The sequence below is a fragment of the Borostomias antarcticus genome (assembly GCF_949987555.1).
Source record: "Borostomias antarcticus genome assembly, chromosome: 28".
In the NCBI taxonomy this organism is placed as follows: Eukaryota; Metazoa; Chordata; class Actinopteri; order Stomiiformes; family Stomiidae; genus Borostomias; species Borostomias antarcticus.
In genome coordinates this window covers 5,128,313-5,272,491 of record NC_140261.1, presented here as the reverse complement: position 1 = coordinate 5,272,491, position 144,179 = coordinate 5,128,313, and the positions used below count along the sequence as shown (strand labels likewise).

Genomic DNA, 144,179 nt, shown 5'->3' with positions numbered 1-144,179 from the left:
CGGGGCCCAGGCCCCATGTATAGCACCCCAGCCAGACCAGGTAAGAGGGGCATGTACTGCTGTGGTGTTGTGGTGTCTACCTGTCCTGTCTTTATTTAGTTTCCCTCCAAATGCCAGAAGCCAAAGCCAACACCATAAAGTTTCCTGCTAATCCCTTTAGGTTTTCAGTTAGCTCTGTGATTGGCTTTTTTAGATGAATACCATTTTACTCTAAACTTTAGTTTTATGTCAATGTACTTATAGCCACATCTGTGTTTATCTAGATTTCCAGAGGTCTGTACATCAGTAGTTCTCAGACTTGCGGGAGCAACTCCGTGAGCTTGCACAGAGTGTGAGGGAACTGGCCCAGAGCATGCGGCCTGGGGAGTCCGGAGGTGCCCAGGGAGAAGTGCTGGATGTAATGGACCCTGCCCAAACGGAGGAGGAGCTGCAGGTCTTTGAGGCCAGGTTGAAGGACTGGGAACGTCAGAGGAAGATGGTGAGTGTCTGCAGGGCAGAACTTTGTCTTATTTTTGCAGGGAAGGGTACAGTAAATGACTGTCTTTGTTTTGCAGACACAATACCTAGGTGCCATCAGTGGCAGAGACTTGGCGGACACAGTCCGGCGGGTGCTGTCAGCTTTTGCCACACATGTGGTGTGGAGCGCCTACAGTGTGCACAGGAAGAAGGGGAAGAAGCCACTGAAGAGTATGACACTCTTCAATGTTCTAACACGTAAGAAATGGTTCATATTTTTTAATATTTTTTAATACATCGTCTTTGTTCCATGACCGATGTGAATTGAAACCATTACCTTTCTTGATAACTTAAAGGTGCAGTTATCGTCTCCATGCCGAAGGCTACGATGGCGGCGGTGGCCGCCCAGCTGCAGGAGACATTAAAACATGCCCCTGCTAAATGCAGAAGGGTAAGTGATGTCTTTTTTTTTTTGGTTTCTCCTACCCAGTGACACGGCATGGTTCCAAAGATTGTGTACCACTTTTTAGTGCATGTATGTGCGTTGTGTATTTACAGCCATTTCATTATGTCTTTAGGTATCTGCAGAAGTCCGTCTGAGCACAGCCCATCCAAGCACAGTCCATCTGAGCACTGCCCAGCATTCTGATGAGGAAAACTTCCCTTCCTAGCTGCCCCCCAGCCCATCTGACGCCCACCCGCAGCCCATCTGAGCATAGCCCCCCCCCCCCCCCAGCCTATCTGAGCACAGCCTGTCATTTTTTTTTGTAAATAACTTTTTTTGTAAATAACTTTTTTTGTTTTTGTTTTTAAAACTTGTTTATCATGTTGCAGGCCAGACATTGTGTGTACTTTTTTTAATATAATATTGTTCTTAACTGTTAATGGTGTTGTGTCATAACTTTTGTACCTTAATGTTTCTTGCTGCATTGACTATGACATTAAAAGGCTCTTTGCACAAGCTCCACTACTTCCTGACACACTACAGCCGTATTTCTTTCCTGTCCTATACTAGTGGATGGAAGTGATTGATCAGGTGTGCTGCACACCGGATTCATCGCAATTGCTATCCAATAGTATAGGACGGTAAAGACATATTCCTGTAGAGTTTCAGGAAGTAGTGGAGCTTGTGCAAGGAGCTGATTTGTTTTGTAATGCAAATTATAAATGTAGCCAACGGAAGTGTAGACCACGTTGCAGCCAGTTACGACTACAACATAACTTACTGTCCACGTTGCAGCAACGGCGACAAAACCTGCGAAATATACATCGAAATCTTCACGGAAATCACAACGTTGTGTGCATACTAAAGTCTAAATTGCACGTTGCTGCAACATTGCTGCAACCTGATTGTGTTAGTAGGGTAGTTGATGTACAGTAGCTAGCACATTGGTTTGATAGTAGCATAGTTGGGATGGACAGTAGCTAGCGCATTGGTTTGATAGTAGCATAGTTGGGATGGACAATAGCTAGCGCATTGGTTTGATAGTAGCATAGTTGGGATGGACAGTAGCTAGCGCATTGGTTTGATAGTAGGATAGTTGGGATGGACAGTAGCTAGCGCATTGGTTTGATAGTAGCATAGTTGGGATGGACAGTAGCTAGCGCATTGGTTTGATAGTAGCATAGTTGGGATGGACAGTAGCTAGCGCATTGGTTTGATAGTAGGATAGTTGGGATGGACAGTAGCTAGCGCATTGGTTTGATAGTAGCATAGTTGGGATGGACAGTAGCTAGCGCATTGGTTTGATAGTAGCATAGTTTGGATGGACAGTAGCTAGCGCATTGGTTTGATAGTTGCATAGTTGGGATGGACAGTAGCTAGCGCATTGGTTTGATAGTAGCATAGTTGGGATGGACAGTAGCTAGCGCATTGGTTTGATAGTAGCATAGTTGGGATGGACAGTAGCTAGCGCATTGGTTTGATAGTAGCATAGTTGGGATGGACAGTAGCTAGCGCATTGGTTTGATGGTAGCATAGTTGGGATGGACAGTAGCTAGCGCATTGGTTTGATGGTAGCATAGTTGGGATGAACAGTAGCTAGCACATTGGTTTGATGGTAGCATAGTTGGGATGGACAGTAGCTAGCGCATTGGTTTGATAGTAGCATAGTTGGGATGGACAGTAGCTAGCGCATTGGTTTGATAGTAGGATAGTTGGGATGGACAGTAGCTAGCGCATTGGTTTGATAGTAGCATAGTTGGGATGGACAGTAGCTAGCGCATTGGTTTGATAGTAGCATAGTTGGGATGGACAGTAGCTAGCGCATTGGTTTAATAGTAGCATAGTTGGGATGGACAGTAGCTAGCGCATTGGTTTGATAGTAGCATAGTTGGGATGGACAGTAGCTAGCGCATTGGTTTGATAGTAGCATAGTTGGGATGGACAGTAGCTAGCGCATTGGTTTGATAGTAGCATAGTTGGGATGGACAGTAGCTAGCGCATTGGTTTGATAGTAGGATAGTTGGGATGGACAGTAGCTAGCGCATTGGTTCGATGGTAGCATAGTTGGGATGAACAGTAGCTAGCACATTGGTTTGATGGTAGCATAGTTGGGATGGACAGTAGCTAGCGCATTGGTTTGATAGTAGCATAGTTGGGATGGACAGTAGCTAGCGCATTGGTTTGATAGTAGCATAGTTGGGATGGACAGTAGCTAGCGCATTGGTTTGATAGTAGCATAGTTGGGATGGACAGTAGCTAGCGCATTGGTTTGATAGTGGCATAGTTGGGATGGACAATAGCTAGCGCATTGGTTTGATAGTAGCATAGTTGGGATGGACAGTAGCTAGCGCATTGGTTTGATAGTAGGATAGTTGGGATGGACAGTAGCTAGCGCATTGGTTTGATAGTAGCATAGTTGGGATGGACAGTAGCTAGCGCATTGGTTTGATAGTAGCATAGTTGGGATGGACAGTAGCTAGCGCATTGGTTTGATAGTAGGATAGTTGGGATGGACAGTAGCTAGCACATTGGTTTGATAGTAGCATAGTTGGGATGGACAGTAGCTAGCACATTGGTTTGATGGTAGCATAGTTGGGATGGACAGTAGCTAGCACATTGGTTTGATAGTAGCATAGTTGGGATGGACAGTAGCTAGCGCATTGGTTTGATAGTAGCATAGTTGGGATGGACAATAGCTAGCGCATTGGTTTGATAGAAGCATAGTTGGGATGGACAGTAGCTAGCGCATTGGTTTGATAGTAGCATAGTTGGGATGGACAGTAGCTAGCGCATTGGTTTGATAGTAGCATAGTTGGGATGGACAGTAGCTAGCGCATTGGTTTGATAGTAGCATAGTTGGGATGGACAGTAGCTAGCGCATTGGTTTGATAGTAGCATAGTTGGGATGGACAGTAGCTAGCGCATTGGTTTGATAGTAGCATAGTTGGGATGGACAGTAGCTAGCGCATTGGTTTGATAGTGGCATAGTTGGGATGGAAAATAGCTAGCGCATTGGTTTGATAGTAGCATAGTTGGGATGGACAGTAGCTAGCGCATTGGTTTGATAGTAGCATAGTTGGGATGGACAGTAGCTAGCGCATTGGTTTGATAGTGGCATAGTTGGGATGGACAATAGCTAGCGCATTGGTTTGATAGTAGAATAGTTGGGATGGACAGTAGCTAGCGCATTGGTTTGATAGTAGCATAGTTGGGATGGACAGTAGCTAGCGCATTGGTTTGATAGTAGCATAGTTGGGATGGACAGTAGCTAGCGCATTGGTTTGATAGTGGCATAGTTGGGATGGACAATAGCTAGCGCATTGGTTTGATAGTAGCATAGTTGGGATGGACAGTAGCTAGCGCATTGGTTTGATAGTAGCATAGTTGGGATGGACAGTAGCTAGCGCATTGGTTTGATAGTAGCATAGTTGGGATGGACAGTAGCTAGCGCATTGGTTTGATAGTAGCATAGTTGGGATGCACAGTAGCTAGCGCATTGGTTTGATAGTAGCATAGTTGGGATGCACAGTAGCTAGCGCATTGGTTTGATAGTAGCATAGTTGGGATGGACAGTAGCTAGCGCATTGGTTTGATAGTAGCATAGTTGGGATGGACAGTAGCTAGCGCATTGGTTTGATAGTAGCATAGTTGGGATGGACAGTAGCTAGCGCATTGGTTTGATAGTAGCATAGTTGGGATGGACAATAGCTAGCGCATTGGTTTGATAGTAGGATAGTTGGGATGGACAGTAGCTAGCACATTGGTTTGATAGTAGCATAGTTGGGATGGACAGTAGCTAGCACATTGGTTTGATGGTAGCATAGTTGGGATGGACAGTAGCTAGCACATTGGTTTGATGGTAGCATAGTTGGGATGGACAGTAGCTAGCACATTGGTTTGATAGTAGCATAGTTGGGATGGACAGTAGCTAGCGCATTGGTTTGATAGTAGCATAGTTGGGATGGACAGTAGCTAGCGCATTGGTTTGATAGTAGGATAGTTGGGATGGACAGTAGCTAGCGCATTGGTTTGATAGTAGCATAGTTGGGATGGACAGTAGCTAGCGCATTGGTTTGATAGTAGCATAGTTGGGATGGACAGTAGCTAGCGCATTGGTTTGATAGTAGCATAGTTGGGATGGACAGTAGCTAGCGCATTGGTTTGATAGTAGCATAGTTTGGATGGACAGTAGCTAGCGCATTGGTTTGATAGTGGCATAGTTGGGATGGACAATAGCTAGCGCATTGGTTTGATAGTAGCATAGTTGGGATGGACAGTAGCTAGCGCATTGGTTTGATAGTAGGATAGTTGGGATGGACAGTAGCTAGCGCATTGGTTTGATAGTAGCATAGTTGGGATGGACAGTAGCTAGCGCATTGTTTTGATAGTAGCATAGTTGGGATGGACAGTAGCTAGCGCATTGGTTTGATAGTAGCATAGTTGGGATGGACAATAGCTAGCGCATTGGTTTGATAGTAGGATAGTTGGGATGGACAGTAGCTAGCGCATTGGTTTGATAGTAGCATAGTTGGGATGGACAATAGCTAGCGCATTGGTTTAATAGTAGCATAGTTGGGATGGACAGTAGCTAGCGCATTGGTTTGATAGTAGCATAGTTGGGATGGACAGTAGCTAGCGCATTGGTTTGATAGTAGCATAGTTGGGATGGACAGTAGCTAGCGCATTGGTTTGATAGTAGGATAGTTGGGATGGACAGTAGCTAGCGCATTGGTTCGATGGTAGCATAGTTGCGATGAACAGTAGCTAGCACATTGGTTTGATGGTAGCATAGTTGGGATGGACAGTAGCTAGCGCATTGGTTTGATAGTAGCATAGTTGGGATGGACAGTAGCTAGCGCATTGGTTTGATAGTAACATAGTTGGGATGGACAGTAGCTAGCGCATTGGTTTGATAGTAGCATAGTTGGGATGGACAGTAGCTAGCGCATTGGTTTGATAGTAGCATAGTTGGGATGGACAGTAGCTAGCGCATTGGTTTGATAGTGGCATAGTTGGGATGGACAATAGCTAGCGCATTGGTTTGATAGTAGCATAGTTGGGATGGACAGTAGCTAGCGCATTGGTTTGATAGTAGCATAGTTGGGATGGACAATAGCTAGCGCATTGGTTTGATAGAAGCATAGTTGGGATGGACAGTAGCTAGCGCATTGGTTTGATAGTAGCATAGTTGGCATGGACAGTAGCTAGCGCATTGGTTTGATAGTAGCATAGTTGGGATGGACAGTAGCTAGCGCATTGGTTTGATAGTAGCATAGTTGGGATGGACAGTAGCTAGCGCATTGGTTTGATAGTAGCATAGTTGGGATGGACAGTAGCTAGCGCATTGGTTTGATAGTGGCATAGTTGGGATGGACAATAGCTAGCGCATTGGTTTGATAGTAGCATAGTTGGGATGGACAGTAGCTAGCGCATTGGTTTGATAGTAGCATAGTTGGGATGGACAGTAGCTAGCGCATTGGTTTGATAGTAGCATAGTTGGGATGGACAGTAGCTAGCGCATTGGTTTGATAGTGGCATAGTTGGGATGGACAATAGCTAGCGCATTGGTTTGATAGTAGCATAGTTGGGATGGACAGTAGCTAGCGCATTGGTTTGATAGTAGGATAGTTGGGATGGACAGTAGCTAGCGCATTGGTTTGATAGTAGCATAGTTGGGATGGACAGTAGCTAGCGCATTGTTTTGATAGTAGCATAGTTGGGATGGACAGTAGCTAGCGCATTGGTTTGATAGTAGCATAGTTGGGATGGACAATAGCTAGCGCATTGGTTTGATAGTAGGATAGTTGGGATGGACAGTAGCTAGCGCATTGGTTTGATAGTAGCATAGTTGGGATGGACAGTAGCTAGCGCATTGGTTTAATAGTAGCATAGTTGGGATGGACAGTAGCTAGCGCATTGGTTTGATAGTAGCATAGTTGGGATGGACAGTAGCTAGCGCATTGGTTTGATAGTAGCATAGTTGGGATGGACAGTAGCTAGCGCATTGGTTTGATAGTAGGATAGTTGGGATGGACAGTAGCTAGCGCATTGGTTCGATGGTAGCATAGTTGGGATGAACAGTAGCTAGCACATTGGTTTGATGGTAGCATAGTTGGGATGGACAGTAGCTAGCGCATTGGTTTGATAGTAGCATAGTTGGGATGGACAGTAGCTAGCGCATTGGTTTGATAGTAGCATAGTTGGGATGGACAGTAGCTAGCGCATTGGTTTGATAGTAGCATAGTTGGGATGGACAGTAGCTAGCGCATTGGTTTGATAGTAGCATAGTTGGGATGGACAGTAGCTAGCGCATTGGTTTGATAGTGGCATAGTTGGGATGGACAATAGCTAGCGCATTGGTTTGATAGTAGCATAGTTGGGATGGACAGTAGCTAGCGCATTGGTTTGATAGTAGGATAGTTGGGATGGACAGTAGCTAGCGCATTGGTTTGATAGTAGCATAGTTGGGATGGACAGTAGCTAGCGCATTGGTTTGATAGTAGCATAGTTGGGATGGACAGTAGCTAGCGCATTGGTTTGATAGTAGCATAGTTGGGATGGACAGTAGCTAGCGCATTGGTTTGATAGTAGCATAGTTGGGATGGACAGTAGCTAGCGCATTGGTTTGATAGTAGGATAGTTGGGATGGACAGTAGCTAGCGCATTGGTTCGATGGTAGCATAGTTGGGATGAACAGTAGCTAGCACATTGGTTTGATGGTAGCATAGTTGGGATGGACAGTAGCTAGCGCATTGGTTTGATAGTAGCATAGTTGGGATGGACAGTAGCTAGCGCATTGGTTTGATAGTAGCATAGTTGGGATGGACAGTAGCTAGCGCATTGGTTTGATAGTAGCATAGTTGGGATGGACAGTAGCTAGCGCATTGGTTTGATAGTAGCATAGTTGGGATGGACAGTAGCTAGCGCATTGGTTTGATAGTGGCATAGTTGGGATGGACAATAGCTAGCGCATTGGTTTGATAGTAGCATAGTTGGGATGGACAGTAGCTAGCGCATTGGTTTGATAGTAGGATAGTTGGGATGGACAGTAGCTAGCGCATTGGTTACATAGTAGCATAGTTGGGATGGACAGTAGCTAGCGCATTGGTTTGATAGTAGCATAGTTGGGATGGACAGTAGCTAGCGCATTGGTTTGATAGTAGGATAGTTGGGATGGACAGTAGCTAGCACATTGGTTTGATAGTAGCATAGTTGGGATGGACAGTAGCTAGCACATTGGTTTGATGGTAGCATAGTTGGGATGGACAGTAGCTAGCACATTGGTTTGATAGTAGCATAGTTGGGATGGACAGTAGCTAGCGCATTGGTTTGATAGTAGCATAGTTGGGATGGACAATAGCTAGCGCATTGGTTTGATAGAAGCATAGTTGGGATGGACAGTAGCTAGCGCATTGGTTTGATAGTAGCATAGTTGGCATGGACAGTAGCTAGCGCATTGGTTTGATAGTAGCATAGTTGGGATGGACAGTAGCTAGCGCATTGGTTTGATAGTAGCATAGTTGGGATGGACAGTAGCTAGCGCATTGGTTTGATAGTAGCATAGTTGGGATGGACAGTAGCTAGCGCATTGGTTTGATAGTGGCATAGTTGGGATGGACAATAGCTAGCGCATTGGTTTGATAGTAGCATAGTTGGGATGGACAGTAGCTAGCGCATTGGTTTGATAGTAGCATAGTTGGGATGGACAGTAGCTAGCGCATTGGTTTGATAGTAGCATAGTTGGGATGGACAGTAGCTAGCGCATTGGTTTGATAGTAGCATAGTTGGGATGCACAGTAGCTAGCGCATTGGTTTGATAGTAGCATAGTTGGGATGGACAATAGCTAGCGCATTGGTTTGATAGTAGGATAGTTGGGATGGACAGTAGCTAGCACATTGGTTTGATAGTAGCATAGTTGGGATGGACAGTAGCTAGCACATTGGTTTGATGGTAGCATAGTTGGGATGGACAGTAGCTAGCACATTGGTTTGATGGTAGCATAGTTGGGATGGACAGTAGCTAGCACATTGGTTTGATAGTAGCATAGTTGGGATGGACAGTAGCTAGCGCATTGGTTTGATAGTAGCATAGTTGGGATGGACAGTAGCTAGCGCATTGGTTTGATAGTAGGATAGTTGGGATGAACAGTAGCTAGCACATTGGTTTGATAGTAGCATAGTTGGGATGGACAGTAGCTAGCGCATTGGTTTGATAGTAGCATAGTTGGGATGGACAGTAGCTAGCGCATTGGTTTGATAGTAGCATAGTTGGGATGGACAGTAGCTAGCGCATTGGTTTGATAGTAGCATAGTTTGGATGGACAGTAGCTAGCGCATTGGTTTGATAGAAGCATAGTTGGGATGGACAGTAGCTAGCGCATTGGTTTGATAGTAGCATAGTTGGCATGGACAGTAGCTAGCGCATTGGTTTGATAGTGGCATAGTTGGGATGGACAATAGCTAGCGCATTGGTTTGATAGTAGCATAGTTGGGATGGACAGTAGCTAGCGCATTGGTTTGATAGTAGGATAGTTGGGATGGACAGTAGGTAGCGCATTGGTTTGATAGTAGCATAGTTGGGATGGACAGTAGCTAGCGCATTGGTTTGATAGTAGCATAGTTGGGATGGACAATAGCTAGCGCATTGGTTTGATAGTAGGATAGTTGGGATGGACAGTAGCTAGCGCATTGGTTTGATAGTAGCATAGTTGGGATGGACAGTAGCTAGCGCATTGGTTTAATAGTAGCATAGTTGGGATGGACAGTAGCTAGCGCATTGGTTTGATAGTAGCATAGTTGGGATGGACAGTAGCTAGCGCATTGGTTTGATAGTAGCATAGTTGGGATGGACAGTAGCTAGCGCATTGGTTTGATAGTAGGATAGTTGGGATGGACAGTAGCTAGCGCATTGGTTCGATGGTAGCATAGTTGGGATGAACAGTAGCTAGCACATTGGTTTGATGGTAGCATAGTTGGGATGGACAGTAGCTAGCGCATTGGTTTGATAGTAGCATAGTTGGGATGGACAGTAGCTAGCGCATTGGTTTGATAGTAGCATAGTTGGGATGGACAGTAGCTAGCGCATTGGTTTGATAGTAGCATAGTTGGGATGGACAGTAGCTAGCGCATTGGTTTGATAGTGGCATAGTTGGGATGGACAGTAGCTAGCGCATTGGTTTGATGGTAGGATAGTTGGGATGGACAGTAGCTAGCACATTGGTTTGATAGTAGCATAGTTGGGATGGACAGTAGCTAGCGCATTGGTTTGATAGTAGCATAGTTGGGATGGACAGTAGCTAGCGCATTGGTTTGATAGTAGCATAGTTGGGATGGACAGTAGCTAGCGCATTGGTTTGATAGTAGCATAGTTGGGATGCACAGTAGCTAGCGCATTGGTTTGATAGTAGCATAGTTGGGATGCACAGTAGCTAGCGCATTGGTTTGATAGTAGCATAGTTGGGATGGACAGTAGCTAGCGCATTGGTTTGATAGTAGCATAGTTGGGATGGACAGTAGCTAGCGCATTGGTTTGATAGTAGGATAGTTGGGATGGACAGTAGCTAGCGCATTGGTTCGATGGTAGCATAGTTGGGATGAACAGTACCTAGCACATTGGTTTGATGGTAGCATAGTTGGGATGGACAGTAGCTAGCGCATTGGTTTGATAGTAGCATAGTTGGGATGGACAGTAGCTAGCGCATTGGTTTGATAGTAGCATAGTTGGGATGGACAGTAGCTAGCGCATTGGTTTGATAGTAGCATAGTTGGGATGGACAGTAGCTAGCGCATTGGTTTGATAGTGGCATAGTTGGGATGGACAATAGCTAGCGCATTGGTTTGATAGTAGGATAGTTGGGATGGACAGTAGCTAGCGCATTGGTTTGATAGTAGCATAGTTGGGATGGACAGTAGCTAGCGCATTGGTTTGATAGTAGCATAGTTGGGATGGACAATAGCTAGCGCATTGGTTTGATAGTAGGATAGTTGGGATGGACAGTAGCTAGCGCATTGGTTTGATAGTAGCATAGTTGGGATGGACAGTAGCTAGCGCATTGGTTTAATAGTAGCATAGTTGGGATGGACAGTAGCTAGCGCATTGGTTTGATAGTAGCATAGTTGGGATGGACAGTAGCTAGCGCATTGGTTTGATAGTAGCATAGTTGGGATGGACAGTAGCTAGCGCATTGGTTTGATAGTAGGATAGTTGGGATGGACAGTAGCTAGCGCATTGGTTCGATGGTAGCATAGTTGGGATGAACAGTAGCTAGCACATTGGTTTGATGGTAGCATAGTTGGGATGGACAGTAGCTAGCGCATTGGTTTGATAGTAGCATAGTTGGGATGGAGAGTAGCTAGCGCATTGGTTTGATAGTAGCATAGTTGGGATGGACAGTAGCTAGCGCATTGGTTTGATAGTAGCATAGTTGGGATGGACAGTAGCTAGCGCATTGGTTTGATAGTGGCATAGTTGGGATGGACAGTAGCTAGCGCATTGGTTTGATAGTGGCATAGTTGGGATGGACAGTAGCTAGCGCATTGGTTTGATGGTAGGATAGTTGGGATGGACAGTAGCTAGCACATTGGTTTGATAGTAGCATAGTTGGGATGGACAGTAGCTAGCGCATTGGTTTGATAGTAGCATAGTTGGGATGGACAGTAGCTAGCGCATTGGTTTGATAGTAGCATAGTTGGGATGGACAGTAGCTAGCGCATTGGTTTGATAGTAGCATAGTTGGGATGCACAGTAGCTAGCGCATTGGTTTGATAGTAGCATAGTTGGGATGCACAGTAGCTAGCGCATTGGTTTGATAGTAGCATAGTTGGGATGGACAGTAGCTAGCGCATTGGTTTGATAGTAGCATAGTTGGGATGGACAGTAGCTAGCGCATTGGTTTGATAGTAGGATAGTTGGGATGGACAGTAGCTAGCACATTGGTTTGATGGTAGCATAGTTGGGATGGACAGTAGCTAGCGCATTGGTTTGATAGTAGCATAGTTGGGATGGACAGTAGCTAGCGCATTGGTTTGATAGTAGCATAGTTGGGATGGACAGTAGCTAGCGCATTGGTTTGATAGTAGCATAGTTGGGATGGACAGTAGCTAGCGCATTGGTTTGATAGTAGCATAGTTGGGATGGACAGTAGCTAGCGCATTGGTTTGATAGTGGCATAGTTGGGATGGACAATAGCTAGCGCATTGGTTTGATAGTAGCATAGTTGGGATGGACAGTAGCTAGCGCATTGGTTTGATAGTAGGATAGTTGGGATGGACAGTAGCTAGCGCATTGGTTTGATAGTAGCATAGTTGGGATGGACAGTAGCTAGCGCATTGGTTTGATAGTAGCATAGTTGGGATGGACAGTAGCTAGCGCATTGGTTTGATAGTAGGATAGTTGGGATGGACAGTAGCTAGCACATTGGTTTGATAGTAGCATAGTTGGGATGGACAGTAGCTAGCACATTGGTTTGATGGTAGCATAGTTGGGATGGACAGTAGCTAGCACATTGGTTTGATAGTAGCATAGTTGGGATGGACAGTAGCTAGCGCATTGGTTTGATAGTAGCATAGTTGGGATGGACAATAGCTAGCGCATTGGTTTGATAGAAGCATAGTTGGGATGGACAGTAGCTAGCGCATTGGTTTGATAGTAGCATAGTTGGCATGGACAGTAGCTAGCGCATTGGTTTGATAGTAGCATAGTTGGGATGGACAGTAGCTAGCGCATTGGTTTGATAGTAGCATAGTTGGGATGGACAGTAGCTAGCGCATTGGTTTGATAGTAGCATAGTTGGGATGGACAGTAGCTAGCGCATTGGTTTGATAGTGGCATAGTTGGGATGGACAATAGCTAGCGCATTGGTTTGATAGTAGCATAGTTGGGATGGACAGTAGCTAGCGCATTGGTTTGATAGTAGCATAGTTGGGATGGACAGTAGCTAGCGCATTGGTTTGATAGTAGCATAGTTGGGATGGACAGTAGCTAGCGCATTGGTTTGATAGTAGCATAGTTGGGATGCACAGTAGCTAGCGCATTGGTTTGATAGTAGCATAGTTGGGATGCACAGTAGCTAGCGCATTGGTTTGATAGTAGCATAGTTGGGATGGACAGTAGCTAGCGCATTGGTTTGATAGTAGCATAGTTGGGATGGACAGTAGCTAGCGCATTGGTTTGATAGTAGCATAGTTGGGATGGACAATAGCTAGCGCATTGGTTTGATAGTAGGATAGTTGGGATGGACAATAGCTAGCGCATTGGTTTGATAGTAGGATAGTTGGGATGGACAGTAGCTAGCACATTGGTTTGATAGTAGCATAGTTGGGATGGACAGTAGCTAGCACATTGGTTTGATGGTAGCATAGTTGGGATGGACAGTAGCTAGCACATTGGTTTGATGGTAGCATAGTTGGGATGGACAGTAGCTAGCACATTGGTTTGATAGTAGCATAGTTGGGATGGACAGTAGCTAGCGCATTGGTTTGATAGTAGCATAGTTGGGATGGACAGTAGCTAGCGCATTGGTTTGATAGTAGGATAGTTGGGATGGACAGTAGCTAGCACATTGGTTTGATAGTAGCATAGTTGGGATGGACAGTAGCTAGCGCATTGGTTTGATAGTAGCATAGTTGGGATGGACAGTAGCTAGCGCATTGGTTTGATAGTAGCATAGTTGGGATGGACAGTAGCTAGCGCATTGGTTTGATAGTAGCATAGTTTGGATGGACAGTAGCTAGCGCATTGGTTTGATAGAAGCATAGTTGGGATGGACAGTAGCTAGCGCATTGGTTTGATAGTAGCATAGTTGGCATGGACAGTAGCTAGCGCATTGGTTTGATAGTGGCATAGTTGGGATGGACAATAGCTAGCGCATTGGTTTGATAGTAGCATAGTTGGGATGGACAGTAGCTAGCGCATTGGTTTGATAGTAGGATAGTTGGGATGGACAGTAGCCAGCGCATTGGTTTGATAGTAGCATAGTTGGGATGGACAGTAGCTAGCGCATTGGTTTGATAGTAGCATAGTTGGGATGGACAATAGCTAGCGCATTGGTTTGATAGTAGGATAGTTGGGATGGACAGTAGCTAGCGCATTGGTTTGATAGTAGCATAGTTGGGATGGACAGTAGCTAGCGCATTGGTTTAATAGTAGCATAGTTGGGATGGACAGTAGCTAGCGCATTGGTTTGATAGTAGCATAGTTGGGATGGACAGTAGCTAGCGCATTGGTTTGATAGTAGCATAGTTGGGATGGACAGTAGCTAGCGCATTGGTTTGATAGTAGGATAGTTGGGATGGACAGTAGCTAGCGCATTGGTTCGATGGTAGCATAGTTGGGATGAACAGTAGCTAGCACATTGGTTTGATGGTAGCATAGTTGGGATGGACAGTAGCTAGCGCATTGGTTTGATAGTAGCATAGTTGGGATGGACAGTAGCTAGCGCATTGGTTTGATAGTAGCATAGTTGGGATGGACAGTAGCTAGCGCATTGGTTTGATAGTAGCATAGTTGGGATGGACAGTAGCTAGCGCATTGGTTTGATAGTGGCATAGTTGGGATGGACAGTAGCTAGCGCATTGGTTTGATGGTAGGATAGTTGGGATGGACAGTAGCTAGCACATTGGTTTGATAGTAGCATAGTTGGGATGGACAGTAGCTAGCGCATTGGTTTGATAGTAGCATAGTTGGGATGGACAGTAGCTAGCGCATTGGTTTGATAGTAGCATAGTTTGGATGGACAGTAGCTAGCGCATTGGTTTGATAGTAGCATAGTTGGGATGGACAGTAGCTAGCGCATTGGTTTGATGGTAGCATAGTTGGGATGGACAGTAGCTAGCGCATTGGTTTGATGGTAGCATAGTTGGGATGGACAATAGCTAGCGCATTGGTTTGATAGAAGCATAGTTGGGATGGACAGTAGCTAGCGCATTGGTTTGATAGTAGCATAGTTGGGATGGACAGTAGCTAGCGCATTGGTTTGATAGTAGCATAGTTGGGATGGACAGTAGCTAGCGCATTGGTTTGATAGTAGCATAGTTGGGATGGACAGTAGCTAGCGCATTGGTTTGATAGTAGCATAGTTGGGATGGACAGTAGCTAGCGCATTGGTTTGATAGTAGCATAGTTGGGATGGACAGTAGCTAGCGCATTGGTTTGATAGTAGCATAGTTGGGATGCACAGTAGCTAGCGCATTGGTTTGATAGTAGCATAGTTGGGATGGACAGTAGCTAGCGCATTGGTTTGATAGTAGCATAGTTGGGATGCACAGTAGCTAGCGCATTGGTTTGATAGTAGCATAGTTGGGATGTACAGTAGCTAGGGCATTGGTTTGATAGTAGCATAGTTGGGATGGACAATAGCTAGCGCAGGGGTGGCCAACCAGTCAGAGACTAAGAGCCACAAAAATTACTGTGGTACCACCCAGAGCCACACCATATATACCAGCGTTTCTCAACCTTTTTTTGTCGCCGCACCCTTCATAAGTACTTAAAATCCCAAGGCACCCCAGTCTAAAATAAGAAGAAAAACATTATTGTCCATTAAATATACATTTAAAGTTAATTTATTTAAAATTAATACATACAAGATATTTTCTGACATAATATATTTTGGACTGGGCTGGGTTAGGCTGGACTGGGCTGGGTTAGGCTGAACTGGGCTGGGTTAGGCTGGGCTGGGTTAGGCTGGGCTGGACTGGGTTAGGCTGGACTGGGCTGGGTTAGGCTGGACTGGGTTAGGCTGGGCTGGACTGGGTTAGGCTGGACTGGGCTGGGTTAGGCTGGACTGGGCTGGGTTAGGCTCGGACTGGGTTAGGCTGGACTGGGCTGGGTTAGGCTGGGCTGGGTTAGGCTGGGCTGGACTGGGTTAGGCTGGACTGGGCTGGGTTAGGCTGTACGGGACTGGGCAGGGTTAGGTTGAACTGGGCTGGGTTAGGCTGGACTGGACTGGGCTGGGTTAGGCTGTACGGGACTGGGCAGGGTTAGGTTGAACTGGGCTGGGTTAGGCTGGACTGGACTGGGCTGGGCTGGACTGGGCTCGAGATGAGGCTTTGAAATGTCCCAATGATGTCTGGCATATCAGACAGAATGGCTTACCATTACGTTCTATGAAGAAAAAATTACTCTCCCACTCGGGTAAAAAATGTCCTGTGTTCGTCTTCATATTTTCTTTTAGCTGCGCATTTCTTTCCAGCCATTCTTTGGTTGTGTACAGTAGCCTAGGCTACGTTAGCTTTTGTCGTAAAAGAGAATGACCCACGCAAAGCAAATTATTTTGTTTACAATAGGTGCGTTTACATGACAAATATTTTTCAATCTGGTTGATTTCAAGCTGATTTCAGCTTGAGCATATACATGGGATACAAAATAAACTGGTTGGATGTTTACATGCGACAACGAAACACATGTTTTGAACGCGCACGCAGCCGTGAGTGATTGCGTTACGATGGTTACAAACAGCTGACTACGGAACTGTCGAGCGTGCCTTGATTAGTCAAGTCTTGAGCATGCGCAGAATGAACGCAGAACGCAGCATCAATCCGTTTCAAGGTAGTATAGCCTACATGACGGACCAAACGGTTTCGAAAAGGTTTAAACTACCTCCTTGAAAGCGATTGGGATTTCAATCGGGTTGGGGCATTTCAGTCGGATTGAGGTGTTTATATGACATATTTTCAATCGGTTTGGTCTTCCAAACCTATTTGAAACCGATTCAAACTGTCCATGTAAACGCACCTAATAATTTTGTTACCAAGGTGATTTGCTACCTATATGATTGGTTTGAAGTGGTTCTCACGCGACTTCCTCACTAGCGAAACGAATCATGATTTTATGACAAATCTGCAATAAACTAAAATGGGCGGGAAGAAATGCACAGCGAAACTAGAGAGAGAGAAACGTTTTTATGGAATGAATGAATTTATTTTTTAATGAAAGGATGGAAGAGCCGCAAGCCAACTTTTTTGGGGAATTGATGGAGGAGCCGCACATTGACGGGCAAAGAGCCGCATGCGGCTCGCGAGCCGCGGGTTGGCCACCCCTGAGCTAGCGCATTGGTTTGATAGTAGCATAGTTGGGATGGACAGTAGCTAGCGCATTGGTTTGATAGTAGCATAGTTGGGATGCACAGTAGCTAGCACATTGGTTTGATAGTAGCATAGTTGGGATGTACAGTAGCTAGGGCATTGGTTTGATAGTAGCATAGTTGGGATGGACAGTAGCTAGCGCATTGGTTTGATAGTAGCATAGTTGGGATGGACAGTAGCTAGCGCACTGGTTTGATAGTAGCATAGTTGGGATGGACAGTAGCTAGTGCATTGGTTTGATAGTAGCATAGTTGGGATGGACAGTAGCTTGCACATTGGTTTGATAGTAGCATAGTTGGGATGGACAGTAGCTAGCACATTGGTTTGATAGTAGCATAGTTGGGATGGACAGTAGCTAGCGCATTGGTTTGATAGTAGCATAGTTGGGATGGACAGTAGCTAGCGCATTGGTTTGATAGTAGCATAGTTGGGATGGACAGTAGCTAGCGCATTGGTTTGATAGTAGCATAGTTGGGATGGACAGTAGCTAGCGCATTGGTTTGATAGTAGCATAGTTGTGATGGACAGTAGCTAGCGCATTGGTTTGATAGTAGCATAGTTGGAATGGACAGTAGCTAGCACATTGGTTTGATAGTAGCATAGTTGGGATGGACAGTAGCTAGCACATTGGTTTGATAGTTGCATAGTTGGGATGGACAGTAGCTAGCACATTGGTTTGATAGTTGCATAGTTGGGATGGACAGTAGCTAGCGCATTGGTTTGATAGTAGCATAGTTGGGATGGACAGTAGCTATCACATTGGTTTGATAGTAGCATAGTTGGGATGGACAGTAGCTAGCACATTGGTTTGATAGTAGCATAGTTGGGATGGACAGTAGCTAGCACATTGGTTTGATAGTAGCATAGTTGGGATGGACAGTAGCTAGCACATTGGTTTGATAGTAGCATAGTTGGGATGGACAGTAGCTAGCACATTGGTTTGATAGTAGCATAGTTGGGATGGACAGTAGCTAGCACATTGGATTGATAGTAGCATAGTTGGGATGGACAGTAGCTAGCACATTGGTTTGATAGTAGCATAGTTGGGATGGACAGTAGCTAGCACATTGGTTTGATAGTAGCATAGTTGGGATGGACAGTAGCTAGCACATTGGATTGATAGTAGCATAGTTGGGATGGACAGTAGCTAGCACATTGGTTTGATATTAGCATAGTTGGGATGGACAGTAGCTAGCACATTGGTTTGATAGTAGCATAGTTGGGATGGACAGTAGCTAGCACATTGGTTTGATAGTAGCATAGTTGGGATGGACAGTAGCTAGCACATTGGTTTGATAGTAGCATAGTTGGGATGGACAGTAGCTAGCACATTGGTTTGATAGTAGCATAGTTGGGATGGACAGTAGCTAGCACATTGGTTTGATAGTAGCATAGTTGGGATGGACAGTAGCTAGCACATTGGTTTGATAGTAGCATAGTTGGGATGGACAGTAGCTAGCGCATTGGTTTGATAGTAGCATAGTTGTGATGGACAGTAGCTAGCGCATTGGTTTGATAGTAGCATAGTTGGGATAAACAGTAGCTAGCGCATTGGTTTGATAGTAGCATAGTTGGGATGGACAGTAGCTAGCGCATTGGTTTGATAGTAGCATAGTTGGGATGGACAGTAGCTAGCGCATTGGTTTGATAGTAGCATAGTTGGGATGGACAGTAGCTAGCACATTGGTTTGATAGTAGCATAGTTGGGATGGACAGTAGCTAGCGCATTGGTTTGATAGTAGCATAGTTGGGATGGACAGTAGCTAGCACATTGGTTTGATAGTAGCATAGTTGGGATGGACAGTAGCTAGCACATTGGTTTGATAGTAGCATAGTTGGGATGGACAGTAGCTAGCACATTGGTTTGATAGTAGCATAGTTGGGATGGACAGTAGCTAGTGCATTGGTTTGATAGTAGCATAGTTGGGATGGACAGTAGCTAGCGCATTGGTTTGATAGTAGCATAGTTGGGATGGACAGTAGCTAGCACATTGGTTTGATAGTAGCATAGTTGGGATGGACAGTAGCTAGCACATTGGTTTGATAGTAGCATAGTTGGGATGGACAGTAGCTAGCGCATTGGTTTGATAGTAGCATAGTTGGGATGGACAGTAGCTAGCGCATTGGTTTGATAGTAGCATAGTTGGGATGGACAGTAGCTAGCGCATTGGTTTGATAGTAGCATAGTTGGGATGGACAGTAGCTAGCACATTGGTTTGATAGTAGCATAGTTGGGATGGACAGTAGCTAGCGCATTGGTTTGATAGTAGCATAGTTGGGATGGACAGTAGCTAGCGCATTGGTTTGATAGTAGCATAGTAGGGATGGACAGTAGCTAGCACATTGGTTTGATAGTAGCATAGTTGGGATGGACAGTAGCTAGCGCATTGGTTTGATAGTAGCATAGTTGGGATGGACAGTAGCTAGCGCATTGGTTTGATAGTAGCATAGTTGTGATGGACAGTAGCTAGCGCATTGGTTTGATAGTAGCATAGTTGGGATAAACAGTAGCTAGCGCATTGGTTTGATAGTAGCATAGTTGGGATGGACAGTAGCTAGCGCATTGGTTTGATAGTAGCATAGTTGGGATGGACAGTAGCTAGCACATTGGTTTGATAGTAGCATAGTTGGGATGGACAGTAGCTAGCACATTGGTTTGATAGTTGCATAGTTGGGATGGACAGTAGCTAGCGCATTGGTTTGATAGTAGCATAGTTGGGATGGACAGTAGCTAGCACATTGGTTTGATAGTAACATAGTTGGGATGGACAGTAGCTAGCACATTGGTTTGATAGTTACATAGTTGGGATGGACAGTAGCTAGCGCATTGGTTTGATAGTAGCATAGTTGGGATGGACAGTAGCTAGCACATTGGTTTGATAGTAGCATAGTTGGGATGGACAGTAGCTAGCGCATTGGTTTGATAGCATAGTTGGGATGGACAGTAGCTAGCACATTGGTTTGATAGTAGCATAGTTGGGATGGACAGTAGCTAGCACATTGGTTTGATAGTAGCATAGTTGGGATGGACAGTAGCTAGCACATTGGTTTGATAGTAGCATAGTTGGGATGGACAGTAGCTAGCGCATTGGTTTGATAGTAGCATAGTTGGGATGGACAGTAGCTAGCGCATTGGTTTGATAGTAGCATAGTTGGGATGGACAGTAGCTAGCACATTGGTTTGATAGTAGCATAGTTGGGATGGACAGTAGCTAGCACATTGGTTTGATAGTAGCATAGTTGGGATGGACAGTAGCTAGCGCATTGGTTTGATAGTAGCATAGTTGGGATGGACAGTAGCTAGCACATTGGTTTGATAGTAGCATAGTTGGGATGGACAGTAGCTAGCGCATTGGTTTGATAGTAGCATAGTTGGGATGGACAGTAGCTAGCACATTGGTTTGATAGTAGCATAGTTGGGATGGACAGTAGCTAGCGCATTGGTTTGATAGTAGCATAGTTGGGATGGACAGTAGCTAGCGCATTGGTTTGATAGTAGCATAGTTGGGATGGACAGTAGCTAGCACATTGGTTTGATAGTAGCATAGTTGGGATGGACAGTAGCTAGCGCATTGGTTTGATAGTAGCATAGTTGGGATGGACAGTAGCTAGCGCATTGGTTTGATAGTAGCATAGTTGTGATGGACAGTAGCTAGCGCATTGGTTTGATAGTAGCATAGTTGGGATAAACAGTAGCTAGCGCATTGGTTTGATAGTAGCATAGTTGGGATGGACAGTAGCTAGCGCATTGGTTTGATAGTAGCATAGTTGGGATGGACAGTAGCTAGCACATTGGTTTGATAGTAGCATAGTTGGGATGGACAGTAGCTAGCACATTGGTTTGATAGTTGCATAGTTGGGATGGACAGTAGCTAGCGCATTGGTTTGATAGTAGCATAGTTGGGATGGACAGTAGCTAGCACATTGGTTTGATAGTAACATAGTTGGGATGGACAGTAGCTAGCACATTGGTTTGATAGTTACATAGTTGGGATGGAGAGTAGCTAGCACATTGGTTTGATAGTAGCATAGTTGGCATGGACAGTAGCTAGCGCATTGGTTTGATAGAAGCATAGTTGGGATGGACAGTAGCTAGCGCATTGGTTTGATAGTAGCATAGTTGGGATGGACAGTAGCTAGCACATTGGTTTGATAGTAGCATAGTTGGGATGGACAGTAGCTAGCGCATTGGTTTGATAGTAGCATAGTTGGGATGGACAGTAGCTAGCGCATTGGTTTGATAGTAGCATAGTTGGGATGGACAGTAGCTAGCACATTGGTTTGATAGTAGCATAGTTGGGATGGACAGTAGCTAGCACATTGGTTTGATAGTAGCATAGTTGGGATGGACAGTAGCTAGCGCATTGGTTTGATAGTAGCATAGTTGGGATGGACAGTAGCTAGCGCATTGGTTTGATAGTAGCATAGTTGGGATGGACAGTAGCTAGCGCATTGGTTTGATAGTAGCATAGTTGGGATGGACAGTAGCTAGCGCATTGGTTTGATAGTAGCATAGTTGGGATGGACAGTAGCTAGCGCATTGGTTTGATAGTAGCATAGTTGGGATGGACAGTAGCTAGCGCATTGGTTTGATAGTAGCATAGTTGGGATGCACAGTAGCTAGCGCATTGGTTTGATAGTAGCATAGTTGGGATGGACAGTAGCTAGCGCATTGGTTTGATAGTAGCATAGTTGGGATGCACAGTAGCTAGCGCATTGGTTTGATAGTAGCATAGTTGGGATGTACAGTAGCTAGGGCATTGGTTTGATAGTAGCATAGTTGGGATGGACAGTAGCTAGCGCATTGGTTTGATAGTAGCATAGTTGGGATGGACAGTAGCTAGCGCATTGGTTTGATAGTAGCATAGTTGGGATGCACAGTAGCTAGCACATTGGTTTGATAGTAGCATAGTTGGGATGTACAGTAGCTAGGGCATTGGTTTGATAGTAGCATAGTTGGGATGGACAGTAGCTAGCGCATTGGTTTGATAGTAGCATAGTTGGGATGGACAGTAGCTAGCGCACTGGTTTGATAGTAGCATAGTTGGGATGGACAGTAGCTAGTGCATTGGTTTGATAGTAGCATAGTTGGGATGGACAGTAGCTAGCACATTGGTTTGATAGTAGCATAGTTGGGATGGACAGTAGCTAGCACATTGGTTTGATAGTAGCATAGTTGGGATGGACAGTAGCTAGCGCATTGGTTTGATAGTAGCATAGTTGGGATGGACAGTAGCTAGCGCATTGGTTTGATAGTAGCATAGTTGGGATGGACAGTAGCTAGCGCATTGGTTTGATAGTAGCATAGTTGGAATGGACAGTAGCTAGCACATTGGTTTGATAGTAGCATAGTTGGGATGGACAGTAGCTAGCACATTGGTTTGATAGTTGCATAGTTGGGATGGACAGTAGCTAGCACATTGGTTTGATAGTTGCATAGTTGGGATGGACAGTAGCTAGCACATTGGTTTGATAGTTGCATAGTTGGGATGGACAGTAGCTAGCGCATTGGTTTGATAGTAGCATAGTTGGGATGGACAGTAGCTAGCGCATTGGTTTGATAGTAGCATAGTTGGGATGGACAGTAGCTAGCGCATTGGTTTGATAGTAGCATAGTTGGGATGGACAGTAGCTAGCACATTGGTTTGATAGTAGCATAGTTGGGATGGACAGTAGCTAGCACATTGGTTTGATAGTAGCATAGTTGGGATGGACAGTAGCTAGCGCATTGGTTTGATAGTAGCATAGTTGGGATGGACAGTAGCTAGCGCATTGGTTTGATAGTAGCATAGTTGGGATGGACAGTAGCTAGCGCATTGGTTTGATAGTAGCATAGTTGGGATGGACAGTAGCTAGCACATTGGTTTGATAGTAGCATAGTTGGGATGGACAGTAGCTAGCGCATTGGTTTGATAGTAGCATAGTTGGGATGGACAGTAGCTAGCGCATTGGTTTGATAGTAGCATAGTTGGGATGGACAGTAGCTAGCACATTGGTTTGATAGTAGCATAGTTGGGATGGACAGTAGCTAGCGCATTGGTTTGATAGTAGCATAGTTGGGATGGACAGTAGCTAGCGCATTGGTTTGATAGTAGCATAGTTGTGATGGACAGTAGCTAGCGCATTGGTTTGATAGTAGCATAGTTGGGATAAACAGTAGCTAGCGCATTGGTTTGATAGTAGCATAGTTGGGATGGACAGTAGCTAGCGCATTGGTTTGATAGTAGCATAGTTGGGATGGACAGTAGCTAGCACATTGGTTTGATAGTAGCATAGTTGGGATGGACAGTAGCTAGCACATTGGTTTGATAGTTGCATAGTTGGGATGGACAGTAGCTAGCGCATTGGTTTGATAGTAGCATAGTTGGGATGGACAGTAGCTAGCACATTGGTTTGATAGTAACATAGTTGGGATGGACAGTAGCTAGCACATTGGTTTGATAGTTACATAGTTGGGATGGACAGTAGCTAGCGCATTGGTTTGATAGTAGCATAGTTGGGATGGACAGTAGCTAGCACATTGGTTTGATAGTAGCATAGTTGGGATGGACAGTAGCTAGCGCATTGGTTTGATAGCATAGTTGGGATGGACAGTAGCTAGCACATTGGTTTGATAGTAGCATAGTTGGGATGGACAGTAGCTAGCACATTGGTTTGATATTAGCATAGTTGGGATGGACAGTAGCTAGCACATTGGTTTGATAGTAGCATAGTTGGGATGGACAGTAGCTAGCGCATTGGTTTGATAGTAGCATAGTTGGGATGGACAGTAGCTAGCGCATTGGTTTGATAGTAGCATAGTTGGGATGGACAGTAGCTAGCACATTGGTTTGATAGTAGCATAGTTGGGATGGACAGTAGCTAGCACATTGGTTTGATAGTAGCATAGTTGGGATGGACAGTAGCTAGCGCATTGGTTTGATAGTAGCATAGTTGGGATGGACAGTAGCTAGCACATTGGTTTGATAGTAGCATAGTTGGGATGGACAGTAGCTAGCGCATTGGTTTGATAGTAGCATAGTTGGGATGGACAGTAGCTAGCACATTGGTTTGATAGTAGCATAGTTGGGATGGACAGTAGCTAGCGCATTGGTTTGATAGTAGCATAGTTGGGATGGACAGTAGCTAGCGCATTGGTTTGATAGTAGCATAGTTGGGATGGACAGTAGCTAGCACATTGGTTTGATAGTAGCATAGTTGGGATGGACAGTAGCTAGCGCATTGGTTTGATAGTAGCATAGTTGGGATGGACAGTAGCTAGCGCATTGGTTTGATAGTAGCATAGTTGTGATGGACAGTAGCTAGCGCATTGGTTTGATAGTAGCATAGTTGGGATAAACAGTAGCTAGCGCATTGGTTTGATAGTAGCATAGTTGGGATGGACAGTAGCTAGCGCATTGGTTTGATAGTAGCATAGTTGGGATGGACAGTAGCTAGCACATTGGTTTGATAGTTGCATAGTTGGGATGGACAGTAGCTAGCGCATTGGTTTGATAGTAGCATAGTTGGGATGGACAGTAGCTAGCACATTGGTTTGATAGTAACATAGTTGGGATGGACAGTAGCTAGCACATTGGTTTGATAGTTACATAGTTGGGATGGAGAGTAGCTAGCACATTGGTTTGATAGTAGCATAGTTGGCATGGACAGTAGCTAGCGCATTGGTTTGATAGAAGCATAGTTGGGATGGACAGTAGCTAGCGCATTGGTTTGATAGTAGCATAGTTGGGATGGACAGTAGCTAGCACATTGGTTTGATAGTAGCATAGTTGGGATGGACAGTAGCTAGCGCATTGGTTTGATAGTAGCATAGTTGGGATGGACAGTAGCTAGCGCATTGGTTTGATAGTAGCATAGTTGGGATGGACAGTAGCTAGCGCATTGGTTTGATAGTAGCATAGTTGGGATGGACAGTAGCTAGCACATTGGTTTGATAGTAGCATAGTTGGGATGGACAGTAGCTAGTGCATTGGTTTGATAGTAGCATAGTTGGGATGGACAGTAGCTAGCACATTGGTTTGATAGTAGCATAGTTGGGATGGACAGTAGCTAGCGCATTGGTTTGATGGTAGCATAGTTGGGATGGACAGTAGCTAGCGCATTGGTTTGATAGTAGCATAGTTGGGATGGACAGTAGCTAACGCATTGGTTTGATAGTAGCATAGTTGGGATGGACAGTAGCTAGCGCATTGGTTTGATAGTAGCATAGTTGGGATGGACAGTAGCTAGCGCATTGGTTTGATAGTAGCATAGTTGGGATGGACAGTAGCTAGCGCATTGGTTTGATAGTAGCATAGTTGGGATGGACAGTAGCTAGCACATTGGTTTGATAGTAGCATAGTTGGGATGGACAGTAGCTACTGTACTGCTGGAGAGATCAGTGTTGAAGAACCACCCAACCAATCACAGCTCTGAAGTGAATGATGCCAAGAAACACACAAACTTTTCTCATAAAATGCGCGATTGTTGTGGTTGTCCCTTAAACACACACACTTACACACACTTACACACACTTACACACACTTACACACACAAACACACACAAACACACACACCATAAAGACACTCTTCACCCCCCCCCCCCCCCCCTCCTCCCGCCATGAAGCCACCATGTGAGGATGCTGTTCGTTGACTACAGTTCAGCATTCCACATCATAGTCCCCCTCAGACTCCACCAAACTCTGGGACTCAACCCCGACCTGCACAGCTGGATCCTGGACTTGACCTCTAACCCTCAACACCGGAGCCACCGGAGCCTACGGGGAAAGAAAAATAAGCCTATTTCAGTAGGCCTGTAACGTCATTGATTGTCAGGCATTGGTGCTATCACAATTCAATTAAAATGTATCCTACTTCTCTTTGTTCCTATAGGAACGGGAGGCTAGTCTAATAAATCAACATTAAACTTGCACTGAAACGGACATTTGAGATCATCTAACTTCTGTAGTTTGACATATTTCCGACGCAAACAAGCTATGAGGGTGGGACATATGTTTAGAGGAATTTGATTGGAACATTGACAAGTGGACGGGTTTTAAGAACTTTAGACAGATTCGATAGAAGGATAGCATTGATTGACGGGTGGATGTCGTGAGATTATTGGCCTAAAATCTAAGGTACCTGTTGTCATCACTGCACGTGACCTACCGTTTTCCAGGAAGTAAGAAATTATATACTTTGATATAAGATTACAACAAAAGTAGAATTTTGTAATTTTTTGGGCATACATCGTTGAATAGGTGAACACTATGACTAATTATGTGAAACAAAATGGGACATAATGCTTTTTTCATTTCAGTGCGACTTTAAAAATGAGCCGTAGCCTACTTCTGAGATATGTCGAGGCAGTGTGTCGGGGCAGTGTGCGTCTCTCTCCCTCTCTGCTACTCTGTCCCTCTGGGGCAGTGTGCGTGTGAGTGTGTGCGTGTGAGGGTGTGTGCGTGTGAGTGTGTGTTTGTGTGTGTAGTGTATTTTTATACTGTATTACATCAATACATTTGTATTACTCTCATGTAGTAATCAATTTATTAAGAATAATGAATAAACTTCACTTTAGGTAGAACTGTTAACTTAAGTCCAGTTTAACATGTAGATGACAACATATGTCCTGTCCTAAAGTCAACATTCCTTTGTCCCTGAGTCAATAAAGATAACACCTCTGAAGAAGAAGTCAGCCTACAGTTGTAACGTGATCTTAGGAGGACACAGGAAGAACCCAAAATTGCCCCATGTCCGAATGGGGGCAGAGCTCAGTGACCTGTTGACCAATTACAAGACTAGTTGATCAGATCTGTGTTAATGAACATCCCTTGTATGCAAATATGTTTGTCATGTGAAACCTGGCCTGAAGCCAGGACATATAAACTCTGATACCACCTTGTGAACTTTAGTATTGCCTTAGTTTTGGCCCTGTTAGGCATGCTCAATAAATTGATGATTCGACGATTTTGGCCTCCTTGAAGTTCTGTTTCACAAGAAGAAGATGCATCCGAAATATACAACATGTGCGTGTGAGTGTGTGTGTGTTTGTGTGAGTGTGTGTGTGTAGCGATCTGCTTCTCTCTTTCCTCTGCTACTCCCTTTCCTCTCTGCTACTCCCTTTCCTCTCTGCTACTCTCTAAGCTGAGTGCGCGTGCCAACTGTCTTTCCAGCTCACCAAACAGACCATTCGCTTATTTCTGCAAATGTTTGGGTCAAACACAAATCCAACTGAAAAAAAAGTTGTAAAATAGTTTGCAAAGACCATTGGCGAAGGAAAGTGAAAGGGCTGAGGGCTGCTCAGTTGGTTAGGCTACTCTAGACGGTGGCGGAGGATTTCCAAAAGCGCCTATTCGGTAATATTTCGGATTTAAACCCAATGCTAATAGCCAGGGAACTTCATAACATCAATGAGTCAATCTGTGAACTCTGGAGCTCGTCATGCCGTAACGTGAACTCTGTTGCTCTCTGCTGCGGGGCTGCGACCCACTCTGCTGCGGGAGGACAGAGTGAAGGAGAGATCAGTAGCCTGGCTCCCGCCCCTGAATCTGAATAGTAATTCAATCTGAGTGTCAGACTTGTGGAGCAGAGCAGACACTTTCATCTTATAATTGTAGCATCCAAAGCTTATTATTTTACAAAGTAGAGATTTTTTTTCATTTAATGAATAAAAGAATTAATAAATAAGTAATAAATAAAATAAAATATATATGTAATTTATTTTGTTTAGTTGACATTCTTGCTCGGCCTCTGCAGACAGCAAACACAGATCAGTAGGCTACACCTGACATTGGATTATTCCATTAGCCTACTTTTCCTGATGTTTTAGGTTTTTGCCATGGTATCGTTTCAGTATCAGTATCGAGATACTTTTAGCAGGTATCATATCAAATTTATAATTTTGGTATAGTTAATTCCTTTGTTTTTGTATTCCATAGGCCTCGACTACCTCAAGAGCAATCTGAAGGACCAACCCACGCTGCAGTCAGGTGATACTTCTACTACGACTTCTTCTCCACCATCAAGCATCGTGCTCAACAAAACGCTAACACCAAGCAGCTAGAGTCCTACCTGGCCTGCCCATCTGATACCATGGATATCCTGAAATCTTTCAGAGCAGTGTGCAACCTGTCTCTCCAGCTCAACACACCGATACCATATACCACAATATGATAAAGTGAGTCATTGTATTATGGTTGGATCTTCATAGTTTAAACCTGTTTATGTACACTACAGAAATATTTCATTCCAAGTCAGGGGCTACTGAGTGTAAATGTAGTGAGAGATTTATTTGTCATTAAAGGAGCCCTGATGGCTGACGATAGTCATTGTAATAAGGTGTTTGACACTAAAATGAACATGGACATGAAGTGTGCTGGTGATTAAAAATGTTGATTTTAAGAGTTGGGCCTACGAGCATGATTTGTGACATCACTGATAGTGGTCCAAAATTCAATTTACAGAAGTGTGAAGTGGAAACTTGAAGTCTCCAGTGTAGAATACACCAAGAATGGACTTTACAGTGAAGTATAGTAGGATACATTTTTTATCCAGCAGGTAAACTTCTGAAATGAACAATATTTGTTCAAACAATGACACAGTGATTAAATAGATTCCATATAAATTATTTATATGATGTGTGGTTGTTAGCTTTACACAGAAAGGGCCGGTAGAAATACTTTGTACTTTTTGTACTTTGAGTACATTTCAGAGCCTGTACTTTTTAACTTTTACTTGAGTAAATCGTTGAATCATTACTTCTATTTTTACCAAAGTATTTTTTACACAGTTATCTGTACTTCTACTTGAGTAGAACTGTCATTTCCTATCTCTGCTATTCTTGCACTTTGCCTTCAGCACTAGATTATGCTCTTAGTCACTTGTTTTAGAAAGACATGCACTTGTGAGTTCTGGCAAGTAGTTGGCTTTTCCTACATTAAATGCAATTATTGTAAGTCGCTTTGGATAAAAGCATCAGCTAAATGACTAATGTAATGTTGAAGTATGTGGCCGTGTGCAAGTGGTGCAGGGGGTATAGAGTCAGTGTGGGGTGGGGGCGTCTTGTGGGGACACGAGCCTTGTTCATGAGTCTGATCGCCGTGGGTTTTTGTGGCGTGAGCAGGCATAGCGCATGACAAGTTATTTAGCCTACGCTTTTTCAACAACCCTCTGGTGGGTCACTGGCTCACCAGCCAGGAGCTTGGCCCACGGAAAATTGATGAGTCAAGTCGACACTTTCATGGACTCTAAATCAGAAGATAGACATAGTAGACAAATCTATGTCTACAAAAAACGTCACAGTAGACAAAAAACGTCATTTTACTCTTACCAAAATAAGAAGAAAGACATCAAGTTATTTTCAACAATAGAAAAAGTGAATCCAAAATGTACAAGTAATGAACTTGCAAAGGAAGGAATGGATTTGCTTCCATATTTTTAACCGAGCCAGTGATGTGAATTCCCACAAGGCTAATTTGCATAAATCCAAATAAAACACACTGGAATGGCTGTGGTGAATTCCCACATGGCTAATTTGCATAGGGTAAATCCAGATAGATGCAAGCGAATAACTGTGGCTGATTGATATGAGCCAGTGAGCCGCCAGAGGCGACTTGATGTACACCAAAATAAAGCAATGTTGAAGCCAAATGACATTCAATGACACCTGAAAATATTATAGGCTTTTTAACCTGTCTGGGCCTCTCAATAGCCACACTCGAAACACTACACATCTGAGACAGCTTCATAGGGTTGAATTCGCCTCATACACACATTAATTGCAAAGCCTATTTTGCTCACAATTTCATAGTTTTACTTGTACTACTACTGTATATGAACAAGAACGTAAAAGTAAATAACTTCAGTAGGTCTAAATGAAAAAATATCCCGCCTGCATCAGAAAACCAGGCCAGGTCAAGCCTGGCTTATGTGCGTGGCTGGCTTGTTTCTGTTCAGGACTGGGAGGATGGAAGCTAGTCATGCCACTGAAATAGTTGTGAATTGAAATGACATGAAATCATTTCTGATAAATTAAGATAGGTCTTGTCGCCTGGGCACATCAGTTCCAATGCTTCTAATGCTAATCCAGCACAATAAGAGCGGGATAGCCAGTTAGCTCATGAGCTCACAACAACTAGCAGCAGCTTCCATAACATTAATGATGATTCTTCATTCAGCTTCCATAACATTAAACATGATTCCTGTCAAGGGCGTAGGTTTGGTTTCAACATTGGTAGGGACCATATAACAGTGTAGCCTGCATACACAATTTTTGCTGGGGACGAGAGGTTAAACCTCTTAAATATGCATATATTTATGAAATTGAATAATACTAATACAATGTTCTTAGTGTATCACATCCTGCCTGCTGCTGCTGCGTCCCTCCACTCTCTCTCGACTGCTGCTGCGTCCCTCCACTCTCTCTCGACCTTTGCTGCTACTGCGTCCCTCCAGTCCACACTCTCTCTCTTGGTTGCTGCTGCGTCCCTCCACTCTCTCCCTCTCTCGGCTGCTGCTCTGTCCCTCCACTCTCTCTCTCTCTCTCTCTCTCTCTCTCTCTCTCGACTGCTGTGTTTCATATATAAAAATGATTTGATAAAAAATTAGATTTTCATTGGATTCAACTCATAAATTGATATATCTGTCCATTAGGGGAGACAAAATACCAGACATTTAGTAGGCAATACCAATTGAGAAATTCCACAATCCTGGATACTCAATTCGATACCATAGATAAACAAGGCCAGGTCAAGCCTGGCTTATGTGTTAGCTATGTACGTTGTGAGGCAAGTGTTGGTTACAAGGACTAGCTAGCTTGTAGTAGCTAACCTTAGCTAAAGCACTTTGAGAGAACGTGCACAGTATCTCCAACTCCTCGGGCCTTGAGTTAGGTAGCTAACACTAGCTAGCGTGTTGATCCCTGCGGACTGAATGAAAAATATGGACTCACCTATACGAATGTCTCATCTAGTGGCGCAAAAAAAATCCAGCCAACTGTTAACACTCCATGTGCCCTATGACCACCCAAAGAACTACTAAACTCTGAACTCTGTGGATTTAGAAAGTAGATGTAGATAGTAAATTAAATCCTGAGTACAATAAACTATACTTTTACTAAGCCACCAAGCATAGTTTTTATGTACGAAGCAAAATATTCTTGGCAGTGGGAAAAATTAATTGTGGCGAGTGCCCCCAAGTGGTGGGCTCTGGTACATGTGTGACGGACTCATGCACGTACTAACGTACAGGGGTCAAATTAATATTTCCCTCCCTTCAATTTTATTGGGTGGGGGCCTAATTGTAAATATAGTATTGGTCGCCACTGGAGAAATGTTGTTAGAAGACTCTAACCGTACCCTATATTGTACAGTATGTCATTTCTATACCTTATCAATCAATCAAAGCTTTATTTGTTTCATACCCAGAGGCAACACAATGCGCTTTACAGAGAACAAGGGAGGTGGGCAGACGTCCCACCCCTACATATTCCAGAGGGAAGAAAAAAAAACAGTATCACCCGGGGGCCAGATAAGTGAGCTGTAAAAAATTCTTCCCTGACCCCTCTCAACAAGCCGATCGAGCAAGCTCCTGGAGTATGTTTGTCTACCGGCTAAGAACATTTATAAAGCAATAAATAACATTAAATTACATTTTCAGAGTAAGAAGAGGCTAATAACATCATAGGAGAGACATGGCAAACACTGGTGTATGTCTGTGTGTGCGTGAATGTGCCTGGGCCCAGATTGAGGCAGGGGTCAGGGGTAGGGTGGGGGTAGGAAGAGGATACGGACCCGGGTCAGGGTGAGGGGAAGGGGATCTGAGCCCAGGACTGGTGTATGTCTGTGTGTGTGTGTGTGTGTGTGTGTGTGTGTGTGTGTGTGTGTGAGTGTGCCTGGGTCCAGGTAGAGGCAGGGGACCTTAGACAGCAACTGGGTTGTTCGTCTCTGTGATTTGAGCAGAATCAGAGAGAGTCCAAGGAGACCTCTGACCTCTGCCTTCCCAGCAAAATGGTCCCCTGCTTGATGAGCCTGATGGACTGAAGCCCAAGGTACCATCCTGAGCCTCAGGTGCCCAGGGCTCTCCTGATTGGCTGTGTCATCATGGCACCCCACTGCAAAGATCAGGAACTACTCTGACAATTAATCCATATACATAAAATTAGATTGATATATCAACCTCATTCCTCTGCTATGTAAAACGATATTTTGGGAGTCAGCTCACTGACTCCCAAAACAATAGCCATTCTGGGCTTGACATTTCACTGTGTTGATTTGCCTGTTACCTTCTCTCTCCCCGTGCTTTTTTCTCTATTTCTCCCCATTTCTCAGTAAATGGGGATCTTGATTGCAGTCGACTCAGTGACAGCCTGAGTGACATCTAGTGACTGGCCAGGATGAGTACGCACAGACTTGGCCCCCGGGTTCTGCTAACAAACTGCCCAATACAGAGAACCACGATGCCAGCGAGCGCTTGGAAGCGCCAGGTTTGCCCCTGCTCTCGACATGCCTAGCTGTGATTGTCACTGTGTGTCATCATCACCTTGTGTCATCACTGATTCTCAAGACAGGTTCAGCGGTGGTTGGTTATTGCCATACACATTCCAGTGTGTCCTACCAACATTGTCTTGTTTATCTTGACTGTCCCACACAAGTATGGCACTGGAGTGTGATAGGCTCCTGAAAAGTGCTGAAAGCAAGTCTGGACCCTATAACCTGCATAGATGAGTAAAATAAATGTTAATGAACAAACTATCTCGACTTCTTTCCACTCTCTCTTAGTAGCTTTGGATAAATCCCAAGATTCACTTAACACCATGCTTAACACGTACCAAAACTCTCTCACTTAACACGTACCAAAACTCTCTCTCCTGTTTGTTGGCTCCGCACGGCGACCGCTGGTCGGAGGTATATTTTCAGTCGTGTGTTATTTCATTCGTTCGCTTGTTATTTAGCAGGATTACACAAAAACTACCAGAGCGATTTTCATGAAAGTCGGTGGAGGCGTGTAGCTTGTGCCAACTTAGAACCTATTACATTTTGGAGCAGATCAGAATCACTGGGCGGATACACGATTTAAAAGAAAACAAAATGTGCCCATACTTGGACTATTCCCTTCACTTCATCCTTACCTCTTCTGCCAGGTCCACTGTCAAATGGTTAAGGCTTTTCAGAAATGATTTTTCGTCCCGGGTTCACATCCTGATGGAGATTTTTTTTATTTTTATAGAACTTTGGCTCTTCGTTACAATGAGAAGTCAAATCTGCTTTAGATATCAACTTAGATATCAACTTACAGTAATTTGCTGTTTAAATAACCAGTATTATCATATGTTTCTATGCATGAAACAAAATAAAATCTGATTCATGAAACAAATCTGATAAACACTGTATTAGTAATGTAGTAATCCTGTGGTATTACATATGTCATACAGTATGATACCTGATTTTATTTCTCTCTGTTACAATGAGGAGTCAAATCAGCTTTAGATAGTTATCAACTTTATTTATTTGCTGTTTAAGCAAACATCTTTCTAAGCATGTAAAACAAAATAATGTCTGATTCTCATTCACTATTAGGAAAAAATACATTTTCTTAGCCTGGTAAGATATTACATATAGAGGTGTGATTTTAACCATTTCAACTGAATTACACCAACAGAATGCACTAATGCGCAGAGCCCTGTGCTCTCTGAGAACCCTTTCTAGTTTGTTTTGTGTTTGTTCTCCCACAGCTGCAGAGTGGGCAAGTGGAGTCAAAGGGCGTCGTCATGAAGGACCCTCTGTCAGAGTTCAAATTCAAGTTCAAGTTCAAGGCTTTTATTGTCATGTGTGTTATGAAATGCAATGAAATGCACTGTGCCCGGCACTCTCAGACATCAAGACATGACTTAAGACATAAGACAGTAAGACATTACAACAATATGACAGGAGACGTTTACAAAATAAGACATAAGACACTATAGACACTACGAAATACGACAATAAGACATTAAGACATTACAAAGAGACATTAAAGTGCATAGAGCAAAAGTAGGAGCATCAGTGATTCATCAGCCTAACTGCCTGTGGAAAAAAGCTGTTAGTGAGACGGGTGGTACGTGACTTGATGCTCCGGTAACGTTTTTTGGATGGAAGGAGAGAGAACAGTGCATGGGCAGGGTGACTGGGGTCCCTAATGATGGTACAGGCTTTCCTCTTACAGCGAGTGGTGTAGATGTCATGGAGTTTAGGCAGATCGGTGCCAATGATCCTAGCTGCTGTCTTTACAACCTTCTGCAGTTTCCTACGATCCTGGGAGGTCATGTTCCCATACCACACCGTGATGCAGAGCGTGAGAATGCTCTCAATGGTGCACCGGTAGAAATTTGTGAGCGCTTTTGTGCTCAAACCAAACTTCTTAAGACGCCTCAGGAAGTACAAACTCTGGTGTGCTTTCTTGAGGGTGCACTTGGTGTTCAGCATTTGTCTTTGCAGAAACAGCAGAGAATAGGTTCTGACCTCCTGAGACCAAGAAAGCAGCTGGTGCCCCTGGTGAGTGAGAGAGACCTAGTGACCATGAGCAGGAAAGCAGAAATTAAGACAGTGTCCCCCTCGCCCTTGTTTCAGAGAGAAAGTTGAAGACCCTTCTTGCTCGTACAGACTCCGGTTTAAGGCATAAAGGTACTGGTTCTACTGGGGCTCGAACCCAGGACCTTCTGCGTGTAAAGCAGACGTGATAACCACTACACCATAGAACCGAGTGGAGAGCTAACAGAGAATTGGGAATAATCTCCCTTCCCCATCCTACACAGATAACAGAATCAGATTTTTGTTTAGACCTCCCCTAGTCAGACCTCCCCTAGTCACACCTCCCCTAGTCACACCTCCCCTAGTCACACCTCCCCTAGTCACACCTCTCCTAGTCACTGTCAGTAAACTACATATTTATTTATTATTTTTTGTACTCTTCTATGTATATTCTATACTCTGATGTATATTCTTTACACTGATCTATTCTGTACATACTGAATGCTGTATCGCCCAATTTCCCCCCGGAGATCTCTAACTCAAGCCCCTGTCATATGATGTATATGAGAGGAGACAATGGCACTTTCAGAACAAATACTCAATAAGACATTAACATCTAAAGCATTTGTCTTTGCAGAAACAGCAGAGAATAGGTTCTGACCTCCTGAGACCAAGAAAGCAGCTGGTGCCCCTGGTGAGTGAGAGAGACCTAGTGACCATGAGCAGGGAGTTGGAAAGCAGAAATTAAGACAGTGTCCCCCTTGCCCTTGTTTCAGAGAGAAAGTTGAAGACCCTTCTTGCTCTACAGACTCCTACCTGGTACCCGATCGCCATCCATCTGTACATCAGAAAGTCCACACTGCTCCCAAGGTAAACAACAGTTTAAGGCAGTGAAATGCGTAAAGGTACTGGTTCTACTGGGGCTTGAACCCAGGACCTTCTGCGTGAGGATATTGGTTCAGTACGTTCAGCATTCATTTTTATCTTCAAGTTTCTGCACATTCATAGTGCAATTTGATAACATGCATTATCATTAGACATGCATACTTCAGGTCACAGTTCCAGGTACAGACAACTTACATTTACACTTTCAGGGTTAAAACTGTCAGGGGTGTTAACCATCACTAAGTCTAGCCTTGATTGTGTCAAGCTCTGCTAACTGACCAACACACTTTCATGTCATAGTGATACATTTAGTCCTGTTGATTTAAATGTTATAGTGTTACATGTTTCCTGTTGCAAAGTACAATTAATTAGAAACAAGATAAGACTTAAATAGATAGACAGTTATATATACGCATGCTCTTTGTGCATTCCCTGAATTTAGTTGGCGTCAACGCTGTAGAGGGCTTTTTAGGAGGGCTAGGGACACTAGAGCCCTCTGACTCCCGGGGCCCCTGGCCCTCTACTGGACCCTCTTACTACCAGGGCCACCGTCTCAGGCCCTCTGACTAGAATAGGCCCCAGGACATTCAACTACCCGTACCACACAACATCAACAACAACAAAAAAAGATTGTTGATGGGCTTCGCAAACTGCCCTGGGGCCTCATTTATCAAAGAGCGTGTAAATTCAGGTGTAAAAGAGGGCGTACGACGAAAACGCGGAAAATGCGAAATGTAGCGTACGACGAGAATATTTACACGCTTTTCGGATCTATCAAAAATGTCGTACGCCATTTCCTGCACGAAAAATCCGACGGTGGCGTAGAGGAGAGCGTACGCGCACGCGCCCCGTGTTCCGCCCTCTCCACGCCCAAATTCAACCATATATGGTCAAAACTATGACAGCGCACAACGTGGATACCCCGGAAGGAACCGACATAATATAGCGTGGAGCATAGGAAAGACAAATACGTTTATGGAAAAACGCGGAAAGAAGAGAAACTTTTCAGAGACGGAGGTGCATGTGCTTGTTGGTGAGGTCCACGCGAGGAAAGAAAATCATCTTCGGAAGGTAAGCTATTTGTACGAGCCTACATTTGTCTGATTGCTCCTACAGTTTAGGTAGCCTACTGTACGTTTCGTGCATCCTGTATTTGGCGTAGGCTACACGGACATGCTGTATTATGTGGCTGTGAGGAAAGCAAACATTCCACACATTCTGTGGTAGGCTATGATTGATTTAGGACCAAAAACAGGGAACGATAACACAGATGACCACTTCATAATGTTAGACCACATTAAACATTTTCCCCTCTGGGAAATTAAGACTCTCATCTAAATCACCCGGTTAATCACACTTAAGCATTTATTTGGCTGCCAACAGAAAAACATATCAATTGAATATGGCTACACAATAAAATGTTTAATGCATAATCAAGTTAACAGACAAACTCAAAGAAAATGACTGAAATTGTTTCTCCAGACTCTGACGTGGGGTGGGACTCAGAGGAGGGGGAGTCTGCAGTGGTCCTTGACCTGACGGTCGTGCCCCCGCCGGTTGCAGCCTCTACATCCAGCGCCACGACCTCCAGTGCCTCCACCTCCAGCGCACCGGCCTCCACCTCCAGTGCCATCTCCAGCGCCTCCGTCTCCACCGCCCACGCCTCCACCTCCGGCTGCCAGCGTCCCTGCTTCAAGGGTCCCTGAGGGCTGGGCTTCCTATCAGACGCTGTGCTGGAGGCTCATGACCCTAGAGGCCCAGAGGGAAATGGCAGAAGGGATTGGGGCAGTTGTGGGGCAGTTGTGCAGCAGTTGGTGGAGGTCACCACACTACACCACCAGAGCCAACAGGACATCCTCACTGCACTTCATTCCCTCACACATGCTGTCACGGACCTCACACTGTCACTCACTACCACACTCACGGACCTCACACAGTCACTCACTACCACACTCACGGACCTCACACATTCACTCACAAACGCACTCACGCACCTCACACAGTCACCCACCAACAGACAATAAAATGGTAGAAATGTGAACCTTACTTGTTTGTGTCTTCATAGCTGGCGCATGACCTCAGTGTGGGCCCTTTGGCCCCGCTGGTAAACCTCATGACGGGGAGGGGGCTGAGGGCTTGGGTCCTCATTTTGTGGTGGGGTCTTGACTGGTTCTCATTCTTATCAGCTTTGAATATACATCTTGGCAAACATAACAGAATGATGTACAAGGAGGGGACAGATACCTAGTGAAAGTACTATTGGTTGCTAGTAAAAAGACAATAATGAGCGCTTGGTATAAGGTGGAACCCCCAACCAAGGAGCAGTGGTGGGTGTTGTGGAGGAGATTTATGAGATTTATTTATGCATTGAGGATGCAGGAAGGAAAGTTTGAAGGGAGATGGGAAAAATGGATGGATTATAGAAGGAAGTGTGATGATACCACTAATATTAAAATTGTCATATTTGAGTAAGAAAAAAAAGCTGCATGGATGGAAGTACCCATAAGCTGTTATTGTAAGTTTTTATGTTTTATTGTATTGTCGTTGTATGGATGGAAAATGCTAATAAAGATTAAAGTAAATAAGACAAAGAGTATGTATCTTGGCTATGCACACACCAACAAGCCAGCCGTCACGCGCAGCGCCTGCCTCCAGTCTAGCCCCTACCCTGCTGTGTGCCAGGATGGATGAGTCATGCGTGGAGCCAGGCCACCGTGCCACTACACTTGTGATGAGCATGTCGGCGTCACATATGATTTGGGTATTTATAGTGTGCACATTTTAGCGATTCACATAGACGTATTCATTCACTGATGGTGCCCTTATGTGGGTGCAGTCGCCATCGCCGTCACCTCTTTGGAGTTCTATCTAGGCCAGTAGGCCGAGTAGCGCCGGATTCATTTAGGCTCGCATTACGCACAGGAGGACTGTCATTTATATGCTCACCAAACAGCAAACAGGTCCACATGATCACATATTAATGACAATCTAATTGGTCAATTATTGCCGTTTGATGGAGTGCCTGCATTAGGTGTGTGATATAGCGCGGAAAGGTTTGGGACAGCGCATAGGTTCAGTTTGGGGAACAAATCCATATCGGACCATTAATGAGCCGGTTAGAGGACACGTCTAATCTTGCATTGCGATATATGTTTGTGCTGAATTGGGCTATTACCCTACATGATTGTGCGTTCAGAAACTGTCGCTCTTATTCTCTCCATCAAACATTGTAATTCACCGACGCACCACCTGCGTCGCCAGTTCCCCCTGTGTTCAAAAAGGGTGTAGAAAACCGTGTAAATCGGTACGACAACTTGAGAGGTGTCCTACAAAAGCGCGTAGAAAGGCGACTAAATTTTCGCCCTTTCGGCTTGATAGATCGCAATGTGGGGGGGGAAAATGGCGTACGCCTGAAATCGCGAAAAAGACCGTGTAAAATATGGCGTACCTCAATGATAAATGAGGCCCCTGGGCACCGGCCCCATTAGCCCGGTCCGTAATCCATCTCTGCCCCTAGTCACACCTCCCCTAGTCACACCTCCCCTAGTCACACCTCCCCTAGTCACACCTCCCTTAGTCACACCTCCCCTAGTCAGACCTCCCCTAGTCACACCTCCCTTAGTCACACCTCCCCTAGTCACCCCTCCCCTAGTCAGACCTCCCCTAGTCACACCTCCCCTAGTCACACCTCCCCTACTCACACCTCATCTAGTCAGACCTCCCCTAGTCACACCTCCCCTAGTCACTGTCAGTGACCTACATATTTATTTATTATTTTTTGTACTCTTCTATGTGTATTCTTTAATCTGATGTATATTCTTTACACTGATCTATTCTGTACATACTGAATGCTGTAACGCCCAAATTACCCCCCCAGAGATCTCTAACTCAAGCCCCTGTCATATGATGTATATGAGAGGAGACAATGGCACTTTCACATCAGAAAGTCCACACTGCTCCCAAGGTAAACAACAGTTTATTGCAGTGAAATGCATAAAGGTACTGGTTCTACTGGGGCTCGAACCCAGGACCTTCTGCGTGTAAAGCAGACGTGATAACCACTACACCATAGAACCAAGTGGAGGCCTAGTGGAGAATTGGGAATAATCTCCCTTCCCCATCCTACACAGATAACAGAATCAGATTTTTGTGAATGCTAGTTAGTCGGAGCAATGTTTATGAAAGAATGAGTCCTGACTGATATGTAAAAAGATGGAAGGGAAGTGGAAGGGTACACATATTTGGAATGGAATGCAATCCAACAATTAGGTTTAATCAATTTTACAGTAGGGGGTGCTAGTTACCGAAATGAAAATGAGGATATTGGTTCAGTACGTTCAGCATTCATTTTTATCTTCAAGTTTCTGCACATTCATAGTGCAATTTGATAACATGCATTATCATTAGACATGCATACCTCAGGTCACAGTTCCAGGTACAGACAACTTACATTTACACTTTCAGGGTTAAAACTGATTTCGCCAACTTCTTTGAGATTTCGCCAACTTCTTTGACAAGAAAGTTAACGATATCAGATCCTCTTTCCCCCCTCCCCCGGTCAACGCTCCATGCACGAAACTCACCCCCCCATCCCCACCCTCTCTCCACTCCCTGCTCCCCCCCTCCTCTCCACGCCCCACCTTATCCCACTTTTCTCCCCTCTCCCCCAACGAGGCCCTCAACCTTGTAACATCTAACCGCCCCACCACGTGCTCTCTATACCCTGTTCCCTCGACTCTCCTTCAGTCTGTTGCACCCGAACTCCTTCCCTTCCTAACACACCTCATCAATGCATCTCTTGTTTCAGGATGTTTTCCCTCTGCTTTCAAGACTGCCAGAGTCACCCCCCTCCTAAAGAAACCATCTCTCGACCCCTCTGATGTCAAAAACTACAGACCGGTTTCCCTTCTATCCTTTCTATCCAAAACACTTGAACGTGCTATCTTTAACCAACTGTCTTCATATCTCCACCAGAACGACCTCCTAGATCCCCACCAATCCGGGTTCAAGGCTGGCCACTCGACAGAGACCGCCCTCCTTGCAGTAACAGAGTCACTCCATGCCGCTAGAGCGAACTCTCTCTCCTCTGTCCTGATACTCCTAGACCTGTCAGCAGCATTTGATACGGTAGACCACCAGATCCTCCTCTCCACCCTCGAGGAGAAAGGCATCGATGGCTCTGCACACTCCCTGTTTGCATCCTACCTGACGGGCCGCTCCTACCAGGTGACATGGAGAGGGTCGACGTCGGAACCGCGTAGTCTGACTACGGGGGTTCCACAAGGGTCTGTCCTGGGTCCTCTCCTGTTTTCCCTCTACACTACATCTCTGGGCTCTGTCATTCGCTCGCATGGCTTCTCCTATCACTGCTATGCCGATGACACCCAACTGGTTCTGTCATTTCCCCCTTCTGATACAGAAGTGGAGACACGCATAGCTGGGTGCTTGGCTGACATTTCGGAGTGGATGACGACACATCACCTCAAGCTCAATCTGGACAAGACTGAGCTGCTGTTCCTCCCGGGGAAGGGCTGTCCGCACCGGGACCTGGCCATCACCATTGAAGACACAGTGGTGACCCCGACTCGGACTGCGAGGAATCTGGGTGTGACCCTGGATGACCAACTGTCATTTTCCTCACATGTCACATCCGTCACACACTCCTGCAGATTCATGCTCTACAACATCAGGAGGATTCGCCCTTTCCTCACTAATGAAACGGCGCAGGTACTCATCCAGGCCCTGGTCATCTCCCGCCTGGACTACTGCAACTCCCTCCTCGCGGGGGCACTGGCGTCAGCCATTAAACCTCTGGAACTTGTCCAGAAAGCTGCTGCTCGCCTGGTGTTCAACCACCCCAAATTCTCCCACACAACTTCCCTCCTCCGTTCCCTACACTGGCTCCCTGTAGCGGCTCGCATCCAGTTTAAAACTCTGGCGCTAACCTACAGGGCAATGAAAGGAACAGCCCCCTCCTACCTCCAGGCCATGGTCAAACCCTACACCCCCTCCCGACCGCTACGCTCTGCTACCTCAGGGCGACTGGTTGCCCCGTCACTCCGAGGCTCCTGCGGTCGATCGACACGGTCACGGCTCTTCTCTGTCCTGGCCCTGCAGTGGTGGAATGAGCTGCCCACTGATGTCAGGACAGCAGAGTCGCTGCCCATCTTTCGTCGCAGGCTCAAAACTCATCTCTTCAAGAAGTACTACAACAATCCTCCCACCTAAGCACTTATCATATTATATTGCACTGTACTTTAGATTGTGATTCTTGCACTTTGCCTTCAGCACTAGATTATGCTCTTAGTCACTTGTTTTAGAAAGAAGATGCACTTGTGAGTTCTGGCAAGTAGTAGTACATTGGCTCTTCCCACGTTAAATGCAATTATTGTTAGTCGCTTTGGATAAAAGCGTCTGCTAAATGACTGTAATGTAATGTAATGTAATGTCACAGTTCCAGGTACAGACAACTTACATTTACACTTTCAGGGTTAAAACTGTCAGGGGTGTTAACCATCACTAAGTCTAGCCTTGATTGTGTCAAGCTCTGCTAACTGACCAACACACTTTCATGTCACAGTGATACATTTAGTCCTGTTGATTTAAATGTTATTATTATTATTATTATGACTTAAATAGATAGACAGTTATATATACGCATGCTCTTTGTGCATTCCCTGAATTTTGTTGGCATCAACGCGTCACACCTGGCGTCACACCTCCCCTAGTCAAACCTCCCCTAGTCACTGTCAGTGACCTACGTATTTATTAATTATTTTTTGTACTCTTCTATGTATATTCTTTACTCTGATGTATATTCTTTACACTGATCTATTTTGTACATACTGAATGCTGTAACGCCCAAATTACCCCCCGGAGGTCTCTAACTCAAGCCCCTGTCATATGATGTATATGAGAGGAGACAATGGCACTTTCAGAACAAATACTCAATAAGACATTAACATCTAAAGCATTTGTCTTTGCAGAAACAGCAGAGAATAGATTCTGACCTCCTGAGACCAAGAAAGCAGCTGGTGCCCCTGGTGAGTGAGAGAGACCTAGTGACCATGAGCAGGGAGTTGGAAAGCAGAAATTAAGACAGTGTCCCCCTTGCCCTTGTTTCAGAGAGAAAGTTGAAGACCCTTCTTGCTCTACAGACTCCTACCTGGTACCTGATCACCATCCATCTGTACATCAGAAAGTCCACACTGCTCCCAAGGTAAACAACAGTTTAAGGCAGTGAAATGCGTAAAGGTACTGGTTCTACTGGGGCTTGAACCCAGGACCTTCTGCGTGTAAAGCAGACGTGATAACCACTACACCATAGAACCAAGTGGAGGGCTAATGGAGAATTGGGAATAATCTCCCTTCCCCATCCTACACAGATAACAGAATCAGATTTTTGTGAATACTAGTTAGTCGGAGCAATGTTTATGAAAGAATGAGTCCTGACTAATATGTAAAAAGATGGAAGGGAAGTGGAAGGGTACACATATTTGGAATGGAATGCAATCCAACAATTAGGTATTGTCAATTTTACAGTAGGGGGTGCTAGTTACCGAAATGAAAATGAAGATATTGGTTCAGTACGTTCAGCATTCATTCTTATCTTCAAGTTTCTGCACATTCATAGTGCAATTTGATAACATGCATTATCATTAGACATGCTAGTTCAGGTCACAGTTCCAGGTACAGACAACTTACATTTACACTTTCAGGGTTAAAACTGTCAGGGGTGTTAACCATCACTAAGTCTAGCCTTGATTGTGTCAAGCTCGGCTAACTGACCAACACACTTTCATGTCACAGTGATACATTTAGTCCTGTTGATTTAAATGTTACAGTGTTACATGTTTCCTGTTGCAAAGTACAATTAATTAGAAACAAGATAAGACTTAAATAGATAGACAGTTATATATACGCATGCTCTTTGTGCATTCCCTGAATTTAGTTGGCGTCAACGCTGTAGAGGGCTTTTTAGGAGGGCTAGGGGCACTAGAGCCCTCTGACTCCCGGGGCCCCTGGCCCTCTACTGGACCCTCTTACTACCAGGGCCCCCGTCTCAGGCCCTCTGACTAGAATAGGCCCCAGGACATTCAACTACCATCGCCGCCAAGATAATTGGCCTCCCCACACCCAACCTCTCAGAACTGAACAACATAGCCATCACCCGCATAGCATCCACAACAGAACAGGACCTCACTCACCCACTCAACCACCTCCTCACCCCACTACCCTCTGGACGCAGATACAGGACATTCAAGTGTAGGAGGGCCCGCTTTGGGAAGAGCCTGATCCCTACAGCCATCGCTGCCCTGAACAGCAGACCACGCTGAAGGAGGTCAGTTCATGTTGATGGTGATGGTTGTAACTTGGTAGTGTCAGTCCATGGGCGGTGGTGTCTTACTGTACTGTACTGTCAATGTCTATGTAATGTCCACCTATGGTGTCTATGTAAAATGTTGTTCGTTGTTAAATGTATTGTGCCATGTCCTGCAGTCTTGTGAAAACAAATTTCCCCTTGTGGGACAATAAAGTCTAATCTAATCTAATCTAAACTACCCATACCACACGACATCAACAACAACAAAAAAAGATTGTTGATGGGCTTCGCGAACTGCCCTGGGCGCCGGCCCCATTAGCCCGGTCCGTAATCCATCTCTGCCCTTAGTCAGACCTCCCCTAGTCACACCTCCCCTAGTCACACCTCCCCTAGTCACACCTCCCCTAGTTAGACCTCCCCTAGTCACACCTCCCCTAGACACACCTCCCCTAGTCACACCTCCCCTAGTTAGACCTCCCCTAGTCAGACCTCCCCTAGACACACCTCCCCTAGTCACACCTCCCCTAGTCACACCTCCCCTAGTTAGACCTCCCCTAGTCAGACCTCCCCTAGACACACCTCCCCTAGTCACACCTCCCCTAGTCACACCTCCCCTAGTCACACCTCCCCTAGTTAGACCTCTCCTAGTCACTATCAGTAACCTACATATTTATTTATTATTTTTTGTACTCTTCTAAATATATTCTATACTCTGATGTATATTCTTTACACTGATCTATTCTGTACATACTGAATGCTGTAACGCCCAATTTCTCCCCCGGAGATCTCTAACTCAAGCCCCTGTCATATGATGTATATGAGAGGAGACAATGGCACTTTCAGAACAAATACTCAATAAGACATTAACATGTAAAGCATTTGTCTTTGTAGAAACAGCAGATAATAGGTTCTGACCTCCTGAGACCACGTAAGCAGCTGGTGCCCCTGGTGAGTGAGAGAGACCTAGTGACCATGAGCAGGGAGTTGGAAAGCAGAATTTAAGACAGTGACCCCCCTTGCCCTTGTTTCAGAGAGAAAGTTGAAGACCCTTCTTGCTCTACAGACTCCTACCTGGTACCTGATCACCATCCATCTGTACATCAGAGAGTCCACACTGCTCCCAAGGTGAACAACAGTTTAAGGCAGTGAAATGCGTAAAGGTACTGGTTCTACTGGGGCTCGAACCCAGGACCTTCTGCGTGTAAAGCAGACGTGATAACCACTACACCATAGAACCAAGTTGAGGGCTAATGGAGAATTGAGAATAATCCCCCTTCCCCATCCTACACAGATAACAGAATCAGATTTTTGTGAATACTAGTTAGTCGGAGCAATGTTTATGAAAGAATGAGTCCTGACTGATATGTAAAAAGATGGAAGGGAAGTGGAAGGGTACACATATTTGGAATGGAATGCAATCCAACAATTAGGTATTGTCAATTTTACAGTAGGGGGTGCTAGTTACCGAAATGAAAATGAGGATATTGGTTCAGTACGTTCAGCATTAATTTTTATCTTCAAGTTTCTGCACATTCATAGTGCAATTTTATAACATGCATTATCATTAGACATGCATACTTCAGGTCACAGTTCCAGGTACAGACAACTTACATTTACACTTTCAGGGTTAAAACTGTCAGGGGTGTTAACCATCACTAAGTCTAGCCTTGATTGTGTCAAGCTCTGCAAACTGACCAACACACTTTCATGTCACAGTGATACATTTAGTCCTGTAGATTTAAATGTTATAGTGTTACATGTTTCCTGTTGCAAAGTACAATTGATTAGAAACAAGATAAGACTTAAATAGATAGACAGTTATATATACGCATGCTCTTTGTGCATTCCCTGAATTGAGTTGGCGTCAACGCTGTAGAGGGCTTTTTAGGAGGGCTAGGGGCACTAGAGCCCTCTGACTACCGGGGCCCCTGGCCCTCTACTGGACCCTCTTACTACCAGGGCCACCGTCTCAGGCCCTCTGACTAGAATAGGCCCCAGGACATTCAACTACCATCGCCGCCAAGATAATTGGCCTCCCCACACCCAACCTCTCAGAACTGAACAACATAGCCATCACCCGCATAGCATCCACAACAGAACAGGACCTCACTCACCCACTCAACCACCTCCTCACCCCACTACCCTCTGGACGCAGATACAGGACATTCAAGTGTAGGAGGGCCCGCTTTGGGAAGAGCCTGATCCCTACAGCCATCGCTGCCCTGAACAGCAGACCACGCTGAAGGAGGTCTGTTCATGTTGATGGTGATGGTTGTAACTTGGTAGTGTCAGTCCATGGGCGGTGGTGTCTTACTGTACTGTACTGTCAATGTCTATGTAAAGTCCACCTATGGTGTCTATGTAAAATGTTGCTCGTTGTTAAATGTATTGTGCCATGTCCTGAAGTCCTGTGAAAACAAATTTCCCCTTGTGGGACAATAAAGTCTAATCTAATCTAAACTACCCATACCACACGACATCAACAACAACCAAAAAAGATTGTTGATGGTCTTAGCGAACTGCCCTGGGCGCCGGCCCCATTAGCCCGGTCCGTAATCCATCTCTGCCCTTAGTCAGACCTCCCCTAGTCAGACCTCCCCTAGTCACACCTCCCCTAGTCACACCTCCCCTAGTCACACCTCCCCTAGTCACACCTCCCCTAGTCACACCTCCCAGTGACACACCTCCCCTAGTCACACCTCCCCTAGTCACACCTCCCCTAGTCAGACCTCCCGTAGTTAGACCTCCCCTAGTCACACCTCCCCTAGTCAGACCTCCCCTAGTCAGACCTCCCCTAGTCAGACCTCCCCTAGTCACACCTCCCCTAGTCACGCCTCCCCTAGTCAGGCCTCCCCTAGTCACACCTCCCCTAGTCACACCTCCCCTAGTCACAACTCCCCTAGTCAGACCTCCCCTAGTCACACCTCCCCTAGTTAGACCTCCCCTAGTCACACCTCCCCTAGTCACACCTCCCCTAGTCAGACCTCCCCTAGTCACACCTCCCCTAGTTAGACCTCCCCTAGTCACACCTCCCCTAGTTAGACCTCCCCTAGTCACACCTCCCCTAGTCAGACCTTACCAAGCCACACCTCCCCTCAGAAAGTCCACACTGCTCTCAAGGTAAACAACAGTTTAAGGCAGTGAAATGCATAAAGGTACTGGTTCTACTGGGGCTTGAACCCAGGACCTTCTGCGTGTAAAGCAGACGTGATAACCACTACACCATAGAACCAAGTGAAGGACTAACAGAGAATTGGGAATAATCTCCCTTCCCCATCCTACACAGATAACAGAATCAGATTTTTGTGAATACTAGTTAGTCGGAGCAATGTTTATGAAAGAATGAGTCCTGACTGATATGTAAAAAGATGGAAGGGAAGTGGAAGGGTACACATATTTGGAATGGAATGCAATCCAACAATTAGGTATTGTCAATTTTACAGTAGGGGGTGCTAGTTTCCAAAATGAAAATGAGGATATTGGTTCAGTACGTTCAGCATTCATTTTTATCTTCAAGTTTCTGCACATTCATAGTGCAATTTGATAACATGCATTATCATTATACATGCATACTTCAGGTTACAGTTCCAGGTACAGACAACTTACATTTACACTTTCAGGGTTAAAACTGTCAGGGGTGTTAACCATCACTAAGTCTAGCCTTGATTGTGTCAAGCTCTGCTAACTGACCAACACACTTTCATGTCACAGTGATACATTTAGTCCTGTTGATTTAAATGTTATAGTGTTACATGTTTTCTGTTGCAAAGTACAATTAATTAGAAACAAGATAAGACTTAAATAGATAGACAGTTATATATACGCATGCTCTTTGTGCATTCCCTGAATTTAGTTGGCGTCAACGCAGTAGAGGGCTTTTTAGGAGGGCTAGGGGCACTAGAGCCTAGCGTGGAGCATAGGAAAGACAAATACGTTTATGGAAAAACGCGGAAAGAAGAGAAACTTTTCGGAGACGGAGGTGCATGTGCTTGTTGGTGAGGTCCACGCGAGGAAAGAAAATCATCTTCGGAAGGTAAGATATTTGTACGAGCCTACATTTGTCTGATTTTAGGTAGCCTACTGTACGTTTCGTGCATCCTGTATGTGGCGTAGGCTACACGGACATTCTGTATTATGTGGCTGTGAGGAAAGCAAACATTCCACACATTCTGTGGTAGGCTATGATTGATTTAGGACCAAAAACAGGGAACGATAACACAGATGACCACTTCATAATGTTAGACCACATTAAACATTTTCCCTCTGGGAAATTAAGACTCTCATCTAAATCACCCGGTAAATCACACTTAAGCATTTATTTGGCTGCCAACAGAAAAACATATCAATTGAATATGGCTACACAATGAAATGTTTAATGCATAATCAAGTTAACAGACAAACTCAAAGAAAATGACTGAAATTGTTTCTCCAGACTCTGACGTGGGGTGGGACTCAGAGGAGGGGGAGTCTGCAGTGGTCCTTGACCTGACGGTCGTGCCCCCGCCGGTTGCAGCCTCTACATCCAGCGCCACGACCTCCAGTGCCTCCACCTCCAGCGCACCGGCCTCCACCTCCAGTGCCATCTCCAGCGCATCCGTCTCCGTCTCCGTCTCCACCGCCCACGCCTCCACCTCCGGCTGCCAGCGTCCCTGCCTCAAGGGTCCCTGAGGGCTGGGCTTCCTCTCAGACGCTGTGCTGGAGGCTCTTGACCCTAGAGGCCCAGAGGGACATGGCAGAAGGGATTGGGGCAGTTGTGGGGCAGTTGTGCAGCAGTTGGTGGAGGTCACCACACTACACCACCAGAGCCAACAGGACATCCTCACTGCACTTCATTCCCTCACACATGCTGTCACGGACCTCACACTGTCACTCACTACCACACTCACGGACCTCACACAGTCACTCACTACCACACTCAAGGACCTCACACAGTCACTCACTACCACACTCAAGGACCTCACACATTCACTCACAAACGCACTCACACACCTCACACAGTCACCCACCAACAGACAATAAAATGGTAGAAATGTGAACCTTACTTGTTTGTGTCTTCATAGCTGGCGCATGACCTCAGTGTGGGCCCTTTGGCCCCGCTGGTAAACCTCATGACGGGGAGGGGGCTGAGGGCTTGGGTCCTCATTTAGTGGTGGGGTCTTGACTGGTTCTCATTCTTATCAGCTTTGAATATACATCTTGGCAAACATAACAGAATGATGTACAAGGAGGGGACAGATACCTAGTGAAAGTACTATTGGTTGCTAGTAAAAAGACAATAATGAGGGCTTGGTATAAGGTGGAACCCCCAACCAAGGAGCAGTGGTGGGTGTTGTGGAGGAGATTTATGAGATTTATTTATGCATTGAGGATGCAGGAAGGAAAGTTTGAAGGGAGATGGGAAAAATGGATGGATTATAGAAGGAAGTGTGATGATACCACTAATATTAAAATGGTCATATTTGAGTAAGAAAATAAAGCTGCATGGATGGAAGTACCCATAAGCTGTTATTGTAAGTTTTTATGTTTTATTGTATTGTCGTTGTATGGATGGAAAATGCTAATAAAGATTAAAGTAAAAAAGACAAAGAATATGTATCTTGGCTATGCACACACCAACAAGCCAGCCGTCACGCGCAGCGCCTGCCTCCAGTCTAGCCCCTACCCTGCTGTGCGCCAGGATGAATGAGTCATGCGTGGAGCCAGGCCACCATGCCACTACACTTGTGATGAGCATGTCGGCGTCACATATGATTTGGGTATTTATAGTGTGCACATTTTTGCGATTCACATAGACGTATTCATTCACTGATGGTGCCCTTATGTGGGTGCAGTCGCCATCGCCGTCACCTCTTTGGAGTTCTATCTCGGCCAGTAGGCCGAGTAGCACCGGATTCATTTAGGCTCGCATTACGCACAGGAGGACTGTCATTTATATGCTTACCAAACAGCAAACAGGTCCACGTGATCACATATTAATGACAATCTAATTGGTCAATTATTGCCGTTTGATGGAGTGCCTGCATTAGGTGTGTGACATATAGCGCGGAATGGTTTGGGACAGCGCATAGGTTCAGTTTGGGGAACAAATCCATATCGGACCATTAATGAGCCGGTTAGAGGACACGTCTAATCTTGCATTGCGATATATGTTGGTGCTGAATTGGGCTATTAGCCTACATGATTGTGCGTTCATGAACTGTCGCTTATTCTCTCCATCAAACATTGTAATTCACCGACACACCACCTGCGTCGCCAGTTCCCCCTGTGTTCAAAAAGGGTGTAGAAAACCGTGTAAATCGGTACGGCTACTTGAGAGGTGTCCTACAAAAGCGCGTAGAAAGGCGACTAAATTTTCGCCCTTTCGGCTTGATAGATCGCGCTGTGGGGGGGGGGAAATGGCGTACGCCTGAAATCGCGGAAAAGACCGTGTAAAAGAAGGCGTACCTCAATGATAAATGAGGCCCCTGGGCGCCGGCCCCATTAGCCCAGTCCGTAATCCATCTCTTCCCTTAGTCACACCTCCCCTAGTCACACCTCCCCTAGTCACACCTCCCCTAGTCACACCTCCCCTAGTCACACCTCCCCTAGTCAGACCTCCCTTAGTCACACCTCCCCTAGTCACACCTCCCCTAGTCAGACCTCCCCTAGTCACACCTCCCCTAGTCAGACCTCCCTTAGTCACACCTCCCCTAGTCACACCTCCCCTAGTCAGACCTCCCCTAGTCACACCTCCCCTAGTCACACCTCCCCTAGTCACACCTCCCCTAGTCACACCTCCCCTAGTTAGACCTCCCCTAGTCACACCTCCCCTAGTCACACCTCCCCTAGTCACACCTCCCCTAGTCACACCTCCCCTAGTCAGACCTCCCCTAGTCACACCTCCCCTAGTCACACCTCCCCTAGTCACACCTCCCCTAGTTAGACCTCCCCTAGTCACACCTCCCCTAGTCACACCTCCCCTAGTCACACCTCCCCTAGTCACACCTCCCCTAGTCACTGTCAGTGACCACCATATTTATTTATTATTTTTTGTACTCTTCTACGTATATTCTTTACTCTGATGTATATTCTTTACACTGATCTATTCTGTACATACTAAATGCTGTAACGCCCAAATTACCCCCCGGAGATCTCTAACTCAAGCCCCTGTCATATGATGTATATGAGAGGAGACAATGGCACTTTCAGAACAAATACTCAATAAGACATTAACATCTAAAGCATTTGTCTTTGCAGAAACAGCAGAGAATAGGTTCTGACCTCCTGAGACCAAGAAAGCAGCTGGTGCCCCTGGTGAGTGAGAGAGACCTAGTGACCATGAGCAGGGAGTTGGAAAGCAGAAATTAAGACAGTGACCCCCCTTGCCCTTGTTTCAGAGAGAAAGTTGAAGACCCTTCTTGCTCTACAGACTCCTACCTGGTACCTGATCACCATCCATCTGTACATCAGAAAGTCCACACTGCTCCCAAGGTAAACAACAGTTTAAGGCAGTGAAATGCGTAAAGTTACTGGTTCTACTGGGTCTCGAACCTCTACTGGGTCTCAGATTTTTGTGAATACTAGTTAGTCGGAGCAATGTTTATGACAGAATGATGCCCTGATGCTCTTAGCCTTTCTTGCTCTCAAAATTTAATTTCATGTAATTAATTGCTCTATAAATCTTCTTAGCCATTAGACAAATATATTCCAGGAGCTTGCTCCAGATTGCCTGTTTCAATATCTGTGTGGTTTGTATGGCTCTATGTGCTACTAACCCTGTTCTGCCTTCCCTCTCCCTAGTGCCTCTCTCTCTCCCTCCTATCTTCTAACCAGGTCCAGTGGATGCCCCACTCTGAGTACCGGGGCCCCTGGCCCTCTACTGGACCCTCTTACTACCAGGGCCCCCGTCTCAGGCCCTCTGACTAGAATAGGCCCCAGGACATTCAACTACCATCGCCGCCAAGATAATTGGCCTCCCCACACCCAACCTCTCAGAACTGAACAACATAGCCATCACCCGCATAGCATCCACAACAGAACAGGACCTCACTCACCCACTCAACCACCTCCTCACCCCACTACCCTCTGGACGCAGATACAGGACATTCAAGTGTAGGAGGGCCCGCTTTGGGAAGAGCCTGATCCCTACAGCCATCGCTGCCCTGAACAGCAGACCACGCTGAAGGAGGTCAGTTCATGTTGATGGTGATGGTTGTAACTTGGTAGTGTCAGTCCATGGGCGGTGGTGTCTTACTGTACTGTACTGTCAATGTCTATGTAATGTCCACCTATGGTGTCTATGTAAAATGTTGTTCGTTGTTAAATGTATTGTGCCATGTCCTGCAGTCCTGTGAAAACAAATTTCCCCTTGTGGGACAATAAAGTCTTATCTAATCTAAACTACCCATACCACACGACATCAACAACAATAAAAAAAGATTGTTGATGGGCTTCGCGAACTGCCCTGGGCGCCGGCCCCATTAGCCCGGTCCGTAATCCATCTCTGCCCTTAGTCACACCTCCCCTAGTCACACCTCCCCTAGTCACACCTCCCCTAGTCACACCTCCCCTAGTTAGACCTCCCCTAGTCACACCTCCCCTAGTCACACCTCCCCTAGTTAGACCTCTCCTAGTCACTATCAGTAACCTACATATTTATTTATTATTTTTTGTACTCTTCTAAATATATTCTATACTCTGATGTATATTCTTTACACTGATCTATTCTGTACATACTGAATGCTGTAACGCCCAATTTCCCCCCCGGAGATCTCTAACTCAAGCCCCTGTCATATGATGTATATGAGAGGAGACAATGGCACTTTCAGAACAAATACTCAATAAGACATTAACATGTAAAGCATTTGTCTTTGTAGAAACAGCAGATAATAGGTTCTGACCTCCTGAGACCACGTAAGCAGCTGGTGCCCCTGGTGAGTGAGAGAGACCTAGTGACCATGAGCAGGGAGTTGGAAAGCAGAAATTAAGACAGTGTCCCCCTTGCCCTTGTTTCAGAGAGAAAGTTGAAGACCCTTCTTGCTCTACAGACTCCTACCTGGTACCTGATCACCATCCATCTGTACATCAGAGAGTCCACACTGCTCCCAAGGTGAACAACAGTTTAAGGCAGTGAAATGCGTAAAGGTACTGGTTCTACTGGGGCTCGAACCCAGGACCTTCTGCGTGTAAAGCAGACGTGATAACCACTACACCATAGAACCAAGTTGAGGGCTAATGGAGAATTGAGAATAATCCCCCTTCCCCATCCTACACAGATAACAGAATCAGATTTTTGTGAATACTAGTTAGTCGGAGCAATGTTTATGAAAGAATGAGTCCTGACTGATATGTAAAAAGATGGAAGGGAAGTGGAAGGGTACACATATTTGGAATGGAATGCAATCCAACAATTAGGTATTGTCAATTTTACAGTAGGGGGTGCTAGTTACCGAAATGAAAATGAGGATATTGGTTCAGTACGTTCAGCATTAATTTTTATCTTCAAGTTTCTGCACATTCATAGTGCAATTTTATAACATGCATTATCATTAGACATGCATACTTCAGGTCACAGTTCCAGGTACAGACAACTTACATTTACACTTTCAGGGTTAAAACTGTCAGGGGTGTTAACCATCACTAAGTCTAGCCTTGATTGTGTCAAGCTCTGCTAACTGACCAACACACTTTCATGTCACAGTGATACATTTAGTCCTGTAGATTTAAATGTTATAGTGTTACATGTTTCCTGTTGCAAAGTACAATTGATTAGAAACAAGATAAGACTTAAATAGATAGACAGTTATATATACGCATGCTCTTTGTGCATTCCCTGAATTGAGTTGGCGTCAACGCTGTAGAGGGCTTTTTAGGAGGGCTAGGGGCACTAGAGCCCTCTGACTACCGGGGCCCCTGGCCCTCTACTGGACCCTCTTACTACCAGGGCCACCATCTCAGGCCCTCTGACTAGAATAGGCCCCAGGACATTCAACTACCATCGCCGCCAAGATAATTGGCCTCCCCACACCCAACCTCTTACAACTGAACAACATAGCCATCACCCGCATAGCATCCACAACAGAACAGGACCTCAGTCACCCACTCAACCCCCTCCTCACCCCACTACCCTCTGGACGCAGATACAGGACATTCAAGTGTAGGAGGGCCCGCTTTGGGAAGAGCCTGATCCCTACAGCCATCGCTGCCCTGAACAGCAGACCACGCTGAAGGAGGTCTGTTCATGTTGATGGTGATGGTTGTAACTCGGTAGTGTCAGTCCATGGGCGGTGGTGTCTTACTGTACTGTACTGTCAATGTCTATGTAAAGTTCACCTACGGTGTCTATGTAAAATTTTGTTCGTTGTTAAATGTATTGTGCCATGTCCTGCAGTCCTGTGAAAACAAATTTCCCCTTGTGGGAAAATAAAGTCTGATCTAATCTAATCTAATCTAAACTACCCATACCACACGACATCAACAACAACAAAATAAGATTGTTGATGGGCTTTGCGAACTGCCCTGGGCGCCGGCCCAATTAGCCCGGTCCGTAATCCATCTCTGCCCCTAGTCACACCTCCCCTAGTCACACCTCCCCTAGACACACCTCCCCTAGTCACACCTCCCCTAGTTCGACCTCCCTTAGTCACACCTCCCCTAGTCACACCTCCCCTAGTCACACCTCCCCTAGACACACCTCCCCTAGTCACACCTCCCCTAGTTAGACCTCCCCTAGTCACACCTCCCCTAGTTAGACCTCCCCTAGTTAGACCTCCCCTAGTCACACCTCCCCTAGTCAGACCTCCCCTAGTCACACCTCCCCTAGTCACACCTCCCCTAGTTAGACCTCCCCTAGTCACACCACCCCTAGTCACACCTCCCCTAGTCAGACCTCCCCTAGTTAGACCTCCCCTAGTCACACCTCCCCTAGTTAGACCTCCCCTAGTCACACCTCCCCTAGTCACACCTCCCCTAGTCAGACCTCCCCTAGTCACACCTCCCCTAGTCACACCTCCCCTAGTCACTGTCCGTGACCTACATATTTATTTATTATTTTTTGTACTCTTCTATGTATATTCTTTACTCTGATGTATATTCTTTACACTGATCTATTCTGTACATACTGAATGCTGTAACGCCCAGATTACCCCCCGGAGATCTCTAACTCGAGCCCCTGTCATATGATGTATATGAGAGGAGACAATGGCACTTTCAGAACAAATACTCAATAAGACATTAACATCTAAAGCATTTGTCTTTGCAGAAACAGCAGAGAATAGGTTCTGACCTCCTGAGACCAAGAAAGCAGCTGGTGCCCCTGGTGAGTGAGAGAGACCTAGTGACCATGAGCAGGGAGTTGGAAAGCAGAAATTAAGACAGTGACCCCCCTTGCCCTTGTTTCAGAGAGAAAGTTGAAGACCCTTCTTGCTCTACAGACTCCTACCTGGTACCTGATCACCATCCATCTGTACATCAGAGAGTCCACACTGCTCCCAAGGTAAACAACAGTTTTAGGCAGTGAAATGCGTAAAGGTACTGGTTCTACTGGGGCTTGAACCCAGGACCTTCTGCGTGTAAAGCAGACGTGATAACCACTACACCATAGAACCAAGTGGAGGGCTAAGGGAGAATTGGGAATAATCTCCCTTCCCCATCCTACACAGATAACAGAATCAGATTTTTGTGAATACTAGTTAGTCGGAGCAATGTTTATGAAAGAATGAGTCCTGACTGATATGTAAAAAGATGGAAGGGAAGTGGAAGGGTACACATATTTGGAATGGAATGCAATCCAACAATAAGGTATTGTCAATTTTACAGTAGGGGGTGCTAGTTACCGAAATGAAAATGAGGATATTGGTTCAGTACGTTCAGCATTCATTTTTATCTTCAAGTTTCTGCACATTCATAGTGCAATTTGATAACATGCATTATCATTAGACATGCATACTTCAGGTCACAGTTCCAGGTACAGACAACTTACATTTACACTTTCAGGGTTAAAACTGTCAGGGGTGTTAACCATCACTAAGTCTAGCCTTGATTGTGTCAAGCTCTGCTAACTGACCAACACACTTTCATGTCACAGTGATACATTTAGTCCTGTTGATTTAAATGTTATAGTTTACACGGATACAAGCGGCCGAAATGAGTTTTCTCCGGAGGGTGGCTGGGGTCTCCCTGAGAGATCGGATGAGAAGTTCAGTCATCCGGGAGAGACTCGGAGTAGAGCCGCTGCTCCTTTGCGTCGAAAGGAGCCAGTTGAGGTGGTTCGGGCATCTAGTGAGGATGCCTCCTGGGCGCCTCCCTAGGGAGGTGTTCCAGGCGTGTCCGGCTGGGAGGAGGCCGCGGGGTAGACCCAGGACTAGGTGGCGGGACTACATCTCTGCACTGGCCTGTGAGCGGCTAAAGATTCCCCAGGCAGAGCTGGTTGATGCTGCTAGGAAAAGGGATGTCTGGGGCCCCCTGCTGGAGCTGCTGCCTCCGTGACCCGACCCCGGATAAGCGGATGAAGATGGATGGATGGAATGTTGCAAAGTACAATTAATTAGAAACAAGATAAGACTTAATTAGATAGACAGTTATATATACGCATGCTCTTTGTGCATTCCCTGAATTTAGTTGGCGTCAACGCTGTAGAGGGCTTTTTAGGAGGGCTAGGGGCACTAGAGCCCTTTGACTCCCGGGGCCCCTGGCCCTCTACTGGACCCTCTTACTACCAGGGCCACCGTCTCAGGCCCTCTGACTAGAATAGGCCCCAGGACATTCAACTACCCATACCACACGACATCAACAACAACAAAAAAAGATTGTTGATGGGCTTCGCAAACTGCCCTGGGCGCCGGCCCCATTAGCCTGGTCCGTAATCCATCTCTGCCCTTAGTCACACCTCCTCTAGTCACACCTCCCCCAGTCACACCTCCCCTAGTCACACCTCCCCTAGTCACACCTCCCCTAGTCACACCTCCCCTAGTCACACCTCCCCTAGTCACACCTCCCCTAGTTAGACCTCCCCTAGTCACACCTCCCCTAGTCACACCTCCCCTAGTCACACCTCCCCTAGTCACACCTCCCCTAGTCACACCTCCCCTAGTCACTGTCAGTGACCTACATATTTATTTATTATTTTTTGTACTCTTCTATGTATATTCTTTACTCTGATGTATATTCTTTACACTGATCTATTCTGTACATACTGAATGCTGTAATGCCCAAATTACCCCCCGGAGATCTCTAACTCAAGCCCCTGTCATATGATGTATATGAGAGGAGACAATGGCACTTTCAGAACAAATACTCAATAAGACATTAATATATAAAGCATTTGTCTTTGCAGAAACAGCAGAGAATAGGTTCTGACCTCCTGAGACCAAGAAAGCAGCTGGTGCCCCTGGTGAGTGAGAGAGACCTAGTGACCATGAGCAGGGAGTTGGAAAGCAGAAATTAAGACAGTGACCCCCTCGCCCTTGTTTCAGAGAGAAAGTTGAAGACCCTTCTTGCTCTACAGACTCTTACCTGGTACCTGATCACCATCCATCTGTACATCAGAAAGTCCACACTGCTCCCAAGGTAAACAACAGTTTAAGGCAGTGAAATGCGCAAATGCATGGGTTCTACTGGGGCTCGAACCCAGGACCTTCTGCGTGTAAAGCAGACGTGATAACCACTACACCATAGAACCAAGTGGAGGGCTAATGGAGAATTGGGAATAATCTCCCTTCCCCATCCTACACAGATAACAGAATCAGATTTTTGTGAATACTAGTTAGTCGGAGCAATGTTTATGAAAGAATGATGCCCTGATGCTCTTAGCCTTTCTTGCTCTCAAAATTTAATTTCATGTAATTAATTGCTCTATAAATGTTCTTAGCCTTTAGACAAATATATTCCAGGAGCTTGCTCCAGATTGCCTGTTTCAATATCTGTGTGGTTTTTATGGCTCTGTGTGCTACTAACCCTGTTCTGCCTTCCCTCTCCCTAGTGCCTCTGTCTCTCCCTCCTATCTTCTAACCAGGTCCAGTGGATGCCCCACTGTCTCCAGCAGACCTCCCGGAGTCCGATAGATACCCCCGTGTCTGCTGTGGATGTCGTAGGATGTCCTCTCTCCTATGATGCTTTTTTTAGCCTCTCTTACTCTGAAATGTAATTTAATGTAATGTATTGCTTTATAAATGTTCTTAGCCGGTAGACAAACATACTCCTGGAGCTTGCTCGATCGCCTTGTTGAGAGGGGTCAGGGAAGAATTTTTACAGCTTACTTATCTGGCTCCCGGGTGATTACTGTTTTTTTGCTTCCCTCTGGAATATGTAGAGAGTGGGTCGTATGCCCACCTTCCTTGTTCTCTGTAAAGCGCATTGTGTTGCCTCTGGGTATGAAATGTGCTATACAAATAAAGCTTTGATTGATTGATTGATTGATTGAATGAGTCCTGACTGATATGTAAAAAGATGGAAGGGAAGTGGAAGGGTACACATATTTGGAATGGAATGCAATCCAACAATTAGGTATTGTCAATTTTACAGTAGGGGGTGCCAGTTACCGAAATGAAAATGAGGATATTGGTTCAGTATGTTCAGCATTCATTTTTATCTTCAAGTTTCTGCACATTCATAGTGCCATTTGATAACATGCATTATCATTAGACATGCATACTTCAGGTCACAGTTCCAGGTACAGACAACTTACATTTACACTTTCAGGGTTAAAACTGTCAGGGGTGTTAACCATCACTAAGTCTAGCCTTGATTGTGTCAAGCTCTGCTAACTGACCAACACACTTTCATGTCACAGTGATACATTTAGTCCTGTTGATTTAAATGTTATAGTGTTACATGTTTCCTGTTGCAAAGTACAATTAATTAGAAACAAGATAAGACTTAAATAGATAGACAGTTATATATACGCATGCTCTTTGTGCATTCCCTGAATTTAGTTGGCGTCAACGCTGTAGAGGGCTTTTTAGGAGGGCTAGGGGCCCTAGAGCCCTCTGACTCCCGGGGCACCTGGCCCTCTACTGGACCCTCTTACTACCAGGGCCACCGTCTCAGGCCCTCTGACTAGAATAGACCTCCCCTAGTCACACCTCCCCTAGTCAGACCTCCCCTAGTCACACCTCCCCTAGTCAGACCTCCCCTAGTCACACCTCCCCTAGTCAGACCTCCCCTAGTCACACCTCCCCTAGTCACACCTCCCCTAGTCAGACCTCCTCTAGTCACACCTCCTCTAGTCACACCTCCCCTAGTCACACCTCCCCTAGTCACACCTCCCCTAGTCAGACCTCCTCTAGTCACACCTCCTCTAGTCACACCTCCCCTAGTCACACCTCCCCTAGTCACACCTCCCCTAGTCAGACCTCCCCTAGTCAGACCTCCCCTAGTCACACCTCCCCTAGTCACACCTCCCCTAGTCACTGTCAGTGACCACCATATTTATTTATTATTTTTTGTACTCTTCTACGTATATTCTTTACTCTGATGTATATTCTTTACACTGATCTATTCTGTACATACTTAATGCTGTAATGCCCAAATTACCCCAAGGAGATCTCTAACTCAAGCCCCTGTCATATGATGTATATGAGAGGAGACAATGGCACTTTCACATCAGAAAGTCCACACTGCTCCCAAGGTAAACAACAGTTTAAGGCAGTGAAATGCGTAAAGGTACTGGTTCTACTGGGGCTGGAACCCAGGACCTTCTGCGTGTAAAGCAGACGTGATAACCACTACACCATAGAACCAAGAGAAGGACTAACAGAGAATTGGGAATAATCTCCCTTCCCCATCCTACACAGATAACAGAATCAGATTTTTGTGAATACTAGTTAGTCGGAGCAATGTTTATGAAAGAATGAGTCCTGACTGATATGTAAAAAGATGGAAGGGAAGTGGAAGGGTACACATATTTGGAATGGAATGCAATCCAACAATTAGGTATTGTCAATTTTACAGTAGGGGTTGCTAGTTACCGAAATGAAAATGAGGATATTGGTTCTGTTATGACTGGGTTGGATTTGGACCCAAACGCACGACACCGGAGGCAGAGAAAAAATGCAAAGCCCAAAGGGCGGTTTAATAATAAATTAATAAGTCCAGCAGGCAAGGTCGAAAACGATAAACAGGCAGGGGTCAGGCGATCAGCAAACAATGTCCAATATCCGTAATCAAAGTCCATATCCAGAAGGGGGGTCAGGGAATCCGTGTTTCAGTCCAGGGGTGGTGATAGCAGGCAAGCCGAGCACTGCACACTGGGTCTGGAGGGAAAATAAAACGGAACGAGAAAAAATGGATAAGCAAAACTGAAAACAGAGATACGGACAGCAATCAACAAGGTAGGCTAAGCTGGCTAGGGTACTTGCCACAGGTATTCTATGGGAAGTTCTGGCGATGAGCATGGAGAAAACCAGGGTTCTTGTAGGCAGGCGATGATGATGATTGGGACCCGGTGCGCAGCACTCAGCCGTAAGCGCATTCACTGATCACCACGATTGCCTTCACCTGTGGCGTTGGAGCGCGCGCCGTGCGCGTGCTGAGGTGCTGGGCGTCTCAGGATTGCTCTCAGGAGGCGGGAATTCGGGAGACCCCGAACGCCGCGGGGTAGAGCCGGACCGACGCACGTTGCGTCGGGCCACCGGCAAGCTCGGAGGAGCGGAGGGGAATGCGCGCGGAGGTGCCGCCGTAACAGGACCCCCCCCCAAGCGGGAGCCACCTGGCGACCGACCGGGGGCATCAGGATGGGCCCGGTAGAAGTCGCGGAGGAGAACAGGGGTCATGATCTGGGACCGAGGAACCCAGCTCCGTTCCTCCGGGCCATACCCCACCCAGTCGACCAGGTATTGGAACCCGCGGACCTGGCGGCGGACCTTCAGCAGCCGCCTCACCGCCCACTGAGGGTGGCCATCCACCAGCTGCGGAGGGGGCGGCGCAGGAGCCGGTGGCACGAGGGCGCTGGTGACGACGGGCTTGACCCGAGACACATGGAAAACCGGATGGACCCGGCGAAGGCAGGCGGGGAGAATCAACCGGACAGCGGCGGGGTTGACGACCCGGTCGATGAGGTAGGGCCCGATGAACCTCGACGCCAGCTTCCTGGAGGAGACGTGGAGGGGCAGGTCAGCAGTGGAGAGGTAAACCCGTTGACCGACCTGGTACACCGGGGCCGGGACACGCCGCCGGTTGGCACCGCGGGAGGCGCGCGCTGTAGCGCGGAGCAGGGCGGACCGCAGGCGAGAGCGAGGACGATGAACCCGGAGAGGGCGCGGCCGCTAGGTCTGGCAAAGCGAAACCCGCTACGAAAATGGGGAAGAGGGTGGTGAAATCCTTGAGGGAAGGAATGGAAAGCCGGAGGTGATGGCGAGGACAAGCCCAAGAAGGGCAGGGGCAAGTCCGCCAAGAGGAGGAGAGAGGAGACGGAGGGGCCAGAACTTCTGTTATGACTGGGTTGGATTTGGACCCAAACGCACGACACCGGAGGCAGAGAAAAAATGCAAAGCCCAAAGGGCGGTTTAATAATAAATTAATAAGTCCAGCAGGCAAGGTCGAAAACGATAAACAGGCAGGGGTCAGGCGATCAGCAAACAATGTCCAATATCCGTAATCCGTAATCAAAGTCCATATCCAGAAGGGGGGTCAGGGAATCCGTGTTTCAGTCCAGGGGTGGTGATAGCAGGCAAGCCGAGCACTGCACACTGGGTCTGGAGGGAAAATAAAACGGAACGAGAAAAAATGGATAAGCAAAACTGAAAACAGAGATACGGACAGCAATCAACAAGGTAGGCTAAGCTGGCTAGGGTACTTGCCACAGGTATTCTATGGGAAGTTCTGGCGATGAGCATGGAGAAAACCAGGGTTCTTGTAGGCAGGCGATGATGATGATTGGGACCCGGTGCGCAGCACTCAGCCGTAAGCGCATTCACTGATCACCACGATTGCCTTCACCTGTGGCGTTGGAGCGCGCGCCGTGCGCGTGCTGAGGTGCTGGGCGTCTCAGGATTGCTCTCAGGAGGCGGGAATTCGGGAGACCCCGAACGCCGCGGGGTAGAGCCGGACCGACGCACGTTGCGTCGGGCCACCGGCAAGCTCGGAGGAGCGGAGGGGAATGCGCGCGGAGGTGCCGCCGTAACAGGTTCAGTACGTTCAGCATTAATTTTTATCTTCAAGTTTCTGCACATTCATAGTGCAATTTGATAACAAGCATTATCATTAGACATGCATACTTCAGGTCACAGTTCCAGGTACAGACAACTTACATTTACACTTTCAGGGTTAAAACTGTCAGGGGTGTTAACCATCACTAAGTCTAGCCTTGATTGTGTCAAGCTCTGCTAACTGACCAACACACTTTCATGTCACAGTGATACATTTAGTCCTGTTGATTTAAATGTTATTATTATTATTATTATGACTTAAATAGATAGACAGTTATATATACGCATGCTCTTTGTTCATTCCCTGAATTTAGTTGGCGTCAACGCTGTAGAGGGCTTTTTAGGAGGGCTAGGGGCACAAGAGCCCTCTGACTCCCGGGGCCCCTGGCCCTCTACTGGACCCTCTTACTACCAGGGCCACCGTCTCAGGCCCTCTGACTAGAATAGGCCCCAGGACATTCAACTACCCGTACCACACGACATCAACAACAACAAAAAAAGATTGTTGATGGGCTTCGCAAACTGCCCTGGGCGCCGGCCCCATTAGCCCAGTCCGTAATCCATCTCTGCCCCTATTCACACCTCCCCTAGTCAGACCTCCCCTAGTCACACCTCCCCTAGTCACACCTCCCCTAGTCACACCTCCCCTAGTTAGACCTCTGCTAGTCACACCTCCCCTAGTCACACCTCCCCTAGTCACACCTCCCCTAGTTAGACCTCTGCTAGTCACACCTCCCCTAGTTAGACCTCCCCTATTCACACCTCCCCTAGTCAGACCTCCCCTAGTCACACCTCCCCTAGTCACACCTCCCCTAGTCACACCTCCCCTAGTTAGACCGCCCCTAGTCACACCTCCCCTAGTCACACCTCCCCTAGTCACACCTCCCCTAGTTAGACCTCTGCTAGTCACACCTCCCCTAGTCACACCTCCCCTAGTCACACCTCCCCTAGTTAGACCTCCGCTAGTCACACCTCCCCTAGTCACACCTCCCCTAGTCACACCTCCCCTAGTCACACCTCCCCTAGTTAGACCTCCCCTAGTCACACCTCCCCTAGTCACACCTCCCCTAGTCACACCTCCCCTAGTCACACCTCCCCTAGTCACACCTCCCCTAGTCACACCTCCCCTAGTTAGACCTCCGCTAGTCACACCTCCCCTAGTCACACCTCCCCTAGTTAGACCTCCGCTAGTCACACCTCCTCTAGTCACACCTCCACTAGTCAGACCTCCCCTAGTTAGACCTCCGCTAGTCACACCTCCTCTAGTCACACCTCCACTAGTCAGACCTCCCCTAGTTAGACCTCCGCTAGTCAGACCTCCCCTAGTCACACCTCCCCTGGTCACACCTCCCCTAGTCAGACCTCCCCTAGTCACACCTCCCCTAGTCACACCTCCCCTAGTCACACCTCCCCTAGTCACACCTCCCCTAGTCACACCTCCCCTAGTCACACCTCCCCTAGTCACACCTCCCCTAGTCACACCTCCCCTAGTCACACCTCCCCTAGTCACACCTCCCCTAGTCAGACCTCCCCTAGTCACACCTCCCCTAGTCAGACCTCCCTTAGTCACACCTCCCCTAGTCAGACCTCCCCTAGTCACACCTCCCCTAGTCACACCTCCCCTAGTCACACCTCCCCTAGTCAGACCTCTCCTAGTCACACCTCCCCTAGTCACACCTCCCCTAGTCACACCTCCCCTGGTCAGACCTCCCCTGGTCACACCTCCCCTAGTTAGACCTCCCCTAGTCACACCTCCCCTAGTCACACCTCCCCTAGTTAGACCTCCCCTAGTCACACCTCCCCTAGTAACACCTCCCCTAGTCACACCTCCCCTAGTCACACCTCCCCTAGTCACACCTCCCCTAGTTAGACCTTCCCTAGTCACACCTCCCCTAGTCACACCTCCCCTAGTCACACCTCCCCTAGTCACACCTCCCCTAGTCACACCTCCCCTAGTCACACCTCCCCTAGTCACACCTCCCCTAGTCACTGTCAGTGACCTACATATTTATTTATTATTTTTTGTACTCTTCTATGTATATTCTTTACTCTGATGTATATTCTTTACACTGATCTATTCTGTACATACTTAATGCTGTAACGCCCAAATTACCCCAAGGAGATCTCTAACTCAAGCCCCTGTCATATGATGTATATGAGAGGAGACAATGGCACTTTCACATCAGAAAGTCCACACTGCTCCCAAGGTAAACAACAGCTTAAGGCAGTGAAATGCGTAAAGGTACTGGTTCTACTGGGGCTCGAACCCAGGACCTTCTGCGTGTAAAGCAGACGTGATAACCACTACACCATAGAACCAAGTGGAGGGCTAATGGAGAATTGGGAATAATCTCCCTTCCCCATCCTACACAGATAACAGAATCCGATTTTTGTGAATACTAGTTAGTCGGAGCAATGTTTATGAAAGAATGAGTCCTGACTGATATGTAAAAAGATGGAAGGGAAGTGGAAGGGTACACATATTTGGAATGGAATGCAATCCAACAATTAGGTATTGTCAATTTTACAGTAGGGGGTGCTAGTTACCGAAATGAAAATGAGGATATTGGTTCAGTACGTTCAGCATTCATTTTTATCTTCAAGTTTCTGCACATTCATAGTGCAATTTGATAACATGCATTATCATTAGACATGCATTCTTCAGGTCACAGTTCCAGGTACAGACCACTTACATTTACACTTTCAGGGTTAAAACTGTCAGGGGTGTTAACCATCACTAAGTCTAGCCTTGATTGTGTCAAGCTCTGCTAACTGACCAACACACTTTCATGTCACAGTGATACATTTAGTCCTGTTGATTTAAATGTTATTATTATTATTATTATGACTTAAATAGATAGACAGTTATATATACGCATGCTCTTTGTTCATTCCCTGAATTTAGTTGGCGTCAACGCTGTAGAGGGCTTTTTAGGAGGGCTAGGGGCACAAGAGCCCTCTGACTCCCGGGGCCCCTGGCCCTCTACTGGACCCTCTTACTACCAGGGCCACCGTCTCAGGCCCTCTGACTAGAATAGGCCCCAGGACATTCAACTACCCGTACCACACGACATCAACAACAACAAAAAAAGATTGTTGATGGGCTTCGCAAACTGCCCTGGGCGCCGGCCCCATTAGCCCAGTCCGTAATCCATCTCTGCCCTTAGTCACACCTCCCCTAGTTAGACCTCTGCTAGTCACACCTCCCCTAGTCACACCTCCCCTAGTCACACCTCCCCTAGTTAGACCGCCCCTAGTCACACCTCCCCTAGTCACACCTCCCCTAGTCACACCTCCCCTAGTCACACCTTCCCTAGTCAGACCTCCCCTAGTCACACCTCCCCTAGTCACACCTCCCCTAGTTAGACCTCTGCTAGTCACACCTCCCCTAGTCACACCTCCCCTAGTCACACCTCCCCTAGTTAGACCTCTGCTAGTCACACCTCCCCTAGTCACACCTCCCCTAGTCACACCTCCCCTAGTTAGACCGCCCCTAGTCACACCTCCCCTAGTCACACCTCCCCTAGTCACACCTCCCCTAGTCACACCTTCCCTAGTCAGACCTCCCCTAGTCACACCTCCCCTAGTCACACCTCCCCTAGTTAGACCTCTGCTAGTCACACCTCCCCTAGTCACACCTCCCCTAGTCACACCTCCCCTAGTTAGACCGCCCCTAGTCACACCTCCCCTAGTCACACCTCCCCTAGTCACACCTCCCCTAGTCACACCTTCCCTAGTCACACCTCCCCTAGTCACACCTCCCCTAGTCACACCTCCCCTAGTCACACCTCCCCTAGTCAAACCTTCCCTAGTCACACCTCCCCTAGTCACACCTTCCCTAGTCACACCTCCCCTAGTCACACCTCCCCTAGTCACACCTCCCCTAGTCAGACCTCCCCTAGTCAGACCTCCCCTAGTCAGACCTCCACTAGTCACACCTCCCCTAGTCACACCTCCCCTAGTCAGACCTCCCCTAGTCACACCTCCCCTAGTCACACCTCCCCTAGTCAGACCTCCCCTAGTCACACCTCCCCTAGTCACACCTCCCCTAGTCACTGTCAGTGACCTACATATTTATTTATTATTTTTTGTACTCTTCTATGTATATTCTTTACTCTGATGTATATTCTTTACACTGATCTATTCTGTACATACTTAATGCTGTAACGCCCAAATTACCCCAAGGAGATCTCTAACTCAAGCCCCTGTCATATGATGTATATGAGAGGAGACAATGGCACTTTCACATCAGAAAGTCCACACTGCTCCCAAGGTAAACAACAGCTTAAGGCAGTGAAATGCGTAAAGGTACTGGTTCTACTGGGGCTCGAACCCAGGACCTTCTGCGTGTAAAGCAGACGTGATAACCACTACACCATAGAACCAAGTGGAGGGCTAATGGAGAATTGGGAATAATCTCCCTTCCCCATCCTACACAGATAACAGAATCCGATTTTTGTGAATACTAGTTAGTCGGAGCAATGTTTATGAAAGAATGAGTCCTGACTGATATGTAAAAAGATGGAAGGGAAGTGGAAGGGTACACATATTTGGAATGGAATGCAATCCAACAATTAGGTATTGTCAATTTTACAGTAGGGGGTGCTAGTTACCGAAATGAAAATGAGGATATTGGTTCAGTACGTTCAGCATTCATTTTTATCTTCAAGTTTCTGCACATTCATAGTGCAATTTGATAACATGCATTATCATTAGACATGCATTCTTCAGGTCACAGTTCCAGGTACAGACAACTTACATTTACACTTTCAGGGTTAAAACTGTCAGGGGTGTTAACCATCACTAAGTCTAGCCTTGATTGTGTCAAGCTCTGCTAACTGACCAACACACTTTCATGTCACAGTGATACATTTAGTCCTGTTGATTTAAATGTTATAGTGTTACATGTTTCCTGTTGCAAAGTACAATTAGTTAGAAACAAGATAAGACTTAAATAGATAGACAGTTATATATACGCATGCTCTTTGTGCACTACTACAATCTATCTGCTATGAACTAATGCAACAATATAACAAACTCAATTTGAAAGCATTTTTGTGATATATTCTAGCGTCTATCTATCTATCTATCTGGTATGAACTAATGCAACAATATAACAAACTAAATTTGAAAGCATGGTTGTGATATATTCTAGCGTTAAGTCAAGTTGGATACCGGAAATCACTGGGGGGGAAATAATGTCAGGCAAACTCGACAGAAGTGATGAATTTGGTTTAAATTACATTGGTTTCGATTGAAATAGCATGTTCCCCATGTGAAAAAAAATAGTGGTTCTACTGGGGCTCGAACCCAGGACCTTCTGCGTGTAAAGCAGACGTGATAACCGCTACACTATAGAACCAAGTGGTAATATGGCGCAGAAAATACCCTATTTAATAGAGGACTACATGTGATCCTTTCGCTAATATGATACGAATTGCATATATAGGAATATTTCACTAATAGAGGAACGATATATGACTTATCAATCATAAATGCTAATTGTTGGTAGAGAAACGTGTATTCAAACGACCGCCGGGGAGCCTGAGCCGAGACTTCCCTTATCTGCCTTGGTCAGTTTCATAGCGAGCCGTCAGTATCTGCCTACCATCAGCGTTAACGTTAGGCGTAACTGTCATCTCAAGCATGTGGTTTCGCCTGTGACGAGTTTTGCTTTTGGTTTCCCCCAATAGTCCTATGTCTAGAATCCTAGCCTAAATCCTGAGTACTAGTTCATTATTGACATGAATTAACGGATTGGGAAGCCTCTTTAAAAAATATTTTGTCAGCCAGAGCGTTGTTCTCAACACACCACACGTTAGGTGCACAGCCATATAATAATTTAAGCAGACGAAAAACAGCCATAGCCTATTATAAATAGATTTCTTCAACTGATGCAGCACTGTTATCCATTTCCGTCCCCTGACGTGTGGAAGTATGGCACAATGACGGGCCGTTCGCGTTTAGGAGGAAGACGTGAAAACTACAGCAGACGCAAACCCTGCGGCCCTAGTAGCAAAGAGGATAGCTGTTCATTGCTGAGTGCAAGTAGGCCTAATTGCTGCCAGGACAGTAGATGCCTATAACATGCTATCATTATAAAGATCACATCTAGAGTACTAATTTGAGTATTTTTGATTGATGTTGGATGATGATAAAATTGAGTTTGATTCTGATTAGATAAATAACCCAAGCATTACATGGGAAATTGTAAACCTTTTGGCATGCCTCTCTAACCATTAGTTGTTCTCAGATGTAACCCATCATCCCAGGTCTATATAATCTAAACTGAGTTATATTCCGCACTTTAACATATCCTAGCATATTGCGCACATGCCTAATACGTGTACCTGGATATTGGATAGACTACTAGTCTGTAGAAGAACTCTGGAGAGTCGATGGCTCGACGAGTCAGAATAAATGTAGGCTAATTCGATATTGAAAGGGTATGAGCTAAGGTCTGTGAAGAGACAGTCTAGTCCATGTAAATCACATGGAACTACCGTGGATTTTATTCACAACCTGTTATTCACCTGTGGGCCACGCCGGCACTAGGACCCAGGGTGCGCGATTTTTCATCTCCAGCTGCTGCGGTCTGAAAACTGGCGATGAGGGAAGATCGCGAGGGCAAGCCAAATTTTCATACAGTATTCGTTCTACTTCTGAATCACACACATAACGCCCATCGGAAGTACACAAGTCGCAAACAATAGTTTGTCACGCTTTGAAAAACACTAATTTAGAAGTCCTGCTTGCAGTTTGGAGCGCAAGGTAAGGCGGTGCAATACCATGCGATTACTAATAACAAAGGCGTTACTGGCGAACAGGGGGCATTGAAGGGGGCATTGCACAACGCAACCGAGGGCAAGTCAACTTCCAAACTTTGTGATAAATAATTTTGGTAAATCAAGCTATTATGCTATTCTAATCACTCTATCAAACCATGCATTGTGCTAGAGCGGAGGTGCCTTGTGGTATTCAGCGTATACATGGCAATTCATAGACATCCAGTGTCACAATAAAGTGTCACATGTTTCTTGGGATCTCAATGGGCTGTGGCCCACTCGATCATTTTGCTGTGACTGGTTACATACACGTATCAAGTGTATTTGACATGCAGTTTAACATTACAGGCTGCCTATCTGTTGTCCGTGAGTGTAGTGGTCTCTAGCCTGTCTGTGGCATCTTTAACCAGCCAACTCACATATCAGGGAGACAGCCTATCTCCTCTGAACTTGTTCTCTGACCTAGCATTCCAGTTCATAATCAAACAAACACATGGCCGGCCTATTACATACATGTGATCTCAACATTATTACTTCATGTCCCATAGCCTCTATTTCCCTCCTCTTTCAACAACAAGCCATGGTACACGGCGAACTCAGTCGGGACATCGCCAGGACCACAGGCCGGCCTAGTTAGGGCTGACAGTCGTCAGGCTATGACAATATCAGACTAACTAATGACCGTATGAGCCCAGTTCACGTCTTTCCAGGCCTCCGATAAACACTGCCTTCGCTCGTTATCAACATGCTAATTACGCCTCTACGTACGTGCACGTTATACTTTGTGCTATGTTGTGTATTTTTAGCAACTTTTTTGAAATTGTGTCGGCTATAGGCGTCCACTTGCGGTGGTAGTGGCCGAGAGTCGTCGATTGGAGCACCGAGCAGCCGGTCACTACCGGGATAGCTCGCGCTGTCGAGGTCTCCCGGTAACCCCAGCTCAGACACAATGCAATGTGCCGACTTGCCGACTACCTCTTTCCGTAGTCTCTTTTAGAAGGGTTGAAGGAAGGGTAGCCTAGTAGGGTTATTCTATTGCTCTTTGTGTGATATTTCCCCCTTTTTGGGATTCGACTGTATGTTAAGGATCCGACTGTCCGCCGTCACGCATTCGCTGCCTTTAACAAGCGAATGGCGAAGGGCGAATTACACCACGACACTCACCGATACGAGGGCTGCGAAATAGTTTCTACGATGGGATGGATCATTGCGCTGCGACCGTCCGTGCGTCTGCGAAGAAATAGGTCATCTTTAGGAAATAAACAAGTTGACTTCAATAACAATGAAAGGTTCTTGCAAATTAAGGTTTTATCCGATAGCCTTTTATTGTCAGTGATTTAGGGTATGGAGGATATGATACATGTACACCCTTGCACATGCTTCAGGTAAGAGGCTGGCCTAATTATAGCTTGCATTGTGAGATAGGTGCGCCAAAGGCTCTCTGTGTAATGATTGCCATACCAACATCTTTAGGTTTACTGTTGAGTCAACACGTCTTCGGGGTTTGAGTTTACCTATGTCTCAATCTGGGTTAACCTTCCAAGGCAGTAGAAAGGAGTTCACCACTCGGCGATCCAGCAGGGCATAGATTAATCCTTACCTGTTTGATTGCCTGGGGACATTTTCCCCGTGAAGGGTCAATCAAATGTGTTTCTTAACATGCGTTGTTATTAAAAGGGTTACGGCACAAAATCAGACCAATGTTGCCCTAATAAAATGTCATCCCTTGAACAGAAGGCTAGGCTATACATTTCAACTGATGCTAGAATGTAAAACTGTCATGTGACACATTGCTCTATTGTTGAGAATGAGGTTTGTATCCCATTATGAGGCTATTTTATCATAGGGCGATGGGGACTGAGGGCGTGTATGGTGTAACAAAAACAGAAAATACGTAATGATAGTGCATAATGTAGCCTATCCACAGCCATTTAAAAACAAAAAATGTAGAAACAGTAACCAGAAGTGCTGCAGGTGGGGGCTGTGTGTTAATTAGATAAGTGTTCACATTCAGGCCCCGTCACCTTGTACCCCAGCAGACACAGGTATCCATCATTCAAACCGTATAGCCCCTGGCCTAAGCGAACTGCTGTTCCAACAATCTAGACAAGCTCTTTCCTTGTGATAGCCTAGCCCCTAATCTCCAAACCCACATGTGTCCATAGCCTAGCTGATACAAGGGTGGGAGTGAGGGAAGTGATGGATAAAAGTGATCATTGTGAAGTGTGGTTGAGAGGTGACTGAGAACACAGGATACAGCTTGTTTTACTCAAGATGTGTGCGTAATTTAGGTTATGTTGACAAGTTTTGCACAAACCAGTGACAGGTTTGCACAATTAAATGACGTGTGGTTAGCTGCAGTAGAGGCCTTTTATTCACAGGTCCCCAATAAAGCATGTCACATATGCTATGTGTAAGTTATTATAGGCTACTGTCTGGAAGTCTGCAAAGCCAAGAGCGTGAAAGCAGAGTGTGCCCCGTTCATACCCCCGCGATAGGGTCCTGCTCCCTCGTGTTAATTCCGCTGCAATAGAACCAATACCCCCCTCACACTCTTTTAGGTTTGCCCACTTCAGTCCATGTAGCTACCGCCATTCCCGGTCGTATTCACACGTATTTATTTATTTATTTATTGGTCCGGTGTATTTACACATTCGTTTATTCACTCAAACAAGCAGCCGTTGCATGATAATGTCCATTTTTACTTTGCCACTTCGATAAGCTTTTTCAGTTTAGCGCACCGTTGCGATCCCTCTTTCCCCTTGAGCGGCCGGAGTCTTGCGTTGCATGCCGGTATCTGCAGTCCCTACTCCTCCCACCGCATGAGTTTCATTATCTGGGCGTGGGTAACCAAACACTACAAATCCCAGACTAGATGTCCACCTTCTGCCCCTCTCTCCCACCAGTCTAGAGACTATACGGTACGGACTGTCTTGGCGAACCCCCCCAGACTTTCAGAACCGAAAACCGTCGAGATTAGTGAACAGCAACGGACAAGAGGGAAAGACTTGCCTATCACGTTGGAGTCGTGATATATTGGTCACTGACTCACTGGCCGACGGGTTCGTAACAGTTTGTGCCATTTGACATCATTATCTTGCTGGCTGCTATTACCTTTCGAATTATTCAGTATTGGGGTCGAGGAGAAGAATCGGTCGGGCTCGTGAATGTCGTTAAACACAGACGCGGTTCTGTAAGGGCCGATGAAAGACAGTCAAATCAACATTTTATGTCGCACGTACGGCCGGAGATGAATACAGTAGCCTGCCTAAACATGCTCAGCCCTGTGTTGTGCAGACCATTCCGCTCCGCGGAGAATGCTGCGCAGGGATCTGAAAATTGTTCGTGGTATTTACAACATTGGAGTTGCATTATTGTTTGCCTCGATTGTGTAGTGGCGCTTGTTCCAGTAAGTTCACTGCTCATTGTTGCCCTCGGGTAGTTGTCCAGGACTTTATTAGACCCTCGGTGTGGGCATGGATCCGAGCTAGGTGTGAAGAAGAGTGAGTAGCCTACAAGTTTGATGCAATCAAGAGCAGCCTCTCTCAATGCTATAGGCTATAAATAATCAACTCGTTAATTCAATCAGGTGAATTATCAGCAGAAGACGCCACATACACTGTAGACGTACACCGCGGTCCGCGAATTGGTGAAGTAGGATGGACATTTGACTTAATAGTGTTTGTTGGTATTTGGCAATCGATTGAGGTTGATTGATGTATCAGCAGATATGCGACCGTCGGTTTGCTCCAATGTGGCCGTGTTAGTGCGGATGAAGGGATGAAGGATGCAAGCATTTAATATGAGAATCCTTGTCTGTAGTCTGGCTCCAGACATTGTATCGCCATGCATTGACTAGAGATATTTAAACGCAATAGCATGATTGATGATTTAAAAAACCCAAGGGCAATTTAGATTCCGTTTTTGATCATGTGTTTGTCAGGATGTCGAGGCTTGTCGGAGAGACGGATCACCTGAGAAGCAGTTTGCATCCCTGACTATCATGGTGACTGCTCAGCTCCCGCGGGCGAGCGGGGCTCCCGGAGTTTTGGACATTGACATCCAAATTTAACTCATTTCCTAGATTCCTTGAAATTTTGAAATGAGGCGACCTGACATCCCCTACTGTATAATCTACACCGTCAAATCCACATTTGACACTCGAATGCGTCTCTTTTGTGCATGTGGGGCTTCGGGCTGCACGTTCAATTGACCGAGAGCAAGTAACGGTAGTCAGAGGAAGAGATTATTTGATTTCTTTCCGGAATGTTGCTGAATATTTGTATCAGTAGGCCACAACACAAGGGCTGGTTTGACTTTGTTTTGGCAGCGTGGTATTGACTAGAGCATGTGTATGGACTTCTGAATCCCCCCCCCACCCCCAAATAGCCTACATCCGTGTAGACGGAAGAATCAATGATATCGTCTAGGCTTTTTAGCGGAGGAGACGATGTGTCCGCGGCAGCACAAAGACAAACTAGATGTAAGCAACATGATGTTATACGATAATGAATGCAGACACTCCGCATTCAGCGAGCTGCAAGTGGTCTGTTGAGTCTATATCTGCCGATTTAAGCGTAGACGACGCACCTTGAATGCCACTCATGTTTGACAGTAATGGTATATTTCGGCAACTCCAACGGTTTGGTTAGTGTTATTTATCCTGAAAATGCCATGCATATATAGTTGATATGGGCATTTTTAGAGTAGGCTGGTCTACATATTTCATTTTGTTTGCGTTTGGGATTGTCTCTAGTCACCTGTACTTTTCCAGCATCCTTGTGTTTCACGTGTGTCTCCTGGATGCATCAGTCATCAGGCGCCAAGTTGCTTATCTCATGATTGGGAATATTCAGCATGCTGACTATAACCGTTTTACCTTATTACCTAATGACCTATTCAGAATGGGACATGATATCACTATAATTATGCTCTGTTTAGATAAAGACCACTTCCCCTGTTCAGTGGTAGGCTGCTTATATCCCACAATTTTGATAAAGGGATTTCAAAAAGTGTACACAGCGTCAAGGACCCTCCCTCACCTCCACATCACCAGTTTTCTGTGTGGTCACAGACCATCGTGTCCATGGCTCAGCAGCCCACAGGCCTGGTCAGCACTGAGCTGACCGCTGCTCCCATCTTTACAGCAGTGAGAGACAACCACGTGAGAGGTCACAGACGATAGCCCCCGTTCTTGAAGCCTTACGACTAAGGGCATCGGAACATGTTCATATACGTTTGCCCAAAGATTCACATTAGTTGAAGTACAAAAAAAAGCGATGTGAAATGAATTGCCTTAGTTCCCTAGTTGTAATTTAATAACAAGGAAGAAAAAACGAGTGTGTTCCTCAACTCTCTCCACATTGCACTATACCTTCCTGAATTGTGTCCCTGTTTGAGGAAATTGTGACATCTCTTACCATCACCAGGCTTCTCTTACTCACAGGAAGCCTTCAATTACTCTATCAACAGAGAAACATGGTCAAGAAACTCTTACTATATTACCACTGCAACATGGTGTTTTGTGAAATAACTTAACATTGTGAAACAATCATTTAGTTATGGACATGACTGAAGTGGGCATCTTGCTGTGACAAAGCCTAGTTTTAAAATTCGATCATCATAATCTTACAAAGTGTTCCATGTGTGTTCAACTGTAGGCAGATGTGAAGTGAACTCCACTCGAGGGATGTTGTGTTAAAGAAAAGCATATGCAGGTAATTTCTATGTATTGACATTCATTATTTCTATGTATTGACATTCATTTCTATGTATTGACATTCATTACCTTTACACATTAACCGTGAGGCGTTTTATTCGAGGAGACCTCGTGAATAACCTTTCCTGTCTTCCAGGTGGATCCCACTCCGATGAGTGTAGGGGATGGAGGCCCGATGAACAGAGAGATCGGTGCTCTGAAGAAAGTGTCCGCAAGCATGGTGGGTAATCCTCCTCAGACCCTGCCCCCGGAGCTCCGGGAGGTGCCCCTCAGCCAGCAGAACAAGACCACCACCGCCACGGACTGTAAGATGGCCAACGCCTGTTCGGAGCCGGGCAGCTTCAACCACTGCCCGGACGCCCCCCTCCCCCAGCAATACAACAACGCCTCGATAGCCGGCCCGCCCCTCGGAGGCTCTGACAAGAAACCAGACAAGAGGCTGGAGGTCCTCAAACACACCGCAGATGGTGTTGGAGTCTTACCCACCCACCATTGGCCTAGCGGTATTAAAGTCGGCCCAGACAACCCAGTTAATCCAAGTCCTAGCATCGTGGCACCGAATAAGAAATCCCACACACAATCCAAGTCAGTGATTAGTCTTCCCTCTGGGTTTCAATGCTCAACCATCTTCAAACCAGGTCAGCCTGTCGCATTTCTTCCCTCCACTAACTTTTCCTCTCCACTCTGCAAAATCACCCTTCCACCTGCGCTGGGTCAGATCGCGGCATTGAGAGAGGCCACGGCGAGCCAGTTTCACAAAGAGAGTCAGCAGCCTCAGAGCTCCGGGGCCGGCGGGGCCCCACTGCTGCGGACCTACCCCTATCACTTCTCTGTGGGCCGGGGCCCGGCGCCCGACAAGAAAGCCGCGGCGTCGGCCCCCAAACTCAAGTGTGTCTCCGCGTCCAACAGTAAGAGCGCCTCCAAAGCTGCCGGGGAGCGTAAATCCGCCATCGCCTCAGCGGTGGCCTCGCCCGCCATCGCTCTCCCGATACAGCACCCGGCGTTCGGTTCCGCGCCGCCGACCCGCTTCACGTTGTCCCCCACCGCCGCCATCTGCTGTGGCCCCGCGCTAGCCGGCATCGCCTCTCATAGCCGGCTGCTGAACCACGCGGAGAAAGGCGCGCCGCACCGCGGTGTAGACAAGGCGTCCGCGGGCTTCCTGAAACCGAAGGCTCCATCTGCTGCGGATGACGGCATGGCCGCTTGCCCGGCAGAGGCGAGGGACGTGCCCCTCGACCTGTCGGCGAAGTCGAAACGTCCGAAAAGTGTCGCGGACCCTCCGAACGCGGCGGCCGTGGCGGAGCACCACGCGGCGAGTCACGAGCTGCGTCAGAAAGATGCGCTCAGTTCGAAGAGGCCGAACGCTTACGCCTCCGCTGTGCCGTGCCCAGTCTTGCCCAACACCCACAGAAATGGCGCTCATCAAAAACAAACCGGCAGGCCGCTGAATCACCAGGTCCTAGAGCCCAAATCGTCCTGGGCCAAAGGATGCTCACAAGACTCCATAAATAACCTCCCGGGAACCTACGTGGGCGTGGCTAGCCCCATACTAGCCTCTACGCTACGCAGCAAAGATGGGAAGGGGACGTTTGCGGACGAATTTCAGACTTTCGCGAAGCAGGAGTTTATTTCCATCATCGACCAAGGGGAGCAGCTGGCCTCCAGAGGCAAAAAGCCATCGTTTATGATGAAGGGCAACCAACACGTTCACGGGGCGAAACACCCAAACAGCACCAGCCCGGCTGTAACGCAGAGCTGCCCCTGCAAAGGGTCTTTAACCACGGCCATGTCCGGCTCTCCCAACGCACTCTCTCATCAGAAGTCAGGAGCTGGAAAACCAGCGATGCCCTACTCCGCCTCCGTCATCAAGCCGTGGCAGCGACCGGCCCTGCTTCCTCACCAAGGCGCTTCCGTTCAGAGAAAGGTCATGCAAGGAAGCCCAAAGGTCAAGGGGTCTGCCGGTGGAGAGGGTCCCAAATTTCACAGCGCTAATCAAAGCCCGTCCAGAGTGGAGGATGAGAGGTGGGAGAGGCTCAAGTCCCCCCTGTCGAACCTCGAGTCCATAGTGAAGCAGAAAGCCCTGGAGACGACCGCTCTGACAGGAGAGGGCTACTGTCATTCGGCACCTTTGGCATCCAGGAAGCCTGAAGCGGTGAGCTCGCACGCGGAGAGCAAAGATACTCTGTCCCCGCTGACCGCCGCTATTGGATGTCCGCCATACAGATCTGTTGAGAACAAGGAAGTAAGACCAGGTAGTCTGTCCTCCCAAGGGGATTCCACACAGGTTATTAGCAGGCTGGAAAAAGCGAGCGCCTTTGAGGCCGGAGACGAGAACACTGAGAAAGATGTAATGGAGGGGGAACGCACCGGGGGTGTTGAGAGCCGAGGCTCGACAAAGATTGCTCCTCGCACCCGCGCGTTAATCAGCAGTGGTTCAGTTAATAAGAACTGGATGGAGAGCAAACTGGCCCAGGAGTTGGAGGGAGGGAGGGTGAAGGAGGAGGGTGTGAAGACTCCCCACTCTAAGCTGGAGGGGATCGCCCTGTCCATCCTCACGGGCCAGTGTGCAGTCGTAGCCGAGGTGGAGAAGAAAGCCAACGGAACCAAAGAGGAGTCCCCCGCCAAAACGAAAGCGGCCGTCACCAAACAGAAGAAAGCCACTCCGAGGAGGCCGGCTAAGGAGAAGCCGCCGCCGGACGCGCTGAAGAAGGCTGCAGCAGCACTGAAGCAGGCGACTAATGAAACCAAGAAAACGCCACCTCCTAAAAAAGTAAGTCATGAATCACGACATGAATCGTTTATGTTCCTGTTCAAGTTCTTGATTCCCTAATAATTACTTGCTTTTATTTTATTATTTGTTCTATAATTACTTTGTTCTATCTTGATCAAACAAAAACAAAAGATGTAATGTTATATACAACTCGTTTTCAAGACATTCAGTATATATGTTGAAACATCCTGTATTGGAAATCAGCAATCTAACCTCGCTCCGATATCGAACAGCTGATCAATATGTCTAATATTGATTTATTCTGGTAGAGATATGATTTTGAGGCTACAACTCCCAAGGGGCTTCCACAGAGCTCCTGTCCGCCGTACACTTGTGTGCTCTTAATCACCATCTCAAAGCTTCGTGATCAATAGTCCAAACGACCCGTTTAGTTTGCTCCTTCTCTGTCCCCCCGTGCAGAAGAAGCAGTGTGCGCCCGCGCCGGAGCGTCCGCCGCCCGCGGACGAGCCGCCGTCTCCGCGCCTCGGAGGGGAGAGGGAGAAGAGCGGCGGCGCTGCTCACAACAAACCAGGTGAGGCTGCGTCCGCGTTTCTAACCACACGGGAGGTCAGCACTTTCTGGCCCTCTTCTGCTCACCTGCTCTTAAGTGCCCCGAAATTACAGAGCTTCAGCCACAAACAGCCCGTGACGTCCCTCCAGGAGGCGGGCGCGACACGTAACCTCAAATTGTGTTCGCAATACTCCAGCTTGCAACTGCATGTTGCTTTGTCAGTCGTAATTGGCTGTTTACCTCTTGTATCAGCATAGTCTAACATGGTGTCAAATAGGCTGGCAGAGGAGAGCTTTTGAGATAACTGCCTCCCTAAATTGTCCGTAAAAAAATAGAAGAAGACTATTATGGTAGCTTGTCTTGGGGTTAGAGCTGTTGTCATGACAGAATATGTCACCTGCCGTGCCTCTCGGCTTTTAACAACCCCTCTGCCGCGCTTCTTGTCCTGGGAGCGCTCTAAATGAATATGATGTTGTTGTGTCCGGCTACAGGTGTGGGCAGCAGCCCTGTCCCCAGCCCCCCGTGCCCCGAGGCCCCGGCCTCGCTCGGCAGCTCCGGCAGGCCCAGCAAGGAGCCGGAGGCCCCCGAGAGCCCCACCCCGAGGCTGAGGAGGGGGCGACGCAGGGCGGACGAGGCCCGGCTGGACCACTGGGGCTTCTCTACTCCCTCTCCGCCGCCGCCGCCACCGCCTCCGCCACCCCCGGCTACGCCTCCTTCACCCCCCAGCCAGCCGGCGCGGCGGCCCCGGGGGAGGCCTCGCACCAACCCCCTGCCGGAGCGGGCGGAGCAGACCAGGGCCAGGCCCGCGGCCGGAGGGGAGGAAGGGCCCCCCGCGCGCAAGAAACGGAGGCGCTGTCGAAACCGGAAATACCAGAACGGGGAGTACATCACCGAGAGAGACAAGGTGGCGGACGGAGAGGGGGAGGAGCCAGCGGACGCCGCCAGGCTGTCGACCAGGGCCGCAGCAGGTACAGTCTTAAGAGGATTTCCCTCTCCACAGAAATGCTCTCTGGGTAATTACAGATCCGATAATAGAGAGGCCAATTTACAAAGAATTACCGCATTCATTTACACTAGCGTTAGCGGTTGGCCCTGTTGCTTATCATAGTTCTTCTAATTGTGCTTCTCTATGCTGATTAAGAGCTGTTCCCCGCTCTGTTGTAGCTGCTTCATCTCAACTGAGATGTTCATTGATGTGATATGACTTTGATAATGATCACGGGTTCGTTCGTTATCTTCCTTGGCACCAGCTGCTGTCTACATCTGTATGTAAGATAGAAACGCAAGCAGGCTGTCGGAGCAAACCCTTCAGTTTGACCCCCCCCCTCCCGCCTTGTCCTAGAATCAAGAACTGGCGTCTACCCACGCCTCAGCGCCACGCTGACCTGCCATGGCGCCAGCCCAGAGCCCGCTCCACGACGGCCCTCGTGTACGCGCTCGGGGTCCGTGCGCCACCTGGCCAAGGACGTCTCTCCTGAGCCGCCCGAAAAGCCGTCGGGAAAGAGGAAGTTCAAAAGCAAGCACCTGTGTGACACAGACGAGCAGAAGAAGGTAAGCCCCCCTCCAGTCTTTCAGAGAAAGTTTCAGTTTCAGTTCGTACTGCTGTGAGCGTGGGAAAACTTAATCTATTACTGCCCCCTTGTGGCTGAGATACAAACTTTGTCTGTCTTTGGGGTTTTTTTTATTGGCACGTTGCAGCTGATTTCATCCTGGCTATGATGTAGGGCCCCTTGTCCTTGCTGTGTCACTCAATCACACACGACTTCCCCGTTGTCTTGCACCATTTCCCCTCCAGCTGAAAACCAAGCGAGGCATCCTGGGTAAGCGCCCCGCCGCCCTGAGCACCACGGACGACGAGAGCCCCCGCGCGAACAAACCGGCCGGCCTCCCGGCCCCTCCCAAGGGCTCGCCCTCTCCTCCGTCCGTTAAAAAGGGCTCGTCGGGGAAGGGAGGGGCCCCGGAGTCTCCGCCCGGCCGGCCCGTCCCCCCAGAAGTCCGTCGGCTGATTGTCAACAAGAACGCCGGGGAGACTCTGCTACAGAGAGCCGCCCGATTGGGCTACCAGGTACCACGGCGCCGCCCAATCACCTTCACGCCACACCGACCGCCATTCCCCCCCACGCCATCATAGCAGCGTATATTTTAAACCTCATATAATAGCACTCCTGAAGTTTCCCTTTCTGAGCTCTAACCTCTCCTACCAGGACGTGGTTCTGTATTGCCTCGAGAAGGACGTGCGGGAGGTGAATCGCCGTGACAACGCGGGCTACACGGCCCTCCACGAGGCCTGCTCCAGAGGCTGGACCCAGATCGTCCAGGTGCTGCTGAAACACGGCGCCGACGTCAACTGCAGCGCCCAGGACGGAACACGGTGGGCCTGGTTCTAAACTGTAACCTCCACAGACAGGACAGATATCTTGTAGTGCTGGGTTCAGTAAGGCCAACGCTGTGTTCCAAACCGCTTATTCACTCACTCACTCACTCACTATTCCCTGTGTACTGAAGTGAACGGGAAATTGTATGGTACGTCCTCTGTTCACTAGAAATTGCTGTGAATTGTGGGTATTTTCTAGTGGACTCTATAGTGAATCAAATTAACCGTTGAGAATTCGGACACTTGAAGGTTAAACACACTATATAGTTCATTATTTCTGTAATAGGGAACTGTTTCAAACACAGCTCAAGTCTGATGTAAAAGGAATCCATTGTTTTGAGTCAGCCAGGGAACATATTTTGCCCCAAACCAAACTGCTAATGTAGGATGAGGGTAAGCTGTACACCTTGCATGTTCAAGACTACTGCTAAAACAAATGTGGCCAAATGTGGCAAAGATTAAACTGATTGGGTATTGGCTAAGGCTAAGCAACATTATCAGCTTTGATAGACGTCTACTGTACCAATGACACTTTTTGGGGGTGTATGGTATACACAGTTCTCAGTGTGCTCTGTCCACTAAGCCCAAACACAGCAACAGTAACAGTACAGTTTAAGTGATCAATATTGTTGTATCTAATTAACTGCTAAATATTTGCCCTGGATGCTGTTTCCTAATCTCTTATGTTCTCGTACGAATCGCCAGGCTGTTTTCTTTCTCATAACAAAATGTGTAACAATGCTCCATGCAAATCAATGAGGTACCTAATCTTAAAAATATAATTAGATCGGATGTCTCAGATAATCGATCTGTAGACTGTATGACTCCCCGAGTCAAGAAATAGTGGTCAAATCAGGTGTCAAATCTTTCCCAACTCCCAAAGTTTTTGTGACTCATTTGCGGGAGTATAAATCGGATTTAACAGCTTTAGTACAAAAATAAAGAGTGTTTCACGTTAGGAAGTGAAGTGTGTATGGAACACCTACTCTCATTCCTAAACTGACAAGTTTCATTTCGTTTTGGGAGATGGGCCGGTGTTAATGTAGCTGAAATGGATGACGTTGGTGTCGCGTTTCCCTCAGGCCGATTCACGACGCGGTGGCCAGTGACAACCTTCCTGTGGTGTGGATGCTGCTGAACCACGGCGCCGACCCCACCCTGGCCACCTACTCTGGACAAACTCCCGTCAAACTGGCGCAGAGTCCGGGCATGAAGACCTTCCTCAGAGGTATCTCATCAGGTTACACCCTCCACCACTTCTCCGGTCACCGGCTGGACAATGTTTGCCAGTTGATGACGGTGTCGCCCGCATTGTCCTTCATCTCAATGCTTGACACTTTAATAGTTCCTCCTTAGTTTATAGCAGACGCATATTACATCACATTAGTCCTTTAGCAGAAGATTTTATCCAAAGCAATTTACAAGAATTGCATTTAACGTAGGTATGTATTTAGATGCTCCTGCGTCTTCAGTTTGCGTTGGATTTACAAAGCGTGCACCTGAATGCACAATCAGCATGTCACAGCCCTCACACAGTAATGTGCGGTGGTGCGTGGAAAATATAGCAGACTTGCTTTGTCCATAATTAGTCTACCTGTGTATCTTCCTCCGTATCTGTATCTTATTTGCAAGTGCATTGTAGGCTATCCCTGGGGTATATTCATTTTATAAAGCCAATTGTTTAATAACAAAACCTTGTAGCTCTGAATAGTGCCAATTGTAATCAGTGAATGTCTGCATTGTGAATGCTCTGGTCCACATTATAATCACAATGTATTGCATTTGAATAATTTCAAGCCTTAATACATCAGGACATAAAATGAAATACTTAGATCATCATTCATTAAATCTATCTGAGACCAATTTGATTAGTAGGCTCTGCGACCTCGTAAATATCAGTGCTGCACGAATATCGGATGATCAAAAATATTGAATAATAATTGCTCCCCCCATGTATGCAATTCATAAAACTATATTCTTAATTCAACAGGGATATGGTTGTGTGTAGGCTGGTGGGTTATGTGCAACTGGATTACACCTGCTTTTGAAAGGCAGAGAAATTTCACCGCTAAACAGACGTGCACTTTACCCTGCATGCATACGACGGGATATTATTCAGTCCTTGCGCGTCTCCTCCTCGTTTGATGCGCGTTCACACCCACCTTTCTCTCCACCCTCCCAGGAATGCTTATGCATGAGGAGGAAAGTGCCGCTTGCCCTTCTGTGGGCCTGCGCCAGGCAGAACGTGTGCGGTCTGTTCCTACATACCGTGCCATGTTGTCAGGCGCACGTTGCGATGGGATAACGCCAAATACCGGCGCTAACTTGTTATCTGCTCCTTAGTCGTTTGCTTAGAAAGGAGATGCACATGTGAGTTATCTGCTGTGTTTATCTGCTGTGTTTCAGAGTACTTCACCGACCTGGAGGGGCGCAGAGATCAGGACCCCTGTCTACCCTGGGACTTCTACAGCAGCTCTGTGTTCGGTAAGAGGCGTCTCCTCTAGCCAGCATATGTCATCCTACAGTCTGACATACTGTACTGTGTCATAACCAGTTAGTGTGATTTGTTCTGAGTAGATCCCAGCCGTGTCCACTAGGGGGAGTGCTAATCCCATGTTGGATAGGGATTTAGCAGACAGGGTGCCCACACCTCCAACAGTTGACCAATTTTCCAGTCATGGAAGCCATGGAAGATGAGAGAAAAAGTATTAAAAAATTAGTTTGACTCCTATTTAACTTGATATGAGAATGAACTACTAACTAGGCTATCTATCAGAGCTCCCCAAAACGGGTAGAATTGCCATCAGAAAGGGCTTTCTTGGTTATGTTGGAGAAACGCTGTGAACACACCCCCAAGTCTCGTCACACGGTAGCATGGCTGGATGACAACTTAAGTGTCTTAAACTCAGAATAATTTAAGTTACATTATCCTTCAAATGTACATTTGTGTCTCTGCTGGCTGGAAACTGTGGTAGTTTTTATTAGGTTTTTAGATTACCATTGCTATCTTCCCATCTTGTTTTAAAGAGTTGAATAATGTTAAATTGGCTAGCTAGCATGTTTGGTTTAGTTGCTAAAGTTGACTTCTTGCCTGGAAAGGTTTAATGCTTGTGATTCAATTCAGCTAGGCTAGGAGCAGTAGTGTGTTGGGGCATTGTTGAGAGAGTTGGATAATAATGAATAGGAAGCCGGGTTCAAAACAACGAATGGGAGCCCAACTGTATGTGAGTCAAACACAGTCGGCCCACTGGGCTGACAGTACTTTTTACAATCTGCTACCATTGTCTATTCAAATGCAATGCTGCATTGTTAAGGTAAAATGGACATAACATGAATGTTTAACTTTTGTAGTGGTAGCTCACACTGGATTAGCCTTGTTAAAGACTCTTAATATTCACTTAATATTATTATTATTATTATATATATTATAATTATTATATTAGGGTTGGCTGTGGCTCAAGAGGTAGAGCGGGTCATCCGATGACCGCAGGGTTGGCGGTTTGATTCCCGGCTACTCCTGTCCACATGTCTAAGTGTTCTTGGGCAAGACGCTGAAACCCAAATTGCTCCCAATGAGCAGGCAAGCACCTTGCATGACAGGTGCCGCCATTGGTGTGTGAATGAGAGGCCATTTTAAGCACTTTGGATAAATGCTCTATAGAATCACAGTCCATTTACAATTTACTAGAAAAGGGGCTAAAGTATGGTGTGGTAAACTTGAGTTAAATGAGTTAGTGACGGTTATTAATACTAGAAAACCGACTTCAGGTTATTGAATTGTAATCGAAAAAATAAAACTAACAAAATAAAATACAATTTAAAGCATTAAAACATCTAAAGGCTTTGTGTATATACTGAAACATTTCTATAACTCTTGTCCTCTAATTACAGGAGTGAGTGACAGAATGACAGGAAGAAGGAGTGAGTGACGGGAGAGAGTGGAGAGAAGGGATTGGCTAGGGTAAAGAAGACCCCAGTTCAGGGACTGGCTAGGGGTCGTATCTGGAGATGTGCAGCGATAGGGAATATTGCAAGTTTTGCCAGAGGAACATTAGTGTACGGCGCGATCCCCGTCTGTCATAGCGGCTAGATCATCACTGAAAAAATTCTGGGAAAATGATCTCTAGAAAGGCGTGGGAACCAAGTTAATCTGAACCAAGTTAAAACTGTGAATCCTCTTTTCAGAGTCTGACCAGGAGGCATGCTGGGACTTCCTGCTCTCCCAGGAGGAGGAGGACAAGAGGGACGGGAGGAAGGAGAGAGACTCTGATAAGGACTGCCTCCTGTTTGAGTTCTCCTCAGAGCCTCTCTTGCCTTGCTACCATGTCCAGGTGTCATTAACGCAGGGGTGAGTTCACAAAACCCAGTAATGCAGTAGTACTCCAAAATAAACCTTTTTCTGGCTAGTCTATTTCCCTCTTTTTGCCGAGACACTCGAATTGCGACCTCATGACCCCGTCGTCTCACCCCGACAGATTTTGCAATTGGTTCCTGCTGGCGGACGTCCTGAAGCGCCTGAAGATGTCGTCGCGGATATTCCGAGCGCGGTACCCGCACTTCGAGGTGGTGAGCCTGGGGCGGGCGGAGCTCTGGAGACAGGTGTCGGTCAGCCAGGTGACCTCGGCCCCAGCTCAGCCGCAGCGCGACCACAAAGAAGAGGAGGAGGACGACGACGAGGCAGGGGGCTCGGTGGACCTGGTGCGCTGCGTTCCAGAGCTGCAAGGCCTGCTGGGATCCTCCATCCACATCCTGCACGAGGAGGGCGAGGGGGAGGAGCAAGGGAAGGATGCGTCCCTGCTCCGCCACCGGTAGCCCCCGCTCACCACGCTACTGCTCCCCCACGCCTTCCCAGTGCCCCGCCCCAGTGCCCCGCCCCAGTGCCCCGCCCTAGTCCTCTCCCCAAGCAGCAGAGAGACTGAGCAGGGTCGGGGGCCGTCCATGGTAACAAGGGTTATTTATGGCTTTTTGACCTTTGCCCCCCCTTCCCCCCCCCCTTGCCTCTCTGGGGGAACAGGGGACCGTCAACACCACCTCGAGCATCGGTGGAGTGCTCAGTGCTGGAGAGCAGCTTTCAGGTTACTATGAATTGGTATTTTTCGCTACTCGACAACTCTTCTGAAAACCTTTTCTATGATTACGTATGTGTCTGGTAGTTCTATATGTATATTTGCCATCAGGGTAAACTCATTTGGTTGTAATGTATTTCTTGTGGCAAAGGATGGATTCCGTTTCGAACTTCTGTTCAGTTTGTTTGTCCCTGAGGGAAAGCAAATATTTTTGTCGGGAGATAATCCAAGGCTTTTTATCTTGGTGAACTCTTGCGTGCAGCTAAGAGGCTTACGGCCAGCTAACAGAGGCAGGCTGGACGGCCGGATAGTTCGTCCGCTAACCTAGGAGACCCAGCGACCCCCCCCAGAGAAGAGACCATGGCACATACACCCCCCTCCTTACAGCCTCCCAAGTCCACCTCTTCAGCATCTCACGTTAAATATTGCAGATGTCATGTTCACCAGTGGATGGACGTGTAGTTCATGTCGTGTTTTCGTTTGTCATTCTGTTCTGTTCTCAAGCTGTATGACAATAAAAAAAAAACATGGATTTCGGATTTTGGATACATTTTTCCGTACACCAATTTACCACTGGTGTCCAACCAAGTCCCACCCAGCGTAGAACCTCCGCTCAGATTATGAATTGATTTTTTTTGAGGAACTTGAGAATGAACACTTGTTTACAGATCTCCACAGATTGGAACACTGTCTCGCTGTCGTTTTTTCTTTCCCGCTCCTCCTATGATATAGAATCCTGTGGATCGCTTTCCGTCGTCTCTGGAGACCTGGGTCTACTCTTGCGTTGGGAGTTGAACCTCCTCTCTGACGGAGGGACAGACGTCCCCTCGGCCGTCCCTCTGTTCTCGTGGTGTTACAGATCCCACCCGTGCTTTGTGGCACACGTGTTTTTATTTACACTGTTTGTTGTTTGTGCTTAATTTAATAGTCATTAATATATTTGACCTCTTGTGTATCTGACAGAATATCGATGGAACTTGCTTTGTATGGTTGGTGCTTTGTTTTGAAATGTAATTATTAAGGATCCCTTTATCCTAAGGTTTGTGTTTTTCCCTCATTGCAAACAGTATTTTAACAGGCAAAAGTACAGTTTTATTGTACTGGTGCTAAGCTAGATTTTGTGTTGACAATCAATGAAGTTTTTGTTTGAAGTTACAAACCAATAAATGCTATTTAAGATGAAGAGCCAGATGTAAAGAAAGAGTATAGATTCATTACGTATGATGAAAAAGTTTCAAGTTCAAGTTTGAGTGCTGTTAAAACAAAGGATAACCTTTTATTTGATTCTTTTTAAAGAAATCAACCAGAATAAAGCATGATTGTGAAGCATTTGATTTGACTGATGATTCAATTCACTAGCCTGGCATCGCCACCCTGATCACCGGAGATCACAGCCTGCTTTCATCAATGTATCCTTTCAAGGTATTATACAGTGCTTAGGTGATATAGATAACATTTTATTTGGACAAATCATTTAGAAAAAACAACTAACAAGGCTTGTGAGATACCATGTGCTAATGTCATCATACTATTGGCTCATGAGCCTTCTGAGAGATGGGACCAAACCTCAGACAGATAAACATTCATTTTGGACCCTCAAAATTGTTTTAATGATAAATTCATAAACCTTTTTTTTTTTGGGGGGGGGGGGGTGGCAATACTTTCTAAAAGCTCCTGATGTCATTTTTTGAAAATTATTCATCTATGTAATTATAATGCTTCATCTAGGCAGGGCAAGGCAATTTTATTTGTATAGCACATTTCAGCAGCAAGGCAATTCAAAGTGCTTTACATTAAAAGCATCAAGACAAAGTGCAACACATAAAAGGTCATATAAAACGAAATGCAAAAAATAACATTTAAAACAAAATGCAGGAAAAATAAAATACAGGAATAAACGTTACAGTGCAGCGTATGAATGAATAATTATTAGATGTAATAAAAAGCAGAATGAATCATGATATTTATATAAATATTAATCTATAATCATCTATCTATAGCACTTTTAATAAACACCATTTTTACAGGCAGACATGTGGTGTGACGTAATCAAAAATATGTGGCCAAATTTCAGCTGAAACTTGGTTGTAAACATGACTTCATTTTATAAGTAATGTTGACAACCTGTGCATGTGCAGTGATGCATTATTATACTGAACTGAGACCAAGAGAAGGAGTCGCCTTTGGATTTACTGACTTGATAATAGCACAATACCTAGGTTGCTTACTGTAGGTCATCTGTTGAGGGGATCCCTTAGGATTTTACCAAGGTAGGCTTTAATTATCTTTCTATCCTGGTAATGATAATAATATCGTAATAATCACGCACGTATCAGCAAATGATAAGGTCCATGTCCATGAGGAAATAGCCACTCATTTACAGCAATAAAGTGTATAATGTACCTTGGAAGGCCGCAATAGCATGAGTCACTGCTTCAGACTAAAGCCATAATCGGAATATTATATTGATCTGCATTTTTCGCAAAATATTCTTGAAATAAATTACAAGCGCAAAAAACGATGCACTTAACAATGTTGTGATCGCAGTTGGAACCTATGTCTAGGGTTGTTTTGTACAAATTACTAGCCATGGTATCTTCAGTTCACTTAAGCCAGAGTCCAGCAGGTGGCATCATGGCCACTGTATTGCGAAATTCTCCCACCTCTGACGAGGAACTTGCAGTAAAGAAGAGGTCCATGCTGAACTGTACGAGTTTCCAAACTGCATGATGAGATTAAGCTATTTCTAGATGGAGAAGGCACCATTCCATCTTACTGTGCAGGTAGAAAACAGTTTGGTTGCATGGTTAACTAGACAGGAAACTGTCCATTTCCCCACTGATATTATGGAGTAGTTTGTGAGAAGAGATCATAAGCGGAGCTCACCTGACACCCTTTCTATATTCCCTCCATGCCCGACACCTGATCCTGCCAGGCGACAAATAACTGACAAGTTACCATAGATGCTGCGAAGGTTACCACTTCCCAGAACAGAGAAGTCAACAGGGTGTTGCTACATCTCAATGTCTTGTCATGTTTCTCCCTGGATGCCAGACTGTTTTTCTCAAACATTTGGAGCCAGGATACCATCGTGGTCAGGTTTCCATGTATGCAATTAACTGACTTACCAATGAGACAAGATATTTTAATGGAGACTGAAAAGCCACCTGAGAGACAACAAAAACAAGAACAACCTGTCTGGATCTGTGTGTACATGCTAATCATGTGGCATCTGCAGCAGGCTGTGACATGGCACATACCCGCAGCACCGCTGGGCTGGTCCCCTGGCAGTACTAGCCTACATGCTGGCCTCCTGGGGTAACTGCAGGTCAAACATGTTTGCAGCGTAGTCGAGTTGCGCTACACACCTTGTCAATGGTGTCTGCCTGAACATTCAACCTATTTTTAATCCAAGAGTGCAATGCATGAATGGAATCTGTAGATCAGGGTGTCTCAGAAGTAAGGAAATATAAGGATATCTATAGCAATATAGCAATCAAGGGGATGACTGTAACGTTGCATGTCTGTTTGTCACGCATGCAACATTTTGTGAAAATAACAGGAGAATGTAAGTTGAATGCTAGAAATGGTGCGTCTTAATTTATGACATTATCAGGGAAACAGAGTGGGTTGTCCTGACTCACGTATGGTCTAATCAGTGACATCATACAGTACATGGATTCCAGACTGCAGAACCGCCCCTTCACCAAGCCCCTGGGAACCTCTTGCGCTCATTGGCTGGCTGTTCTAGGGCAGTGGGTTCGGATTGGATAAAAATTAGGGCAAGTCTCTACAAGACCTACTGACTGACTGACACAAAGAACGGGAAGAAGGGAGTTCAGAGCGGTTACTCCTTGTTCTTCCGTGCAGACCCCGTTGACACTAAATAACACGCTTTTGTAGGCTATAGCAAATGGAGTAATGGGTCCGAAGTCGCAATCATCTGCATAAGTTTAGTGACTCTTTAATTCCTTTAATAATGCAGCATGGTACAGTATGACTTCTGAACAAACGGGAATCACCCAATGCACACCAAAGACAACCAGCCCTTTGAAGACGGGCTACATGCCATCTCTTTATGCTAGGAATAGCTATTATTAGGGGCCTTTGCAGAAGTTTTACATTAATGGTTGTTTTTTTGTTTTTTTTTATCATTCGAGTTAAACTGTTTTCTTTATCTCTTCATTTTCATTTTCTCCTTTAGACCTCTTTCTTGCTGAAACTTTCTAAATGAGCACCGTTCCCTCTTGGCTGTTTTGTGAAGTTTCGTGCGGGTCTGTCCCCCCACCCCCACCACCAACTTTGGGCTTAGTTATGTAACAGTCTTCTGTACAAAAGGGAAGTCCTCTTCACTCTGCTGCCTCTGCAGCTCCGCCAGTATTTCCTTTACAGACGCTTCCTATTGACAACGCCTTCCCGTATCACTCCACCGAGTGACCAGAATCTTAAACATGCCAAAGCACAAAGTTTAATCCAGATTCTGTACTGTTCTCCCAGCTCCTCAGGCGTTTCCAACTCTTAGCTATTTAGCAACTAATAACGTGCATGTGAAAGTTGAATTTTGTCCCACGAGTAGGCTATATTGTTTTGCAAGGACATGATGTTGCTTGTAGGCCGACTGAATGTTTTCTGTGGCACAGAACCCAACTTTCAAATATTATCTTTATACTGTAAGTGAACAGGCCTAGCCTACTTCCTTAACTCCCTTTTCATTTCCTGTATTTGGTTTCCTGATGTTGATTTCAAAGCATCTTATCAACTGAGTTGTATACTTCCTTGTACAATCATACCATACTGTAGAAAAACGTTATAGGCGTTGCTTAAACCTCTATTTATCAGACATACAGAGCATAACATACAAAGCACCCTCCATCCCTCACACATTTCTATGACCATGTTCTCAAACTGAAGCTGACATGATACAAAATACGTTTGAAAAAATGGCACAGTCACTCAGTATCACAGTAAGGTCTACCAGGCAGGTATTATTAACCTTTTAGTTTAATCTGCTGCTATCTTTGACCTCTGAGCTCTAGAGCTGTGCTATCACATATTCAGAGCTAGGGCTAAATATATCAGGAGTGAGAGAGGCATGTCACACATTGCTACATTTCATACTGTAATTGACTGGGCTTGGCCGGACACTTCAGCTATCTGTATGTGGACAGCAGGCGCTCGGTTTTAGTCTAGACATCCTTACACCACCATGGGTGAATAGATGTAGGCCTACTTTACATTTTTAATATGCATGTACTGCTGGTGATTGCTAGAAAACGTTGCTGTATGTTTGAAACAGTGTGGTTCTTGTTCTGTTCAGGTTGGTTTGGACTTTGTAAATGGCTTGATTTAGTATCACTTTTCCCCTCATATGAAACTCAACAGACCAGCTGTGTTCGCTTCACAATACATCATTGTGTTGTAATTTGAATACATTTAGTGACTTATAATGTATGAGAGTTCAATGCCTTCAGCCTTGTGTTGATTTCCAAGTAGAGGGCGGATTTGATGCTCAGGCCTTGTGGATCTCATAGTGGAATCACTGACCTGCATAGGTGACCTACACAGCCCGTGTCATTGTCTTGTCTTGCAGATTACCTCGAATGAAATGGTTCTGCCTGGGATAAAGGCAAGCACTGACCTGTGGAGAGCTTAGCCTTGCAGCCCACCTGGCTCTGCCACTGGGAACAGGGCATTTGTGTACTTTGGTTAAAAGTGGTGACTGGCGGTTACCTAGCAATTATTGTAATCTGATTTCTCGGAGGAAACAAAAGCATTTCTGTTATAGGTGTAGAGGCTCCACAGAATAACCCTCTGCAAATATAAAGAGTGCACAGTTTCAACAGCAGAAATACGACCTACACATGTCTGCTTTTGTCATGCATTTTCACCTCACAAAGGGTGGCCTGTAATGGAGGTTGATATGGAGAGACAGAGAGAAACAGGAGCCCCTATTGACCTAATATAGACGGCTCTGAAAGAGCTGTGGTCTGTGCACAGTGTGAGTATCTGTGTGTGTATGTGAGTGTGTGTGTGTGTGTGTGTGTGTGTGTGTGTGTGTGTGTGTGAGTGTGTGTGTGTGTGTGTGTGCGTGCCTCTGCGTAAGCCAGAGCAGACTGGGCAGGGTTGAGGGAGGCCGTGCGCTCTGAGAGACAGCCTGGTTCAGGGCGGTAAGCAGCCCCAGCTGGGGCTCTACGCCCACTCGCCCTCTTACGTAACCTAGAACATTCCGTGTCTATATGTTCAGCACGGAGCAGGCATACTGATCACATCCTCTGAGCGCATAGCAGCAGCAGCCAAGTCACCAGCAAGGCCTCCGTTAATATGGAGCCCTTGTCCTCCAGGTTTATTCACAGACACCGGGGACCGAAGTCCTCAGTAGACCGACCGACGAGGCGCTTCACCCCGAAGGAGACCTTTGGTACAATTGATGATTGGATCAGTCAATATCCCCAGCCTTGTGTTTCCTGTAGACGATTGAATTTATCCACTAGCAACACAAAGACACATAGTGCATGTACAAGCATAATGAGAGGCACTTGGTCTAGCCAGCCCAGAGGAGGGAGGGAGGGAGGAGGAGGAGAAGGAAGGCTGGCTATGTGCACACTCATGGAGGGAGGAGGGTTGGCTACGTGCACGCTCATGGAGGGAGGAGGGTTGGCTACGTGCACGCTCATGGAGGGAGGAGGGCTGGCTACGTGCACGCTCATGGAGGGAGGAGGGCTGGCTACGTGCACGCTCATGGAGGGAGGAGGGCTGGCTACGTGCACGCTCATGGAGGGAGGAGGGCTGGCTACGTGCACGCTCATGGAGCTCAGTGGGAAAGCATTTGCCCAAACGGGGGAACACTGTGTTCCCGGCTTCACAGCTGCTGCCAAGACAAACGATGAATGGCTATCTGAGGCAAAATGAGTAGAGGCAGCCCTTTTCCTACCTTCTTAGTGATTAAGACAATAAATAGGCCATTCCTGCAGCTTTGACATGTGGAGAATGTCCACCTTGGCTAGAATGTTTTATTCTAACCAAAAATATGTGTTGTGTTACCCGAGAGAAGTGTTACATTACATTTATTTCTGCCCTCATTGATCACTGCACATTCAGAGAACAGGAGTTCTGTTTCACTTGACGTCGGCTAAACGATGAAAATCCATGAACTGCTTTACATCGCAATGTAATCCCTTCCTTCATTAGGTCATAATAAATCATGGGTATTGTTATCTTCAATCAGCCCCTTTCTCACGTGAAGGTTTTAAATGCATTTGCAGGAAAAACTGCTTTATGGCGGTTTATGGTTCTTCATTGCGCTGTACTCAAGGGCAGTGTCTCTTTATGGCTGGGGCCATCAACCAGGTGACTACCTTTCAGAAAGTACTTCCTGCTAGGCACTACGTTCACTCATGGTGGTACCGTGGGACGCAAACGCAAGCAGTTTCCCTGGCGTGGCTTTCGTGCCACTTTGTTCCTTGTCTGCCGTTGAAAGATAACTCTCTCTGCCAGGAATGTTGGTAATGACTTGATAGAGCATGTTGGTTCTCATTAGGTAGTACAGCTCAAGGCAGCTATTGTAAGGCTAAGCCACAAACTCTATAACCAGCTGATGTTATGTAATGTTACAACTAAGCAACACTAATAGTAGACACACATGCAGGCAGGCTGTGTACGTTACAGGTACAGGTATAAACAAGCTGAGCTTGAGAGTGACCCGTTTACGTGCCGGTTCACCAAACCGGGGGTCATCGGGGTAGACCTTATCACAGACCTTTATCTAAATCCTGCTTTGGGATAATATTCAAGACCTGGGAAATGTCTCTGCGAACTCAAATCATCCATTCAAGCGTGCCAGGACATTAAGCAAACATTTAATAGGCTACATGCTGATGTTGACACTTGGAGCAGCACTGTTGCCACATTAAGGTGGGGACCTACTTGAGGTGTGGCAGATATGACCTGTGGTAGATATACTTGTTCCAATGCAGCTCATTCAGAAACCTCTGGTTTTGAATCACACGTCTATGTTGGCCTTCTGAACTCATCCAGACTGATTTAGCCATCCAGAGTTTTACTGCCATTAAGCAACTCTTGGTGGGTGCCAGCAGAGAAGAGGTGGCATGACGGCCAGGGCAGCTGGCTGAGAAGACCGGCCCCGGTTTGACCCCTCCACCACCAAGTGTCTCGGGGATCACGCAGTCCGACAGTGGCCCGTGCATGGTGTGTGGGGCACAGGCTGACCAATCACAGAAGCTCAGGGGTGTGTTGGAAGGGGCGGGGGCTTGCGTGTCCCGCGTTCTGCCGCAACCCTGACACCAGTATCAATGACTTAGAGCCAGTTTTCCTGGCGTTATAGAGAGACTTACAATACACTGCTTCGCCTGCTGCTATCGATCAATCACTTAGGAAGATTTACATAGTCACATGTCTTGGACCTATATAGACTATTTCATGGAACGCTCATATTCAAAACCAAAATACCACAGTTTGCAGTGCTGTTTACTAAGACCAAGAAGTCGTTTGACTAGTAACCGAAATTTCCATGGGTTCTATTGAAATGGTCTATAGACAGACATGACGCAGACACAGGGCCATATTATTCTTAAGGGAAATTGCTGACAATGCTGACATGTATTACAACCCTGCCACAGGAGTGAACAGCTGATTAAAGTAGAAACAGGTGTGGCAGAGATGACTATCTGTCTGCGATAGATAAACTTGTTCCGATGAAGCTCATTCAGAGACCTCTGGTTTTGAATCACATGTCTGTGTTGGCCTTAAGAACCCATCCAGACTGATTTAGCCATCCAGTTTCATAAAGATTACTGAGTGCATGTCTGCTATAAAGTCTTGCCCAAGCCAGATGTGAGTTTTACTGCCATTAAGCAACTCTTGGTGGGTGAGTGTGCCAGCAGAGAAGAGGTGGCAGGACGGCCGGGGCAGCTGGCTGAGAAGACCGGCCCCGGTTTGACCCCTCCACCACCAAGTGTCTCAGGGATCACGCAGTTCGACGGTGGCCCGTGCATGCATGGTGTGTGGGGCACAGGCTGACCAATCACAGACCTCAGGGGTGTGTTGGAAGGGGCGGGGGATTATTTCAACACCATGGATGTATTACACTCATTCATCACAGGCACTCTCGTGTCCCATATTCTGTGCCCCCCCGTCTGCTCTCCCGTAGGTCACATCGCACTCCATCGAGTCCCTTTTACAGGGAGAGATCCCTCCCCTCCTGCCGTAACCCTGACACCAGTATCAAGAACTTGGAGCCAATTTTCTTGTGGTTATACAGAGGCCCTGATACTTATAATACACTGCCTCTGCTGCTGCAATTGATCAATCTATTAGTAAGATTTCCACAGTCACTAACCCTTGTTGGACCTGTAGACAGACATGACGCAGGCACAGGTTCTCATTATTCACAATTGACACAATTGTTCTTGAAGGGAAATTGCTGACCATATTGGAATTAATCACCCCCACAGGAGTCTAGACAGATCTCATGGGCGACGAGAGCAATGGCAGTCTTCAAGCTACTGATATTTACACAGTCAGAGCTCATGTCCATCATGAAAGGCCCTCATCTCATGTCATGTTGTCTAGTCATCCTCATGCCTCTGCATGCAACTTAAGGGGCAATTCTGATTTAATTTAGTGAACTTATGAAGGGAAATTCAAAAATATATAGATCAGAATGTAAGTGCAGGGAGCAGAAACATGCAATTTTGAATATAGACAGATTTCATGTCACTTCCTGAATTTATTAAAGGAAACCCCCATGCCATTTTGTGCATCTAAGTATAGCTTTCTCAGTGAAACCCAATTGCCACTCATATCCACGGCCTGACCAGCTGGCGTCCCCCAATTGGAGGTTGACCCAGTTCACTTGAGTGGGCTGAAGGATTGACCAACTTCATTACAGCGATGATCTGCACTTATTTCTTATGGTCTATTGCAAGAGAGAATTGGAGGGAATCAGGATCATGGAATACTTAACCCCCGTTTCCAGCCCCAAACACAGGTCAACATATTAGGTCAGAGCAGCCTTTAGGAGCAAGGCTGTTTCCCCTGCCTGCCCTACACCACTCTGCAATCACTTCACTGCTGCGCCTTTGAGAGAGAGAAAAAAAAGCGTTGTAACCCTATTGGCTAGTGTTGGTAGAGCTGTTGCTAAGGGGAGGGGCTGAGAGTGAATGGAGGTGGCCGTGGGAGATGTTGGCTAAAGCTGTAGGTATAACCTGTATGTATTTGATATCCAGGCTGGACCCGTTTTACAGAATCATTGCCAATGATTGTTTTATTAACTTTAATTACCTTCTGTTAGAACTAAAAGTGAATAAAAAGTTGTCTTAAATGACAGTCATGTTTAGCAAACTGTTCTCTTCACTGATAATTCTGGCTAAATGTCTTTTTCGAGGAACAACAGCAAAAAATTACTGAACTTGGGTGTGAGGACCCAAGATTTTACCAAATGACACAATCATTCTGTCCTGGGTTTCCTTGGTCAACACATAACTCAACACATACAAAGTTAAAGCCCTGATGGAGTAAACTCGTGGTAAAAGAAAAAAAGCATGAGATTATGGCAAGCCATGACGAATCTGAACTCCTGCGAGATTTTCTTCTCTCATGCACACACCCACAACAGGCCTATAGTAGTGGAATGAAAGGGTTGTGTGGAGAGTACAGCGTGTTCCCGTTATCCAGCCTCATGCTCAAGCATGTTATATTGTGCCAACTCATTCCTAGCACCCTCTGCAATAATCAAACTGAACACAAAGTAGTTTTGACGCTTTATTCAATGTTTGTACTGCATCTCTGCTCAATATAAAAATGATTTCAAAATATTCAAGGACAAGACATACAAATGAATAGTGGCGTTACCTTGGTTATTTTTATACCAGACAACCGTGAACCAGAAAGCAGGAGGCAACTGAGCAAGACTTTGAATGAGTTACAAAAATTCAAGGCACACCATGCAGTCAGGAGTGCTATAAGAGTGACAAGATGAGCAATATCCTCTCTTTTTACATTTTAAACATGGGCGCAGACACAGAATCCTTGAAATTTAAAGGAGGGACAGAATAACCAGCATTCCAAATTCTCCCTAGTCAGAAACCTTTACTTTTAGAGACATGACAAAGACACGGTACGCACAAACACTCGGTTCACTTACAAGCAAATCCACCAAAACGAATGTTTGGAATTGAATGAAATACAGTGGGGAAGTTTCCGTACATCTACCAGAGCCGTGATTCAACTAGACTCCAAATACATGACACAAAAAGACTCCGTAAACTCTTGCCAATAAGCATTAAATGTCAACCCCTCGTGATAAACTCACTATGCACTGTATTACAGTCTGACGTCATGGCCTTTACACATTGAGGGAGATGTGCAGCTGTCAATCAGATTGATTTACAATTATGATTAGTGGAGCTTTGGGAGGTGAGGGGGGGGGGGGGGGGAGGGGGTCACTACTCAGACAGGATTGGAAAAAGTCCCAAGGTAGCACTGGTCAGTTCCCTGCTGCCCCGTCAGACATCCAGGAGCAGGAGGCTTCCCACATCACCCCATCCTCGCGTTTGTCAAGTCAAGCTGTCCGTATAGAACCAAAACTCTGAGTCCTATCTCATGAAGTTGCCACCCCCGATTTCCCTCTTGTAGCGGTTGGTGAGGTGGTCCGCCTGGACTGTGAGTTTAGACAGGACGCCAAACAGTCCACTGAGGTGGAAGTGGAACTGGTCCTCCAGCTCGGAGGCCTCGTCGCCAGGGAGCCCCCCGCCAGTCATCGGCTGCTGCTCCTCTTGCTTGACGGCCATCTCCAGGAAGCTGGCCCCGTCACTCATCTCTCTCTTCAGAAGGCCCCACTCCATGTCGTTCTTTATGGACTTGAGGAGGAGGTAGTGCTCGTACATGTCCCTCTGCTTGTTGGGGAAGGAAGGCTCGTTGTTGTTGTTGTTCTCCACCATCTCTGGGGACTGGCGCCCCTGCTGTTGTTCCTCAAGAGGCACATCCCGTAGCAGGCTGGGCACCATGATGGTCTCGTCCATGTTGTTGGCTGCAGCTATGAAGCGGTGCATGACATTGATGAGGGAGTTCTTGTTGCTGGCTGGGTCGTTGCTGATCTGCATCATGGTTGGAGGAGGCGGTGGACTTGATTGTGTAAGACGGGTGGAGTGAGACAAATCCAAATGTCTGCAGGAGATACAAATTATTGTTATGAGGATTAAGACACGCCAGGGAGAGACGGGAAGTTTACATTCAGAAGCGTGGATAGACCGTCGAGTCAACTCAACTACACTAGGAAGTGGATACATTGAGCCATCATCAGTAACTGAAGCAAAACAGACACGCACCTTGCGCAGACTGGATTTGCAAATTATAATTCAGTCAGACACAAAAAAAGGACAAAACGTGGAAATTAGGGTAGCAGGACAATCCAGAGCAGCGTTTTGAGAGAGTAAGTCGAAATGACGGCATTGGCAAACTTAACAGGACATTTCATAATGAAGCTTAAAGGCTTAACCCAGCTATAACTACCACATCCCTTTGCGTCGCAGGTTCATCGAGTGCAAAGCGACCTTTAGAGACAAGCTTTGGAACAGCCTCGCCTACAAAAACCATTCGAAAAAAACATTTACGCAGTAGGTCGCCGAATTTTACGCATGCATCGTTTAATTTATAGTTAGGAAATGGCATCCATTTGACCTTGCCATTCTACAGTGAATACATATCGCCACAAGTCATTGATCATCTCATGAAAAAGGACAGCCTTACCCACCTGAATCAGACGGAAACCTGAGCGAGCAGTTTGCAGATGGTGCGTATGGAAAGAAGCCAATTAGTTAATGTTTGCAGGCTCCGATCTCCACCCGCCTGGAAGAAAGATATGACTTCCTCGACCAGCCGTGCAGAGATGGCGAGCTTATATTTGCGACGCCGGGTGGAGAAAAAACCCTCCTCTCCCGTTTCACAATATCAGTGGACGGCTTAGAGAAGAGGGCGTTACCCCGAGGTGACTGACAGTAACCAGGACCAACCAGAGTTCACATTATCTGACCCGTCTAAGAGGGCGTCACCCCGAGGTGACTGACAGTAACCAGGACCAATAGAGTTCACATTATCTGACCCGTCAAACGAGACTTTGTGGGCTTGTTTGATAGTCAGGCCATCAACGCACCACTGGGCCTAGCATAGGCTATCTTGGAAATTGCAATATCCGATAACGAATAAATCTCTTTTAAATTACTTTTGGAGAACAGCTCATGGGCTTTAGTCAAACGTGTGTATAAGCACCCACTGCCGAACTACTCCAATGAAGAGACTATTGTAAACCACAACGAGCGATATCCAGCTTTTGATGTTGGCTATTAAAATGGCTCTTTCGAACTGTCAGTTTTGATCATTTTAGGAAGCCACTGCTTGTATCTTGTAGGCCTCCTGTAAGTATTATGAGACTATCACGTTAGGCCTATAGGTTTATCATGCAGTAGGATGCCGCCACCTAGAGGCAGTTTTACATTATGCCACTGTACTAAAACTATCCTTTCTGAGGCAGTGAAAATATAACAGGTTGATTACTTTCTCGCGAGGGACACTGCAGGGCGAGAGGTGTTTTCGGTGGCGTTTGTTTGTTGGTGTTTTCGGTGGCGTGTTTGTTTGTTGGTTCGTTTGTTAGCAGGATTCCACAAAAACTACCAGACCAATTTACATGAAACAGAGAGGAAGTGGAGAGAGTGATCCTAGGGATTTCCTCTGATGACCTGGAAACACAACACGTATGACATCCTAAAAAAGGCACAACAATGGCTTTCTGAGATGCCTGCAGAGATGGAGCATAAGCACACAAACACTTATGAACTTCTACTGCAGCATCATTGAGTGCCCTGACTGGAGGCATCACAGTCTGGCATGGAAACACCTCCAACCGTGGCAGGAATGCCATTCAGAGGGTGGTGAAGACCATCGGTGTAGATCATCGGTGTGGAGCTCCCAGCCATTGAGGATCTCTACAACCAACGCTGCCGCAGGAAGGCCATCTCCATCACAAAAGACACCAACCACCCCAGCTACCACCTGTTCGCACCATCTCACCGGAGAGACGGAAGATGGCTGAGCATCAGGACCACAAAGACGGGGTTCCACAACTGCTACCCTTAGTGCCTCGGCGCCATAGGCAATTGCCTTGTATGCCAAGTGCATGCGCCGCCCCTGAGTAGACCGCCACTGAAGACACCCCTTGGACAGACCCCCCCCCCACCCCCGATCCAATACCCCCCCAAACCCGCCATCTGCCCTGGACAGTTAGTACCCCCGCGGCTGTTCTGATGGACCAGTCTCTCAATCCCACACCCCTGCCCCCACAGAACCCCCCGCCCCCAACTGGCCTACCACCTGCCCTCCCCCCCTAGAAATTTTGGGACGGATCCGAATCACGGGGCAGATCCCACAAAACCTAGAACTTTTAGACTTTGTCTCCGGTGTGAAACATTTGCCTCATTCATTGTCAATGGGGGGAATTGAAACAGCCATATCGCAACATGGGATACCAACAGCAATCCCAAACATGTCCTGCTCGCATGCACGTGTGTGCCAGACAGCCACAAAATGCATTCATGGGTGGAGGTTTGTGTTCTCTGAGCCCCATTTCTAGTTTGGTATTGTAGTACTTATAATAAATATTAGGAGAAACTTATAAACGTGCATGGCTGATAGCCAACCTGTGTGTGTCTGTAGTACATTGTGTAGAAGAATGGGAACACACTATGGAAGTCATACATTTTATTATTCACCCAATATGGAACACAATATATGAAACCAACAGAAAAACCACCAATAAAATGATCCTGGTGTTTTCCTCAGAAAACCACCTCAGCATCTTTTAAAACAAACAAATCCTTTCATGTAGCATGTTTCCAATTTTAACACATTTTCTGTAATTTCCTGTCCTTTACAGTAGAAATGTATTATATTGCAGAAATGTACATTCAGGGAGATGTCGAATCTTGAGACGTGTCCCATTATTCTTCAAAAACCCTGGGTACAGTGGCTGCGTGAGCTCAGCCTGGACCTTGTGGAGGAGGGTCATTGTGTCAGTGACATGGTAAAAGGACAGAACTCCAGCCTTGTGATCAAGATAGACTCCTATAGTACAAGACAGGGAGGAGGTAAACCCAGGAACTGCAGTACCGCGCATGAAGATACATCGAGAACTACTTCCAAGAGTATAACCAAGAACTACTACCAAGGCTCAAACTCCATGAACGAGAATAATTTCCAAATGTACAGTTGGCAATTTTTCCATCCTTGTCAAGCTCTTTTACATGCAACAGCCAGGGGGGCACCACCTTTCCCCTCAGCCTCCCAGTAACTAAGTCCATTGACAGTCTGCTTGCACAGCACCTGAGGCTTGGAGGTGAGCCTCTGGGGGAGCTGGTCAGTACTGGGGGAGCTGGTCAGTTCTGGGGGAGCTGGTCAGTTCTGGGGGAGCTGCTCAGTACTGGTAGGAGGAGTGGATCTCACTTCCTTCTCATTGGAAGACTGAACACACTGTTGTGCTGTGTTGCAATCCAGGGTAATCTGAGCAGAATCTAATTGAAGAGAATGAAAAGAAAATGTAATCCATATTAAGATTAAATACATTATTGTTCTTAATTCAGTGTTTTTGTGTTGGTTACTGTACTGTGTGCATGCTCCATGGATGTGTTAAAAATAACGTGACTGACTTACATTTTAAGGGCTCTCTGGCCTTGGAGGTAGCACAACTTGGATATCTTTCACTATGGTGACAAGGAGAATCAAATATGACAGGTTATGACATGCATGTTGCCAGATACCTCAAATCAACAGTTAAATTATATGGTAATATAAATTACCAATATACAGCAACATAACTTTTCTTGATTCTCGTAAAATATTACTGGTACATGTTTACAGAAAAACATTTACCACGTTTGGCAATTTTGTTCAATTCCTCTTTTGTGTTGTATCGGAGATGATTCTTCAGTTTTGAGAGAGAATGCTTCACATTGTCAAAGGAGATTTGCAGATTCACAGCGATGTGATGGGGTAGTTCCTTAGATTTTGTGGGCCCATTGAGAAACTTGAAATTCTGCAGGGAGTGAAAATAAGGATTTTTTATTTTAAATTCCGAGAGAGAGAGAGAGAGAGAGAGAGAGAGAGAGAGAGAGAGAGAGAGACAGAGAGAGAGACACAGAGAGAGAGAGAGACACACACACACACACACACACACACACACACACACTCACACAGAGAACAATGGTACAACAGTAGAAGGGAGAGGTTTTACCTTGAGGAAATGGATGTGATCATCAGAACGTGCCAGCTGTTCTAGCTCCTCATCTCTCTTCTTCAGCCCACAGACTTCCTGCTCCAGAGCAGACAGGAGTCCTTTAGCTTTGCACACTTCCAACTTCTCCTGAGCCCTGATCTCCTCCTTCAGTTCACGGCACCTTCGGTTCAGGAGGTCGATCATCTCTGCGAACAGCGTTTCAGTGTCCTGCACAGCGACCTGGGCACAACTCTAGCAGAGGACAGGATGGAAAGGGCTTAAGGGCTGTAAATGAAAATCTTACTTGGTTTAGTTTAGATTTCAAAGAACACGCTGAGTGGTCGGTCAAGCTGGTTTTAAACGAAGACAATAGTTTTATTCTGTTACGATTCTGCAGTCGGACTCTAGCACAGTAAGTGAATCCGGGCTGAGTGAGTTCACTTGAGGACGAGGTAGATAGGTTATACCGTGAAAAAGGAAGTGACATAGTTTCAGGATGAAGAGGACAGGGAAGTGATGTCACACAGGAAGAATTTGTAGTTTTAACAGACTGATCTATGAGAACGAACTACAAAGTTAGAACAGCAGTCAAGTAGAAAAAACACTTTGGTGAGACTTGAATTTCATTCACAGGGCCTGTGCAGACTACACCATTTTTCTGGTCTTTCAAGATGGTCACCATGTCAGATTAGGCGATCACAGGTGCATACATTCTTGCAGTGTTGTGGCCGGGACACTGTCAACACTACATGAATGACCGCGACAAATCATCGTATGCCGTCTTTCACGACCATGCGCATCATTGCGCGAGTTCAGCTAGTCTGGTCAAGAAATTGTCAGTCATGGAAGAAGCACTGTAATCAAGCTTCATTTATAACACATTGCGATGTGGTCTTGAAACCTCAAATAGCCTCGCTTTTTGTGACAAGTTACTCCTCTTGTGATGTCCAAACTAAACGCGAAGGGAAGTGGGATTCTGCCAGGGAGTCAGAATTCAGCGCAAGCCGTGTTGCTCAGACTCAAAGAAGAAAAATAAAATAAAGGAAAAATGATTGTGGAGCCGTTCCTGGGTGTCATGAGGAGGACAGTATGGGCTGTCTATCTTTCAATGAGAACTTGAGGACAAGGATGTGTTAACATGTAAAGAACACTGTCATCCTATTGATCACCGTCACGTCGGTACGTCGTAAGCATGGTCGCAGGAGATGTCAGACTAGGCAGGAAAATACAAAAAATTAAAACATGCAAGACTTTTCGTCGGGGTGTCGTTTGCCCAGACGCAAAATTGCTGATCTTCGACTATGTCACACTACAAGGCTTTTCGTTATTCCCGACATTCAAAATTGGGCCCGACGCTGGACACTGTCTCCCAGCAAACACACAACGTCAGGGAGACGTTCAGATCATGTCTTAATAACGTCCGTTGGTCCCGAACCCCATTTGTACGTCTGCTGGACCCCTCAATATTCAAACGTCTGGCTTGGACCCCTCTAAGACGTCTGTGGACGTGCAGAACGGGTTCAATATCTGAACGTCTAAAAAAAACTTTCATTCTGGCTCCTAATTGGATGTCTTTGGACGTCCGAAAAAGACATCTAAAAGACGTATTTTAGACGTGTCTTTGCTCAGTGGGCTGCGACAAATAATAGGCCCAAAATCGGCCTGAATGTGTGTAGTCTTCACGGGCCCTAAGAGGTGTAACAACATTGTGTTTAGTGACCATTCTGAGGAGTGGGAAGCACTCAGTTCTCACCCTGAAATCCTTCTCAGCTCCTATCAAGTCCTTCACTTGTCTCTCTCTTTCTTGAACTTTCTTCTGATGCTTCTGCTGGGTCGCCATCAACTGCTTCTGTTATTTTAGAAACAATATATCAGAACAAAAGAGCCATTAAAGTGGATTATACATCTAATTTAAAAAAAATCAACAGAAACATATAATCCTGTATTATTTTTTTTGACATTTTCCCAAATCAAAAATACCTGACGTCCTTGACGAGTTACTTTTAGGCAGGAATATCCCTAAAGTAAAAAAAAATAAAACGTGGGCTGCCTGGACAGACCACTGTTGTGCATTTTTTATTACCTGTTGCTTCTTCCTCTCGATCTCAGCTGACACGAGATCATGCCCACGATGAAAAGTCACTGTGCACATGTAACATATGCATTCCCTGTCCAGTTGACAGTAAATGTCAAGTATCTTGCCATGGAAAACGCACATTTTCGACTTTAGTCGTGTATTGGCGTCGACCAGCGTGTGCTTGTTCAAGGCGGGGTACTGGAGATGGTGGGACTGGAGGTGAGCCTCACAAAACGAGGCCACGCATGAGAGACATGACTTAATGGCTTTTCGTTTTTTACCCACGCAGAAATCACATGCTTCGTCGTTAGGCTGAGCATAAGTTTCATTGGAAGTCGTATGGAGGTTTGTCGTCCTCAGTTTTTCCACAAGCGTGTCCATCATGACATTTTTGTTCAGCACAGGTCTTGTGTTGAAGCTTTCCCTGCACTGCGGACAGCTGATAGCAGGCTTGCCCCTATGTTGGTCCCAGCAGGCTGTGATACAGGTCATACAGTAGCTGTGACCGCATGGGATAGTCACAGGATTCTTTAAGATATCCAAACATATCGGGCAGCTGAACTGATCTTGAACCACCGTAATGTTCATATCTGCCTTTTCACCTCCGTGCACGAAAAACTTTTCTGAAAGTTGTTAGGCGCGCTTTTCACCTCACATCCGGCTCAGAGAACAGACTTCCGGGTGTGATTAACTCTGATGAAGTGCTGGAGGGTGGGTAGCATGGGGAACAGACAGTGACACCTGATTATTGTTTTGAAATGGTGGTTTGTTTAACCCTACATATTTAACATACATACAATATACAACTACTATAAGAAACATCAATATTTTAACTTCCTCTCAAAATATGTAGGCTAATTAGTGTCATTTGAGAAAAACAAAACAAAAAGACAGATTATTTGACCAAATTTACTGTTATAATGTGCATATTGTACCTTCATGCTAGGTAATATAGTACAGTATGTTTATTCATCCAAAAAGTGTGCCCGGTCTAGGATGTTGAGACACGTTGTGTCTGGAGTAGGGACATGGTCTTATTGAGCAGCAGTCAGGGTCTGCTCTAGGGAGGTGCGGGGTCGGACATCACCCAATGCCTGAGCTGTACTAAATTAAGTATTATCCTCAGAACAGACCCAACATTGCCCTCTCAGAATTATCATCATAGCTCTGGCAGCACCGGGTTCTGGGTTCCACTGATCCGTTTGTAGGCTACCTACAGACATGCACAGTTCATAATTACAGTTTGCATAATTGTACCTTGACGTATTAGATTAATACATCATTTCAGTAGTTAATTCAAAACTTAAAAGAAAAGTGAACGTTGAAATTAAAGATGTTTATTTTTTCAAGTATTTCACATGCTGTTTTCACAAATTAACAATGGTCCTTAACACTGGCGATTATCTGAGGGAGTAGGCTATATGAATAATGTGCTGTGATATGGTGAACATAGACAAAAAAAGTAAGTTTAGCATGATGAGTAGAACATCACAGAAGAAAATACATTTCTAGGGTTATATTATGTCTTTCTTTGTCATGGTGATAAAGCACTTACTTTCTTCCAGAAAATTAAAAATTTTGTGGCTCACCCAGTTGAAACCTGTTTCTCTCTATTTTAAAATAAGAGCTGTGTGGTTTACCAGACATTTATAGACAGTCAAATGTTCATAGTAATGTTGTGTTTTATGCTATCATGCAATTTCACAAAATTATCAGAGGAAAGCCTTTATTGTGAAAAGAATAAGAAAATGGATAGGCCCAACTATTGACATTTTGGCAGAGTCCACTACTTGTGATGCACACTGACACAATAACATCAAACTGTCATGAGCTTTAAAGTGAATCAAAAGGACATACCACATGAAGCACTTCAAAACTCAACAGAAACATATCTGCAAACTAACAGACTAAACTTGAGATCACAGAGTACAAATCAATCCCTTATGGTGTCCGTTGTCCAATCAAGTCTTCCCTTCTGTCCGTTTGCCATTGGGAAGTGAACGTCTAAAAAAGCAGCATAGGTATCCTAAAAAAACACATAACTAATAACACACACATGGAAAATTAAAACCAGGCTACTGTATGCAAGTTCCCTTTCAGTCAGTTTGCCTCATGAGCTGCCCATCAGTAACCTACAATGAGAAATATACATGACATGATATCAGATGCTGTATTAAAAACATGCCCTTGGGCGAAGCAGTAAACTAGTTTATTAATGAGTCATCATTATGCCTCCTCAACATTAATGTAGTCATTCACACATTTCACTTCACCACAGTGATATAACCAATAATTCCATATAAGTTAAAATTTAACAAACATCTTTTATGTATATTTTTCTCCTTTGTAGTGACTTCGGTGAATCTGCACTGCAACTTGGAGGAAGTTAATAAATCCCAGAGCGCTCTCTGTACTACAGGGTCTGTACAAATGACATTCTGATTCTTAAATGTACTCTCAATACAATGACCAAGTGAAGATGTGAGGCACTGGCTTGGCTCAGACCGTGACGAGACCGTGGTGCGCATTACCTTCAGAAGGACACTGCTAGACCATCTCGTACTGGTTGTTAGTGATGTACCGTGACAAACAGCAGGCCAGGAATACCCCGATGAGCTAGGCCGGAAAAAATATACACTGGTTATTGGCTAAGTTATGACAGAAAGGAGCTGATTATGATTTTAGTTATTATGTTTTGATACCTGGAAGAATGCTATTCCAAAAGATATCCCTGCTATTATTCCCAGGTTGTTCTCCATCGCATAGGTCACCTGTGTGAAGCAGCCCTAGACACAAGAGGACACCAAGACAAAAGATCCAACTTTACATTCACTTGCATTCATCAGTCTAAAGTCTTAACTACGCGTGCACGCCTACCACACATCACCTGCATTCCTTTGGAGCGTTGGCTGTGCATGTCCACAGAAATTAACGCGTCGCAAAATACTTGCTTGTTAAACAGCAAGTACACTGCGGGCTTAACTAGCATTCTAGTAACAACCTGTGACAATATAAATATAATAGTATTTACTATTTAAGTGCTCTCACCTTGTCGTACACTTCTGACGCATACTTTTCAGGGTCTTTGAGGGTCTCCGCTGTGCAGTTTGCGTTCTCCCTGCAACAGCTTGCTGGGATCTTTTGGTTGACTTTGTAGTAGTCCGTTTCCAACCAGTCCTTGTAACTGTCCTTCCCACAGCAGTGCAACTGCACATGAAAACAAATAGATGACCATTTCAATTCTACTTTTATTGGGCCAAATACACCAAGCAGACTTCATGAGTCAACACGCTGTGTGCATCTGGCGGCTGTAAATGGATGGCAGGTCATAATGTATTTGTTCTAAGCATGTAAATCACAGCAACACTCCAGCTGGGCCTTCCATAAAATGCAGTTGTAAAAAGCCACACATTTTAAGCCCTGATCCGTGTCATGTAAAACAGCGCCACACCCTGCATTAGCTCTGTTTACCAACAGCTTTGCAGGCTGACGCAGCACCTCCTCCTGAATCAATAAAAACAACATCAATTAAAGCTTAGATTTAAGTTAAAAACACTTACAGTCCTTTGAATAGTGTCCACTGCACTGCTTCTGGAGTCGGTGGTATTGTAGTTCTTCACAGCGCTTGTATAGGCATCGCCTATAATAGCCTTTATCTGCAAGAAAAAAGGTTTGGGCTGTGGCCAACGGTTTTGCAAGAAATGATGTCAAGAGTGTTGTGTGCCAATTTCTCACCTCGTGCCGGAATACAAAGCCAGAAATTCCTGCCACAAGCTCAGCAAGGAACACCAATGTCAGGAACATAGCATACTGACGGGAAAGCAACAAAAACAAAATTTAGACCATCAAATTATGAAACAAATTACAAATGAGAGACGTGTCGGATGAGAACTACAAAAATGCAGAACGCCAAACTAACCAGCTTCAACATCCATGGGCTACCGCGACATGTAGCGAAGCAACCAAACAGGCCGAAGATGACGATGATGGCTCCAGTTCCGATGAGGACATATGGTGCATTGGTGCTGGTGTCAGAGGCCAGCGACAAATAGGCTTCCAGATTGACCTTCCCCCACACTCCCACAGCCAGGAGGATCACTCCTGTGAACTGGGAGACAGCATGGCTAGTCAGCAAGAGAGGTTTCAGAGGTCAAGTATACACACGCTGTGACACAAATACCATGATTGAAGGCTCAGCGAACCCTTCAATTACACATCTGGGCTAAACCTATTGATTAGGCTATGTACCCTACAGTAGTAGTCGGGAGGACAGGAACCATATCTGGACATGTTTTGAGGTGTTTTAAGCAAGTCTAAGCACTTATTGTATTATATTATATTGCACTGTACTTTAGATTGTGATTCTTGCACTTTGCCTTCAGCACTAGATTATGCTCTTAGTCACTTGTTTTAGAAAGAAGATGCACTTGTGAGTTCTGGCAAGTAGTAGTACATTGGCTCTTCCTACGTTAAATGCAATTATTGTTAGTCGCTTTGGATAAAAGCATCTGCTAAATGACTGTAATGTAAATGTAATGTTTAAACTGTATCCTACAACAGATTTAAGCTACCTCAGGTAGGAGAAATCAAAGTCAACATCTAACTTCCCCAGGACAAGCAGTAGCCCGGGTGTTACATCAGCACAGTATCTTCCCGAGCATGCAACCCCCACAGTCTGTACTGGAGTCATTAGTCCATCCAGCCATGAATGATGAATGAATGATCAACAAATCTTTATCTGTGTTACAATAAAGATCACAGATAATGTGTTGTTCTGAACTTTGAACCCAAAAGCAATCTGGTTGATTTTATAAAGTAATGACCAATAAAATCAGCTGTAGGCTAATTACTAGCCTAATAATCTACTCAACATATCCAAAGAACGCTTAAGCCTTAGAAAAAAAGGAAACTTACGACTATTATAGACACATTCACAGTAGATTTGGGTTAATAATGCTTGCGTGACTTTCTAAAACAAACAAAATCGTTTCACACAGAACCACGTAACCTGATTGTTGTTTACAACTTAAGGTGCGACACGTTACTTTACTGGGCAGCTCTCCCGACCTGAAGACCGCAAACTGCAACAATGAACCGATCACAGCCTGATTGACCGGTCCTTTCTGAACTAAATCAACTCTGCAACATTGAAACATCTCGCTTGAAACGACAACAATCGAGACGGCGACTCTGAGAAATAGTTGCTCGACGCGGCGTTGCTGAAAATGTGGGTTCTTTTTTCCACTCAAAGTTATGTCGTGTCTATGTCCATCTTCCCAGTCCTTCGACGTTTTCCAGAGCATATTTCTTTGTGAAAGGGTGTCATGTTGGCATCGCCGCTAACTCAGCCCATTGTTACCGTAGCTATCAGTTGTTGCATCCAACTTACCCAGAATATGAGACTGTAAGAAATGAGAAATGTCTTGAGACAAGTAATCACAGGCTTCGTTTGAAGCCTTCTTGATGGGGGAGACATGGCGATTATTTCCCAGAGTTTGCCTCTGATTCTCTTCGTGAAATGGGAGAGAAAACTTCCACTGCGCCCTACTGGATGGGGAAAAAAAACTTTTCACGATAAATCCAAGGAGAAGGGAAGTGTCGTCAGTGATCCACATTCACTTTCCTGGGAGGAAACCCGGAGTGGGAAGAGGTTGATGCAGGTCGATGGTGCGTTATGTTTAATAGGCTGATGTTATGATAGCCTATTTGAGATTGTTTTTGTTTAGGCCGTGGCTACATAGCAACATATAGGCTTCACTGTAGCATTTAAGAGAGGGATACGTCTAGGAAAAGCTTGGATGCCCATTGTCCAATGCCCTATACATTATCTAATATAGTCCTACTGAAACACGTGTCTAATTTTCTGTTCCAGGAAAGGAGAAGGCACTGTTCTTTTGTGATAAGATAACCTATGTGTTTTGGAAGAATTTGAACACTTGGTTTTTGAAGGTCTGAAGTCCCTGATTGGGGGAGGTTACAGCGCCCCCCAGCGGTAGGTTACTGAATCACAGGCGATGAGCGGTGATAATCGGGATTCCTAGTTGGGTCTGCAATCGGAGAAGTAGGCTAGCCTAAAACAAAACGACACAAGTTTAAGAAAACAATGAACGACATCTTTAAATTGTTTGGATTATAGGAGATCGCCTTCGATGTATCTGCGCAATTTTCCAGCACTTTCACTTCTGTCAGTATTTTGTAATCCGCATATTTAGACTCCACAAAAGCGCCGGAATGTCACACTGTCAAATCCTGTTACTTTTGATGGTATCCTTGATAAGTGATTTACTAGGACTACACAGCGAAGGTAAGAATGGAGGCTACGGGCTACGGAGTTTTTGTTGTTGGTTTTTCAGCTACTTTTGTCTTTCTTAGAGCCGTAGGCTATCTAGTCATTATTAGGCCACCAGTGTATTGTTTGATGTGCTAATTTAGATTATAGCATAGGCTACTGCAGACTACTAAGAAGCAGGTTAAATCTTATGGCGTGACTTTTTATTTTTATTTTATTGTAATTTATTTTATTGTAATCATTATGACCTGGTTAGTCACTTAAACTGCCAGTGACATATGGTGCATGAAACATTCCATGCAATGGGGAAAATACCTTCACCACCGCAGTGATATTAAATGCAGATGTGCTAGGACTGATTGGACTGCAATATAATATTATACTAGGCCTACCCTATATTTATTGGTAAACTCAAAAGAGAATTGAATTCAAATATATAAATGATATATCACACATTTACGTATGCCAATATTGATCCGTAAATATTAGTCTAAAATAAATTGCAGTGGGATTTTTTGATATCCTTTTGTCCTAGGCTACTATTGCAAATGACTGATTATCACTCGTAGTTTAGTTTTTGCGGATTACTTTGTTCACTCGGTTACTTCAGGTGAATACACGCCAGCACAAGAGCATCCCCGGCCGGTGGTGTTCAGTTCAGCTCTGGTGTTGAGCTTCCTCTCAGATAATTGCAGTGCTGCCGCGATCACCAGCAAATGACTGAGTGTCCATGAGGACCAGCTGCGGCAAGGCCTTCATTTGACCTCCCCTGATCCCCCCGAACTCAGACCTGCACACTGATAACAAGGCAGGGTCATCAAGTGAAAATCTAGATGGCTGAAGTGTTGCTTCCCTTTATCTTAGTACATTAGTGAATAGTTCCCATTCCCATAGTTCCCATTATCAGCTCTCTTATGGAAAAACTGATGCTGCTCATTTAGGATATAATGGACTTGTAAAAACTTCTACAGTGGCAGTCTGTCTTTTTAAAACGTCTATAGTGTCAGTCTGTCTTTTTAAAACTTCTATAGTGTCAGTCTGTCTTTTTAAAACTTCTATAGTGGCAGTCTGTTTTTTTAAAACTTCTATAGTGTCAGTCTGTCTTTTTAAAACCTCTACAGTAGCAGTCTGTCTTTTTAAAACCTCTACAGTGGCAGTTGGTCAGTTGAAACAAGCCCAGTGCGTCTCTAATGAATAGTGGACTTGTAAAGCAGTCTTCCAGGATGACTCATTCTTCCTTGGATGGTGTCCATTTAGTAATGTTCACTGCATGTCCTGGTAAAGTAGGCTAAACTCTATAAGACTCTGGGTGTTACACCACCACCCCACCATCGCAGAACAGCCACTCATCTGCTCATGAGTAGAATGGGTAATCAGGGGTATGGAGTTGGACATTACAAGCAATTTGACACACTTCACTTCAAAGAACACCGAACTGTGAGTGGATGTTCATTACGTCGTCACACGTTTTCTGCTGTTCTTTGAACTGTCCAGCTGAAGCCTTTATGTTTCAATCTGATCGTATTGCTCTGCATACATGAGGGATTACAGGATATATGAGATCTTACATGTGTGAAGGTACATGAGGGATTACAGTATATATGAGATCTTACATGTGTGAAGGTACATCTGGGATTACAGTATCAGTATGAGATCTTACATGTGTGAAGGTACATGAGGGATTACAGTATCCGTATCAGATCTTACATGTGTGGAGGTACATGAGGGATTACAGTATCCGTATCAGATCTTACATGTGTGGAGGTACATGAGGGATTACAGTATCAGTATCAGATCTTACATGTGTGGAGGTACATGAGGGATTACAGTATCAGTATGAGATCTTACATGTGTGGAGGCACATGAGGGATTACAGTATCAGTATCAGATCTTACATCTGTGGAGGTACATGAGGGATTACAGGATATATGAGATCTTACATGAGGGATTACAGTATGATATCTTACATGTGTGGAGGTACATGAGGGATTACAGGATATATGAGATCTTACATGTGTGGAGGTACATGAGGGATTACAGTAGGCTATATATGAGATCTTACATCTGTGGAGGTACATGAGGGATTACAGGATATATGAGATCTTACATGTGTGGAGGTACATGAGGGATTACAGGATATATGAGATCTTACATGTGTGAAGGTACATGAGTCTGTAACGTTTTCCACTGGAGGTTCAACCACCAATGAAGTAGAACTATGTCACAATGTAGTAACATTGTCCCGATGAGCATGGCGTGCATTAGCTAGCGAATGAGGCCAGGGGAGTGAGTAAGGCTGATCCAACCATTTTTTGAGACCACTTTCCGCTTACTCAGTACTCAGTGGGAAGCTCATAAGAATTTGGAAAATCCGAGCACTTGTCTTTCGAAACATTAGATTTCTCAAGAGGGTCGTGTTCCTGAAATAGAACAAACCACAAATGCTGTGAAAGAATGATGGGGCAAAAGAAACCACTGGAAAGTTCGATTCAGTTCTTTGGTTTTAACCAACAGAGCAAATAAAGACACAAAAAAACAGACATTAGTGACGTGGTTAGTCATTTAACACTCACAGAAGAGAAGTCCTAACTTGGCTCATCTATAAGCTTCACATTACTGACACGATGCTCTTTTTATACGTTCCTGAAAACAAAAAGTGTGTCTTTTGTTAGACTCAGATTTGGTTTCAAGTCCCCAGAGAGTTTTCACTTCCCTCATTGAAAATCCAGGTGCTGTTTCACAGAGAGGCTTGTGGAAATGACGACAACAAACCCATTTGTTTGGACTTTCTCTGCATCACAAAGTTATTCATGATCTAAATCAGTCATATTTGCCTGAAAAACTATATAAGGGATTCCACTGTCAGGAAAATGATCACAAATTCATCTCTTTAAGGGCTTTCACTGCCCTTTGATCACAAATTCATCTTGCTAATGTGGCTTTTATGATACTTGGCTGTACATGACTGATTAGTGATAATTAAATTCTATTGGTTCCAGAAGCCTTAACCGCATTGGACAGTGGCTCCAATGAGGTGGCGCCAGAGGAGGATGACTACGCCCCCCGTCTGGACTACAGCAGTAAGTGAGGAGGGACACCCACAGTCACAACACTCATCTGAGCAAAAGCACCCTGGACACGACTTAGCCAATCTCTCGCCAATCGTCTTGAAAGCAGTATTTCTTTGAAGATACTTATCCCAGACCGTGTGCCCCTTTACTGTGGCGCTCTGGTCGCTGTGCTCTGTGCCACCGCCTTCTCACACACCCTTCTTCCCACGCAGTCCCCAACTGGTGTCACTCTCCCAGCCTGGCCAACGGGGACGTGACGTGCTTCTCTCCCAGAGGCGGGAACCACCGCAGCACGCTGGGCACGCGCTGCCAGATGACCTGCGACCGCGGTTACCGGCTGCTGGGCCGAGCCTCGGTGCAGTGCATGCCCGGCCGCCGCTGGTCCGGCACCGCCCACTGCCGGCGTACGTTGGGAAACTCGGCGCACGCAGGGACCGAGCGCATCAGAGCTAGTCTACTCTACGCACTCTGATAATGCATGCCGTATATTGTAAATGCATAATCTATACACAATCTATAATTTTTTTTGAAACCCTTTCTAACTGATGAATCTGCCTCTGTGAGTCACTGTTGTGTGGACGGTGTGTTGTTTCCTCAGAGGTCCGCTGCCGCGTGTTGCCCCTGATTCTTCACGGCACGTACACCTGCAGCAAGGGCTTCACGGTCGACTCCAGGTGCGACTTCACCTGTGATCGGGGCTACAGGTTCGAGGGGGAACACTCTCGCACCTGTCTGGACGGGGGTTTCTGGAGCGGGTCCGAGCCCATCTGTGCAGGTGCAGCTCCTCCGCCCGACGTCTCCTTTCAATGCGGAACGCATAGTCAGACTAGCCTTGGGCTACAAGCTCTGAATCTGGTGTTCCAGCTCTGCTTTGACATGTTTCGAACACAACTCCCCAAGCGCCCACCACACCCTCTCCAAATAGATGCAACACAGATCGTCACTGAATACATACTTTAACCATCCCACATATTTCCTCTCCGTCTGATCTCTCCCTTGGCCTAAAGACAGAGAGACCAGATGTCCGGACCAACAGGATGTTAGTGTCGTAGATATCGTGCAGTCCTCTTCTGTCTAGTATTCATCAAAGCAAATACTGCTGATTCATCATGTACTAAACTGGTGTTGTTTCAGACCACGAACCTCCAAAGATCAGGTGTCCTCTGTCCAGACTCAAAGTGGCAGAACCCGGGAAATTGACCTCCAGGGTTCCCTGGGAGCCCCCTGTTGCCACGGATACCGCTGATAAGACACTAGAGTATGTATCTTTTATAAAAAAAGTTTTTTTTTTTTTTTTAACCCTTTCCTCTTCTTTCTGTGTTGGTTATGTGGAGGTAACTCGTTTTGTTTCCGTATTTCTCTGTTCGCAGTGTCATACTGGTTGGTCAGGGACCAAACGCAAGCTTTGACGAGGGGGTTACCATTATACGCTACAAAGTATACGACCAAGCCAGGAACAGGGCTGCCTGCAAGTTCCTTGTGCGTGTTGAGGGTAAGACAACACTGGTCAATGTCAGGGACAATGACATGTCATTCGGGTGAATGTTTGATTACCGTATTTAAACAAAGTGGAAAAACACCGTTTAGGACAAACATGAGGCCCAGTTGTGTGATACCTACTGGTTGTTGTTGAGCACATTTGAGCTACCTTGCGCCGGACATGGATTAGGCCTGTTGTGTGCTCGGAGACGAAAGAATCAAGTTGTCTTGTATAGAACAGCGTCCGTAGATGACAGTTGAAGGATGTTGAGCCCTGCGTTTCTGCGCAGTGAGGAGGTGTCCAGTCCTCAAGCCCCCGCTGCACGGCTACCTCACCTGCTCCTCCGACGGGAACAACTACGGGGCGGAGTGCGAGTACCGCTGCGACGGCGGCTACGAGAGGAGAGGGACGGCCTCCCGCGTCTGCCAGTTCAACCACGGCTGGGCCGGGGAGCCCGCACAGTGCATCTGTTAGTACCGACAACCTATACTGTATGTGTTCAGTAATCACTGGATCAAATGATGAATGTCATTTATTTTGTATACAATGGGTGGGCTTAGCGTTTGTGTGTGTGTGTGTGTGTGTGCGCTCGCAGCAGTGGAGTTTAAAACTGATGTGAAGTCAGCTTCTGCCCTCCTGGACCAATTCTATGAGAAACGGAGGCTGCTGATCATGTCCGCACCCAGTACAGATGATCAGGAGTACAAGCTCCAGAAGCTCATGATACAGGTGAGAGAGGAGGAGAAAGAGAGGGAGGGAGAGAGAGGTGGGGGGGGGGGGGGGTGGACTGACAATAATTGATATATTGCCGTGCCTAGAAAGTGGAATGCGGCCTGGACCTGAGGCACGTCACGGTGGTGGAGCTGCTGGGTTCACATCCTCAGAAGGGCTGCATCAAGGGCCGTGAGCTGGACGCTGAGGTCATCGACGGTCTGAGGTAACGGAGGTCTCCTCACTTAGCTGGTCATCAACTTCAACCATCATTCATCCATGTCAAACGATCATTCGGTTGCGTGTGTGTGTGTGTGTGTGTATGGCGCAGGAAAGCCCTGAGGATCTCTAGATCCTACTTCAACATGGTGCTGCTGGACAAGCATGGCGCGGACCGGGAGAGATTTCACACCACCGTCAGCGCGGACGAGCTCTTCTCACACATCGACGACTACCTGCTGGAGGAGGAAGAGCGAGAGCGGCTGCAACTGTGGCACAGTGGCCTCTGTGACTAGGCCAGTAGCAGAGGGAGACCCCTGGTGGATATACACAAGTATTACCATCTGTCAGTTCTGATTGGAAAAAATCTGCCATGTACTGTAGAGCAGTGGTTCTCAACTGGTGGAGCCTCAGGACCCACATTTATTCCACAGCACTCAAATTTATTCCACAAAAATAGAAAAAGTCTGTGACACACAACACAACATTGGCACACGCTAAGGTTAGCCCACTTCCTGTCATGTCTCGTAAATAAATTATTGAAATTATTGAATTTAATTGAATCGTGTGTCCTGCAAAAATAAAAACATTTTCTCTATAAATATCTATATATTTTAAAATCCCTTAAAAAAAAGAAAAGAAAAGGGAAACCGCCCACGAGGCAGCGACCCAATCAAAACGGCTCTGCGACCCACCTTTGGGTCACGACCCACCAGTTGAGAAATGCTGCTGTAGAGATACTAACTGTACATCAACAGTCTAGGAGAAAATGAGAAGGATCGAGGGAAGCAACAGATGAATGTTTCCAGAATGTTCCTGATAGTCAGTATGTAATGCTCTGATAGGGCCTAGTTGAAGAGCTGGTAGAGGTAGTTATTTTTTCCAGGTATGGAATGCGGTTTGTTGAAGCCTTGTTAGGATGTGAATCTCATTATACCTTGTACCATCTCACTAGCACAGGTATAACAAATATTGATGATTACAGGTTTAGTCATTGTATATATTTATTATTATCTGAGTAAGATACAGTCATGTTAAAAGCAAATGTAAGCCTTAAGTTACAGTATAGGAAATACATTGTTATTTACCTAATAGTCTACAAATAAAGAGCATTGTGCCTCGGAATCAAACTATATTTATTAATTTTGTGCAACTAGTAATATTTACACCTCTATTATATATTCAGCATACATCTGACACATTTGATATTTCCAATATGTGCGATAAGTTACCATAGCCGAGGACATGTTGTGGAATGAGCCAGGTGCAACAGAAAAGCGATCCCTTTAACAGCTTAGACGAAATGTCAGTTTGGGTGTACTTCAATTCTTTGGTAAGTGCTGCTTGTGGCTGTTGTACAAGTATACTAAAACATGAGTAACAGACAACATTTTTAAATAGTTATTATGTTTGTGGCTGCAGACAGACGGTTGTAAAAATGTTGTCTACAGATAGTGGTGGTGGTCATAATGAGACCTAACGGGTGATAAGTGTCTTAGCTTGTCTGTCTGCCTCCGGGTGGCGTCCTGTCCTCACTTGGCCTTGCCCATAGAAGACCGCAGTGTGAGAGCGCCCTCTGCCCACGAGTCTGGGTACTGCATCATCTTCTCCCACAGGTTCACCTCCTCCCCTACAGAGTCCATCTCCACCTCCTCCTTTCCCACTTTCACTGTGCCTGACAAGATGGAAGGACATCCGATACTTCACTTCTATATCCCCACACAACTCCCCAGCCGTTTAGAGCACTAAGCTCATAACATGGTACATTTGATGGGGTTCTGAATGCTAAATTTAGCTGCAGTTCAGTTGAAAGGTCAGGTGAAAAGTCACCCAAATTGATATTTTTAGGGTTCATGGTAAATAATTCTTTCAACACATGGATAACGTGCGCGCCCTCCCCCCCGGGTCCGGTCCGGGTCGGTACGGTACCTTTGCCGGTGCTGAGGCGGAGCCCTCCCAGGAAGTCGTTGGTGCCCATGGCCTCCCAGTCCCACACGGTCAGCTCCAGACACATGCCGCCCAGCTGCTCCACCGACAGCTCCTTGTACACGAACGTGTGGTTGTACTGCGGGTTCAGCGTCTTCTTCGCCACCGGGGTCTTCTTCTTGGTGGACTTGGCCTTGGCGGGTAACAAGTACCTGTTGGTTGCCAGAAACATGAGAAGCAACGGTGCCGAAAAATATTAGGCGAATACTAGGTATGGGTAGGAAGAATATTAGACGAATATTAGGAAAACTGAATTTGAATGTGAATTTGAGATATTAAAAGTGAACATAGTGCCGCTAACCCTTTCACGAAGGAATCTGACGTGCCCCCTGTTTTCATGGCTGTTAGGTTCTTGGCCTCTTTGATCATGACATGTAACTCCCCTCCTTCATCCGGAGTCTTCTTGCCTGGGGGTGTGAGCGGGGGGGGGACAGACACACACAGCCATGTCAGACGATCCTGAGGCTCCCTGCTCTGTCTACCCGGTGCAGACGACCTCTCTTACCTTTGATCTTGCCGGCGGGTGACGTCGCGGCCGAGACGTACTTCAGGGAGATCACCAGCTCGCCTTTGTAGTGGGCGAAGGCGGAGGGCGGGATTGGAGACGAGGCCTAGGCAGACAGAAGAGGGGGAGCGGCTTAGCCGATGCACCGATACACTACTAGGGAAACCGCCGGATCGTTACATTATCCTTCTACTTAAAGCTATGATGGGACATCCACAGGGTTACCTTGCCCCTGAGCGGCACGCACTCCTCGTGGGCGGAGCCGAGGTCCCAGCAGTCCAGCGGTACCTCCACCTCCCCCAGGAAGGCGTTGCGGCTGAGGCGGCCATGGTGCCACACAGAGATGGACAGGGCGCGGCTGAGCAGCTGGGAGCGACTGATGGAGTACTGAGAACGGAGGGCAGAAAGAGAGGCCAGATTTCAGTTGACCCTGGAACCCAGTAGGTCACTCCACCCTGTGTATACAAGGTGCCCTGCTCTGTACCCTTGGGGGAATCAAAAGAAAAGGGCAGCAACCAAATCAATATTTGTTTCGCCTTTGCCAGTTTCGATAAACCCTTTCTTACATCTTTAATGTCAATACTGTACCAAGCTTCCAGGCTACTGAGGCTGGAGAGTATCTGTCTCTCTGGCTGCCATTGAGCGGGTCTAGTGACCAGGAATGGGAACAGCATAGACTTCCCATCTAACTCCACGGTGGTCGGGGATAAATCATCACCTTCAGGGTCTCGTTGTAAGTGGGGTTGACGGTGTTTCTCTTGATGCTGGTTTTCTTCTTGCTCTGACGAGACTTGTCTGGGAGAAGGTAGCATTTCACATACCTGTGGGCCAAAAAACGCATGAACATTTTAACTTTTAATTTTATTTTTTTACAACAGTGCAATTTTGCATCTGCTACCGCCATATGGAAAAAAACTATTCAGACTCACTCCACCACCGAGAGCCTCCATTTCCTGACTGAGAATGAAAAAGAAAAAAAAAAAGTCTGTTGACTTTCAATTTCCTATGAAACCTCAGTAATCACCCCAAGGGAAGTCATATCAGAGGCTTTGGATCAGCCCAGATAAGAGGCTGCTTTTCCGCTGAGTCAGGCGGTAACATCACTCAAGGGTGTGTGTGGTGTAACCTTGTGGCTTGATGTAGACACATTTTCAACAGTGCTGCTGATCTGCTGTCGTGACTCCAGAACCCAAAAGTGGACTAGAGTGTCTTTCTGAAGTGACGGATAATGAGGACCCGATGGGTCCCCCCACAGTATCATAATAGTACCCGACGTCCTCGAGTCCCAGGGAGGACAGAGACTCACGGGCTGGAGCGCTTGCGTGCGGCGTCCCCGTGGGCCAGCGAGCTGCACTCCTTGATGAGGACGTTGAGGGTTTGGCTACTTTCGTCGTAGCTGAGAGAGAACACGATGTCCCCGCTCACCTCCACGCTGTCGTAATCTCCCGCCTCGCTGTAGATGCTCATCAGACTGCCCAGGGTGCTCTGTAGAGACAGAGACAGAGACAGAGACAGAGACAGACACACACACACACACACGCAAGGAATGTGTAAACTTCTCTAATCTTAGTGCAAACAAAGAACATGCCTTTCTGGCATCCGTTGTTGGATCAGTCTAAGTCAAGCCTAGTTTATATTGTATAAAACAAGCTATGGCTCATAGACACACAGCATAACCACACATAAATTAGTATAATTTATACTGTGTAATATTATACAATATAAACTAGGCCATAGCTGAAGCTAGCTAACTAAACAACAATAATCTCTGTGGTGAGATCTTACATTACATTACAGTCATTTAGCAGACGCTTTTATCCAAAGCGACTAACAATAATTGCATTTAACGTAGGAAGAGCCAATGTACTACTACTTGCCAGAACTCACAAGTGCATCTTCTTTCTAAAACAAGTGACTAAGAGCATAATCTAGTGCTGAAGGCAAAGTGCAAGAATCACAATCTAAAGTACAGTGCAATACAATATAATACAATAATAATACACAGCTGAAAGGAACTTGCAAAGGAAACTGTTGCCAGGACTATCGCATGTTGACCTCTGAGTCCGAACACACCGACCAATAATGCAGTGACTGCCACACTGCACGTCAACGTGGTAGCTAATCTGCATGCCTGGAGGCACTTCCTCAGCTTAAGGATGTGTAACCATGGTAACGTCATTACCAGGCTTCACATACAGCTCAACGTGAACTAGGATATCTTAAACTGTCTCAATGTTTTTAAATCATTTACTCGCTTCCTTATCAAGTCCCCCTTGTGACTAAAAATAGAGACCCAACTATGACCAATGGAAAAACCGGTTCAGCGAGTGTCTGCATGCATTTACCTTGGAGCCACGCAGACTTGAGGTACTTGAGGCCATGGTGTTTTTGTGGATGTTCACCAAGTTATCAATATCTTCATCTTCCTCCTCGTCCTGCAAAACCACAGTCGACGCTTTAGAAACTGCATTGGAGCCGTAGCTCAATTTCCTGTGTTCTCTCCGCGTCGTGTTCTCTTGACTCACGTGTGCGTTGAGGCCAGGCACAGACTTGCTCCTGTCCCCCATCGAGGCCTCTGGCGCGTCAGCCACATCCTCCCGCAGGTCCAGCTCTGAGGTGAACTCTGGAGAAATCAAACGGAAACACAACGCCAGGTATTCCAGTCAGCATTCATTCACCATTTCACTCAAAAGAGTGACAGTTTTTTTTCTGTTTTTGAAAGCCTGGGACTATAAGGAGACGTCTGTCTCACCAGAGGACTGGGGAACTCGTCTGATGCTCTTCTTGAATAGCCGGTCGACCTCCAGGGACAGGGCTGGGCTGCTGCCGCCTGGACTGTGGGGTCTCTCGGCCAGGGACTAGGGACAGAAAGGGACAGGCTGGAATCACGACACCGCGTGATGGCGGGAGAGAACACTTAAATAAAATAGCCACCAGTCTCTCACCGTCTTTGCATCTGACCAGGAACTGTGGATGCTGATGTCGTCTGCTTTGACCGGGATGGACAGACTGGAGTTGGACCGTGCTGGGCTGGACGAACCCGTGGTCATCTCTTTACTGTGGGACAAATGCCGTGCATGATCAGCAGGCGTCTCAAACCGTTTTGTTTGCAGGTAGCGATAATGCGTTCCATGTTTTTGATGAGGCCCACCTGGGTAGACCAGGGGTGTCCCGCGACGACTCGGTCTCCATTTTAACACTGGACAGGCTGGTCCTCTCAGCAGACTCGGTGTCACTGCGCTGCTGTTTCTGCTGCGGTTGCTCCGACTCCTCAGTCTCCTTTGTTTCGACTTCATCCTTCGACTTGGTGATGCTGTATAGGTCAAATATATACTTACAGCACAGTTTATTAATGAAATGTGTGTGTGTTTCTGTAACCGAGTTGAATTGGTTAAACTCCTCATACCACCTACCCGCGCCAGCGAATAGCTAGCTTTCCGGTTGCAAAGCTGGCTAAAGTGGTGTTTATGTAAGATTGTCATGGCGTTGACAATTCAAAAGGACCCAAGATCGAACCCGGCGTGGGCAAGAAACGGTATTGACGAACAACGCAGTGATGCCCGTGACGTGTGTGTTGTTCAGTGAGGAGGAAGACTCACCCCTGTCTGTTGGTTGCCAGGTCCTTTAGCCGGGGTCGGGGCACCGGGTTGGGCTGACTCAGCTTCACCTCAGAACTCTGCAACAGCAACTCTCCCACTGTCTCCCTCTTCTTCGCTGCAGTGTAACAAAACAGGTGTAAAACCAGAGATCACAGGTTTAAAACAGAGATATAACAGAAACATGCTTACAAAAAAAAAGAGACTAACGCAGACATACTGGTGTTTGTATTTATTCACTTCAGAAAGGGCAAGGGCTAATTGGGAAGAACAAAAACAAATCCAATCTCAATGACTTTCACTATATGTGAGTGGTAACCGAGTAGGCTAGTACTGTACAATTTGTTTGTGACATTCAATCAAAGCTTTATTTGTATAGCGCATTTCATACACAGAGGTAACACAATGCGCTTTACAGGGAACAAGGGAGGAGGGCATAGGTCCCACCCCTACATATTCCAGAGGGAAGCAAAAAAACAGTATCACCCAGGGTTCAGAAAAATGAGCTGTAAAAATTCTTCCCTGACCCCTCTCAACGAAATGATCGAGCAAGCTCCTGGAGTATGTTTGTCTAACCGCCAAGAACATTTATAGAGCAATAAATTACATTAAATTACATTTTCAGAGCAAAAAGGGCTAAAACATCATAGGAGAGACATGGCAAACACTGGTGTATGTCTGTGTGTGCGTGGGTCCAGATAGAGGCAGGGGTCAGGGGTAGGGAGGGTGTAGGAAAAGGATACAGACCCGGGTTAGGGTGAGGGGATCTGAGCCCAGGACTGGTGTATGTCTGTGTGTGCGTGAGTGTGAGTGTGCCTGGGTCCAGACAGAGGCAGGGGTCAGGGGTAGGGTGGGGGTAGGAAAAGGATACAGACCCGGGTTAGGGTGAGGGGATCTGAGCCCAGGACTGGTGTATGTCTGTGTGTGCGTGAGTGTGAGTGTGCTTGGGTCCACTAGGCAGCGGTCGGGGGTAGCATACAGTATCATCCATAGTATCATATCAACATTCCATATCAACATTCCATTTACCACAAGAATGCGAGTCGTTGACATGTCCCGTTCAACAGAATGTGCCCACATCCTGTTTCCTGTACTCACATGAGGGCCTTGCTTTGAGCGAGATTCTCACTATGTTGTGTCCAGGGTTAGAGGAGAAGCGGTTCACTTTCTGGTCATAGAACCAGTCCCCAGTGCTCTTCTTCAGCTCCCTGGAAAAAAAATACCACCAACCTCACAGTTTTAGGACAAAATGTATACATGTAAGCATGTCATAATTTGACAGGACAAAAAAAAGTCCCGGTGTTAGTTTCAAGAAATCTTGAATCTAGTGAAATTGATGAGTTGCCAGAGCTGAAAGCGGTGAGTGCAACAGCATATAGCGCAAATCATTCATCCTAAAAATGTTTGATTACATTGATTTCTCATAGGCTAGTTGCCGAGCAGCAAAAAGGATTAGAAATGTACTAGGCTTCTACAGTTACGTTGTGTGTGAGAGAGAGAGAGAGAGAGAGAGAGAGAGAGAGAGAGAGGGGGAGAACGGGGGAGAACGGTGGAGAACGGTGGAGAACGGTGGAGAACGGTGGACTCTTACGCCTCTTTGGCGCACACTTTGCACACCCAGGATCCGCCGGAGCGCGCCGCTCGGCAGCTTTGGCACACTTGGTGTTTACATGCCCTACACTGGCTGGAGCTGGTAGTCAGTCGGCTCAGCGGCTCTTGGCATCGGCCACAGCTGCGCGCACTGTACCTCCCACTGCCGCGCTTGGCCCCCTTCCTTCTGATGTCCAGGAGCTCCGCCTTCAGCTTCCTGGAACAGGGCAAGGGGGAGGACAAACTTTGTTCAAGCTTAAGTAGTTGAGAAAACCTACCTCTCGTATCTCCATTAGAGGTTGTCCGATATGGATTCTTCAAGGCCGATACCGATTCTGATATTTTGGAGAACATGAAGGCCGATATCAACCCATTTGTTTTTCTCTCATTTCAGTCTAGGCAGGCATGTTTAAAAGACAGGTTTGGTATTTAGCATTATAAGCCATGTTATAAGGTTATTTACGATCATATACTGTACAACTGCCAATATCAAAGTTTTGTCAAACGCTGCACTCTCAAGATATAGCCCGTCGCTGCTAACACACTCAATGGATCCATAGGTGCAAAGACAAAATCCCTCAAAAACGCCATAAACTCTCCTTATCAAAGACAGGAAACTCACCGAGTGATCACTGGTGTCCGTTGATGTTCTGACAAAAAAAATCACCTCAAGGTATGCTTCCTATGGATCCACTGAATGAATGGGTTAGCGGCGACAGGCTATATCTCAAGAGTTCCCCGTTTGACAAAACTTTGATATCGGACGTTGTATATGACCATATATAACATTTGTTATATTGCCAAATTCCAAACTTGTTGTAGACTAAATTCCAAACCTATTTTAGACTTCAAGCACTCTTACTGACTATTTAACAGTTACCCAAAAAAAAAAAAAAAAAATGAATGACCACCACACACTCGGAAGTGACCATCTAACAGTAGGCCGCACATCCAATGTTCTCGGGTGACCAAGGTTGGGAGCCACTGTATACGAGCGAGCCGTGGCCCGCGCCCACCCCCCCCCCCCCTCCTCACCGTATGCGCTGCTCCTCCGCCTGCCGCAGCTCCGCGTCCCGCTGCAGCACCTCCAGGATCAGCTCCTGCTCCGACTCCGTCAGGAAGGACAGGTTGATCATGTCTGCTGCGTCGGGCATGTCTTCCCCGGTCGCCGGCTCCGGCCCTCACAGGTTCACGACACCGCCCTCCCCCCCGCGGGCCAGTTACCCCAAGAGGACGCACACTGCTGCTGCTGCTGCTGCTGAAAGAACACAAGAGACACGCCGGAGATGAGCTCCACTGGGAGGCTACTTCTCAGAAACTCTTCTCCTTCGACCATTCACCCTCCGCCCGCCTCCACCCCTGTATAGGTGTCAAACAGTGGAGGGACGGCGGGGTGAAGGGCAGACACAGACAGGAAGTGGTTCTGGATTCTTGCCAAAAGGACTGCAAGTTGACGCAGTGACCTTTCCCTTTTTTCCCCGTCGGCCTCCAGCGAGGCTACTGCTGGCAGCCTGTCAGGCCACTCCCTCTGCCCTGCTGGAGGTGGACGATTAAGGAGTTCAGGCACGGCCGACAGGCAGGGGGACCAAGCTCAGCTCCAATAAACGGAGACGATCATGAAAACTCCAGCGGACGGCTAGGAAAACATCCCAAGGACGGACTCAACTCCCAAGATAACGCAGATCTACACACAGTAACAATCTTAAGCAATACTTTAAAATACAACCTCTCATCATAGCAAACAGCGACGACTGTATATCTATCAAAGTGGGTCTACATCCATCATGCAGAGGCAACGCAAATATCATTGACCCGAGGCCCTAGTACCGTAAATCATATTTTGAGACAGTATCACCCACATGCCGTCATGCTGGGAAATGATTAATAGCAACCAGGATCCTTGTAGTTCAGTGTGGTTTCAAATCCCATCCAGAGCCTCAGCCTGGGTGAAAGGCCATTTGGAAGGAATAGGAACAGGAAAGGCCAAAACAACATGAGCTCAGCACATCGCTGGGTTCCCACCCTCTAAGGACACAGACAGAAGGGTGGAGTGCACCGGAGAACCATTTGTTTAATCCTGACATCAGTCATCAGTTAGTCAGAACATGAGCCCTAAGCTCCATTTGAATTCATTAGAAATGTTGAGGAAGGGGAAATGAGCTTCCACAGGTTTCCCTAGTATAGGCTATAGTGTCACTCAGCGGAACTTGACAGGAAAACCTTTTCCTCATTGTTTGAACACTGGAGGCAAATCCACTTATGCTTGAGAGGCAAGCAATACCTGTACAACAACTTGGCTGAGATCCAGGAGCTCATGTATCACAACTGGATGATGACAATTGAATATCCTTGCCAAATACAATACAGGCATCAATAATACAGGCATCAATGCACATCTTAAGTCAAGCTACTCAAGATGTTTGTTTGATCAATGGAATAATTCTAAAACGTGCAGCGTTACATAAACCCAATTCAAAATGTGAATACATTTGGAAAGGAACTATCCACAAAAGTACTACATATGTGAATGAATGAGGTGAAATACTCACTAAGTAACCTAATGTAGGCTAGCCTACTAATAACCGACAGAACAAGCGAACATTTCAGATGGTAGGCTTATCAAGACAAGGTGCTACACCTGGGCAATGCGCAGTTGAACAAATTACCATTTAATTCTACTTTAACATCCAGCACACTATTAGACGAGTAGCCTACGGTTTACTTTATTATATTCGTATTGGCTTTCGCGACTCATAAACAAACATTCTGACAAGCAAACAAGGAACTATTTCATTAGAAAAACACGAATCTATCTATTCCGAAGTGATGTCGCATCTCAAAAAAGATTCGTAGGTTACAAATGAGCAGATAATACATGTAATTGAATTATAGTAAACGTCAACATACAGTAGCCTACCTCCCGCACGGTAGAAAGTGTTTCCCAGTCTGGCTCCTTAGCTGAAACTTCAGTGTTGTTTAGAGATCTAGTCCCGGAAGAAACTTCGCAGTCGTGGGAGGGCGAGGAAGTAGGCGCCTCTGACATTTTTGTGTGACAGGTGCATTTTCCTCCCACATTTACCTCTTCCTTTCGGAAAATGACCAACTCCATGGAATATTAGATTAGTTTTACATAAAATGACCATTGATGGATTTTAAAAAGTCTAGGCAGCTATACAAATACATTTGTTTATTTATTATCTTTATGGCTGCTCATTTCCGAATGTCTTATAACAGTAATTCTGATAAAGTCCTCATGCAGGAGGTGTAAAATTATTATCTTTATGACATGGCAACAACCAGATCAGAGTTTAGAAACGTGTAAAGGCCTTGCAATACATTTGAATAATTACAGTGCACTGCGGTGTATATATATATGGCGCGTTCCAGGCAACCCGTAACTCGTGTTTGATCCGACCTCCTACACGTGAAAATGCTCTGGAATGGCAGTCAAACCCGTAACTTCCCACCCGGCAACTGGGAGTACATCGATCTGTACGAGTTCACGGGTGGGAAGTTACGGGTTTGACTGCCATTCCGGAGCATTTTCACGTGTAGGAGGTCGGAAAAACACGAGTTACGGGTTGCCTGGAACGCGCCAATAGATCCCGAGGCCCCAAATTTGACATAAAAAGATACATAGGCCTAGGTATAAAAATAATATTAAATCACTCAACTCTTACCCTTCTTTTGACCCAGAAATATTCATGTTGCAAAGTCGGCGCCGTTAGCGGTGAAAGGTGATGATGATTATAAGGGCCCACAAGCAATTAAGCAGGGCCCACAAAAAAACAAGAGGTCCCTCTTTCTATGACGAAATTATTCTGCATGTAGATCAGTCACACTAATGCTGCATCATAATTCAAATTAAGCCACAAATAATGCAATACAGATGAAAAAAGTTTTAATTTCCTGAGCAATATCCCCCTTCTTAAATGGTTTGGTCCATGCCATGGTTCATGCTGGCAAGTCTCACCTCTTGATATTAACGTCACTATACCAGCTGGCTGTCAAATACTAGCACTAATAGCCTAACGTTAAATCATAAACATCAAGCCCATACATAAATCTGGACACCAGAAAATAGTGGAGAGAGAGGCCAGGAGAAAAGAGTGGAGAGAGAGGCCTGGAGAAAAGGCAGCAGAGCCCAGCATATAAGCATTTTTCCCACAAGAAAGGTGAGAGTAGCTATGTTAAGACGGTATTATATTATATTATTATATATATATATATATATATATATATATATATATATATGTTAGAAAGGTGAGAGTAGCTGTGTTAAGACGGTCGGTCAGTTGCCCGCGGTCTCACAGTAACCATGACAACGAGAGCCGTTAGCCTAGTGTGTTAGAAAGTGCTAAGCTAGGTAGCTAACGTTAGCTAGTAAGCTTACGTTCTGGTAACAACTCGATCTGGTTAACTAGCTGCTAGCTAACGTTAGCTACCATTAACTAGACAGCTAGATACAGTGCTAGCAACCAGCCAACTACTGTTCTGGTAAGCTAGCTGCTAGATACCGTTAGCTACCATTAACTAGACATCTACTACAGTTCTAGTAAGCTAGCTTTCTCTAGCCAGCCTCAACCACTGCACTAGTCTAGTGAGGTGGCTACTGTTAGCTAGCTTGCCAGCTGGCACACTTGCAAATACTTCCTGTCCAAATAAATACATAAAAATGCAGTAGCAGCAGCCAGGACACATGTTTCCATTCTCATGGATGCTTAAATTATAATGTGCTATGCTAGCTAGCCGGTCCTGTTGACATTTCTTTTTAAAACCTTTATGTGCTGCTACTCACAGAATCAGCTGTGGCCCCCTCTGATCTAGACACCCACCCCCAGCCCCCAGAAGATGCTTTAGATGGTGAGTGAGTGACTGGTAGACACTGGTTGGCTATTAAACTTATTACTAAACTACTGTACTGCTATGAATAGCAAAATGTAGATGTAAGTTAACCCAGGTTAAGATAGCCTACATATGAAAGTTACATTACATAAAGAAATTCATGGTTAATAAATAAATACATAGTGTTAAGTTAATTAATAGAAATTCATATCGAGTTGATTTCTTTTTAAAACCTTTATGTCCTGCTACTCACAGAATCAGCTGTGGCCTCGTCTGACCTAGACACCCACCCCCAGCCCCCAGAAGATGCTCTAGATAAAGTCTAAGTTTAACTAGCCAACCAGTGTCTACCTCACTCACTCACCATCTAAACTTTAGATGGTGAGTGAGTGAGGTAGACACTGGTTGGCTAGTTAAACTTATTACTGACCTACTGTACTGAATAGCAACATGTAGATGTAATCCAGGTTAAGATAACCTACATATGAAACAGTTACATTACATAAATAAATTAATAAGCTCTACTTTTGTACAAAAAGAATATAAAAATGAAAAGGAGACAACAGCTAGATATAAAGACATTTTGTTTGTCTTGTCTGTTGACCGGAGCCCTCCCGGTTAGCCTTCGGGCTCGGGGAACCGTGCCTACCCCAAGCTACAAGATTGGGAATACTGCTAGCTTCACGCAACTGCAGCCCCCCCCCCCCCCCCCACGTTGGTGTGTGTAGGCCTACAGCTCTGTCCTCCACCCCTTAGCCAGCTGGAAGCTAATACACGGGCGTGAGTGAGCAAGTGAACGGGCATGTAATGGTGCGTTCGTTTCTAACTGGGAGGTGGCAAATTGCGACTTGCTTCTAGGAATGATTAAATAAAACACCTCATGAACTCGCACTTCCTCGTCGCAAATTCGGATATGTTTCTCAGCCCCCAGTTGCTCGAATGCACTAGATATAACTAGGTAACTGTGATATAATGGTATATAGATATAACTAGGTAACTGTGATATAATGGTATATAGATATAACTAGGTAACTGTGATATAATGGTATATAGATATAACTAGATAACTGTGATATAATGGTATATAGATATAACTAGATAACTGTGATATAATGGTATATAGATATAACTAGGTAACTGTGATATAATGGTATATAGATATAACTAGGTAACTGTGATATAATGGTATATAGATATAACTAGGTAACTGTGATATAATGGTATATAGATATAACTAGGTAACTGTGATATAATTGTATATAGATATAACTAGGTAACTGTGATATAATGGTATATAGATATAACTAGGTAACTGTGATATAATGGTATATATCTGAATGCACACAGGTCGGAGGTAGGTATTTTGCTACTTGCGACTTGCCACCTCCGACCACAAACGAATGCACCATAAGAGTACAATAGACGTACACCCGACCACCTATATCATCTAGCTCAGTGTTTTTCAACCGGTGTTCCGCGGCACACTAGTGTACCGTGAGAGATTGTCAGGTGTGCCGTGGAAAATTGTCAAATGTCAGTAATAATATTAAAATTATAATAATTATTATTTTGAGAATGACTGACTTATTTAGCCGACATGTAGGCTATGCAATCGTATGCAATCAAGTAGAAATCGCTTGACATGTTACCTCTCACTCAAGAATGTCAAGGACATGCAGCGTTGAACGAGACAATAGGGGAACATTTGGAAAGCCTCGAGGAGAAGATGTCATTTTATTTCCTCTTAGCCTCCACTGACTCATTGGACTGGGTGAGGAAGCCATACAGCTCATCTATTCTTTTCGGAAAGGGAATGACTTTGTAGGAGCAAGAAGAACTAATTGAACTGAGACAGGACCTTTCAACTCTGCTTCCCTTTTCCACAACATATCTTTGCGAGCTCAGCTTCTCAAGCCTAACTGCAATTAAAACAAAAAACAGAGAGAGAAAGAGCTGTTGAACAAGCTTGCTGCGCCTGTCATCTATTCCTGCCAGGATATCAAAGTTGTGCTCGACCAAACAGGCCCAGATTTCACACTGAGTAAGCAGAAACGAGGCTCAGAGCCTATGTATGAGAAGAAGTAGAATCGAATTCAGAGACTTAAGACTAAATAATGATCAAACTCAGGTTTTGTAATAATAGTAGGCTATTCATAATTATAGGGAGAATTGAACTCAGAGCCATTGTAATGAAATTAAAGATGTTTATTAAAATTTTTAAATGCTCTTTGTTTATGTGTAGGCCTAAATGGTGACAACTTTCATATTCATTATCTCCATTTAATAAAAGTGCCTACATTTGACCGTGTGCACGTTATATAGGCTACTTCTTTCCATGTTAATTATTCATTTTGGGATGGTGGTGTGCCGTGGGATTTTTTTTTATGTCAAAAATGTGCCGTAGCCCAAAAAAGGTTGAAAAACACTGATCTAGTGAACTAGATACGTTGGTGTGTGTAGGCCTACAGCTGTCCTTCACCCTGTAGACAGCTGGAGGCTAATACACAGGCGTGAGTGAGTTATTGAACGGGCATGTAAGAGTCTATAATATATAGATATATAACAAGGCCACAGAAGAGACCAGAAAGACAGTCTTATCGGAGAAGAGACAAGGGAGGGGGGACACTAAAACCACATAAGAACGTTGCAACAAGACCAATACTTTGATTTGGGTCCAGACAGCATACAGAGAGGTCAACTGTAGGCTACATTAGACTATATGCCATCGTCTTTTGTATGTAAAACCTTCTGTATACCGCTTTTGCTTGAGGCTCAAATCCCGTGTTGGAGAGATTAATTTGGGTTAGGGTTAGGGTTAGCCTACACCTGAAAAGTAGACACTGGACTGTGTGGTATTGTGTGAGATTGGGGGCCGTCTTTTATTGTCATCAAAACACAACGCAGAGCTAAATAAGGACAATGACAAAAGACAACGAAAGTCAACAATTGGTGCCGTGACATCCCGGATCGGACATCTAACCCTGAGAAAGTCCAAGACTGGTCGTCAGCCAAAGCAGACAGCTACAGCCACGGGAGACGCCTGGCAGTGCAGGTGTGACCTGAACGACCCCGGACAGACAATCAGACCCAACTGGGTGAGTGGGTTCGTTATCCTGATCATAAGAACAAAGCAATAGTTCTCAACTATACCACACATAGTCTCTCAACACGTAAAACAAAACCAGTGCTGCATGTAAATGTATGCCTCCATGTCTTATGTTTGTAATGCCAAGGTATATGCCAAGCCGCGTGCATTGTGTTGTCTGGGGAAGCATTTCCCTATATGTATGCTGTCGTGCACAACAGCAGCTGTCCACGTGAAATAGGGTGGTGTTAGTGTTAAAGGTAAACCTGTGCAAGAGATAAGGGGAATTGCCTTAGCAATTGCTTCACTTCTAGGGGCCGGCGTGTTCTTGAGAAGGTTTTGTGTAGCCTTTAAGATGCCTTAAAGGACAATGCTCGTTTTTGACAACCTGGACCTTATTTACGACATATTATAAGACGTTTGACTCACCGAGATCACTTTGGTGTAGTTCGGAGGCATGTAGAAGAAATTAAAAATCCAGCGCGAGCCAGTATATGCATGTAATGGCGGTGGTCGGGGCACTTAGAATGCAGTTTCTAAAAATCTATTTTCTGCCGCGAAACGGTTGTTTTCATCAATCTGTCTTGATGAATCGCTAGTTGTGCTTACAAAGAGCATAGGCCTGTTGTGGTTTTCACATGCCATGATCTTTAGAAACGTCTTTCGAAACGAAATAGCTTCCTCACTTGCTCCAGCACGCATGCACACAGCGCCCAATCGTTGCTCCAGCACGCTGTGCGCATGCGTGCTGGAGCAAGTGAGGAAGCTATTTCGTGTCTAAAGACGTTTCTAAAGATCATATTACAGAGGCATGTGAAAAACCACAACAGGCATTGTGACATAATCACGACATAATATGTCGTAAATAAGGTCCAGGTTGTCAAAAACGAGCATTGTCCTTTAAAGTAGACCTGCAGGACTTCCACATCTTGGGGTGCCGTCCACATGAAAGACTGTGGAAGGAATATGTTGCCCTTAAGACTTTCTTAAGGTAGACACGCAGGGTTTCCACACCCTGGGGTTGCCCGCCCACGCGACTTGATCGGTGGGTGGTTCACTTCTAGGGACCGGCGTGTCCTTGAGAAGGCCCCCGTGAAAGACCGAGGTTTTGGATTAGTTTGTGATGTATGTGTATTGTCGCATATGGAAGCTAGATGTGTATGTATGTATGCATAGGCCTATGTACATGTGGATATATATATTCTAGGGAAGTGTTGTTGGTTAGGTCACTGTGTTAAAATCATACTGTGTGTGACCCAAGACCTTATCTGCTCCAGCATAGTGCTGGGGCCGTTCTCATTCACTCCAGACTCAGCCCCTCCCCTACACAACTACAGAGCCAAACTACAGTAAGCCAGTCGCTTGACTATCAGCGAGAGCAGAGTAGGCTTAGGGAGGAGAGTCGGAGCAGGAGATGACGGGCCGAGGTCTGTCTCATCTTACAAACGAGAGCGCCTGCCCCACTGACGGGGGCGGGGCTGACAATGCCGTCAGATGAGGACAGAAATGACGAGAGGTTAAAGGAGGAGCCCGAGTTTTCCGCCCCCTCCTCACAAGCTCAGGAGAGAGAGGAGGAATCGTACTGTAGATGTAAAACACTCCCACCAGCTGTTTCGAACTTGCGCCCCCTACGATCGGGAGGCGTTACTGTCGGTGCAGATCTTGAATGCTGGTCAGCTAGTGTAAAACATCCACGCGATGTAGGTGATGTAAACATGGCTCAGGCCAGTCACCCGTTGATCGGTGACACTCTAACTAAAGAAATCACCACCAAGGTCAAGAGAGTGGAGGAGAAAGCCAGAGCTCCACAGATCCCATTCAGAGCTATGGATGACAAACCAGTTGGAGCAGAGGCTCAGAGAACAGCTTTCACCCTCAAACGGCTTCCCCATTATTCAGCAGCTGATGCCGCTCCACGTCCGAGGCCGCCCTGTTACAAAAGCCAGAAGGCCTGTGTGTAACAACCACCTTGAATGGACGCCAAAACATGTAGAGTTCCTCCTTGATGCAAGGGGGTGGCTATCGTCACTCTTCATCGCTGTCTAGAGGGAACCAACACCAGATGAGAGAGCAAGGCATGCATGCATTGGTGAAGGCGGGGGGGTCCTATTTTGGGTGAGAAAAACCAGGCCATTCCTGCTGGAATAGGGATCTGTGTCTCTCACGGCCTCTGTGTGGGTGGGGCCGGTAGGATAACCTCTACTGGGCCCTGATGTGTTAATAGATTCATCCCCTCAGTTCCCACAAGGGAAAGTTAAATGTAGTTTGAGTTGGGTAAACAAACCTGACTTGGCAGAGTTGCCAATCTGGGCAAAAGACAGAAGTGATAGAAGGTTTCTGAAGAAATTCACAGGGCCTCCAAAAGTGTGGCCTGTGTTGAAACCTTCAGATGAATGGCGCCTCTGTGTGAACCACAGAGTGGCCAATGAGTATGGGGATAAGATAGCGCCCCTAGTGGCAGACCCGTCCACCATTTTCAGTGCCTTGAAACCTGAACACCAATGGGTTTCAGTCATCAACGCGACACAAGGCCTTTTTAGAGTCCCTTTTGCAGAAGAGGTGCAACAGGGGACAGCTTTCAATATTGATGGAGATCAATATCAGTTCACTTGAACGCCAATGGGTTTACACAACTTCCCAAACACCTATCATCAGGCGTTGCGTAATCACCTACGCGAAATGTCTCCCATCACTTTCCACTTAAAGGGCAAGACTGCAAACATCCATGCACATGGCATGACTTTGGAGAGCTTTGGAAACAGAGAGGTTTCCTGTCAGCATTTAGCGACGCCCATTAAGAATGGAGAGTTGGTCAGGGAGCTCATGGAGGCCATCAAAAGGTGAGAAATGTTGGTTTAATCTGATCCTGTTAGCTATTTCCTAATTATGATGATTGACCTCTGAGTATGGCTGTCGGCTTGAGTTTTCGGTAAGAAACGGTGTCCCTCTTCCATAGACTTATGAGATAAAGACATTCCATGGCTGGTACACTGTGCCAAACACCATTGTTGTGGTTAGAGATAAAGGCCTGGGCGCCGAGGCGGCGTAGGTTAACTTGACCAAACAAGGCCACAGAAGAGACCAGAAAGACGGTCTTATCGGAGAAGAGACGAGGGAGGGGGGACACTCAAACCACATAAGAACATTGCAAAAAGAACAATACTTTGATTTGGGTCCAGACAGCATACAGAGAGGTCAACTGTAGGCTACATTAGACTATATGCCATCATCTTTTGTATGTAAAACCTTCTGTAATAAACCGCTTTTGCTTGAGGCTCAACTCCCGTGTTGGAGATTAATTTGGGATACACCTGAAAAGGAGACACTGGACTCTGTGGTATTGTGTGAGATTGGGGGCCATCTTTTATTGTCATCAAAACACAACGCAGAGCTAAATAAGGACAATGACAAAAGACAACGAAAGTCAACAGTAGGTAACCATGGTTATGTGAACGATTGGATCACTTCAATCTTCTTGCGGAGATCTATGGCGCCTCGAAAGGACACAAGGGCCCAATCCCAATGTCCCCCCTAAACCCTCAAGCCCTGAGCCCTCACAGACTTATAGGTCGAAGGTAGTGCTGCGTGGGGCTTCTATTCTGGGGTGTGGCGCCCCCTACTGCATCACTACCCGGTACACAGGACTACTCTGTTAGTCTCTACTCTGTTAGTCAACCTTGGAATTCCTCCGCTGAGCGGAGATATATCATATTTGAGTGATCCAATCACTCACATAACCATGGTTACCTACGTTACTTTCGTTGTGCAACATGTTGATGTCAACTACAGTAGCCTACTTCCATTGAATGGGAGGGATATAAAGGGATGAATATATGGAACAGAGAGATTCATAAACTGAGTGCATAGATATCCTGTGTTTTTCTCTGTTGCTGCTCTTCCTTGCTCTGCTCTTAGGTTCCACCAAAATTTAAAACAATCTGTTCTACGTTTTTTTTTTTAAACAGTAATTTTCTCTTCATGGTAAAAGAAGGAGGCCTATTTGGGGCAGCAGTGGCTCAGGAGGTAGAGCGGGTTGTCCAATGACCGCAGGTTCAGCTGTTCAATTCCCCGCTCCTATTGTCCGCATGTTGAAGCGTCCTTGAGCAAGATGCTGAACCCCAAATTTCTCCCAATGAGCAGGCTAGCGCTTTGATATGAGAATGATCAATGAAATGAAAATGACCAATGAAAATAAGCATGCTAAATAAAATCCGCTTAGTCTACCACTGGTTTATTCAAACCTATTTTACTATGAAATATCTTAGCAAATGTTAAATGGACTGCACTTAGCACTGTTATCCAAAGTATTTTCCAATGGCCTCTCACACCAATGGCAGCCAGCTGCCATGCAAACTGCCAGCCTGCTCATTAGGACCAATTTGGGGTTCAGTGTCTTGCTCAAGGACACTTCCACATGCAGTGTCAGGCCAGTTGGCGCGCCAGGCCACCGGGAAAGCTCCCGGTGCTCCCGATGGCCAGTCCGCCCCTGTCCACATGTGGTCAACTTAAAAAACTATTTTATTTTACAATTTCTCGGGCTAGACAAATTCCTTCATTTTAATCAAGTCAAGCCTTTACACGCCCATATTTATCATCTACTTGTATGGTCTGGAAATTTCCCCTCTCCTTCTTTTCTAATAGTTTCTACCACTCAGGTCCCTCTGAGCTGCGGGGATAAAATGCCTCAGACCGGCTCCGGAGGGGGGAGGGCGCACAACTTGCCGAGAGGCTGCAGAGCATTTCTTATTTTCTGTTATGTTATAAGTTGAACTGAAGTTGACTTTGTTTTTTTCGTATCTGGATATCATTATTACCATTATCATTATTATTGATTAATTCCTATTTTTGTATTATTCACTGGTTGGAATAAACCCTTCACTTTTTGGGCACCTTATCTGGCATTGGCTCTCCCTCCTTCTCCACCCACTCAACACCACACCAGTGTTGGCCACGCAGACTGTCCATTTTAGTGGTGGTAATGTCATCAACCCCACAGTAACCTGCATTTATCTCTAGCCTTCCTTGCAGCATAATCTATTTGCCTGCGCACGTCACCCCATTGGCCACTTGGGGTTGCCGGAGCTCTACTCAAACAGTCACTCACTAGTCCAGGCATCAGTCCCTCATCCCATTACTTTCACACTTTCTTCACACTTGGGGTAGTCTTTTAATTTTTTATCGCATGCACGCATTCAGTCAGTTACATGCTTCATCTGCCTTCTTTTTTCATACATTGCATTTATCCTTCGCCTAACTCCTTTACTTAGGCTTTCATTACACTTACTTCTTTCAGTCACTCAATCAATCAAAGCTTTATTTGTATAGCGCATTTCATACCCCGAGGCAACACAATGCGCAATCGTTGCTCCAACACGCTGTGCGCATGCGTGCTGGAGCAAGTGAGGAAGCTATTTCGTGTCTAAAGACGTTTCTAAAGATCATATTACAGAGGCATGTGAAAAACCACAACAGGCCTACGCTCTATGTAAGCACAACTAGCGATTCATAAAGACAGATTGATGAAAACAACCGTTTCGCGGCAGAAAATAGATTTTTAGAAACTGCATTCTCGGTGCCCTGACCACGGATATACTGGCTCGCGCTGGATTTTAAATTTCTTCTACATGCCTCCGAACTACACTAAAGTGATCTCGGTGAGTCAAACGTCTTATAATATGTCGTAAATAAGGTCCAGGTTGTCAAAAACGAGCATTGTCCTTTAAGCATTCTCAGATCATCCCCTTATGTTTGCAGATGTTCTCGGCGAACACAAAGCTTAATGAAAAAAAGTTTAAAATAGTTTGCAAACATTCGTGAACGTTTGCTCGCTGAATTTGAACACACTCCAGGGCAATTAGTTGGGACATTACTCAAAGGTTGCAACTATTCATTTAATAACACTAGTGGACTAACACAGATGGATGGATGGATGGATGGATGGATGGATGGATGGATGGATGGATGGAGGGATGGAGGGATGGAGGGATGGAGGGATGGATGGAGGGATGGAAGGAGGGAGGGAGGGAGGGAGGGAGGGATGGATGGAAGAGAACTACCACAACGGCTCCATGGGCATTGTACACTAGTGTACATTAGGAATAGTTGCACTTCAGAATAATGTCCAAAAAAGGTCTACAACTCATGAACATGGTGTTATCAAATATATTAACTGACCTTATACAAATGAGTTGATAATAATTACTTTGCAAATTACTAATATAAAATAACTATCAAATATTTATTCATGAAAATATGAATAAAATGTTTTATCAGCCCTCGAGATCCTCCAAGAGGTACTGAACAATTTCCTCCAGCCGGCTAAAGAGGACAGCTGACAGCTCATCTGGCTGGCTGAATATGGACTCATCCATCTCCACCATGCTCTCCAGAAGGTTTATCAGCTGGACCTGAGAGCAGGGAGACACATTGACACACGTTACTAGTACCCCATACAAAGATCCAGAGCGTGATGTAAACAAAAACAAGCTTGACAAAGAAAATCAAAGCGTGTACCTGCAGGACCTCCAGGAACGTTTTAGCCCGCGGCTGCCAACCAGTAGAGGGTTTAAAAATGTGGTCCAGGACCTGGAAGAGGTGATCAAGGAATTCTCGCTCCTCCTTTTTGGGGAAAGAGCACATTAACTAAGTCAGAGTAAGATTTCCTTAATGAAGTTTGAAATGGCTTCCCTCAACACACTAACTACAGCTTACTCTCTTCGCCAGTGGGGGAACACCGTTCCTCATCTTTCCCAGGAGGATGTACTCGTACACAATGTCCAGGACGTTGGCATGGTACACCTCAATAACCAACGACAAAACAACGCAGAAATATGCTGCTTAGTGGAATACCAGACAATATCACAACAGAAGGTTCCATATAGACAGTAGCTTACTTGGACAGAGGCCAACTCCCTCTCTATACCAGCCTTGTGGCCTGGGGCTTCGATGTAGCTCACCAGGCGGTCGAATGCAGCACCAATGAACCTGGCATCCTGACCAATCAGAGAGACCGAGATAATCATTGAGGTGATTTGTGAATGGCCATGGATACACATTCCCTGTGGCTCTCAGCCTGAGACGCCTGGTTAGGTCTACTAACCGCCTGGTTGAGGGTGACCAGCCCACACAGGATCATCTTCGATGCCACCGTCAGGTAGTTTTTCGTGGTTCCCTGGGTCAGGAGGGACTGTGGAAAAACAATGCGAGCTCAAATTGGACATCTAGACTAATGTACATGGACAGAATACATAAGAAGAGGCACGTTTGTACATGATTTGAACTCACGTCAAATGCCTTGCGAAGGGCGGCCATTTTGGCACTCAAGCACTGGATTAATCCTTTTCTCTGCAGATACAGCCTAGGAACAGCAGAGCAAACAGGTCAGCACTGTCCTGGCTATGGATGGATTTGGCTCACTGGCTCCTTAGAAGAAAACTTTTATATCAAACCACATAATAAAGTGTCAGAGTGCCAGTCTAACAGGACTAACATGAGGCAGGAATCATCCCTGTCCTCCTCCTCCTCCTTCTTCTGCTTCTGCCTCCTCCTCTTCTTCTTGTTCTTCTTCTCAGGGTCCGGAGTCTCCCGTGAATCCTCGTCGGTGTTCCCGGGGCTATGGGTGCAGCCGGGACCATCGGCATGCTGGGAATATCCGTGGAACGTCCGAGCAGCCGTCCAGTGGGAGGGATGGACCTCGCCGCTAGGATCCACGTAGAACCCGGAGAACTCCACCGTCACGTCCCGCTGCTGTTTTAATACGCAAAAGCACCCAATCACTAACTGATTCATGGAGGGGTGAGTCAACAAACAACACCTGGTTAGTGCTGAAGGTTTAACGACGACTCACGTCAAAGCCATCGAACAGGGTGAGGCAGGTGTTCAGCTTGTAGCTGTAGGAGATGTACTCCTCTAGAGCGCCTCCCACTAGCTAAAGAAATATAAGCAGACCAAACAAGGATGATAGGTATTTTCATCTCTTACGTTTGTTAAAAATGTTATATATATAAAAAAATAAATGAAGATACGTACTTTAACTCCCATGACATGGTTTGTGGCAGAGTGAAGGATCGGTGCACCCTTCAGTATCAAGAGAGGTAACCATGAAGTTAATATTTTTAGGTTCAGGTCAGACAAACAGTCTTTAGCAAAGGATAATAAATGTAGTATTTGTTACTGGAACACACTATAAAGTCAATAACAAAGCAACACGTTACCTGCAGGTTGACTCTAGTCTCTAGATCGCTCCGCCACAGTTGGGTCATGCGTCCGCTGGTCAGCCACACGTATTGAGTTGTGACTGAGATTTGCTACACAACCCAAACATAAGCACAGTCAAGTCAGACTATCACATCAGGGTCTGATGGTCATAATTCTGCACTTTGTGTGTGTGTGTGTGTGTGTGTGTGTTGGGGGGGGGGGGGGGGGGGGTTCTACTGTAAATCCTCAAGTTTATTTTTTTTTACCTCTCCTATTTTTTTTTAATGGAAGGATTTCTAACATTCAGGATACTGATGGGGCACAGATAATTTCAGCACTTTGAGATTCAACATAAAATAACAACAATAATAATAATAATAATAATTATTATTATTATTATGTAGGAATGACATAACAGAATTTCACACTAACCTCAGAATCAGTCCAGAAGGAGAACTCAGACTTCAACCGGTTCCAGTATGACTGTGTGGTTCCCAGCCTTGACTCTGGAGGGGCCTGCACACAACCAGCACATACATCCCCACACCTTAGACTACCGTTTCTCTCAAACAACGATTTGCAAAAGCAGCTACGCAGCAATAGGAACACTTTGAAGTGTTTGCAAGAAACTTTTTTATCCCCATTTCATGTCAATCAAAGAGCTTTGAGCTAATGCTTGACATATAATAGAGGATGTAACATTGACCTGGAATGGTACAACCGGACCACAGCAGGTGTTGTTAGCAAGGTGCCGGCCGCTCTCCTGATTGAACTCCTTAAAAAAAAGACAGCAAAACAAAAACCCTCAGAAGTGCTTTAGAGAGTTTTCAGTTCAGTGATAAATGTACCCACTATGCTGATGGTTCTTGTCACTGAGGTGACTGGGCTCTCACTCTGTAGATGGTGACCGGGCCACAGCGCATTGGGCTGTACTTCCACGGTAGAAGCAGTCGCTGGCCAGTCTCCCCGCCAACATCCTGCCAAAAGACACAGAGCCTGTCCAAATGATGCCTTTATAAGGTCTACATTTGTTTAATGAATGACTTGTGGGAAACAATGAGAAGTGAAACGTTACTTGGGATGGTTCAGCTGTTGGGGCGTCAGGAGCGATGGGGAGATCATCTGGAGACTGATGATTCAGGTCTTGAGAAGAGACAATTAGCTGGTTACTCAACCAACCAGAAACCAATCAACTACTGCAGTTGGAGTTCACATGAAAATCTATGGCTGCGTTCCAAATGGCGTACTTCCATGCTATATAGTATGCCAGAAATTGATGTAGTACTGTATGTCCCAACATGCAGTATGGAAAAACTATCAGGATGTCCTACTGTACTACAGTACATTCGGTTGTATTTTGCAGTATGCAGGCCAGTACACCTTTTTGGCTATCTTTTCACCCACAATCCTGTGTTCAGCGGACATTATGTGACATGTGCGAGTCGCGCCAGAGGTGTTTTTATGAATCCCAGCTGTGGACGAATGTCGCATCATGGACAGCGACGGATGTGATCATTTGATGGCACAATGTTATGACAAAGTAGTCCCAATTGGTTGCATACTGCGTGCAAAGTGCGTACATTCTATGGGCAGCTGTAGTACGTACTGGTAGTAAAATGTGGAAGTATGCAATTTGGAATGCAGCCTATCTGTTCAGATTTGGAATGCAGCCTATCTGTTCAGATTTTCAGTTTTTCTGTTTCAGTGTCAAGCTGTTTTTTCATTGGCTGATGACATCCATCACGGGTTTTGACCTTTCATTTGGGGTAGTGGCTAGTTCCCATAAACGCTGAGACTGGTCGAACCCTAAACCTAATCCACCACCCCTAACCTTAACCCTAACTTTAACCCTACAGTAACCTTAACCCTAAACGGCCTTTGCCTTTATGTGAACTAGCCTTTACCCTTTTAGTAGTTGGCTAAAGGCCTTGACCACAACCCAAATATATAAGCTCCTCCTCTTATTGGTTTTCATGAGCATTATTTAAAAAAAAAGATTTTCCAGGTTGAAAGAAATGTTTTCTCTGTGTTACCCAATCAGCATAATGTTGTAATGCACCATCATTTCTGTTTCAATAAACGTTTTTCTCCGTTTTGTCTGGGCTGAACTCGCCCTACGAGTAGATCAGCCACATGAAGCCATGCCACCCACATACCCTCTGAAAGGTTGAGTTTTATGTCAGGATGGTAGAAGCATTTCTATTTGCTGACAGTGTCAGCGATCATGTTTGGCAACTAGCTACCATGGCAACAGTCAAAGTAAATTGATAGGTCTCTGACCACAACAATAAAACAAGAGCGGTCCACCAACGTCTACTGAATGAATTAGTACACATTTAGAGCAAACATATTCTAAAGGCCTCTTCTAGATATTCTAGGGTTCTGCATTATTTTTAATAGCCATATGAGCTACGTAGTTATTTGATTTTGTGACAAAACACATTAGCATATGAAGGCTAGTTTGTTTCTCACCTTCCTCAGATGAGGGTGAGGATCCCCAGAAACGCTGGTAAATGTAGACGCCCCCAGCTACCGTTAACACCGCGCCGGCCGTCCACACCAACGGGTGCACTGTGTTGCACCCAAACTTGGGTAGCAACTTGCTGAACATAATTTCACTATAATAACTAAACTGCAATAACTGTGTCTTTCTCCAAAGCTCTCCACATGCGCAATGCCCAAATTAATCTGAATGTTTACTTTCAAATTCACAAACAAGAACAAGTTCTTGGGGGTCATAATTGAACCCCGTTCCAAACTCCAAATTCTAAATTCCCTTGCTTCCCCCATTATGATGTCATAATCTATATCTCCTCATTTAATAACACTAGTGGACTAACACAGATGGATGGCTGAATGGATGGATAGATGGATCCATGGGCGATTTATTTTTTCTTCTAATTAACACAATTATTAAATACATAATTGTGGTTTGTACCAGTTTCTGTTAGGTCATCATTCATTTTAAAAGTGTATTTATTACTTAAACTAGGCTACCTTTAAAAAAAAATATATATATAAATATATATAATCCACCAATGGCACAACACGTCCGTCGACCTCAACTATTTCCGGTTTGATCTGTTATCGCAAAAAATGAGATCTGACTGTACTGCTCAGTGCTCAACAAGCTACAACTAGCCAACCTGCTCACAATGGCGAAAAGAGCTATAAAAACAATTGACCACTTCATTTCTGATTATGTCCTCAGTCCAGTCCGTAGGCTATGCTTAGCCACAGGCGACTCCATTTCTGAAAAGGCCGGTTTCCTCTTGAAACTAATAAAGTTTGTCACTAGAGCGCCGATTTGTAGCCTACACCCGTAGACGCAACAACCAGACATATTGATGGTATATAAAATACTAGTCTTTGCACTAAAATACGGCTCGCTCTGAACTCGTCTGTCTCCACCTGCTTCTGTTTCAAGAATGCCCGCGCATACATAGCTGGGTCTATAATGAACAAATATGACCCACGCTCTATTTTAACAAATGCTGGGTTTTGAAGCCTCGGCGCTACCAATAAATAACTTATTTAGACGCGTTCTGTCTGAGTGAAATTATTTTTCCGAGGAAGTCTTCTTCTGTGGTGGTGGCGGTGCTTTAAAGCTTCAACACAGCATTTGTTAAAATAGATAATTTTGCTTAGGTAAGTGAAGTTTCATGTTTATCTGACACTTTTAGGCTAAATATGAGCGCCTCTCCTAACTAGGCTGACACGATTTATTTTGACAGAAAAGTGAATGGACCAGCAAAGGACTGTTGTCTGGCATGAGCGAGCGGAATGCGACAATGGGACTGAGAAGGGTTTCATTTCAACCAGACATTCCAGTGAAACCAGGTAGTCAAAATAACTTACCTGATATAAAATGGGCACCGCAAACACAGGCATTCCTGATGATTTCCTCAGTCCAGTCCGTACGCTTAATAATGGCGATTTCATCTGTCTTCCTCTGCTACTGTTTCAAGAATGCGCGCATAGGCTACTTGTGCTGACTAGGCTGTAAAAGGGTCTATAATTAACAAATATGACCCACGCTCGTTACATAACTTCTACAACATCCAGTGACAAAACATATCATGGTACCTTGGTATGTCCACACCAAGGATTGAACTCACAACCTTCCGGTGCTAGGCAGCGCACTATCCACTCAGCCACCGCTGACCTGGGAATTCTGTGGAGTCTTTTGGTTTTGATGTTCTGGGACCACTGCCTCTTGTGGTAGCAACAATGGAACTGCAGGTCAACAACACGACGGAAAGAGGAAGGGAGTGACAAATAGGATTCCCTCTTCTTGGTGTGTCGGCTTACAGCCAACACACAAAAACAACTGAGAGCATTATCCCTCCTCCACCAAACTTTACAGTTGGCACAATGCAGTCAGGCAGGTCGTTGTCCAAACCCAGACCCATCCATCAGATTGCCAGATAGACAAGCGTGATTCGTCACTCCACAGAACATGTTTCCACTGCTCCAGATTCCAGTGGCGGCGTGCTTTACACCACTCCATCTGACGCTTGACATTGCGCATGGTGATGTAAGGCCTGCATGCAGCTGCTAGGCCATGGAGACCCATGTCATTAAGCTCCTGGCGCAGTTTTTCTGCTGATGTTGACGCCAGAGGAGGTTTAGAACTCTGCACTTATTGAGTCAGCAGAGCGTTGGTGATTTTTGCGCACTGTCCGCCTCAGCACATACAGTATGATGGTGTAATTTGTGTTAATTTGTAAAATTGTAATCTTTTTAAACACTCATGAGCACTCAGGCACTGTTATAGAGTCTGATGGCCGCTGGCAAAAAGGAGCTGACCCACTCAGTTCTGCCCCTGGGTGGGATGAGCCTGTAGCTGAAGGTGCTCCTCATCTGTCACAGCTCGTCATAGAGGGGATGGGAGGGGTTGTCCAGAGTAGACTTCAGTTTGTCCTTCATCCTCCTCTCCACCACGGTCTCCAGGCTGTCAAGTTGTTGCCCCACAACAGAGCTGGTCCTCCTCACTAGCTTGTTTGTCTCCCCAGACCTGGTGCTGGTCTCAGGACAGCTCTGTCTTCCAGGACAGAATGTCAGGGACTTGTTATTGACAGTTACAAATTGATGAGATAGGACTGCATGGCTCTGTATTTCTCCTGGGTCGGAGGGTTAGGGTTATAGGGCAATACTCTATGTGTCAGTGATGTAGAACTCTTAACAGCAGTAAACAGGGTGACCTGTGCAATTGAACCATTGTTCTTATT

At 45.8% G+C, this 144,179-nt stretch overlaps 5 protein-coding genes across 9 annotated transcripts; 2 read left to right on the top strand and 3 right to left on the bottom strand.

The window, feature by feature from the left end:
• Positions 1-60,381: 60,381 nt before the first annotated feature.
• On the top strand, positions 60,382-84,954 carry bcorl1 (BCL6 corepressor-like 1; the record flags this gene model as incomplete). The annotated part of the gene is made up of 13 exons (XM_084459591.1): positions 60,382-60,705; positions 73,654-73,743; positions 74,261-74,296; positions 74,435-77,068; positions 77,489-77,600; positions 78,071-78,547; positions 78,922-79,130; positions 79,375-79,644; positions 79,784-79,950; positions 81,036-81,181; positions 82,360-82,437; positions 84,139-84,301; positions 84,429-84,954. The coding sequence occupies 13 exons, from the start codon at positions 60,382-60,384 to the stop codon at positions 84,763-84,765; spliced, it is 5,043 nt and encodes a 1,680-aa protein (XP_084315717.1). The 3' UTR covers positions 84,766-84,954.
• A 10,940-nt stretch (positions 84,955-95,894) lies between these two features.
• Positions 95,895-97,894, bottom strand: mid1ip1l (MID1 interacting protein 1, like). Its single transcript, XM_084459536.1, has 2 exons — positions 97,789-97,894; positions 95,895-97,202 (listed from the first exon to the last, which is right to left on the bottom strand). The coding sequence occupies exon 2, from the start codon at positions 97,139-97,141 to the stop codon at positions 96,632-96,634; it is 510 nt and encodes a 169-aa protein (XP_084315662.1). The 5' UTR covers positions 97,142-97,202; positions 97,789-97,894; the 3' UTR covers positions 95,895-96,631.
• A 6,802-nt stretch (positions 97,895-104,696) lies between these two features.
• On the bottom strand, positions 104,697-109,162 carry tspan6 (tetraspanin 6). Of its 2 annotated transcripts, none has more exons than XM_084459535.1 (8): positions 108,765-109,162; positions 107,295-107,483; positions 107,111-107,185; positions 106,936-107,031; positions 106,424-106,582; positions 106,078-106,161; positions 105,907-105,991; positions 104,697-105,379 (listed from the first exon to the last, which is right to left on the bottom strand). In XM_084459535.1, exons 1-7 carry the CDS (start codon positions 108,849-108,851, stop codon positions 105,923-105,925), a joined length of 759 nt encoding a protein of 252 aa, XP_084315661.1. In that variant the 5' UTR covers positions 108,852-109,162; the 3' UTR covers positions 104,697-105,379; positions 105,907-105,922. The 2 variants fall into 2 exon arrangements, with proteins under 2 accessions (XP_084315661.1, XP_084315660.1); XM_084459534.1 differs by having other exon boundaries at positions 104,697-105,507; positions 108,765-109,156.
• srpx2 (sushi-repeat containing protein X-linked 2) lies at positions 107,512-116,264 on the top strand. 2 transcript variants are annotated; one of them, XM_084459530.1, is made up of 10 exons: positions 107,512-108,602; positions 112,664-112,744; positions 112,948-113,139; positions 113,334-113,510; positions 113,870-113,993; positions 114,106-114,227; positions 114,505-114,684; positions 114,811-114,944; positions 115,034-115,152; positions 115,258-116,264. In XM_084459530.1, the coding sequence occupies exons 3-10, from the start codon at positions 113,049-113,051 to the stop codon at positions 115,439-115,441; spliced, it is 1,131 nt and encodes a 376-aa protein (XP_084315656.1). In that variant the 5' UTR covers positions 107,512-108,602; positions 112,664-112,744; positions 112,948-113,048; the 3' UTR covers positions 115,442-116,264. The 2 variants fall into 2 exon arrangements, with proteins under 2 accessions (XP_084315656.1, XP_084315655.1); XM_084459529.1 differs by lacking the exon at positions 107,512-108,602 and adding an exon at positions 109,436-109,679.
• Positions 116,265-116,400: 136 nt separating this feature from the next.
• Positions 116,401-125,805, bottom strand: sytl4 (synaptotagmin-like 4). 3 transcript variants are annotated; one of them, XM_084459528.1, is made up of 17 exons: positions 125,730-125,792; positions 123,858-124,074; positions 122,824-123,039; positions 122,331-122,440; positions 121,236-121,350; positions 120,788-120,949; positions 120,582-120,693; positions 120,389-120,494; positions 120,162-120,259; positions 119,982-120,071; positions 118,943-119,121; positions 118,355-118,457; positions 117,862-118,023; positions 117,637-117,742; positions 117,433-117,538; positions 117,075-117,283; positions 116,401-116,820 (listed from the first exon to the last, which is right to left on the bottom strand). In XM_084459528.1, the coding sequence occupies exons 2-17, from the start codon at positions 123,974-123,976 to the stop codon at positions 116,678-116,680; spliced, it is 2,136 nt and encodes a 711-aa protein (XP_084315654.1). In that variant the 5' UTR covers positions 123,977-124,074; positions 125,730-125,792; the 3' UTR covers positions 116,401-116,677. The 3 variants fall into 3 exon arrangements, with proteins under 3 accessions (XP_084315654.1, XP_084315653.1, XP_084315652.1); XM_084459527.1 differs by having other exon boundaries at positions 119,982-120,259; positions 123,858-124,071; positions 125,730-125,805; XM_084459526.1 differs by having other exon boundaries at positions 119,982-120,259.
• Positions 125,806-144,179: the final 18,374 nt, after the last annotated feature.

Excerpts from the sequence above, each read along its gene's own strand:
- mid1ip1l (XM_084459536.1), bottom strand. The coding sequence starts at position 97,141 with ATGATGCAGATCAGCAACGACCCAGCCAGCAACAAGAACTCCCTCATC.
- tspan6 (XM_084459535.1), bottom strand. The coding sequence starts at position 108,851 with ATGTCTCCCCCATCAAGAAGGCTTCAAACGAAGCCTGTGATTACTTGT. Across the intron at positions 107,484-108,764 it reads CTTACAGTCTCATATTCTGG|TTCACAGGAGTGATCCTCCT; the intron begins GTAAGTTGGATG and ends GCTGTCTCCCAG. Across the intron at positions 106,162-106,423 it reads CGTCAGAAGTGTACGACAAG|GGCTGCTTCACACAGGTGAC; the intron begins GTGAGAGCACTT and ends TCTTGTGTCTAG.
- srpx2 (XM_084459529.1), top strand. The coding sequence starts at position 109,607 with ATGTCACACTGTCAAATCCTGTTACTTTTGATGGTATCCTTGATAAGT. Across the intron at positions 112,745-112,947 it reads CCCCCGTCTGGACTACAGCA|TCCCCAACTGGTGTCACTCT; the intron begins GTAAGTGAGGAG and ends CTTCCCACGCAG. Across the intron at positions 113,511-113,869 it reads GTCCGAGCCCATCTGTGCAG|ACCACGAACCTCCAAAGATC; the intron begins GTGCAGCTCCTC and ends GTGTTGTTTCAG.
- sytl4 (XM_084459527.1), bottom strand. The coding sequence starts at position 123,976 with ATGCCCGACGCAGCAGACATGATCAACCTGTCCTTCCTGACGGAGTCG. Across the intron at positions 120,495-120,581 it reads CCTGGTCAGATGCAAAGACG|TCCCTGGCCGAGAGACCCCA; the intron begins GTGAGAGACTGG and ends TTCTGTCCCTAG. Across the intron at positions 117,284-117,432 it reads TCAGATTCCTTCGTGAAAGG|GTACTTGTTACCCGCCAAGG; the intron begins GTTAGCGGCACT and ends GGCAACCAACAG.